Source organism: Urocitellus parryii, chromosome 4, assembly GCF_045843805.1.
Source record: "Urocitellus parryii isolate mUroPar1 chromosome 4, mUroPar1.hap1, whole genome shotgun sequence".
NCBI lineage: Eukaryota > Metazoa > Chordata > Mammalia > Rodentia > Sciuridae > Urocitellus > Urocitellus parryii.
Genome location: NC_135534.1, coordinates 54,914,848 through 55,059,026, shown reverse-complemented (window position 1 = coordinate 55,059,026; position 144,179 = coordinate 54,914,848). Strand labels below are relative to the sequence as shown.

Below are 144,179 nucleotides of genomic sequence, written 5' to 3'. Positions count from 1 at the left end.
CTCCCCTCAGGGACCCTCCTGCACAATTTATTGTGCTTATAACTTGAGCTCCTACAGCCTAAGAGTTTCATTCCGTTGTATGTACTTCCCTGGTCTCTTCTGACTATTGGGAGGGTCTGTCCTTTTTATTCAATTTTTCTATGAACTTCTAGCTTCTTAGCTTCCTTTCCTGCCTTCCCTCTTAGGTGGCTGTTGACATGGAATTTGCTAAGAACATGTATGAATTGCACAAAAAAGTCTCTCCAAATGAACTCATCCTGGGCTGGTAAGTTGGGGAAGGGTAGGGCTGGATGCAAAGTCTCTCAGTGATTGCCAGGCTCTTCTGCCATCAGAATAAAGCTTGTCTTCCCCTTTTAGAGACAAGAGTATTAAAATTGTCTGATCTCAAGAAGCTATGAATTGACTCAGGAGGCTGAGGCAGAAGGATCACAAGTTTGAGACCAGCCTCAACAACTTAGTGAGGCCCTAAGCAATTTAGCAAGACCCTGTCTCAAAATAAAAAGCACTGGAGGTGTGGCTTAGTGGTTAAACACCCCTGGGTTCAATCTCTGGTCCTTTGAGATCAAAAATGTTTATTTTGAATTTCAGCTTTGATTTGTAAGTCTTATTCCATTAAGTATAACTACCATAGGGTTATTGAATACCCAGCGCACCATCGTGTTTGATGTTGATGCCATGAATCTACAACTATGTTCTATTTTCCAGGTATGCCACAGGCCATGACATCACAGAGCACTCTGTGCTGATCCATGAGTACTACAGCCGGGAGGCCCCTAACCCTATTCATCTCACCGTGGACACAAGTCTACAGAATGGTCGAATGAGCATTAAGGCCTATGTCAGGTGACCACAGAGTCTTGGGCCATAAGGGAATAAAAGGCTATCCAGCCCTCCCTAGATGACACCCCACCCTACCTCATGCAGGTTTAATTCCTTCACTGTGTATCTCACTGCTTCTTCAGGAAGCTCATTTCTTTCTCTTAGAAAGGAATCGGAAAGATTTCATCTGAAGCAAAAACTGTCCCCATAATTTCATCTGCTAATCCTCCTGTACTCTAGATACCCCTTCCTCTTAACCAATTTTAAATGGCAACCCTTTGGGTATTTGAGCAAGTTTTCACGTTTCATGTCATCTTCTCTAGAATAGGCAGTCCTCGCTTGATATTCTTGTGATTCATGTTCATTATTCTGGGTTACTCTTTAGTTGTCATTCCTAGGACTTACTATTTATGGATTAGTGGGTGACTGTCCTTATTTTTAACACATCTATTAGCCCGGGATTGTATGCAGTTTTGGTGACAGTAACATTACAGTGTTTACACATTGAATTTTCAGGCCATTAAAATGCCAGTTGATGGGGATTGTTGGGAAAGGCCCTAGTGGCTTACTGAAGACAGGTCTGCTATGAGAGTTAGAAGAATTGTAACTTGTGGTTAGTGAATGCCTTTGTTAGTGCATCTCATTTGCTGTTTCATTTTGTGATATTTCTTTGGTGGGCAGGAGTCTGCAGAATGGCTGCATGAGCATCAAGGCCTGTCATGTGATCATTGAGTCTTGGACCATAAGGGAATAAAAAGTCTGACACTCATGTAGCCAGTTAACTGTTGAGCAATAAGACAAAGATGGTGGGTGCCAACCCCTCGTATACCAACTGATGTACCATTGAGCTCTAGCCACTGCCTAAATTCTAGTCTTTCCAGATAATTCATACTCCTCAAAATCCATTTGAACATATAAAGTCAACATAGTAAAGACATCACTTTTTTTTTTTTAAGAGAGAATGTGAGAGAGAGGAAGAGGGGGAGAGAGAGAATTTTTTTTTTTTTAATATTTATTTTTTAGTTTTCGGCAGACACAACAACATTGTTTGTATGTGGTGCTGAGGATCGAACCCGGGCTGCATGCATGCCAGGCAAGCACACTACCGCTTGAGCCACATCCCCAGCCCCAAAGACATCACTTTTAATAACTTTATTTGTAGCATCCCAGTCTCGTCCTGATGGCCCAGAGTCTATTTGTTTTTTCAGTGCTGATGAGAGGCTCCCAGAAAAGACCTCTCTTGTCTCCATTCGCTGGGGGTGAGTGGGTGTCTCTGTAGCTGGCTCCACAGGGAAATTGAGAGTCCTATCCTTTCTTTGTTGACATTGCAATGTATGAAGTCATCCTCTAAAGGGACAGGCCAGTTCCAAAGGCTAAAGGTCCTTCTGGTGTATAGAATGAGCTAAGGGGAGAGATGAGTTTTGTTTCTTTGAGACCTCAGATTCAAGTGGTCCCTGCCTTCTTGCCTCAGAAACTTGGAAGCAGTATTCTTGTTGTAACTGCTTTTCCACGCCAGGCTAGGTGTGGCAACCTTGCTGTCTAAACCATCTGTTTACCTTTTTCCTTCCCTTCCCAGCACTTTAATGGGTGTCCCTGGGAGGACCATGGGAGTGATGTTCACACCTCTCACCGTGAAATATGCATATTACGATACTGAACGCATTGGAGGTGAGTAACCTTGCCATCCACTCCTTAAAGACTTAAGCCTTTTCAAGTGGGGGGGCTATTGCTCTCTAACAAGACTGGAGGCCTTAAATGACTTGAAGAGATTGATTTAAGGTTTGTGATGGCTTGGATTTTAAGAATTTTTTGAGAAATCGTTAGACGTGGGAAATTATCAACTAGAGACAACTTGACCATTTATATGAGACCAAAAGCAGTGATTAGCTTACTAGGTAGAGGAGCTAAGCTCCCTCCAAAGGAAAAAAAGCCAATAAGGACTGAGCAGGGAATTTGGAGAGTCAAACGAGTCCAGAAGGGGTTCAGGGAGGGTTATCAGATTAGTTAGAGACCATCTCCTTCCTAATGGCATGACTAAATTCCCTGTCTCTTATTGTCTACTACTACCCAACCCACTCCCACAGTTGACCTGATCATGAAGACCTGTTTCAGCCCCAACCGAGTGATTGGACTCTCCAGTGACTTGCAACAAGTGGGAGGGGCATCAGCTCGCATCCAGGATGCCCTGAGCACAGTGTTGCAGTATGCAGAGGATGTGCTGGTAAGAGGGAAAAAGGAGAAACACAGGAGGGGACGGAGCTCCACCTTGAGATCACCAAAGGATCTGCTGATAAAATGACAGTGCCCAGTGGTGAATATTAACTATTCCTCTTTACTTTGGTGCTTAGTCTGGGAAGGTGTCAGCTGATAATACTGTGGGCCGCTTCTTGATGAGCTTGGTTAACCAAGTACCCAAAATAGTTCCTGACGACTTTGAGACCATGCTCAACAGCAACATCAATGTAAGTGCTAATCCTGGGCCTCTGGAAGCCTGCCTCTTCCTTCTACCTCAGCATAGACACAACTGTGAAAGGAGTTAGTGGGGTGGCTCAGAGTAGGATATAAGGATATAAGCTCCACCTTTGGCCACCTTGCAGACCAGGTTGGAGGGAAGGAAGGGGTAGTACACATATTCAGAGGATCTCATCCTTCTGCTTCTTTTATTCCATTGTCTTGGGTACTGCTGATACTACTGTGAGTTGTTATAGATTTACTATAGAAAGAAATACTAAAATTCAAAGATAATGAAAATGCAGTTTCTTATTTTCCCCATCTTTGTTTATAGACCCCGCCCCCACTCCTCTCTCAGTCTTCCACTTGTGAATCTTACCTAAAGCACTGCTAGTCTGTAAGTGCATTGGTAAAGAAAGAAAAGTATCTCCAAGCATTTCCTTCCTGTCTTCCATGTTTGACTCCTGCTCAGTCACTCCCAGCTGTCATTTATCCAGGATTGTTCTCACACCCAGTGTCCACAATAGCTGGCCAGACCAGCCATTGTGCTCACTTATTATTTATTCTTTGTCTTTTAGGACCTGCTGATGGTGACTTACCTGGCCAATCTCACACAGTCACAGATTGCCCTCAATGAGAAACTTGTAAACCTGTGAATGGGCCCCAAACAGAACTCCTGCCAATCTGACTTTCTACCCTAGGACTCAGGATGAAGTGGAGGAGAAATGGTTTCTTTGTGGTCTTGAGTCACACTGAGTCAGTCAGCTGCTTGTGACTCTGAATAAACATAGCCTACCTTTTGTAATTGAGTTTCATCTGATGTGAGTTTATTGCTGGGTGGAAGGGAAGAAACTATTCTAAAGCTTACATTAAAAAGCACTGTAGGTAGAAGTTGGTTATGTTTGAATGACTCATCATCAGTAGTTGTACCCACTGCCCAAGCCATTTTAGCTTCTCGGCACACTAGTTTTACAGTGGCATTTTCTTATCACTCTTTTTTCTGTGGTCAGAATAGTGATGAGAGAGAATAGAATAGAAAAAGGGAAGAGACAGATTTCTAAAATTTTGAGAAATGAGCATAGAAAAGGTAGTTGAAAGAAAATTAGATGGTAAAACAGTCCAAATGCATCAGTAGGCACAATAAATAAAAGGATTAAATTAGCCAGACGGGGGAATTTGAATATTAAAACAAACCCCCATATGCAGTTTACAGAGACATGTGAAACAAGAACACAGAAAGTTGTCCTGTGTGGTAAATAATAGTATGGATGGATCTTAATGTTGAGTAAAGAGCTAATCTCGGAAGACGGTGCATAAAGTTCAAAAACAAGTAAAACTAAACTATTATTTAGAAATATACATAAGGTCAGTTTTTGTTGCCTCTGAGGTTAGATTCCCTGCTCAGTTCATAACATTTCCATCAACCAGTCAGTAAAATAACCTTGCTTCATGTGCATTTATGTTTTAAAGACCTCTCATTTTGAGATACACATATGCACTCTTTGCCTCTTGCCATGTGATACTCTGTGCAGCCTGGGGACATTGTCAGTAAGAAGGCCATCACAGATTCAGCTCCTTACCTTGCACCTACAAGACCATGAGCCAAAATTCACTTGTTTTCTTTATAATGTTAAAAAATTAATATAAACTCAGGGCCAAAAACTTGAATACTTGAATGAACCTTATCTCACATGTGTGTTTTCTCCAGAAGCCACATTACAGCACTTTTGCACTAAGAATGCTAGACAACATGCTTGGAGGACATTTTAAGCCGCAAAATCAGCAGACAGAAATACAAACACATGCCAGGCCACAGTAGTGCATGTCTTTAATCCCAGTGGCTCAGGAGGCTGGGGCAAGAGGATCATGAGTTCAAAGCCAATCTAAGTAACTAGGTGGAGCCCTAAGCAACCCAGACCCTGTCTCTAAATAAAATATAAAGGGCTGGGAATGTGGCTTGATGGTTAAATATTCTGGGTTTAGTCCCCATTACCAAAGATAAATAAATAAAGATATAAAGTAGACTGAAAAGAACACTTGTTTATGAGAGCTGAAATAGCTGATTTTCACCTGGAAAATCATGAGGCACCTCAGATTTTCTCCATTCTAAACATATATTTATAAGTGAATGCAAAAGTGCTGAATAGAGTTATAAATCAATTTTAGCAAGTGGTGAACTTTCAGATACAGAATCTGAACAGTGAAAATTGACTGTGTAAAGTTATGCCACTTAACATATGATGTATATGTGATAAAACTGAAAAGCAGAGAATGATGAAAAAATTTGCAACCAGGTGCGATGGCACACACCTATAACCCAGGGAGTTGGGAAGCTGAGGCAGGAGTACTAAAGGTTTGAAGCCAGCCTGGGCAACTTGTCAAGACCTTGTCTCAAAATGAAATTTTAAAAAAACGGATTGGGGATATAGCTTGCAAACAAAACACTTGTATTAAAAAAAAAATCAGTAGTGAGTGTTCATCTTGGAGGGGAAAGAAAGCAAAAGGTGGCAGATAAGTAGTGTAAGTTATTGACAATGATCTAGTTTATTTTTTGTTTTGAGGTGGTTTGTTGTTTTGTTTAATTCAGTGGTGCTCTACCATTGAGCTACACCCCCAGTCCTTTTTAAAATTTTGTTTTGAAACAGGGTCTTGCCAGGTTAGCAAGGCTGGTCTTGAACTTGCAGTCCTCTTGCCTCAACCTCCAGAACAGCTGGGATTATGAGTATGTACTACTATGCCCAGCTATAATGATCTAGTTTGAGATTGGACAATAGGTTCATGGGTAAAACTAGTCAAACTAACAATGACAGTGTGGTGTATTTATCATTATTATTTAGCCTTGTTCTAGATTGATTATATTTAATCAAGAAAAATATTGATGTTAAAAATATAGTGAAAAAGAGGAGGATTTTTTAAATTATTATTGCCCAATTGATATTGTGGAAGAAAACTTGAAAATGCCAATAAGAAACATAAGAAGCAATCATTTGAAATGAAAAAAAAATAGGAAGAATCATTTGAAGGCTTATCACATTATTCAATAATATCAACATTGTTTTAAACTGTGTCAGTTTTCCGTAAGTTAAATTACTTATTTTTCATAATTCCAGTAAAGTACAAAGATATCTTTTTTATTTGGGAAAGCTGTTTTTAAATGGGAAAATAAAATGCCCCTTTAGTAATCCTTTCAACAAAGAAAAATTAGTCCTACCAGGTAAAAAATATATATATTACCAAACTACATAACTGAAGCAATATGGTACTGGTACATAAAAAGACAAACCAAATAGGCAATAGATCCAAAATGCATATACAATGTTGATGAAAACAAAAGAAAAGGAAACTCTTGAACACTGTTGGTAAATTAGTACAATCATTATTAAAACAATATGAGTCCCTCAAAATATTAGTATGGTTACCATGTAATCCAGTAATCGCCCTACTGGTTATATGTCCAAAGAAATGGAATCAAGTGTCCATCAAGAAATGAAATGGATGAAGAAAATACAGTATATAAACCCAGTGTAATCTCACTTGTTTCCAGCATGAGTGAACTTAAAAGATGTGCTAAGAGAAATAAACCATGTGATACCACATGTTCTCACATGTGGAGCAAAGAACTTTGAATTCACAGAAGTAGAATAGAAGGTTGATTCCACAGGCTCAGGGAAAGGGTATATAGGGAGCTGTTTGTCAACACTCAGAGGAATAAGTTTTGGAGACCTATTGTACAGTGCGGTGACTACTTAATGTATGCTTAAAAGTTGCTAAGAGATTAGACCTTGAATCATAAGTATGTGAGGTGATGGACATATTAAGTAGTTTAATTTAATCCTTTCACAATATATACATGTTTCAAATATCACATTAGCCCCAGTGTAGTGGTACACATCTCTGGTTCCAACTACTCAAGCTAAGGCAGAAAGATTGCTGGGCAGCATAGAAACTGCCTCAAGAAACAAAAGTAATTATACACCATTAATATGTATCATCTTTGTCCATTTGAAAATGTATATGGGAACTTTAGAATATGATAAAGTTGCTTTTTCAAATAAGTAAAGATGGATTAGTTAAGTAAGTGGTCATTTGGAAACAGTTGATTCCTGTTTTATGACTTGCACTAAAGTTATTCAAAATGGGCTAGAATGCTGTGGTTTGAGTAAGGGTTGTGTTGCCTTACCATGAGTCCAAGCAATGTACCAGTGGATCAGGGACTGAAACCATGAGCTAGAATAAACCTTTCCTCCTTTTTGAGTTGATTATCTCAGGTATTTTGTCACAGTGACAGAAAATAACAATGGAATAAAATTTTTAAGTATGAAAAGAACATGTAAATATGAGGAAAATGTTTTATTTCCTACAAATTGAGAATCCAGGAGTATTTTTAAAAAGATTGAGTGGGCTGGGGTTGTGGTTCAGAGGTAGAGTGCTCGCCTAGTATGCTTGAGGTACTGAGTTTGATCCTCCACACCACATAAATGTAAAATAAAGATATTGTGTCCACTTAAAAAACTAAAAAATAAATATTTTTTAAAAACCCAAAGATTGATAAAGTCAACATCTTTAAAAATCTTACTGACAAAATGCACATATACACAAATAGTCTATACAAATATAGAACTGGGGAAAATCTCACTGATAAAAATATAAAACTACCGTAAGATGACAGTTTTATTTATCAAATTGAGAAAGGGGAAACAACGCAGGCATGTCTTGCTGATGGGAGTGTAGTCTTCTCTGGAGGCCATTTTGAATTTGTATTTGACAAAATTAAAATGTACCTACCCTTAAGCCAGAAATTTCACTTCTCTTATATATTCTACAGATAAACTGGCTTGGTTGTGACATAATATATAAATAATTGTTGCAGTATTTTGTTATAATAGCATAAAAATTTTGGTCAACCCAAAGGACTACTACCTGAAGATAGAGTAAACGTATATGTCCATAAAATATGATATTATGCAGCTGTTAAAAAGGAGACAATTCTCTATGCATTAATATGTATGGTATTCAGGATGTAGTAACTGAAAAAAAGGCAGGAGAAAATGGTATCTATAATTTATTCTTATTGCATGCAGGAAAATAAATGGTAGTAATGCCTAGAATATTTGTGAAAATATATTCAGGTAACTGCTGTCAGTGGCTGTGTTGGGAGAAGGTACTAGATAAAGCACAAGGAGTGGAGAGATTTTATTTTTTATACTTGTATACCATGTTTATCTAATACTTTTCAAAATATAAAAATGTGAAAACAATACCTTTATGCAATAAAAAGGAAACATGCTAGTGAATGATCAAATCAAATTCAGGGTATTGACTTAGGGGAGCAAAGAAGGAAGAGGAGATGGTATTGGTTTCAGCTATATCTGTAATGGCTTTTCTTTTAAAAATTGGAAAACAAAAAGTAAATATAACACAATATTATTTCTTTATAAAACTATGCAGTGGGTACATAGGTACTTGTTATATTACCTTTCATAATTTTATGCAAGCATATTTAATAATAAATGCTTGTTTAAATATTTTAGGACCAGGGTGCAAAATTCAACCTTCCCCCCTTTCCTTAGGGGCTACTCAGAACTTGGTAGACACTGATCCTTTTCTTCTTTTACCCAAGTCTGTAACTAACCCCTTCAACTTCCCAGAGAACTTGCTTGCTAACCATTTCCCCAGTTAGAACCTCAAACTAATAGGCTTTATTTTCCTAATTATAGGATGAAGAACTGGGACCCTTACTATCTCTCAGAGCATGTAACTTGTTCAAGCCAAAGGTGACCAAAATCAGGATCTCTTCTAGAATTGAGACTATAAACTGCTAGAGAAGTCATGGGGAAGGTGAAATTCACTGGAGAGGTTAAATGAGCCCCTTAGAATAGAGCTTAAAGGGTGGCCGGGAGATACACCTGGTAGTGACAGTAGACTAAGCAGGGCAGAGATAGGCTGTGGCCTGTCCTGGTGAAGAAAATGATAAGGGAGTGTCTGCCAAGTACAGATAGGGATAGGATGGTCTGTGAAGCACAACAACACAGGCAGCTTACGAGGACCCCTAAAAAGTTTTGAAGAGTGCCAGAGGTTCTTGTCAGGACAGTTGCACTAGTAGCCATTTGGAAAATGGATTTTAGTGGTCTAAATAAGCAGCAAAGGTGTCTTGAATTAGCAACAAGAAGCCCTGGAAATGGAGAGGCAGAAACATGAAGGCAAGACAAACTTGCCACTTGCTCTGCCTGATGGTTCTTCATACCTTCCTACTCCACATTGGCTGGAAAGTGGAAACAGTGAGTGGTGAGAACAGTTAAGGCTAAGATGGAATGTCCACAGCCTGAGGGAGAAAATGGGACAATCCTTCAATACCTATATCTAAGGTACTGCTCCAGAGTTGCCTAACTCCCCTTCCCACCCCCTGTCCACACTATCATGCTAATTTCCCTCTTCAGGGCTCTTCAGCAGTTTTACCCAAATCTGTAACTAACCCCCTCAACTTTCCAAAGAACTCCCTAGCCAGTCATTTCCCCAGCTAGAACCTCACACTATAATAGGCTTTATTCCTCAAATCATCCTCTGACCTGAGCTACCTAAATTAATGGATCCATTCAACTACTCCCACAACCATGCCAAACATCCAGCCCTTCCAAGCCTTGTACCCCCCTCTACCCCATTTCTTACTCTCTTCTCTACAGAAGTTGTTCAGCACCAGTTAACCCGTGTCTATGAACTTGATTTGATAGTTGCTGTTATGGAGAACAATAGCTTCATAGGCATAAAAAGTATATTCCGGTACCTTCCCCAGTGGGCTCTGATTTACAGCAGATCACAAGAGTGGGAATCCTTATCCAATGGATGGGCTGACAAAGTGATGTCATAGAACTCTGACCTCATGGGCATCTTGACTGGTGTGTGAGAAAGGCTCTGCTGGTGTCCCCAAAACATCAGGGCTTTGCTCCTAAGAGACCAGAAAAATCATGAAAAGCCAAAACAGAGGAATCTCTAACAAGGTCCAGAAAGCTATAAACTTTGTGAAGAATGTAGTGCACAGAGTTCTGTGGACCCTTAAGGGGAAGCAAGTGTAAGGTTGTACTGGATTCTTGCTCTGGCCAAGGATTGAATAAGTAAGTTGAGTGTTCCCTGCCATGAGGCAGGAGAACAGGAGACAAGGAAATGGAGAAACCATTTCCTTCCAACACCTACACAACTGCCAACAACAGCACCAACAAACCTCATTAGTCCTTCTTGGAGTATAAAGGAATCAGTTCTTAACTGCAAATTTATTTGACACAGCATCTATAACATTAGGTTCTGGACATATCTAATGACGAAATTAGCATTGCTCTCACTAGCCATTATTAGCTATTCCAGTAGTGTTCAAACAGGCCCCAAGTTGTTTAGGATAGGAATCCAGTTGCTTGTAACTGCCTTGCTTCTTAATGTGTAGGAATTCATGTACACTCAGTAACACAGGGCTAACAAAATTCTATTCATCCCCTCCCCCTTTCCCCAGTGATACCTCCCAGGAGGCAGTAAATTCTGTCTCCTATGGCAATGAATTATATCTGTCTCATGATGGTGAGTCCAATCTATCTTGGTCTGTCAGTCTTAAGATGGCATTTTTAAATCTCATTGGAATATCTTAGCTCTGTACTTACCATTTTGTTCCAAGATGATAGTTACCACTCTTATCATGTTCACTCTGTTTCATGGTGTTGATCCTTCTGTCCACTGTAATGGGCTAACAGTCCTATAAGAAGCATCATTATGTGGCTGAGGTTTTCTCAGTTATTACCACTAGAGGGAACCCTTATGTCACATATAAGCCTCTGAATGCCACTTTATTATTCTCTAGGGGCCTGAGCAGTTTTTGTTGTTGTTGTTTTTAACTTTTTTAAAATTTTTTATTTATTTATTTGTTTGTTTGTTTATTTTTATGTGGTGCTGAGGATCGAACCCAGAGCCTCACACATGCTAGGCAAGTGCTCTAGTGCTAAGCCACAACCCCAGCCCCGCCTGAGCAGTTTTCTAAGGGCCTGCCTACAATAAGTACCTTTACCTTTGGAGACCCTGGAAGAGTGCAAAATGAGTGACCAAAGCTTCTGGAGATATTTCCCCTGGCCACCATTGAGCCACAGAATGATGAAGCCAAAATATCTTCTTCTATCCCCACCCCAAAGTCACTCCAAACAAGTGTGTATTCGAATTCAAAACTTGGTTTGGAAACAGTGTTGAGTAAGTCTCCTAGGATCCATTCCCCTTCCAATCTGACTGAAACCTACAAGGCCCTCTGAAGCTGCAACTTCCCAGGAGCAATCCTGCCCAGGATCTGACTGTCAAAATGAGGTTTCTGGAGATTTCCATTCAAGAAAAAGATGGTGTGGAGTAAGTACATGGCCTTGGGACCCTTATAAAAGAACTTGGCCTTTCCAAGTGGTACTAGAGTTTGGGGCAGGTAATTGAGAACCTCTTAACCAAATTCTGGTGATTGGTCAAGTGAGAGGTACAAGATAGGATCAGACCCAGCAGTCCGAGGAAAATTGTGAAATTGATTGGGAGTGCAAGAGATGGACTAAAGTAAGGTTAACTGAGAATAGAAGTCCAGGTTTAAATATAAATTTAACTGTATGGGAACACACTTAGTTTGGATCCCCTGAAAGCAGCACATGTAACAAGAACTGGGGGCAGAGGGGCAGGGGAATAGTGTATGTGCAAGGTGATCTGCATTCAATTCTGTGGCAGCCAAAATAAGTACCACAAACTTGATGGCTTAATACAACAGAAATTTCCTTTCTCATAGCTTTGGAGACTAGAAATCTGAAATTTAAGTATTTGCAGAGCTCTATTGTCTCCAAGGCCTTCTGGAAGAAGATCCTTTCCTACCCCTTCCAGTTTCTGGTAGCTTCAGGCATTCCCTGACCTGTAGCTGTAGAACTTGTACCTCAACCTCTATTATCACATGGTGCTCTCCTTGTGTGCCTGTGTGCAAATGTCCTTCTTGTAAGGTCTTTAGGATAGGAATAAGTCATATTGTATTAGAGCCCATCCTAATGAGCCCTTCTTACTGTGATTGCATCTACAAAGACGCTATTTCCAAATTAGACCACATTCACAGGTACCAGGGGTTAGGATTTCAACATATCTTTTGGGGAGACACAATTGAACCATAATATGATCTAAGAAGCAAAAGTGAATGGAGACAAGGGCAAGAGAAACCTAATACAACTTAAAATATTAAGCTGTTATCTCTGCTGCAACAGGGACTCAGTTCCACTGAGGAACCTCCAAGGAGCCATGTGAAATACCCTTCAGAATTCTCCCACTGAAGTCCTGGAAGGCATTTAGCCAGTCCCTCGCTGGTTGAAAGATTTCTGAAGAATGTTAAGTTTCTCAGACAGGCTGCATCTGCAGGTGGGCTGGATCCTTACCTAGCTAATTAAGGGAGCCTGCTGTGGGATGTGAGCAATGTGCATGGACTATCCTTCACCACTGCTGCACTTAGGTCAGAAAGGGATCATAAGTGTCTGCAAAGTACACCCCTCACATTGCTCAGGTCTATAAATGCCCCCCCAGTAAATCTAATCTCTCACTGACTCTTAAAGGCTCTGGTCAGCTGCAAGCTCTTAAAAAAAAAAAAAAAAAAAAACTTCCAACAGGAATAAACTGTAATCTCCTGGAGCAACTAGTCTTCAGTCACAATACTCATCAGCTTTCTTTCCCTCTACATATTCTAGATTTCTCTCAGCCCTGGTCAACACTAAAGCTGGTCTGGATTGCTCATCCTGATAGTCTGAGTTCTTGTTTAGCCATTGTCATGCTTTGTTGACAGTGATTTCATATTCACTGTTATCACCAGACCTGAAAGGACCAAGAGATGATCCAGCACCAGTTTCAGAATAATCCTCCCTAGCCCCTTATGTAATAACATCCTTAGCTGTAGACAACCAGGATTAATTGCCCTCTTCGATATGGTAACTCTTTTTTTACCTGATAGTCCATTGACATTGGGAGTCCAACAAAAGTGTCCCAGCAGGAGATTCAGCTTCCTAAGCAAACCCATGTAAGACTGGGAACCAAGGTTTTTAATCCAGCAGAATCAGTTACAGAAATGGGAAGCACAATTTCTGCAAGGAGCTGGCTGAAGTGACAATGAAAACACACAATCCTACTTCCATCCCTTGGTTACTCTGGCCCTGTATATTCTAGGGAGGAACACAGCACTATATGTTGTCTGATCATTTAATGCATACATTTCATCCTAGAGGACGGAGACCAGTCATCTACTGTGTCATCTCAAAGCTGGTTCCCCAGCTGAGCTTTAATCAGCCATTCCCACTTTCTACCTTTTGCTTCCAGGTGATGCAGGATATGGGAGTACCCATTGTTTTAGAAGACCATTGTCACAACCATTAACCATAAAATAGGCTCCTGAGCTAAGACTTTATTATGCAGATCTATTAACCATTGGGGAGGCACTCTGAACTTGGAAAGCGGAAGATAAACCTATATTAAGAAAAAGTTTCAGTAAGGATAAATTTCTCCCCTCTCCATTGTGAAAGGATTCTGATGTAATTAACTTACTACCAAGTGTGAAAGCAGTCTTTGCACAGAATGGCACCATAAAGAGGATGAGCAGGCACACTCTGCTCCTGCAGGTTGAGCATTCAGCAGCAGCAGCAGGTAGGTCAGCCCTGGTGAGAAGAGTTCTGTTGTTGGGCCCAGGTAAAATTTTATTCCTGCCACATTCCCACTTCACTTGTGAGTCCAAGTATTTAGTTGGTTAAGAACAGAAACTGACTGAGATCTACTAGATAAGTCATTGCATATACCCAGTCACTAAGTGCCTCCTCCACAGCAGATGCTTTCTGATGGGCATTGACATGAGACACAAAGATCTACACAATCTGATACCATTCCTACTAGTTCATCCATATGTCTCCTCCCCAGACTTCTTTATCCAATATTTCAATCTTTATGCAGGCCTCTGACCAACCAATCAGGTATATGAGTATTCTGACCTCAGATCATGCCTCCCTCCTACAAAGTTGACAGCCAAGGGTACTACCTATGTGGAAGATGTCTCTCACCACTTACCTTAAGGTTTTGTCTCAACAGAGCCAATTGTAGTTGGGTATGGAGTATAGTTGCAATTCATTTTTTATTCATATCACTGTATCAAGACAACCCATCCATATGCTATGCCCAAATATTTTTCTTCCTACAGCAATGGTGGTAGAGAACTCTGCTATATGCATGAAGTCATAAATATCAGCTGAGGAAATAGGTTGGTGTGACAGGGGTATACATCATGGAGTCTGAATCGCCTCTGCATGAAATTTACTTGTGCCCTCTGTACCTGTTTGGATCCAATTCTAAATGTACCACTGTCATTTTACAATGAATTGCTAGCTTGTAACTGATGAAGAGGTAAACATAAATCACCCAGTTATGGCAGGGTAAATGTTCAACTAGTGTCCCAGTTACAATGAGTAATTTTAGTACTATAGAGTCTTGATGCACCACTTGCAGGTACCCATACTCCACTGGGGCCCAGTGTCTCATTATGAGCTCCTTTTTCAAAATGAGTAGTTATTTGATGCTGAGGATTGAACCCATTGCCTCACATGTGCTTGACTGCTTAGCCACAACCCCAGCCCTTATCTCTTATTTTTTAAGAAATGCAGAACCTTAACTCCTCATCCTTAAGCCTCTTCACTGCATAAGCAGTCCTATCCCTGCACTTGCTCTAAAAATGCTTGGTTTTAAAAATTATTGCCTCTATCATGAATTTTAAGATATCCCCTCTTCTCCTGTGAACGAAAGGCTGAACCTTGATAGTGTCTCCTATCTTCGCTCATTCATCTGCCAGCCCGGCCTGGCCCTTTGCTGAGGCTTCCCCAGCAGGCATTGTCCCCACTCCCTGAGAGCTCTAGCTATCATGTGTGGAGCTACTTCTCTGGGGAGATCTGAAGTCCTGCTCCTTCTGCTGCCTCAGAGAGAAGAGTTAGGTGTGTCAAGGAAAAGTGCCTAACAGTCTGTGTGGACCCTTCAGATACCTATCTCCACCCCTTTCTAGCCTTGCAGAAAGTCCATCTCCGAGGACTTGGAGGAGGGGAACAGGGAGCTCTGTGTGAAGAACCTCCTGCTACTGAGGATATTTGGGGTAGAAACAATGAGAGTGGGGGTTGGCTTAGTCCATTGGAGCTGCCATAAAAAAAAATACTTAAGCCAGATGGATTGTTTCTCATAATTCTGGAGACTGAGATGCTCAATATCTAGACACTAGCAGATTCAGCATCTGATGAGCACTTTCTGGTTCACATATGTCTTCTTGCTGTGTCCTCACATAGATGGGCTAGGGAACTTTCTCAGGACTCTTTTATAAAGACATTAATTTCATTCACGAGGGTACCACCCTCATGACCTAATCATCTCCCCAAAGGCACCTCTTCTTAATTTGATCACTTTGGGAGTTGGGTTTCAACAAATGGATTTGGGGTTGGGGGTGGGGAAGGGACACAAGTATTCAGTCCACAGTAAGGAGATTACAATGTGGGTGTGCACTTGGGCCTATGGCAGTGAAACTCACTCCTTTGAGTGTGGGACTGGGAATGGCCTATCAATTGGTTGAAGTGCTACCTGGAGACAAAGTCAACCTCTCAGAGCAGAAATGGGCATCTTCATCTATTGACCTTGGGCATGCCACATGTCAGGATGTTTAAGGAAGAAGTCCTATAGAAAAGTCCATTTGAAGATGGCCGGAGGAATGATGCAGTGTCCTGAATTCTGCATTTATGTATTTTATGAAGTGGTTGTATTTGTTTTTCCTGTTGTCTTTCCTCTAGAATTAATGAAGTTTTTAAATCCTAGTTGCACCAAGGAAACACAGGATTGTATATGCCAGGGCCAGAGTGATAAAGGGGGAATAACTCCTCTTAGGGGTAAAACACAGTATAGCAGTGTGAACAGAAACTCAAGGAAAAGAGTGAGTCTTAGAGAAATGTAGAATGTTCTGAGCAGTAGGACTTTTTTCCAGTGATGCTGTGCTGCTGAGTTTTACTCTGGAGAGTATGGACCTTGTTTTAGTATAGGAAGTTATTTCCCTTTATAGTTCCTCATCTCTGCTGCACCAGAGGATTATTCCTTCCAGGTTTTATTCCATGGGACACAAACTCCCAGGTACTGTTCCTCCTTTTGCCATGGTGGACCCTTGACCTGGTTTTGAATTTCTCCATTGCTTGTCTGCTGTCCCCAAAACATGCTGGACAGCTTGGCCTTGGTAAGGCTGAGAAATTCCACCTTATTGTAGGGTGGCCAGGTTCCTGGTTCCAGGACTACCAGTCACACATCTTAACAGATAGGCCTTCCATCCTTCAAAGATTACATTTTCCTTTAAAATCCTAATAGACTCTAGCCTGCCTCCTTTTATTTGGGAAAGTCTAGTACTCAAGGATTTTCAAGAAAGGCTAAGCTCTCCTGGCCTCCTTTGCCTTTATGTTCCTGCTCCTAACTTAATTCTCAATCTCCAACAAGCCAATAAGTTTCCTTCTACTTCACCTTGCCCCACATGTGGACAGTATCCCACTTTTCACATTCCCCAAATCATCATTCATAGGAGGTGACTATTACTGAAGGTTTGGAGATAACAAAGCAGCACCAATAAGCAAGAGCCAACTTAAAATAGAATGTTAGACATGTTCACCTGCCATTCTGAAGGCAGCCCCAGAGTTGCCAGATTTTCTTAGAATTCAAGAGAGGGTGGAAAGCTGATCTGTTAAATCTCCTTAGTTTCAAGTGTTGTCAATTTATTCAATGAAAAAACACTGCAGGAACCTGACACCCTGGTGCATGCTTGTAATTCCAGGGACATGGGAGGTTAAGGCAGAAAGATCACAAGTTTGAACCCAACCTCAGCAACTTAGGAGGCCCTAAGCAACTTCATGAAACCTTGTCTCAAAATTAAAAAGGGTTGGTGATGTAGCTTAGTGGTAATTCATACCTTTGGTATTGGTATCCCCAATACCAACCAACCAAACAAACAAAAAAACACATTGCAGGACAAATACATTTACATATTTGAGGGTTGCAATGTCAGCAGCAACTTCTATAACTCAAAAGACTCCCTGGAGTTTGGCAGGATCCTCAGATTAGCGCAGCTCAAACCCTACCTCCCTGCACTGCACCTCCAGTGTGCGTTGGCACCCCCACCCTGACCCTGACCCTGAGGAGAAGTTAGCATAGCCTTTCCACAACAGCTGCCCCAAAGGTCCTTCTTAGGCTTCTGTGACCTCTGCAAGAAGATTATACCTCTAAATCCCTGCGGCCAGCAGTCCAGGGTGGGGGAAGGGAAGGGAAGAGAGAGGGGCCTGGCAGACAAGAATGCCCCAGCAACTTCTCCCCGACGCACCTGCCCCGCCCACGCGGCTCCTCCCTTAACTTTTCCTGGGTCCCTGTCAGCCAGGTCTAGACAAAGAAGGCACTCTCCCTTGGGCCAAGACAACTGGATATTTTCCAAAGGATTTTTAGTAGTAATGAGGAGATAGCACAAAGGGATATAAACATAACGAGATGGCCTAGAAATGGAAGTGTTTACAGAGCCTTGATATTTGGAACCCAAGAGGGCCACGGTATGCTAGGCAGCGGTGCCCAGGGAATCCAGTGGGGAGAGAGTGGATTTCACTTCTGGCAAAGAGGAGGGCAACGTGAAGAGAGGAGGGGGCAGTGGTGAAAGAATGACTTCGCCTTTGGGGAAACAGGGGCGAGGAGATGGTAGAATCTAGAAAATTAGGGGATGTATTCCCATTCTCGAGGAGGTAACTTGTCGGCGGCAGGTGAGACGGAACAACGATGAAGACTCCCACGCCAGAAAGGAGGGATCTCTCTGTAGAGGGGGGCTTGAGTAGAGAGAGCGTATCCGGGATTTCCACTCGAGCAGAAAGAACCGCCTCTTAGCAGTCCCTGTCCCGGGAAGGTTTGAAAGCAGCGGTGTCCTAGTGACGCCAGAAAAGATGGAGCGGTTGCCATGGAGACAAGCAGCACACTTCGGAAATAAATAAATAAGCAGTCCGGCTGCCGCAGCCGCGCCCCCGCGAGACCCGCGCGCAGGGGAGGGGTTCCCACGGGCCCGGGTCCCCGCAGCCCGCGCGCTCTTGCCATTGGCAGAGCCGGAGGGGGTCACCCCCCGGGGGGCGAATGGTACAGTCCTCCGCCCGCGCCCCGGACCGTAGCGAGAGAGCGCTGAGCCCCGCGCAGCCGCTACCACCGCCCGCGAAGCCAGAAGCCGAGTCCGGAGGCGACGATGGAGGGAGTCAGCAGCCACCGGACCCTTTCCTACAGCCGCTGGAGCTACGACAGGTAGGGCGCGCGCCGGAGGATGGGTTCCGCCGGGCCCCTCAGGTGGCGCCGCGTGGGAGAGGCTGACGCTCGCGTTCCCGCGGGAGCAGCCGACCTCCGGGGGTGAGAGCCGGTTTGAGCTCCCAGACCCGCTAGGGTAGGCTCGGGCGCTCGGACCCCCAGGCTGGCTTCCAGGACGCCGGGTCCCCAGGGCCTCGGATATCCGGAGCGGGAGCTGGGGGGAGGGTGTCCTCACATGTATAGGGCGACCTGACCATGGAGTGCAAGCGGACCCTGCGCCCTGGGAGCCGCCGCCCCCGCCCCCACCCCCGCTGCCCCGCCGGCGTCGGTGGGCGCCCGAACAGCGCAGATCCGTGTGGTGGGGCTGCGGGGCAAGCTGGGGCTGCGTAGCGCGCCGGGAAGGGCGCCCCTAGATCCAGGCCGTTCCCCGCCCGGCACTGCCACGGGTCTGCGCCCCTCTGGCCCTCGAGGGGAAAGAGGCTGGTCCCTGCCAAGTGCCGGGCTCGCCGCCCCGCCCCTGCGAGTCTCAGTCTCTTGGGCCGGGTGGGATGGCAGCCCAAGGCCGGCTGTCTGGGCGCAGAAGGGGCGCCCCGAGCCGCAGGGTTGCCGGGCTCCCGCCCGCCCCAAGGGAAAGCTGCTGCCGGCGTGGGCGGTTTGGAGCGGCTCTCCCCACGCACTTGTCCTGGAGGATGGAATCATCTTCTGTGGCGACACGAGAAAAATAAGGACAACCGAATGAGTTGGTGACAAATGGAGATTTATTCCGAGATTAGTCCATTATTTTTTGGTGTGTTAAATGCTGCCCCTTTATTTACACTAAAACCATGTCGATAGTAGATAGTAGTTATTAAAAAAAAAAAAAAGTTCACAATCCCAGGACTATCTCCAGAATTCTGGAGCTAAATTTTTTGATCCTTGGCCCTAAATGGTGGAGGCCAGAAGAGAAACTTCATTAACTGGACTATTTTTTCTTGCCTAAAGTGTGGCTTCCTGATGCTCTCCTTCCCTTGACTCTGAGAAAAAACTCGCTGAATCTGGCAGCCCTTGTTTTCCTGGATTCAAAGGAAGTTTCCCTCCTTCCCAAGGCTAATTCCCCTAGGACCCCTCATTCACCTTCCCTAGGGCTGCCTCCCACTGATCCCAACTTCCCCTCGAGTGATGATCTCTCAGCCTGTAAAGCAGCCCAGTTTGTCCTGTCTCCCTCCTCGAGATAGGGGCACCTGGGCCACCTCTTTCTTTTCATTCATTACCTCTTTGGAGGGAAAATACTGTAAGAATTGGCTGATCCCCCCCCCATCAGTCCTTAATGAATGCACAACTCTGGTAATCTGCTCTTCACAATTCCAGTGAATTTGCTCATTTGAAAAGCAGTGTTCTCTATAGAGCACTCTAAAATTATTGGAAGATTAAACTTAACAAAACCCACCAGCTTGTGTTGAGATCACAAATCACACCTTCAGGTACTTAGTCAACAAAGATATATCGAGTACAAACCATGTGCTGGGCACTGGACATAAGGAGATAAAAGACGTAATTCCTTCCCTGTTATGAAGTCAGGATCTAGTGGTCTGTTAGATATATAAATAGTGTCAGTTTAGTCATCTGTAAAATGGGAAAATATATGTGCATTAAATGAGGTCATAAAGGGCTTAGCATACTCCTGGGACACAGGTACCATGCAATTAGTGGTAGCTACTGCTCTTTTTTTCTTCTGGGGCAGGGGGAAGGTGTACCCAGGATTGAACTCAGGGACATTGGACTACTGAACCACATCCCCAGCTCCATTTTGTATTTTATTTACAGATGGGGTCTCACTGAGTTGCTTAGCACCTTGCCATTGCTGCGACTGGCTTTGAACTGGATCCCACCGTCTCAGCCTCTAAAGCCTCTGGGATTATAGGCATCTGCCACCCTGCCAGGCTCTTTTCTTAATATGTATTATAGATGTCTCCGAGAACCCTAGTATTCAGAAGTTTAGTTTAAAAATCTTTGTTCTCCTTTTTAGACCCCAAAATAAAGACATTTCTTGGGGTCTGTCTTCAGGACTCTTTTTTTTCACATTGACAACTTCAACACCTGGGAAGCTATGTGGGGAAAAAAAAAAAAAAACAGCTTCTTTGCCCTTTGTTCAAAGTTACTTAATCAGAATATTTAAGGCTTTGACCCTGGACTCAATATTTGTGTATAACTTCCCAGGTGATTGTGATACAGCTGGTTAGACTGTTCTCAGGAAATACTAGTCTGTATTGCTCATTTTCATTTTCTAATTAGTACTTGGTTTTTAAAATTCTAATTTGTTATATATGACAGCAAGAATGCATTATATCAGAATGAGATGGACGTCATTACCCTAAGTACTTGGTTTTTAATACATGAATATTGATTTATTCAAAAAATTATACAATTCTTAATAAAGTTGTTAAAAATATTATACAAACAACACAAGTATAAGGTACAGAAATATTAAAACTTTGTGATTCTGCTGTCTCTTTCCCAACCCCCAACCCTAAAAGTAACCACTGTAGTTAAAACACATTTTCCAACTTTGTTCTGTGGCTTCTGCCTTTCCATCTTTGAACCTGAAAATCACTCTTCAAGTCCCTGTCCAATTTGACTTCCCTTTAATGTGTTATTTAAGCTGCTTTCCCCTTGCTTCTGGAGCCAAATATGTATGGGTTATCTATTGCTGTGTAACAAAATACTCTTAAACTTAGTGGCTGCTGACACCTGTTTTAGTTAGCTCAAGCCATGGATCTGCAATTTGGCCTGAGCTCAGTGATAAGTTTTTATGGTCTGGTTCAGGCTCAGCTTTGCTGGGCTAGGCTTGCTTATATATCTGGTGTCTCAGGTGGGAAGGTCAGAACAGCCAGGGCCTCTCTCCATGTGCTCTCTCATTTTCCAGTAGGCTTTCTCTGTTCATATGGTGGTGGAAGGGTTCCCAGTGACAGATCAGAAGGTAAAAGGCTTCTTGAGGCCTTGGTTTGGAACTCACACTGTGTCGTCTTGTATTGGTCAAAATAAGTTTTAATGCCATCCGTATTTAAAGGTTGAGAAAATAAGCCTCACCTCTGGGGGGGGGCTGCAAATAATATAAGACCTTTTTACAGCCTACTGCAATATGCTTCCCGCATTTTAAAGTAGCTGACTCCTTTTGGTTCCCATTGTCCAGATGAGAACACATGGCAGAGTTCTCCTCTCTTCCATTCTATTCTCAGTTCTGTCTCAGTTTTCACCTTCATGCTTTTAACAAAGAAATCCATATGTTTAACCCCAAACTTTGTGCTGAGCCTTAGCCCTAGACCTCTGAGCACCTGTACATATCTCCATCGAGATATTCCACCAACACCCCAACTCAGCCTGTTCAAAATCAGACCTTTTGCAGATCACTTGCTATTCTCTCTTCAATATCCTCATAGTCCAAGATCTCCTCAACACTTTGACCTAGGTGGTGAGCTCTCCAAGTCTAGTCATTTTGTCTATCTGTTCTTATCTATATCACTGATTATTATGAAGATAAAATGAAACAATGTATATAAAATGACTGACATAAAGTAGGCATTAACTCCTTGGGTTTTCAGCAGCTTGGCATTAGTGAATCATTTTGTCTTCACTCAACTCCAGGCATTTTTCTTTAGTGCCCATGTTAATGACCAAACTTCTTCACTTGCAATTTCTGGACCATCCCATTCTAGAGACTTCGCTCCAGTTATTCATATGATAAATTCCTAGATGTTGACACCTGGAATTGCTTCACTTCTGACCTCACATACTGTGATACTCCATTCTCTGGGCTCAGGCACTGCCCTGTGGCATTGCTCTTGCCACAGCATAGGGCTTTCTAGTGCCTTCATCTCTGTATTTACTCCTGGTCTGCTGGCCTTTTCCTGGTCTCTCTTCTTCTTCTCCTAGCTTGGACCACACAGTAGATTATTTGACTCACTCATCTAGCAGTTTATGTTTTCTTGCATATGCTCAGCACAACTCCAGCCCTGCATGGATCAGTGTTCTTATCCTGGCACCACAACACTACCACAAAAATGACACAGCCATCCACGTTGTCACCACTTCCATAATCTTCACCTTTAGTGGGCTACCTGCACCATCTTAATCTTGTCTACTTCTTGGTAAGCTTCACTCCCTTTGCCCACAAAAGCTCTTCTAAACCTCCATCATTCTCAAGACCCCTTCCTGTGTGACCCTGCCACAGACTCTAAGAAAATGGCCTTGCCTCCTGCTCTTTGGAAAAATTGAACCATTGGACTTGATCTTCTGTCACTTCCTGACTCAACATCACTTCCCCTCCACTTCAGTCACTCCCTAGGGGGGACTTTTTGTCATATTCAATTCTTTACTATTATAAACAGTTCTATCATGAACATGATTGCATATGTAATATTTTCCCCCTTCCATCTGATTATTTAATTAGAACAAACTCCTCAAAAGGAGGTTTTTTTTTTTTTAAATTTTTAATATTTATTTTTTAGTTCTCGGTGGACACAACATCTTTGTTGGTATGTGGTGCTGAGGATCGAACCCGGGTCGCACACATGCCAGGCGAGCGCGCTACCGCTTGAGCCACATCCCCAGCCCCAAAAGGAGGTTTTTAATTTCAAATTTTGTCTATTATCTGATTGTCTTCTAGAGGAATGAATTTGATTTCTGTTCCCATAGGCAGTCATTGTAACTGCCTCATTTTATAATAATTTGTTCATCAGTTTGGTCTCTCAGACTCAGAGATGAAGCAGCATAATTGCTCAGAACTTTGATTTTGTAGTCAGAGTGATCAGGCTCTACCAGTTAGGTGACTTTAGACAAGTGACTTAACCACCATCTATAAAGAGATAGTAAAAGTATCTGCCTCTTAAGATGATCTGTTCATTCAGTATATCAATTTTGAGCCCTTCCTAAATGCCAGGCAATGTTTTAAATACTGGAGACAAAGCAGTAAACTAGACAGTTGCTGGTCTCATAGTTCTTACTGTTCAGTGAGGGGAGATAGACAGATACATAAAATTTAGACGATTATAATATATTACATGATATTATATAATATATATGATTGTCTAAAATGTATCAGTGCTAAGTGACTTGTATAATAAATGCAGAAAACAAAGCAGAGTAAGAAAGAGTTGACCTGCAATGGGGGATAGTAATGGTGGCAAATTTCTCTGTAATACAGTGTGGTCAGGAAAACTTCTGATAAAGTGGTATTTCAGCAGAAATGTGAAAAAAGTGAGAGAATGAATCAGGTGGCTAATGGAGAAGAATGTTTCATGGAGGGGGAGCAGCAAGTAAAAATGTCCTGAAGTAGGAATGTGCCTAAAATTTTGAGAACACCAAGCAGGCCAGTGTGCCCTTGCAGGCCAATGTGTCCTTCCTACTCAACTCCCAACTCCCACATCCTGGGCCAGATCCTCAGAGAATCACTGACTGATTAGTTTGCATTTCCTAGAATTTTGCATAAATGGAATCATGCAATATATACCCTTCTTTTGATATTCTTCCTTGTTGCACTATTTTATTATTGGGCTATACCACAGTTCATTTATCCATTCATCTGTTGGTAGACATTTGTGTTGTTTCCAATTTGGGTCTGTTACAAATCGAGCTTTTGTGATATTTAAGTACAGATCTATGTGTGAATGTATGTTTTTATTTCTCTTGAGCAAATACTTGGCAAGGGGAATGACCGGATCATAAAAGTGTACATTAACTTTTTTTAAGAAACTGAACAACTTTTCCAAAGTGGGTATACGAACTGCTGTACATTCTCATGAGCAATGTATGAGATTTCCAGTTCTCCACATCCTTGGATGAACTATTACAGTCAGTCCTTTTAACCTTATCCATCCTAAGAGGTAGATATGGAACATCATTGTGATTTTTATTTCCCTAATGACTAATGATGGTGAGTGTCTTTTCATCTGTTTATTTTCCACCCATTTATCTTTTTATTTGGGGGAAGATGTCTGTTAAAATATTTTCCCTTTTTTCAAATTGAGTTTTGAGACTTTGTATATTCTGGATATATGTCCTCTATGTATCAGATATATAACTTGCAGTATTTTCTCCCAATTTGTTGCTTTCTTTTTATTCTCTTATGTGTTTTCAAGTGTAGAAGGCTTTAATTTTCATGAAATGTAGTTTATCAATTTGTTCTTTTATGGATTGTCCTTTTGGTTTTATGTCTAAGAAATCACTGCCTAATTCAAAGTAACAAAGATTTTCTCCCTAAGAATTTTCTAATTTTATACTTAGATCTGTGCTACATTTCAAAGTAACTTTTTGTATATAGTAGTTTCATTAAAAAATAATATCCAATCTTTTCAGCACCATTTGTTGAAAGGACTACTTTTTCTACTTTGAACCTTTATTGAAAATCAAGACTAGGCATGTTGCCACAAGCCAGTAGTTCCAGCTACTTAGGAGGCTGAGGCAGGAGGAAAACTTGAGCCCAGGAGTTGAAACAAGCAGAGAAAGAGGAGCCAGAAGGGTAGGGGAAGGGGAATGGGAAGAGGAGATTAGTTGTACTTATTTTCATTTATGTCTACACTCTCTAGTCTGTTCTATTATTCTGTTTGTCTTTAAAATGCCAATAACACACTGTCTTAATTACTCTAATATTTAATAAGTCTTGAAATCAGGTAGTTTAGAACCTTACTTCATTCTTTTTCAAAGTTGTTTTGACTGTTTTAAAATTTTTTCAATTTCACATTAACTCAACAATAAGTTTTTTTGCATGTACAAAAATAAAAAAGCCTGCATGGATTTTATGGAGATTTTGTTGAATATATAGAGCAATTTAGGAGGAGGTGACTTCTTAATAATATTCGGCCTTGTAACGCTTGAACATGATATTAACTCTATTTAATAGATAGAGTTAGATATTAATTTCTCAGCATATTTTGTGGTTTTCAGTGTATAAGCCTTACCTCTTTTTAAAGATTTATTCATAAATATTGCATATTTCTTGATACTATTATTATTTTTAAAGGGTTTTTAGTTGTAAACAGATACAGTACCTTTATTCTATTTATTTATTTTTATGTGATGCTGAGACTTGAACCCAGTGCCTCACACATGCTGGACAAGCACTTTACTACTTAGCTACAACCATAGTCCCTATTTCTTGATTATAAATGAAATTTTAATATTCTAATATTCCAGTTGTTTATTGCTAGTATATAGTAGGGCGTCTGGGGTGTTTTAATGGTGGTAAAGTAAATATAACATAAAATGAACAATTCCAATGCTTTCTAAGTGTACAATTCAGTGACATCAATTACATTCATAATGTATAAACCATCACCACTACCTATTTTCAAAACCTTTTCATCCTGAACAGAAACTCTACCTATTAAGGAATAACTCCTCATTCACCCTTCTCCGTATCCCCTGGTAACCTCTAATCTACTTTCTTTTTTTTATGAATCTTCCTATTCTAGATATTTCACATAAGTGGAACAATATAATATTTTCCCTCTTGTTTCTTATTTCTGGTTTCTTTCACTTAGCATAATATTTTCAAGGTTTATCCATGTTGTAACCAATATGAATGAACCTCATTTCTTTTTGGACTGGAATAATATTCCATTATACACACATATGTACCACATTTTATTTATCCATTCATCTGTGGATGAATGCTTGAGTAGTTTCCACCTTTTGGCTATTGTGAAAATGCTGTAATGAATATTGTTGTACAAGTATTTGTGTCTCTGTTTTCAGTTCTTTGGGGTATTTATCTAGGAATGCAGTTGCTGGATCATATGGAAGTGCTGTGTTTAGCTTTTTGGATAAACCATAAAACTGTTTCCTACTGAGGCTCTACTATCTTATATACTACAGCAATGTGCAGGGGTTTCAGTTTCTCTATAGCCTCCAAATACCTTTTAATTTCCGTGTTATTACTCTAAAGTGGATCCCTCTTGTGGTTTTGATTTGCATTTCCCTAATGTAAAATAATGTTAGGTATTTTTTTCTTGTGTTTATTGGCCATTTGTATCTTTGTGAAATGTCTGTTCAAGTCCTTTACCCATTGTTTTATTTTGCTTTGTTCTGCTTTGGTACCAGATTGAACCCAGGGTCATTTAATCACTGAGCACATCTCCTGCCCTTTTTATGTTTTATTTTGAGACCATTTCTTGCTAAGTTGCTTAGGGTCTTGCTAAGTTGCTAAGGCTGGCCTCAAACTTGTGATCCTTTTGCCTCAGCCTCCAGAGTGCCTGGGGTCATAGGCGTATGCCACCATGTTTAGCACCTTTACCTACTTTTAAATCAGGTTGTTTGTCTTTTTGTTATTGAGTTGCAGGATTAATTATATATTCTGGACATTAAACTCATAAGATGTATGATTTGTAAATATTTTCTCCCATCAGTAGATTTTCTTCTTACTTTCTTGTTAAGGTCATTTGAACACTTTTGAATTTTGATGACAACCAGTTTATTTTCTTCTTTAGTTGCTTATGCTTTTTGTTGTCATATGTAAGAATCCATTGCCAAATCCAAGGTCATGAAGACTTACCTTTCTTCTGTTTTGTGGTTTAAGAGCTGTCTTTAGGCCAGTGGTTTATTTTTAGTTAATTTTTGTGTGTGGCATGAGGTGGGGGTCCAATTTCTTTTGTGTGGAGATCCAGTCATCCCAGCACTATTTGTTAAAGAGACTGTTCTTTCTCTGAATGGACTTGGCACACTTGTCAAAGATCAACTGGCCATTGATGTTTAGATTTATTTCTGGAATCTCAATTCTGTTAATTGGTCTTTATACATATCCTTACTCTACTACCTCACTGTTTTGATTACCGTAGTTTTGTAGTTAAGTTTTGAATAAGAAAGCAATCTACTTTCTGTTTTTATGAACATGACATGACACATGTCTAGGGAAGGCTGAGACTGCTGAGAAAGTGGACCCCTGAGATGGTACAAAGGGACACTAGAACCTGAATCTAGGTATTAGATCTGTACACATCTTAGCTACACCTCTTACTAGCTGAGTAAATATGGGACAGTAAGAGGCAATCTTATTACTTTGTTGATTTAAAAAAATCATTTTTCACCTGTGAAAAGAAAAGAAACAAAGGTCAAACAATTTAGAAGTATATCAAATAGTTAATCTATAGTCTCAGTTTCCCCACCTATAAAGTGGGGGTGATGAGATGTTACTTACAATGAAAGGCCTCTGTGAGAATTCAATGAAATACTGCTTGTGGACCTTTTCAGGTGGGCTGTGAATTAGCAGAAAATGACCACACATAGCCACTGCAGGATTAGGTGAAGTAAAGCTTGAGATTTAATTAGCCTGGAGCTTATTGGTGACAAGGGAATCACACTGACCTATAACATACCTTGGTATAGCTTTCCTTGGCCTCTTGGTTTTCAAATAGGGTGCACAGTTGATGGTGCACTCCTTGTGCAGGCCAGTTTCTTTCAAGTTGAGGAAGTAGACAAATTCTGATGGTAAAAGTTGCCCTTTTGTACCAAGGCTGAGTTTACCATCTTGGGAGAAATGAGCACTAACAAAATATGTGCTCCTGTTCTCTAAAATTGGGTTCATCAGGTTCTTGAACCTGATTTGGCACCAGCAAGGCCACATACTTTTGGCTAGAGGTAGGGCTGTGGTAGGAGGAGTTGGTGGAGTTCACAGATGTTGTAACAGTGGTTCTGCTTCTGCTTTCTAGTGTTCCAGAAAGTTGTTCCTTCACAGTGTTCAGGTCATTGCACAGAGCATGTGCGACCTTGGGAAAGCTGCTTAACTGCTGTAAGCCTCCATTTCCTCATCTTTAAAATGGAGATGATGTGTCTCACAGCATGTTTTCAGGATTAGATGAGTGACCAGGTGCAAAGCTTAATAAATGCAGAGTACTTAAGACAGTGTCTGGCACATAATGAGTGTTATTTGATTGGTAGCTATTGTCATTATATTACCTGGCACATGACAGGGTACACCCACTAATACCAGGACTTTTCTGGTTAAATCTGAAAGTTAGACTGTTTTTAGATACAGAGAGAGGGGTGGTGATTCAGGCAGGCCTTTCCCCAAGGAAATTCTGTGTGGAGCGTGGGCAGGAAGGGGAGAAGGCTGAGAATATGGGGACTACATTTTGGAAAGTGGTCCAGAGTTTGAAAATGCATGAGAAAACATGTTGAGATGGGTGAGAGGAGCACAGTAGTAGGGCCCCCAGGCCAGGGATGAGAAGCAGGGTCAGATGGAGACCCAGGGATTGGGGACCTTGCCAATGCCTGAGGCATGGTGACAAGGCTCAACTCCTTAGTCCCTCCTTAGTGAGGGTCAGGGAGAGTGCTGTAGATCAGGACACTGAAACAGACCCTCTGTTCATAAGACTTGGACCCATACATAGCTGTTGAGAGACCACCACAGAAAGATATAAGGATGAGCCCAGCTCCCTCTCATTGCTGGAGAGTCAGAATCAGCAGAGGAGCTTGAGGGGACTGTAAAGCAGCAGAACAAGCCTGGGGACAGTCAGGCTGAGCACTTTGGCACTTGGGCTCACAAGCAGCTTATTTGGAGATGAAGTGATGAGGCTTTTACGTGCACTTGGTTTAATGAAGCAGGAAGATATCTTGGAAGGAGAACTGACTGGTAAGGGAGTCAGGCGTCTAGCATTTGATTCTGGCTCTGAGCAAGTCTTTGGTTTTGAGGGGGCCTGTTTCCTCTGAAGTTGAATAGGCTAGACAAATTGACTAAGTACATTGTTTGTTCTGATGTTCTCTGAGTACATGACCTGTGGCCTCACTATGTGTTCTGTGATTGGAAAGGCCAAAGAGGAGGGACAAAGATAGGACAGGCTGGGCTTGAGGATCCTTGCCATTACAGTGTTAGCTCAGAGGTTACCGGCAGGAGAGGCCCCCAGAGGTGGCTGGAGGCCCTGTGGTACTTCAGAGCCTTTGGAGTACAGGTGCTTCTCTTCAGATGGATTTTTAGGACCAAGACCATGGGACTGGGTGGGCAAATGGGAGTGGTGGTACATTGGTTCAATGAAGATTAATTTTAAAGGGCAGTGAGCAGGAGGTACGGATCTGTCTCCTTTGCTGTTTATCCTGAGCAGTTTTGACTCTCATAAAGGTACAGCAGTTAGATTTTGGGATTTAGGAGTGTGTTCCCTATCAGCCTCCCTGATCAGCTTTGGGCAGGTATCCTGGTCTTCTTATTGGAGATGAACAAAGAAAACTCTAAGGGTGGTGTGTTAGATTTTACTTGGAAACCAGCTGGCTTTAGGGAACAGCCTGTTCATGCTATTGCCCCAACAGACAGATTTCTACAGGTAAATAATGCAAGAAAATGGGAACTTAAGTGTCAGAATGAGGGGCACAGAGCTCAGGTCAGGGGGATGAGATCCCATTGTGTGGGGAGTCTTTGGAGTCAGGGAGGACTGGCACCAGGGTCATGGTGACCCAGGATTCTCTCTTTACAAAGTTACATTCAGCAGACTGAATCCCAACCTAGCTACTCCTCCATGCCCCCTCTGGCACTGCAGATCAACTGAACACCATGCCAGGAATGTCACAATTTATCAAGGGGGCACCTGCCCCCTCCGTGCACAGCCTGACATTCTGAGTGGTATTCCCCCTCTATCTCCAGTTGTCAGAAGGCAGTCACAGTGAGAAGTTGGGCTCCTCTGGGAAAGGCTTTTATGAGTATTTACATCTATGTGTGCATCTGAGTGTGTGTACCTGGAAAGGTACATCTGAGGTGTGTGTACACTGAGTGCATATTGATGAGTTTGTGGACCTTTGGGGAGAGGTTGTGTGTGCCACCTGGAGTGACCATGTGAATGTGTGCTATTGGTGTATTTCTAAGTGGAAGCAGGTGTGCAGGGAGAATTGAGTGTGTATGTAGAGAGAGACTGGCCAGCTCCCTTCCTCTTTTGCCCCTGCACTAAGTGGGAGAGAGGGTGGGATTGGAAAGTGGGGGATGGGTACACTGTTCTTCCCTGCCCAAGGCTAGATATGATGAGGGACAGGAGCTTGCTTGAACAGTCAACTTTTCTTCTACTGCTGGTGTTCTCTTAAAGTGCCGGTTGGCTAAGCAAGGTCCCAAAGCACCAGAGGGAACTGCTTAGATTGCTGGGCTAAATAGTCCCAGTGGGACCATAGGTAGTAAAACTGCAGGGTGGAGGACCCTGCTCTGCCCACCAGGCCCATCCCAAAGGAGCTGGGAGAGCTGCTGTGAAGGGCTCTGGAGCATAGTGTCTGCTATGAGGGGCTCTGGGGGCAGTCCAGGCCGCATCAATGTTGTATGAGCCCACGCTGCCACCGTGCGGCCTGGATACCATCTTCCTCAGTCTCACTTTTAATGTAACTGGAGAGCCTAAGCTGGAGACTGGCTATCTTCTTGTTGCGGCACCACCTGTGGGGGATAGGGGCTGTGGCGGGAGGCTGGTTCAGGCCCTGCCTGTGTTCTGGGGTCAGGGTAAGGGCCAGAGGGGCCCAGCCTCACGGGGCCCAGCCTCGTGGGGCAGGGGTCAGATACAGCCTGGCGTCTCCTCAGCCCCTGTCTCCGGGTGCCGTGTTACACCTCCTCCCCCCTCATGCCACTTCTCCTTTGGGGTGTCATCTGTCTGGTAGCTTGTCCTTGGGGCAGTTCAGTACCATCCCCCTGCCTGGCTCTGGGGGATTTCTGGGGCTGGAGGGACAGCAGCCAGACGGAGAGAGACCCCCCAAGGGAAGGAGGGGGAGTAGCAGCAACAACACAGAGCCTCCCATTGCAGGTGAGTGTCCCTGACTTGAGTGCTTGGGGGCAAGGCTGAGGAGGGTAGGACTGGCCAAGCTTCTGGTCACTCTTACATTCCTGATCCAGACCCAACCTCTATGCCTGGCATACCCCAGCCCCCACCCCACCCCACCCCACCCCAAGCCTTAGTAAGAGGCAGCACCTGGTCTTTGTTGGCAATGGTTAGGGTGAGGCTATTACTGGTCTGTGGTCTCATTGGTCCAGTGGGAAGTGGGCAGTATTTGTGCTAGATCAGTGAACTGGCAGCCTGTTTTTGTAAATAGCTTACTTGTAAATATTTTTATATTTATTTGTTCAAATATTGCCTATGGCTATTTTTTCTCTCTAACCTTGGGGTTGTGTATGGTTTATAAGCCTGAAATATGTAGTCTCTGGCTTTTTAAGATAAAGTTTGTGAACTGTGAGAGGTATTTCCGAATGCTGCCCTGCTACAGTCTCCCTTGTCTTTTCCCACCCGTATACCTGAGTACTTTCTCTCCCTTCTCCCGGTGCATCCTCCACACATCTGGCACACCCCACGCTGAGTGCTCTCCCTGCCTGGGAACATCACTTTAGGGACTGCTTGTCTCACATCAGGAGACTCCTTGCTAGCAAGAGAGGAAAATGAATGGGGCAGCAAACATACTAGAACCCAATTCCAGAACCTCTACTGAGGGCTGGAGGAGGACCCTTGCCTGACTCCAAGTTGTTAAGGGATCCTCTTCCTAGCCACAGGAGTCAGGTGAGTTCACGGATGGTGAGCACAGGTTCTCTGGGACCCCCACATCTCTCATGGCATCTGTAAGGTTAAGCAGTCCAGTTCTGGGCAAGTTTTCCTTTTACTTCTCCTGTGGGCAAGGCCCAGGCTGATGACAACTGCAGAGTGAGGAGATAATTTGAGGGCACCAGTGTGCCCTGGAGGGGAACTGGGAGCGCCAGAGGCTAGGTCCCTCCCGTGCCCGCTGCCCTGCAGTTCCAGACCCTGGGGCCCATTGTGCCCTTTTCCTCCAGGACCTATACTTTTCTTTTTTTAATTTAGTTTTTTAGTTGTAGTTGGACACAATTCCTTTATTCCATTTATTTGTTTTTATGTGGTGCTGAGGATCAAACCCAGGGCCCCATGCATGCTAGGTGAGCACTCTACCGCTGAGCCACAATCCAAGCCCCAGGCCCTATACTTTTCAAACAAAATTAAACACTCTTTCTTGATTCCCCTTTGCCCATCTGAGTTCAGGCCATTTCAGGGACTGGGCAGGAGCAGAGGGAAACTAAGGGGCCTGAAGACGTTGCTTCTGCATTCCTGCTATTCTGCCACTAGGTGGCGGGCTTGAGGCGTCTGCTCCTTGTGCTAGGTATTCTGACACTTGCCACATTCACAGGTCCAGGTGTAGCCTTGAAAGGCTGTGGTTACACACTCTGAATCCCATGGGCCTGACTAGCTCTGTCTGCCCCCTAAGTCAGCACATCAACACCCCCAGACTATTTTTCCAGGGTATTTTTACCTGGTTGGAAGGGGCCACCAAGGCCTATCTGCAGTTGCAATTTTTTGCTTACTGGTGCTCCCCCACTATGCTCTGAGAACAGGGACTTCTGTTCTGCTCTGGGCCCCTTGCCCAGTACAGGCCTGGTGCAGCGAAGAGGGTAGAAAGTGTTTGGTGGTGAATGGTATGTGAACAGGAGAGAGCATTGCCATCCCTGGTCATATCACCTTTGTTGTCTAGTGAATGTTCTCTTATAATCCATCTACCCTGTGGGAAGCCAGGGAGAAGGACCCAAGCATGAGTGTACCCTGGGGAGGGGTCAGTTCAGAGACAGGAGCAGCCTCTGGCCTGATTCTGGTGGTGCCAGCATTTTAGGGATTCCATAAACAAAATGAGAGGCACCAAGGAGACGCAGGGAGGTCTGGGCTAAAATAGTCTGCTGTGAGGGGCTCTGGGGCAGTCCGGGCCCAAAGAATGCCGCTTATTTCCAGGTACAGTTTTCAGCTTCAGGAAAAGGGCACAATGGGCCCCAGGGTCTGGAACTGCAGGGCAGCGGGCACGGGAGGGATCTAGCCTCTGGCGCTCCCAGTTCCCCTCCAGGGCACACTGGTGCCCTCAAATTATCTCCTCACTCTGCAGTTGTCATCAGCCCGGGCCTTGCCCACAGGAGAAGTAAAAGAAGTCAGGAGCAAACTGGGACCAGAGATAAGAACTGGTATGGGCTCTAGGGCTTTGTCTTCCCAGTCTAACAGGATATACGGCTGTCCAAGGGTTCCAGACATAGGCTTGGAGGGTTGCTGTTGTGTTGGGAAGCAGCCAGTCCTCCATCAAAGCAACTGCTCTGACAGCTTGGGGTAGTGTCAACAAGGGATCTCTACCCAGCCCAAGAAGGATGACAGTGGGAATGAGGCCTGAGGTTGGACTGTGCTTGGAGACTGCAGATGGTGAGTAGGTTCCCTTGTGCACAGCAGGTCCTAGGAAGAAGTGTAGGTATTCCTGTTGGCTGTGTCCCCTTCAGTTGGATGAGCCTATGCTAACTTGTGCTCTTGAATGTAAACCCAGAAAGGTGTCTTCCACTGACATGCAGGTGCCATTTTCCTGCCTAGAACAGGCTCTAGAGTAAAAATGGCATCACTCACCAGGGTAATTACTGGTTTGGGTTCGATTTCCATTCAAAACAGTAATCCCAGCTGAACTGGGTGTCAGATCTGAAGGTTGATTATTAGTAACATTTATCAACAGCATCTCAGCTTCAGGCAATTACAGCTAATCTGCCATTCCTGATCCTGGAGACTGCCAGCTTCTTCCCTGCCAGCCCGCCCCCTTCACTCCCCTCCCTCTTCTTCCCCCCACCCTTCACAGACAGCCTGAGGGAGGGCAGGAGATGGGAGCCACCTTGTGAGTCACTGTCACCCTGTGTGTAGGGGGCCCTTGTGCTTGCTAGGCACCTGTACCTCCCAGTCTTCATGTTGCAGAGTCATGTGAAATATGAATCGGATTCTCTCAGAACTGAGAGGAATCCCTGCATTTTATCAGACATAAACCAACCTCCTGGCTCCTTGACATACATTTTCAACTGTATCAGCATTCCCCCTGCCCCTGACTCAGACTGTCCCCTGCTTCTAGGGCTCAGAGTAGGTGAGACAAGGGAAGCATTTACTTCCAGTGCAAAATGTAAGGGGCCTCCAAAAAGCTCAGTAATCAAGACAAGTAATATTTCAAATGCAGTCTTTTTAAAAAATCAGAATAATTCAAATGCATCCATAACAAAATCAAAATTTTAACACAGGCAGGACACAGCCCTGTACTTGCAGGCCTTGACCTCACTTGCTTCTTCCCGATTTCAACACTGTCATATCCTTCCTTTGTTTAGAATGTTAATCTTTTTGCTTATCATGAACATTTTTAAATTATATCTCTCCCACTGAATTTTTGGACATGTCCTTAAATTCTACATCAGGTGAGTGCTTTATCCAGACTACCTAGTCCTGGCCGTGCTGCCCTTACTCCGTCTGGGCCCTGACCCAGCAGCTCCCTTCATCTCTCATGCCTACTGCCTCGGGTAGAGTGGTTCAGCTTCTCTCTGAGCAGAGGCCCAGGGTAGCAAGGGACCAAGAGGACCCCCTCCAGGGTTTTCCCTACTGCCCATCCCCAACTTCATCTCTCTGCACCCTGATTTAGTCTTCACACACCTCAAAGAAGGCCTGAGGTTGCCATGGTAACTGCTCTGGGGGACAGAACATGCTGGTCTTGCTCCACTCTTATAATCATATCCAGCCAAGGCAGAGCAGGCACATCCGACAGTGCTCCTGACATGCTAATCTAAAAGGAAGCTGAAGCATCACTGGATGTGTACGGAGATGGAGAAAATTACATCTGCCTGAATTCCTCCCAGGAAGAGGACAGCATGAGGCTGAAAGAAGAAATGTGATGATCTGTTTGTGGTAGGGAGTGATTTGCTGAAGTAGACATGGGTGCCTAAGCAGCTTCCTGCAGAGGGTGGGTCTCACTGAAGGGCTCCTGCTGTGCTGTACAGGGTCTGTTAGCACAGGCACCCTAGGCCCCAAAGAACACCCTATTCTCCTGGTCTAACCCTATGGACCAATGTATAAACCTGAGAGCTTGAGCACGAAGGGACCAAGGAGAACTTGAGAAAGTGCTGGCCTGAGCATCAACTTTGAGAGGCCCATTTACTGGAAGGATCCATTATGGCTGCAGCAGGACAGAAGACACCTGAGAGAGAGAGTTGGAGAGACAGAGGGTTGGGATCTTCAATTCCAAGTGCAAGCACACATACCCTGCCTCACCTGGAAGCTGCCCATGTTCGGTGATTTTGTGCAGTATTGGGAAACCTGGTTCTGTCTTGGTTCCAACCCTCCTCCCTTAGAACCTAATTTTGCCACCTATAGTATTGTCTCGGCTGACAGATTGTGTTCTGATGACAATGAGAGTGCTGTCACAGAGACAGAAGATACAAAATTAATGGTCAGACTCACAGGAAGTCCAAAACTTCATTCTTCAGTGTGAGATGCCATGGGACCATCCAGAGTACTGTGTCCAGAGAACAGCAGAGTTAAGGAGAGGGCTAAACCCACCATGCCTTATCTTGGATGTCTTGGATGTTCTCAGTGTAAGGGTTGGGGGAGGTGAAGCCCTGTGAGAGGGGATGACATCACCCAGGTGCACTTTTTGATGGGGAGGAGACAGCAGTCTGAGCATGCAGACAAACAAGTCCTAGATCCCCCATCAGCCTCTAAAAGGCACAGTGTGTGTACCCCCAGCACAGAGCCTGACCCCTGGTACAGAGCTTCCTACAGAGAGGGCAACAGAGAATGTGTCCTCTGGTTGTGATTCCTCCAAAATAGGCCTTTGTCCTCAGTGCACTTAGCTCTGCATGGGTTGCCATAGTAACCTGCAGAAGCAAGGATACATGGTTTCCGTGTTGCCATGGAAACTAGCATTTGGCTGTCCCTGTGTGGCATGGCTGCTGAGACCTTGAGGATTCAATCTAGTCCTGAAGGGTTTGGGAGGGGGACAAGAACAGCAGACAGGTTTCCATGTCCTAATTAATCAGTGATGGTGGTTGTTAGTCTGACTGTTGCCACGGTGATGAAGGGAGACACCTGAGTGGGCTTGAGCTGGCTTCAGTCCTAAGCTGAATACAAGGCATTTCAACAGGCACCAGGTCTTCAAGTGCAGCCTGAAGCAGGACCATCCCCCAAGTACTTCATCCTCTGGCCACCATGGGGGCTAGGACAACTTTATCTTCTTTCTGGGTTTGCACTCTTTTGCCGAGACAGGGATTTTGTCCCCAGGAGGCATTCCCCAGCCCATGGGATCTCAGCATTCAAAGCAGCACAGGAAACCTGGGCCCCTGAAACGGGGCCACCGAAGAGATGGGTAAGCACTCAACACCCTCCTACCTTTAGCCCGTGTACCCCACCCCTGCATTAACTCCAGCTACCCACCCTTCCCTTTGCAGTTCCAAAGCCTCCTCTGCCCCCAGGTGCTTCTCCCTGCTCACCATATGGGGCTCCCTGCCTTTATCCCCAAGCCCCTGAGGCTCTAGACTGGTGATCAGGGTGGCCTCATTACTTCAGAATCTGCCCAGGATCTCAGGGGATCCTCACCACTGGAGTAAAAGCCTCTCCCCCTAGTTTCAAGTCATCTGGCTGCTCCACAGTCCTGCCTCCATGCCTCTTCTGGCGGGCTCCTCCTTCCAGTCTCTTCCTGCCCCCACCCCCACCCCACACTTATTTCCACGGCTCCAGCCATTCCTGCCCTCATTCTGGCCTGCCTGCCTGCTGTGCTGGGCCCAGAGGGAGCACCCTGTGGAAGTCCCTCCACCCCAATTCGTCACTGAACTCACTTCCTGAGACAGCTGAGACCAGGGCACTGAAGGAGGCCTTGAGTGATCACACTGTGCCCAGACAACAGGTGGGGATGATGAGGTGAGGCTGCAAAGGTGTGGAGAATCACCCCTTCTTTTCCTCCTCAGGAGAACAACCAGGAGGAAGTACTGGAAGGAAGGAAGGGAGATCGCTGGGTGAGCTGTCAGGGAAGGAGGGAAGGGAGGATCGTCTTCAGGGGATTGTGAAGGGAGGTGTGGGGAGGGAGTGGGTGGCTTGATGGCTGTGGACCCCATATGAGCTGGGGTGTGTGTGAGACATGGGGTTAAGGAAGGGTGCGGCCACTAGGTAAAGTCTGCACTTAGGGTGGCTGTTGTGGGCTTGGTTAGTTCCTCTCAGATCCTCCTGTGCTCCTTTGCCCTGACTCCAGCCAGGTGGTGCTGACCAGAGGCCAGAGGTGTGGGCTCTCTTCACCAGTCTGTTCTAGGACTCTCAGCCAGGCCCACCCAAGGAGAGGGTGTCTTTCACATGTGATCAGGCTATGGCCCCAAACCACTGAGGAGATCATGGTGCGAGAGCATCCAGCCTCATTATCCAAGTACGCAGGTCTGGATATGCCTTATCTCTAGGTGGCATCCCCAGGCCTGTCTTCTGAGGACAGAAGTTGGGTCTTTCCCAGGGCTCCTGAACAGAACCTTATTTGTAATTTATTGATATTGGGGTCCTTAGGATGTATTCCTTGGCCCAATGGGATGGTCAGAAATAGCAGTCCTGGGTAGGAGAGGCTCGTCCCTATGTACAGATGAGGCAAGGTAATGGAATTCCCTCCCTCTGTGGAGTGGCCACTAGGGTACACAGCACCTGGAGGATCAGCCTGCCCTTTGAGGTCCAGACAAAGAAATAGGGGACACCTAGGGCTCTGGTTTGGCCCCCCGCCCAAGGTTGTCAGTCCTGGAACACTGATGGGATTTGTGATGATGGTAGCCTTTTAGTTTCCTAAAAGGGAAACTCTGTAGAGAACCATAGGTCTCAGGTGTGACACTGTGTCTCTTTTTTTCTACACACAACCTCAGACCAGGTTGATTTTTTAAGCCTAGAGAACATCTCATGAAGAGAAAAATGTGGTGGTGGAGTTTATCACTTGAACCTGGTGCAGAGGTCTTGGGGAGGAGCGGGGGTATTAGTAGTGTACTTCAGAGAGAGGGCTGTAATGAGACTTGAAGATTTTAGCTTATTTGTCTTTTGCAGCAGGTGCGGTTTGAATGATGTGAGATGATGAGTCTTTTTCCTGTATCTGCTAACCCATAGGCTATGTCAAGTCTTCAAGAGTCTTTGAGATCCTACATCCAACCCTTTGTTTAATAGAGAAAACTGAGCCTTCAGGGCAAAGTCACACTGCAGGTTCATGGTAGAGTTAGAACTAGAACTCAGGCCACCTGCTTAGGGTTTTTTTATGTGTGGTAAAGATGAGGGAGCCTGCCTCACTTGGGAATCAAGAGGCTTACTGGGAGCAAGTGGCCCTTTGGCCATAACTTTACTTATGTAAATGGAGGCCCAGTGCATCATGTGGACTGTATGTCTACAGCTTATGACTGGGTGTTAGGGATCCCTGGCCATACTGGGTTTCCGGGCTGGCGTATTTCTGAAAGTTGCTACCTCCCTACTTTGTCCAGAGCCTCTAGTACCACTTTGGGTCTTCCGTGTTGAAAGGCTCTTCTAGTAGCCCTTAATGTCAGGCAAAACTGCTGAATTCAAGATGGTACCAACAGGGCTGGGAATGTGGCTCAGGCGGTAGCGCGCTCGTCTGGCATGTGTGCGGCCCGGGTTCGATCCTCAGCACCACATACCAACAAAGATGTTGTGTCCGCCGAGAACTAAAAAATAAATATTAAAAAAAAATTCTCTCTCTCTCTCTCTCTCCTCTCTCACTCTCTCTTTAAAAAAAAAAAAAAGATGGTACCAACAAGCATGACATTTCACTCTTGGTGACCTATTCTGTGTGGGCATACAGAGCTGTAAATAGATGGACAAAGGAATTGAGGAGAACTCAAACAGCCTCAGATTTGAGGGCTGAATTATAGGGACACATCACTATAGGTTGGGAATAGTTGTAATTGAAGGCAAAGTTATATGGTCCTTAGGGATATGGTGAAGCAAGAAAGACTGGACTCTTGGCTTGTGGTGTTTCATCTAGGTTTTACCACCATACCGGGCGCTTCCATGACCATGAGGATGGTGCCTCCATACCCCAACCTCTGAGGCCCTTGTCTTCAACGTGTTGAATGCCACCTTCATTTCATCGACCCATTACCAGCATCTTGTTGAAACTCTAAAATCTTAGTCTTTTTGTACCTCCTATGCAGTCTGTTCCCCCTCATTGCTACTGTGTCAGCTCAGAAAGACCTTCACCCTCAGTTTTTCTCCTCGCTTTGAATCAGCTCTTGTTTCGATCCTATCTGAACCCTATAGCTTGTCTCTACAGCTGCTCACCATTTGCGGTCTGTCCCCTTAGGCATCCACCCCAACCTTGGAGTGTGGGAATGGTCTGCCTTCGAGGGGTGAGGGGACCCCTTTGTGGACTACACTGGCTCAAATTCATGGTCTACAGTCCTCAGGGGAGCTGCCAGCAGACCTGCTGCTCAGGCTTATTCCAACCCCACAGCCACTTCAGAGCTCTCACGTGACCCTTGACTTTTTCACACCACAGCTCCCCAACTCGTTCTCAGCAGTCAACCTAGACTCTGATTTCACCGAGAAAAGAAAACTTTTCAGAAGGAAGCTTCTTTAACCTCTGCCTGTACTCCAGACTTACCCATCTGTGCCCATCTATGCCCCTGGCCCCCATCATACCGAGAAATAGGTGTTCCTCTTCTAGTTAGTCTCTTCACCGGGGATCTAATAATCCTTTCTACATCCTGCCCCCACCCCAGTACCTTGCTCTGTTGCTTTTCCCTCCCTCCTTCTCTCCCTTCATCCCTCCCTGCTTACCTTTGTGTCCCCACTCTCCTGGCATCTTCCACTGTAACCTAGTTTAAAAAACAACCCCAAATTTCTTGACTTTACAACCCTTCCTCTCTCCTGTTCTTTTTCATCTATTGAAACCAACATCATGTCTGTCATCTCCACTTCCTCAGCTCCTGCTGAGTCCTCAGTCCACTACAGCCTGGCTTCTGCCTCCACTTCACCACCCATGCAGCTCATGCCAGTGACTCATATAAATCCAGCTGAAGCCTCTCAGTTCTTCCTCTACCTCCCAGCCACACTTGACATAGAACACACCCTAACTTTGGTACGCTCTTCCCTTGTCTTCCATGACCCTACTTCTTGTTTGCTCTCTCCTATTTTGATTTCTTAGTCTTTGTGAGAATTCTTTTTCTATCTTCATCTCTTTTCTCCCTTACCTGGGTTTCTGGTGATCCCATCAATGACCATAGATAGCTTCTACTTCCATCTCTAAGCTGAAGATTAGAACTGCTCCCCAGACCTTTCCCTTAGTTTCTATTTTTTTAGTTTTTGTAGCTCATGTACTGAATTTCCTTCTTAGGTGCCCAAACATTTAGGATTATTATGTGCTTTCAAGGAGTTCACCTGTTCACCAATACAAAATGTCTTTATCCTTGGTAACATTTGTTTTGAGGTCTACTTGGTCTGATATTAATATAATCACTATGGATTTCTGTTGATGACTGTTTGCATGGTGTATCTTTTCATCCTTTTACTCTGAGCCTCACTGATTTTATATTGGAAGTAGTTTTATTTTAGACTGCATTTAATTGTATCATTTTTATCCAGTCTGATAGATTTGGTATTGGAGAGTTTAGATAGTCTAAACTTACTATTATTATCAATAGAGTTGAATTTAATCCCACCATCTTGCTATCAGTATTCTATTTGTTCCACCTATCAACACCACCCCCTTGCCACATTTCTTGCTTTCTTTGGGATTAGCTATTTCTTTATGATTCTATTTTATCTTTCACTTTTATCTCATTAGCCATAACTTTTTAATGTTTCTATTTGTTTTTATGGTTGCTGTCAAGTTTATATATCTTCAATTTATACAGTCTTTCTTCAGATGATGATATCATGAATAGCATAAGAACCTTGCAACAATATAATTCCATTTCTCCTTTAAGCTATTATCATCATGCATTTTGCTTCTGTGTAAAACACCCAACAATACAATGTTATTGTTTTTGCTTTAAACATCCAATTACCTATTAAAAACTAACATTTTTATTGGGATATAATTCACCTATTTATAGTGTACAATTCCATGATTTCAAGTTGTGCAACCATCACTACAATCAGTTTTTGAACACTTTCATTACCTTCCTTCCCTGCAAAAAAAACCCATGCACATTAGCAGTTTTTCCTTTTTCCTACCAAGCCCAGCCCTAGCAAACTGCTCCTCTATTTTCTGTTTTTAGATATTTGCCTATTCTGGACATTTCATATAAAGGTCATAATAAAATATATGGTGTTTTGTGATTATCTTCTTTCCTTAGTGTAGTGTTTTAAAGGTTTACCCATATTGTACCATGTATCAGTACTTCATTTCTTTATAATTGCTGATAATATTCCATTCCATGTATATGCCACATTTGTTTATCCATACATTAGTTGTTGAAACATTTGGGTGTTTCTACTTTTTACTATTATAAGTAATGCTATTATATTATGAGTATTTGTGTTCACATTTTTTGTATGTACATATGTTTTCATTTCTCTTGGATATATGCTTACGATCTGTGCTCAATCTTCTGAGGAATTGCCAGACTCTTTTCCAAAGTGGCTGTACCATTTTACATTCTGATTTTTCTATCTACATCCTTTCCAATGCAAGTTGTTATTTGTAATTTTAATTATAAGCATCCTAGTCAGTGTGAAGTGGTGTTATATTTTGGTTTTGAGTTATATTTCCCTAATGAATCATAACAATTAATATGCTTAAAATCCATTTGTGTATCTTCTTTAGAATAATATCTATTCAAATACTTCGCTTTTTAATTGGGTTGTCTTTTTTATTATTGAGTTGAAAGCATTCTTTATATATTCTAGATATAAGACCTTTAGTAGATGTATAATTTTCAGATATTTTATTCCATTCTGAAATTGTCTTCACTTTCTTGACAGGGCCCTTTTCAAGAAACCTTTTGAAAGAAATCATTGCCTATTACATGATCACAAAAATTTTTGCCTATATTATCTTTGAAGACTTTTATAGTTTTAAATCTTATATTTAGTTTATGTGTTTGTTTCATTTTGAGTTAATTTTTGTGTTGATGTGAGGTAGGAGTCTGTGTTAGTCAACTTTCTATTGTTACAATGAAATACCTGAGATACTTAACTTATAAAGAGAAAAAGGTTATTTTGGCTCATGGTTTTGGAGTTTCCAGTACAAGATCAGGTGGACCCATTGCTATGGGCCTCTGGTGTGTATACCAGATGGCAAGAGTGGTTAGCATGTGGTGGAACAAACTGCTCACCTCAGGAGCTAGGAAGCAAAAGTGAGAAAAGAGACCAGGATCTCACAATCCTCTTTAAGGGTATACCCACTGTGATAAAAGACTCCTCCTTCTATGGGTCCTCCAAACCTCACATTCAATATCCAAACTATAGCTGGGTCCAAACTCATTCTTTGCATGTTGTCCCAACACCATTTGTTGAAAAGACTCTTCTTTCCCCCATTGAATGGTTTTGGCATGTTATTGAAAACTAATTGACTATTAAATGTGAGCTTCCACCCAAACTCAGAGCTCTCAATTCTATTGTATCAATCAATATGTCCATCTTTAGACCAACACCATACTGTCTTTATTACTATAGTTTTGTAGTAAATTTTGGAAGTGTTAGTTCCCAACTTTGTTTCTTTTCAAGATTGTTTTGGCAATTCTGGGTCTCTTGATTTTTCCCAGTGAATTTTAAGGTCAGCTTGTCAAATTCTGTGAAGAATCCAGCTGGTATTCTGATGAGTATTGCATTGGTTATGTAGATAAATTCAGGGAGTCTTGCCATTGTAGCAATATTTACTCGTCTAATCCATAAATTCAGATGTCTTTATTTATTAAGGATGACTTAAATTTCTTTAGAAGAAGTTTGTAGTTTTCAATGTCCAACCTTGTACTACTTTTTATGAAATTATTCCTTAATATTTCATTCTTTTTGATGTTCTTGTAAATTGAACTATTTTCTTTATTTCAGTTTTGGATTATCCAATGAAAGTATATAGAGATATAACTTATTTTGTATGTTGATCTTGTATCCTGCAAACCTGCTGAATTTTTCATTAGTTCTAATAGTTTTTTGCTAGATACTTTAGATTTTCCTAAAACAATATCATACCATCTATGAACAGAAAGTTTTACTTTTTCTTTTCTACTCTGGATGCCTTTTATTTCATTTTCTTGCCTAATTATATTATCTAGAACCTCCAGTAAAATGATAAATAGAATTTGATCTTAGGTAGAAATTCATTCAGTCTTTCACCTTTAATATGATGCCAGTTACAGGTTTTTCATAGGTTATCCTTATCTCGGTGAGGAAACCTTCTATTCTAACTTGTTAAGTATTTTTTTAATCATGAAAAGATGTTGAATTTTGTCAAATGCTTTTTTGCATCTATTGAGATGATTATGTGATTTTTGTCCTTTATTCTCAATATATTATATATTCTATTAATTGATTTTTGGAGGATAAATCAATTTTATATTCCTGGGATAGATTCTAGTTGGTCAAGATGTCTAATCTTGATGTTACTAGATTTAATTTGCTTGTTTTTATTTTTACTTTTTGGGGTACCAGGGATTGAACTCAAGGGCATTCAGCCACTTAGCCACATCTGCAGTCCTATTTTGTATTTTATTTAGAGACAGGGTCTCACTGAGCTGCTTAGCACCTCACTTTTGCTGAGATTGGATTTGTACTCACGATTCTCCTGCCTCGGCCTCCGAGCTGCTGGGATTATAGGTGTGCGCCACTATGCCCGGCTGCTTGTTTTTTTTTTTTATGTGTGTATAAGAAAAAAAATACTTTATGTGTGTCTATATTTTTACCATTTCTGGTATTCTTCATATGTATATTCAAATTTTCAAATTATCAAGTATCATTTTCCTATAATACTTCTTACAGTACTGATTAAGTCTGTTTGCTTGTATGAAGTGGTCTTTATTTTGTCTTCATTTTGTGAACATAAACAAAATTTAAACTGATAGGATGTTTTTCTTTCAGTACTTTCTGATTTGCTGTGTTTCTGGTGAGAAGTGTCTTGCCATTCTTTTCTTTGTTCCTCTGTTTACAGTGCCCTGCCTATGCTTTTCTGGATGCTTTTAAGATTTTCTTTATTATTGGTTTTCAAGAATTTGATTATGAGGTATCTTCATGTTTCTTTGCTTGAGATCTTTTGAGTTCCTTTCAATTTGTGAGTTTATAACTGTCAAGAAATTTGAAAAGACTTTGGATATTATTTCTTCAAATATTTTTTCTTCCTCCCCTCTTCCTTCTATGCCCCCAGTGGATCTTTAATTACATATATCTAGATTGCTTGATTCTGTTCCATGGTTCACTGACAATTCGGTTTACTTTTGTCAATATTTTTTTTGTGTTTTATTTTGGAATATTTCTATGTATTATTTAAATTAACTAATCTTTTCTTTGCTGTGTGTAACTTCATGCTGCATACATTTTTGTTATAGGTATTGTATTTTTCATTTAGAAAAATACTTGTATTTTCCTCTACATTGTGTACATGGAGTGAATTTATAGAAGCTCTTTTCACATTTTTGTCTGCTCATTCTATCATCTGTGTCATTTTTAGGAATGTTCCTACTTGTACTGTTTTTACCCATGACTCTTCTAATACCAAATATGTGTGTTTTTTCCTATACCAGCAATGAATTTGACAACTTCCTGGATGCCAACAGGGCATCCTACAGTTCAATTCAATACTGACACTAACTGCTTGGAGTTAGTACAGATTCCACAGGTTAGGAAAAGTCTTAGTCACACAAGACTACCCCAATTTCAGGTATTAATAACAAGTCCCAGGTTGCCTCCTGTACTTTTATCCAACTGGCCCTAAATTAGGCATTCTCATGGCCCCCCTCCTCAAATATGAAAATAAACTAGAATGGATCAAAGAACCTAGGAAAGCCATTTACTTACTATTACCTGTAATTATCAAGGATACAATTTAGAAAGTGTCAAATTGAAGCGATGCACAGAGCAAGGTATACCGTTTACATCTGCCATGCTCCTAGATGTGTTCACCAACCCAGAAGTTCTCCAACCCCTATTGTTTAGAGATTTATGGAGGTTCTATTACATAGCATTATTGATTAAACCACTGGCCATTGGTGGTTGAATGCAATCTCCAGTCTCTTTCCTCTCCCAGTGGTCTTGGGGTGGGATTGAAAGTTCCAACCTTCAATGGTTGGTACCTTTGGCAACCAGACCCCATCCTGAAGCTATCTGAGGGCCCACTAAGAATCACTGCATTAGTAATAAACCCAGGTATAGTTGAAAGGGGCTTTTTATGAATTTTAAAAATATACTCCTAGCTGGGTGTGCTGGTGTATACTAGTAATCCCAGTGACTTAGAAGGCTGAGGCAGGAAGATCAAAAGTTTGAGGCCAGCCTCAGCAATTTAATGAGATTCTGTCTCAGAATAAAAATGTAAAAAAAGACTATGAATGTGGCTCAATGGTCAAGTGCTCCTGAGTTTAATCTCAAGTACCAAAAAAAAAAAAAAAAAAAAAGCCCCCCAAAAAATCACACGCACACACACATACACACACACACACTCCTGTTATTTAGAAAATTTCAAGGGTTTTAGAAGCTTTATGTCAAGAAATTGGGGACAAAGATATATATATATATATATATATATATATATATATATATAAAATTTCTTTTTATTTCATTTCATTTTGCTTTTTAAATTAAATTTTTTAAATTTAAATTTTCATTTTACTGTTTAACCTGATTTAATTTAAATTTTTTTGTTGTTAATTTATTTTTGAGACAAGAGTCTCACTCTGTTGCCCGGGCTGGGCAAGTGATCCTCCTACCTTAGTCCACCAGAGCTGGAATTACAGGCACTTACCACCATGCCTGCTGTATATTTCTTACTGTATCACTTTGGGGATTGATTTTCTTCTTGTTATAGTTCCTATTTTCTTTTATTTTTTTCATGCCTGATAATTTTTTCATTAAAAGATGTGATGAATTTCTTTTTATCTCTGGGTACTGGATTTTGTTCTATTCCTTTAAATAGTGTTAGGCTGGGTTCAGTTAATTCACTTAGAATTAGTTGACTCTCCTGAGGTTTTCTTTGTAGGCTTTATAAGGCAGGCCCAGAGCAACCTTTAGCCCAAGACTATCTTGGCTCTCCTATTAAAGTAGTGCTCTTCTGAGAACTCTATTAATGCCGTGAGTGTCAGGAGGTGGCCAGAGGAAATAAAAATTATTTCCTTCCTTCTGAGTATCTAGGATTGTTCCACCCACTCCTCTCTGGTGATTTGTTCCCTGACCTTAGGTAATTTTCTCATGTGTGCTCTGCTTTCTCATACCCTCTCAGTCCTGCTTGCATTCTTGTTCCCTCCCTCCCTCTCTCCCTCCTCCTCCTCTTCTCCCTCCTCCTCCTCTTCCCCTCCTCTTTCTCTTCTTCCTTCTCCTCATCCTCCCTGTGTAGCTTCCTCTTCTCTGATATTTTGATTATCAAATTCTAGTGGTCTTGGTCTCCCTGAACTCTCACCTCTATCTCCTCAACTCAGTGAGACCACCAGGCTCTCCTTTCTTCACTCCAAAAGCTGAGACCTGGAAACACTTTCCAGGTAGCAATTTTGGTCACATGTGTGGCTCACCTTGTTGCTTTTTTCTGTCTGATCATTGTCCCACATTGTCTGTTGTCAAGTGTCTGGAAATATTGTCTCACATATTTTATCTGGCTTTTAAATTTTAAGGTAGAAAGGTAAATTTAGTTCCTGATACTTCATTGTGGCTGAACATGAAATTTCCTTTGTTTTAGGATCCCAAATTCAACTGCCTAGCCTGCATCCCCATCTAGCTATCACACAGGCCCCTCAGACTCAGTGGTTCAAACCAACATTACCATTCTCAAAATCATCCCTCCTCTTACATTTTCTATCTCATGGCATCAGCCCAGCTCCAAACTTTAAAGGCCACCATGACCTCTTCTTCACCTATCCCTAATATATGAATTAATTCTTTTCAATTTCATATTTCTGGTTATTAAATCTGTGCCTGCATCCCTCTCTCCCTCCCTTCTTCCCTCCTTTTCTATGCATCTCTCTCTATCCACAGATTACTTTAGACCTTCACTGTCTTTAGTATAAGTTATTATGTAATAGCCTGAAAATGGCCTCTTTGCTTCCAGTCCTGTTTTACAATCCACTAACCACACTTAAGTCAGAATTATTTTCCCATAGTGCAGATATGATCACATTATCCCCTACTTATCAGTTTTTAGTGGCTTCTCTGAAACCTTCGGGTAGAGCTGAGCATTTTTCATGGAGATAAAAAGGTCTTTCCTATTTGATTCCATGCTCTCCAGCATCCTCTCATGTCCTGCCTCTCCCAGTTACCATATACACCAGGCCGTGAGCTCACATGCTCCTTTCCATTTCTGGGCTTCACCCGTGTTTCCTGCCATCTATAAGATGTGTAGTGTCCTTTCCTGTCTTCACCTGGTAAACAGCTCATCATCCCTTAGGACTTGATATCATCTCCCCCAGGAAGCCTACTTAGATGTCCTCAATCACACGCAGTGCTAAACTCTTCAGAAGTCTACTTAGTATATTTACTGTAATCATGGATTATATCTGGCATGGCAGGTGGAAACAAGGAGACCCAATGCCAGTTTCCCTCCAGTGGCCTGGCTGTCAGCAGAACTATCAAGCCCAAAGCTGAAGAGTACTGAGAGGTTGTGTTATCTTCCTGCTTCTTGCATAGGGCTGTCTTTCGATGCATACGTGTGTGTATTTCTGTGAGATCAATGATAGGAATTAAATTGTTATGCAATTATATGTAACATTAAATATAGGGTACAATTAAATATAATACATATAGTATATATCATTGTAATATTACTATGTGCCAAACTCTGTGTTAAGTGTTTTCCATATATCTTATTTAATATTCACAATTTTGTGAAATAGGTATTATAATCCCTGTGAATTCAGTAACACTGGATGCTGCCAGTTTTCCAAAATGGTTCTGTCAATGCATGTTCACCAGCAGGATATACATCCTGGTTGCTAAACATACCCAACAAAACTTGGTCTTTTTTGTCTTTTTATTTTAGCTATCTTGCTAAGTATATAGTACACAGTATTATGGTTTTACTTTGTATTTTTCCCTAGAAAAATAATGAACTTCAGCATCTTTTCATTCACACATTTCTTTAGAATATTTTACTTATATGCCCACTCCTGATAACCCTTAGTTCATTAAAACAAGAAGAAGGGCTGAGGTTTTGGCTTAGTGGTAGAGTGCTTGCCTCATATGGATGAGCCACTGGATTCGATCCTCAGCACCACATAAAATGAATAAACAAAATAAAGGTATTGTGTCCTTCTACAACTAAAAAAAAATTAAAAACAAAACAAAAGAAGAAAATGAGTAAGGCCAAAAATCTGTTACCATAAAGCAAAACTATCCTGGGTAAAGAACTATTTTATTTTTTTCTCTTCAAAGAAGTTTGTCAGCTTGAAAATAACTTTTGGTCGAATTAGTGGACCTTAAAGAAAATGTACATTTGTCACTTATTTTGTTCCATAGCTCTTTGTCAACTTAATTTTAACTTGTCCCACAAACAGCATTTGCATCTTTGTTGGAATGCAGTGTAATGAGACATTGCATGGAACAAAGGAACAGCTCAAACTCAGGGTGAGGAAGGAAGCTTTTAGGAGCTAATGCCCAAGAACCAGTGTGTTTCCACTAGGAACTATCAGGAGGGAGTGGAGTTGTGAGCACTGCAGAAGAGATTCTAAAAATAAGGGTTTTAGAAATTTGTTTTGTGTTGTTCTTCATTAGTGAAGAGAATATGTTAATTGAAAAATGGGCTCAAATTTTACTTAGGTGCTATTTTAAAAATCTTGGGTTTATCTGAAAACTATATGATAGTCTTTATTTCCAAGTAACAGTTATATACATTTATGTGCATACATCCTAGTGAAATTGTGTGAACTGTTATCTTTTTCATGTAACATATTTTCTCGTAATATTATTGGACAAATATTGTTTTTAATGGCTATATAGTAGTTTTATGGGCAATGAAATACATTGATTCATCTCCTTATCTTGGTTATTTCTATAATTTCTAAATTCTCAGTGATGAACATCTTGGTTCATAAATCTCCATGCTCTTGTGACTGTTGTTTTAGATAGTAAAATTAAAGGCTCTCAAAGAATAAAAATCTTTAAAGTACTTTGATAATATGTTTTCATATTTCTTTCCAGAAGGGCTGTCAATCAACTTCGGAGCACTATCTGAAATGCCTCCCTCACTGCATGTTTGCCAATTTCACATTCACTCAGTAATGTGTCTCTTGCCTAAGAGATAAGATTTTTACTTAATAAAAATCAATGCATTTTGCCTAATAAAGTATAGTTTCTGGATTTAGAAATAGGATTAGATAAGTTTCCCCATTTACTGCTAATGATGAAAATATTCTCTGATGTTTTCTACTTGTTATTTTCTTTTTTACGACTAATCTTCAATCTGTTATTTGTATTTGTGTATAATATGAAATAGGAATATAACCTTTTTTTCCTCCACATGGCCAGCAAATTGACCTCTAAACCATTTACTAAATAATCCAACATTTCCTTCATGTTTTAAAAGTCCACCTTTATCATTAGCCAGTTTCCTCTGTATACATTGACCTATCCCTTTACTATATTGGTACTTTTGGTCATTCTCATGTCACTATCACTATTTTGGGTACATATTTCTAGTACAGATGAAGATTATTATAGATTCATAATATAGTTTGATAGCTGGCAGGGCAACTGCATCATAATATAGCTGGCAGGGCAACTGCATCCTTGTGTTTCTTTTGCAAATTGTCTTGTGCATCTTGGAAAATTGGTTTATTTTCCTAGATGAATTTTGGAATAAATTTGTCCAGTTGAAAAAAAATCCTACTGCAGTTATGATTTGAATGACATCAAATCTATACATTTATTTGACAAAATTATAATACCATACAAAAACAGAGGACCTGTCTCCTTTTATCAGGGGTGTTTGTATATGTAAAAATTTGTAGTTCATTCTGTCAGAGTTTTCATGTATGTCTAGGACATTTCTTGTAAAGTTTTCTAGATATGTTCTTTTACTGTGGTGCTTTTGTGAATAGAATCTTTTTTATTATTTTTAACTAGATGTTTCTGATAGGTAGGGAAACTATTTATGAATAGCTACTCTGTAATTAATTAATTTTACTGACCCATTTATGAGTTTCTTAGATTTTGCAAGGTAGACAATCATTATACACAAATAGTGACCAGTTTATCTTCTGTTTTCTGTAAGTATGTGAAAAAGGATTATTGATGGCATTAACTGGAACTTATAAAAACAATGTTGAGTTGTATCTGAGATAATCTTCATCCTATTAAGTAAATATATTTCTGTTCCTAGTGTACTAAGGCATTTCCTATAATTAGAAATGAATGTTATCTTGTTATCTGTTTAAAACATATGTTATCTTATTAGGTTTATTAATGTGGTATTATTATATAAATAGAATTACTAATATTAAACTATCTAATTCTATAATAAACTCTATTTTATGCATGTTATATTTTTCTTTTGATTTACTCTCAAATTGATTTGCAAATGTTTTAGATTTTAAATATACTTTTAATAAGTGAGGCTGTTTTATAGCAGAATTTTAGGTTTTGAGGGGATTGACTTTGCAAAATTAGTTGGTTGTATCTTTTTTGTGTGTTTTTGAATTATTTCTCTAATCCAGTAATTATCTTACTCCCAAATTTATCTTAATTTGGCAACTTTCTTGTATAAAGCTCTTTAGCATTTTTAGTTTCTACTGTGGTTATTAATTTAATCAACTTTTTTTCTCTTTAAAGTTTAGATATTTATGTTTTCATAGGAAATTCATTTTGTGGAAAATTTAAAATTCATTAGTCTAGAAATAAAGTAATATTCAGATGTATGCAGTCTTTTCTGCATCTGTGATTAGTCCCTTCTCAAGAGCTTGACATTCCACCTGCTCTTCCTTGGTCCTGATCCGAAGCAGGGCCAGGGTGTGTGTGTGCGCGCGTGCATGTGTGTGTGTGTGTGTGTGTGTGTGTGTGTGTGTGTGTATGTGTGGGTGTGTTTGGAAGTATATGCCTGCGTAAATGTTGGTCTTAGCAGTTATTAGATTTTCATTTTGTATGAACACTGTGTACACGTTCCTGAGTTCATGCACATGTATGGGATATGTGCCTGTGAAAATGTGGCTGGTAAGCATGGCTTATACATACCTGGCCAAGGGGTGTCAGAGTTGTTCAGCATAACCTTGGTATTTTTGTGGCTTGTTTTCCATCATTTTAAACAGCTCAAAAAGGGCCAAAAGGTGAAGAGGAAGCAGCTTGGGTGAGGTGGAGTGTGGGAAGGGAAGGGAGATCCTTTGCTGATTGTGGTTTCATTTTGGAAATCCTCTCAGGGGAGGCTGGCTCAGCCTAGGGTTGTGAGTCTGAGCTACCGAGTTGAGGGTAGCTTCACTATCACTGAGCATACAGAGACACTGTGGCAAGAGGGTTGGGACTTGCCCTGGGCCACAAGGTGAGTCATGGCCAACCCAAGACTCAAGCCCAGACCTGGATGCCCAGCTTGTATCCACTGGAAAGCTCTAGGCTAGACAGAGAGGAAGGAGAAGGGCTATTGCTGTTGCCATGGAAATTTGAAGGCAGCATCATTTGGGAGAAGCAGGCTGTAGAATACAAAGAGATCAGAATGCATTAGGGTGGGGCCAGTCTGGAGTGACCTGTCTCTGGAAGAGGAAGAGAGAATGAAAGAGAAGAGCTTTGAATAGGGAGGTGCCCACTTCAACATTGCCCTTTAAGACTTCAGCCATTATTCTAGATTATTGTTGGTAGAAGGGGTAGTGTGCCATTGAGAAGGCTTCTCTATGTCCAGCAGGACTCACTCTGAGGCTATTAGGTTAGGCTGGGAACATCTCAGCAGATATGCTGGCATATGCCTATTACAGGCCCCAGAACCCAGTCAGCATCTAAAGCACACTGGTTCTTTCCTGTTCAGATGAAGGGGTGGCCCAAGAGGGAGTCTTCTACCCAGTTCACATAGACACTGGGGTAATAGGAATAGAGATAGACCCTCACTCCAGAATGCATCTCTGCTACTGACAGAGTGGGGCTGGGTGTGAGTGAGGACAATCAGGACAAGAGTATAGGATAATGGTCAGAGGACCCAGACAGGGCCTGCCCTTAAGTGGAGCTGAGGATTTGGACAGCCAAAGACAGCATGTCTCAGTCTGGCAAATTTTAGGATACCTAAGGACACCTAAAGTCCCAGGTGTCCTATGAAATTTGTACCTGGGCCCCTGACCTCCTTGTTTACCTTCTCATAGTCACTGCCCTGCAGGATCCTTGCCTCCCTGAGTCAGGGCTGCTGGAGTTGGCATTCACTACTACCTGAGCAAGGCCCTCACACTCCATAGAAGCTTGTCCTCTACTCTCACTGGCAAAAGGAGCTTCAGGAAGCAGATGGGTATCTTCCTTTGGGACTTGAGTCCTAGAGAAAGCAGGAAGGAGGGGGGCTGCTGGAGCCACCTGCAATGCCTGGGACCAGATCTGAAGTAGCAAAGGTGATTGATTAGCCAGGATTCCTTGTTGCCTCTCTTGGCAGTCCTCTGTAGTCCCCCTATGCCTCAAGCCACAGGCCTGACCTCCATGGAAGCAAGATGACACTCCAGGGAAGTGCACCCCACCTTTTCTGCCTCATGCTATCAGTATTTCCTTCACTGCTGCTTGATCTGGGGTGTGGGCTCAGAGGGCTAGCAGGGAGTCTCCTGTCCTAGAACAGGGGTGGTGGTTGGGGGGCAATATGGGGACATCACAAGTGTGAGAGCTCTGTATTAGGATGGCCTGTGTGAGTGCCTGAGACATGTGAGTGTGAGAAGGAATGTAGGCAGATGGTGGACAGAAGCATGGTGGTATATGTCTTATGCTGGGGGTGGGGATGTGTGGGGGGCATGTTTGGGGTGTTGGGGAGTGGCTGTCAGGGTAAGGCATCATTTACATGTGAAATGGGAGAGGTGTTTAGTGAGGGGAGCATGCTGTTAACTTTTCTTCACTCTTACCAAAATACCTGAGAAAAACAACTCAGGAGGAAAAATTTATTTTGGCTCATGGTTTCAGTTTGTGGTTGGCTGGCTCCATTGCTTTGAGTCCAAGTGAAGCAGAACATCATGGTGGAAGGCATGGTAGAGGAAAGCTTCTCAATTCATAGCAACCAGGTAGCAGAGAGAATGCACAAGGAAGGGGCCAGAGACAAGATATATATCCTGCCAACACTCACCCTCAGTGACCTACTCCCCCAATTAAGGCCTCACCTCTTACAGTTTCCACAATTTCCCAATTATGCCATACTCCAAATCAATGGAGTAAGCCACTGACTAGATCAAAGCCCTCATGATCCAGTCTTTCCCCAACCTATCTCTGAACACTGCTGTACATGAGTCTTTGTGCGATATTCCAGATCTAAACCATAACAGGGGGTATGTGTATATGAATTTTGTGAGGGAGTTCCAGGTACATTTGCCTGTGTGAGTATTTATGTGTGGTGGCTTGGGTATGTGAAGAAAGAGTATGTATGAGGCAGAGTTGGAGTGTCTGAAGTGGTGTGTGGGAGGCAGCTGTCTATAGGTCAGCTAAAGTGTACATAAAGTGTGCCCACTCTGGTAGCAACAGCCTATACTTTGTTTTTGTTTGTTTGTTAATTTTTTAAAAAATAAATGTATTTATTTTACAGTAGAATGCATTTTGACATATTGTACACAAATAGAGAACAACTTCTCATTCCTCTGGCTGTACATGGTGCAGAGTCACACCAGTAGTGTAATTATACAGCTAGGCTCTGCAGTATATGAAGGATGACATGTTAATTGTATGTGGTATGGTTTGAGAGGGTCAGGTGTATGTGTGTGCCCAAACTATGTGCATGGAGTATCCAAGTAATGTGTATGCATGCTGAGGGGTGGGGGAGATGATGGAAAAGATCTAGACTGTGAGTGTACTGAGTGTATGTGGAGGAAGCATAAGTGGGAGTCAACTTTCCTGCACTTCATGAGTTGGCAGATATTAACTCTCCCTCAAAGTTGAAGAGCCTGAGGCTTGCATAGTGGAAACACACTGCCTGGGTCACACAGCAGAGTCCGTTAGGCTCTCTTCTGTTAACACATGTTAATTGTAAATGTTAACTGGGTTCAGTGGGATATTTCCATACATGCATAAAGCATGTCCACTCTGGTAGCAACAGCCTACACATTGTTTTTGATTTTTAAAATTTTTTTAAAAATAAATTTATTTATTTTACAGTAGAGTGCATTTTGACATATTGTACACAAATGGAGCACAACTACTCATTCTTCTGGCTGTACATGGTGCAGAGTCACTCCAGAAGTGTAGTTATACATGTATATAGGGTAATAATGTCTGTCTCTTTCTGCTGTCCTTCCCATCTCCACAACCCCACCTCTCCCCTCATTCGCTTCTACTCAAACCAAAGTTCCTTCATTATTCCCTATCCCCCAGCCCCTGCCCCCTCAACTATGGATCAGCATCTGCTTATCAGAGAAAACATTTGGCTTTGGTTTTTTGGGATTGAACAGTTTATACTTTGGAGCTGTCGGGGAGGTAATGAGCCTCTCTGGTGGCTGGTTGGGTAATGCAGGTCATGTTTGCTTCTTTAGGATTATTGTACTGGAGCTGGCTCCAGTGACTCAACAAAATTCAGTTGCACAATGAAGGAAAATGTTTATAACCACCATTAAAGAGCTGTCACTAAGAATTTTAAACTATATAAAATGAAAATAATATATGTCCAACTTAAATAACTATAAATCATATTAGGGTAACATATTCAAACCTATTTCCAAATTATTTTACTTTTTACCACGTTAGTGCTCTTGAGGATGCTCTACTGTATCTGTGAAGTGAAAATACTGTTAAAGTCTGCTGCTGTGCATCTCTCCCCCACTTTGTGCCCAGTCATGTCACAAAATTGGCCGTGAAGAGAATGTTTAGACCAGCTGACTAGCGAATCCTGTAAATGAAGACTAGATTTATTGTTTTGTTGATTATCTAGACTTTAAGAAAGTGATGGAAACAAACGTTACCAACACAGAATAAATTTTAAAATGTTGTCATTGTAGCTGCTACACTGTGAATAGCACAAGGCATTGAAGAAATATTCTTCCAATATTCAAAATCATTAGCCAAGTTAGCAGTTACTCAAATCACTGTTAAATGAGTGAAGTTCTGTCTTTGTTGTTTCACTTTCCTCTTATATGTTAAACACAAATATCAATCAGCATTTAAGTCAGAACTACACTCATTTGTCATTGCAGCCATATGTTGGCCAAGGATAGGCAGAAATCAAAGGGTGGATTGATTTCTGGGATAATCAGTTTGCTGTATGGAACACACAGTAAACTGTATGGGATATTTTATTAGTATTTATAAATTGATATATAACCTTTATGTCAACAAAATTTAAAATAAACATGTTTTTATGCATGCAAACAATTTTTGGAAAGCTGATTGTTAAATATCACTGTTTAAAGTTACCCACAATCCCAATATGCCACCTTTATTGTATGAAGGATGGGGTGAAAGGGAACAGGTGTCACCTGCAGAGGCACTTCTGTGTTTCCACAAGCTATGACTTGTTACTAGATCACCTATGACCTCCTCCTGGTTATGGTCAGTGGGACTCACCTGAGGGTCCTATTCATTCATCATTAAGCCTCTTTTCTGTGCCAGGCAGGGTAGTTACAGGTGGGGAAAGACATAGTCACTGCCTTCAGGGAGCTCACAGCCCAGCAGGGAAGACATCAATCACTGTCAGCCTCACCCTAGAGAGTTTAGGGGCAGAAAGAGGCCCAGCTGAGGTAGGAGGGAGGCCAGGACAAGAGGCACTGGCCTGATGGAGTGGTGCTTCTGAACATTTAGAACCCCTAGAATCTATATTAAAAGTACAGAGATCTCTTTCAATAGGTCCAGGCAGGGCTGTGTCTGGGAGTCTGCAGTATGATAGGGGATGATGAAACAGGTGACTCTCAGGTGACTTGGAGAAACAGTAATCTGGGAAATGAAACAGTGTGTGCAGAGTCAGGAGATGGTCAAGATGAAGCTGTGTGAGGAGCTCTGTAGGGAGTTTGAGGTTGCCTGGAACACAGACTAGGCCAGGCAGGGTAGCCTAGAGGGGAAAGGGCAGAGAAAGGAAGGGGTCAGGGCAGACCCTGCGGCCTTGCCAGCCGTGTGTGTGTGTGTGTGTGTGTGTGTGTGTGTGTGTGTGTGTGTGTTGGGGTGGTGGGTATTGTTTGGTTGTATCCTGTAGAATAGGGCTGTGGAGGAAGCCTTGTTAGCCCACAGTGATATACTTAGACTGACTGACTTGTCAAAGCGGGATGTTCCTGGAGTGGGTGGTACTAGAGGCAGGGATACTGGAAGGAGGCTGGATAATGGAAGGCAGCGTGTTGGAGAGGTTTTGCAGATCAAATCACAGGGCTAGTAAAGAAAAGGGTTAGGATGGCATCTGGGTTTCTAGAGCAATGGCAGTGGATGTGGGGCTGTTCATGTCGCTAGAAAACAGGAGGAAGAATAGGTCTGAAGTGCGCTGAGGTCAGTCTTGGACCTGGACAGTTAGGTGTTGCTCTGCAGGAGCCCAGAGACATTTGGAATTCAGGGATGCCATCCAGAAGTAGACTTGGATGCCCTGTGGGTAGATGGGGGAGCAAATGGAGTACAGTGGTCACCCAGGGAGAACACAGGATGAGAAGAGTCTCTGAACAAGCTTCTGGATCTAGTCCTGAGGGACCAGAGCTTTGGTACCCAACTTGGGTCTCATTTCTGGAAGAGGTGGCCCAGATACCAGGTCCCTCTGTATAGTAGAGCCAGAGAGTGGGTGGGAGACAGTCGGAGAGAGAAGTTCATAGCTATGGGCAAGGTTGCTGGCTACATTCAGCTAGTACTGGGGGTATATGCAGTAACCTCAGTGGTTAGGAGTCACAGGGCCAGTCCTGGCTCTACCACCAACTTGCTGTGTGACCTTTGGCCAATCACTACCCACTTTGGGCCTCAGCTTCTTTATAAGAAGGTTGGATCAGACCAGTGATTTTCAAATGTCATTTGAAGCTCCAGGATCATCCAGAAGTATTTCCAGGGAAGCATTGTGGGGAAAGGGAGAGGATGCGGGCATGGAACTCCGGCCACTTGATTATGTATTTTCTGTCCACCCCTTCCCATGAAAGGGAGTACTCTAACTGAAAACCACTGGGCCAAAGGATCTCTGAAACTATTGTACATATTTGGGATCTGTGAATCCTTGTTAGCAGAGATAACTGAAGAGTAATCAAACATAATGAGAAAACCATGTATCCTCCCTGAAGATACCATGTGAGGCTCTGGGCCTATTCCCAACATGGTACAGTCATGGTTGTGTCCCTAGTTATGTTGGACTCAGCTCTGCCTATTCATGGGTGATTTCAGCAATTGATGCAGCTCACTTTACCTCCTCCCCCTGGTTAGCAGGCCACCACCACCAGCCATTAGTGTGCCCCAGGGTGACCCCATGTAACACTGATCCCTCTCCACTGTACCTAGAGCAAGTACAGTGTATGGCTGGCTGAGAAGCAGCATGTTGGCCTCTCTGTCCTTTGATGTTCTCTGTCCCTTGTCTCCTCATAGGCACAGATTCTCTGAACAGGACACCAGATAGTTCTTCCTTGGGCCTGGCATCAGTGAGGATGCTGTGTGTAGGAAGATTCCAAGGATGATGTCCTGGCTCTTCTCCAGCCTCACCAGAGCTTCCCTCAAAGCTCCCTGACTGCAGGGCGCTATCAGTGAACTGAGGTCAGATTGTTTTTGGACCAGTGTGTTGAGGTGTGTAGTGCAGAGGGAAGAAGATGGACAAAGCCCCAGGAGCAGAAATGTCCTTCCAGAGAAGCCAAAGCCTGGCTTTCTCCCCTTAGGCAGGGCCTTCTAGTTGGGAATAAACAGCTTCTTCTCACTCTTATTCTAGGATCCTGTGGTGAGGGAGTAGGATAAGTATAGTCAGTTCAGCGGCTAGAGATCATGTTGGTTTGTCCTGTGCCCCTCAGCCCCAGCTCATGCCCCAGAATAGATTGGACCTCCCCATTTCCTGAAAGGTTGTCCTGTTGTGCTTCTATCCCCTAAGAAATCCAAATCCTCAGACCAGGCCACACTAGGCCCCAGGATCCCACTCTCCAAGACAGTGCTTTTGAGGAGCTCTGGGATCCCCCAGCTGTCTTATTCCTTCAGGAACAATTTGGAGGGAGGTCCCAGCATAAGTGGATTTCTTCCTTGACATCACCTCCTTGACATCTCTGATAGGGCTTGGAAAGTTGCCACAGGACCACTGGGAAGAGACCTGCCTACAGGCCCTCCCTGTTCCTCCTCCTCTGCTCTCTCCATTCCCAGGACCGCAGAGCTCCCATCAGTTCTCATTTGGCAGGGAAGCTGGATGGGGGCAAGGTGACGACTCTCGGTGTTTCCTAACAACAGGCCGGGGGACTCAAGCACCAATGTGAAGCTGAAGAGTGTCGTGGAGACAGGGGGCGGTGAGACGGAGTCTGCCCAGGCCACGCCAGTGGCCGGGGTGTGGCCCTGGGCCTGGGGAGGGTCGCTGTTTGAGAGGAGGACGCAGCTTTATAAAATGACTCCGTAAGTATAGCCTGGGTGGGTGGGGCCACAGGCCCCCACTGCCCCACCTGGCATGGTGGGCATGGACCAAGAAGCACCTGCAGCAGGCAACCCTGTAGCAGGCTGTGGGAAACCCTGAAGAGTGTGGGTGGCCACCGTCCCAGGGAGATGCCAGTGCCTGGACTGAGGCATAGGCTACTCTTGGCCTTTGAGGGATGAGGGAGCCCAGATGCTCTCTGGGGCCTGTGGAGAGCCCTCCCCAATATTCTAGGTATAAGCTGAGTCCTTTTCTTGCATGGTTTGTGTGTGTATACATGGGGGTGGGCTGTCTCTGCCATGATTCTGGCTGCAAGCTGGCTAGCGCCTGATGAACTCACCAGCCCAGAAGGGCAGGCTTGTGACTTCTTTCTTAAGCAACAAGACTCTAGAATTGTGGTTTGCATCATGGTAGCCACTGGGGATATTTTAAAAATATATATTCCAAGACTCTACCCCTAGAGAGTTCATTTGGGGCCCAGAAATCTAGTGGGTGGCATGTCCTGGGCCTGCCTGCAGTGTCACAGTTGGACACTCATACTTTGGCTCTGAAAGATGTTCTGGTCATCTGGACTCTCATGACAGTCTGCTTTTCAGTAGCCTCTTCTAAGGTTCAGGAGAGAAAGAATAGAGTACAAGGTGAGCGCTTGAGACTCTGGACGGGAAGGCCAGAGCATTGGCAGGGATAGCTATGGCAGGATGTTATCTGGACTCAAGGAAGCTGAAGCCCTTGCAACTTCCCAGGGCCCAGGGCATGGATTCCACACCAATCCTGGCACTGCCCCTGTGCAGCCACAAGGGTGAGCCTGGCTTCTCTTGCAGAGACACAAGGAAGGAGATTATATTCAGAACTATAGGAGATAAGTCTGCCCAGGAATCATTAGGATATCTCCTTGGTGGAATTCCTTTTCAGCATTTTAAATATCTTCTTTAAAAAAAGAGCTCAGTTAATTCCAAATGACCTTTAGAAAAAGATAAAAGAAATGACCTTTAGAGCCCTCATAATTGACATGAAGGCTACTGACTTACTGAATTAGCATGAAGGCAACATGGCGTCACTGGTTGTACATTTCCATGGTGGAAGCTGAAGCCTGAGGCTGTCTGAGTTGATTTATTTCCTAGGGTCGTGTGTTCATTTCACCTGAGACTGCACATGTTCGTTCCTCCTGGCTGGAGAGCATCCCAAGGTGTTCACTTGACCCAATTTACTTAGTCAATCCCCAAGTGCTGAGCCTTTGGGCTCTTTCCAGCTTCTTGCTATTATAAATATCACAGCTATGAATATCTCTGTACAAATTACTTTCTTAGTATTTTACTGGGAAGCATTCCCCAAGTGGAATTTCTAGGTCAAAGGGCATGAACAATTTTATAGTTCTTGTCACATATTACTAGATAGTTATCCAGAAATATTGAACCCCTTTACCAATGAGGCTGATTATGTTTGCCTATCCCCCACAGTACTCCAATATCAAGATTCATCATTTTTGTTTGTCGATAGTTGTTTTACTTGTTTATCTCCCTCCCTATGCCCTGCCATTTTGCCATATTGGTTAGGAGTAACAATGTAGAGTTGTTTTCTATGTGTGTTTCTGTAATAATGGGTGAAATTGGACATTCTCTAAAGAACCTTGAGAGGCTCATGGGTGTCCTTTGTTCTCCAGGGATTATGGTGAGGTTGATCCTGAGCCAGAGAGCTGGGCCAAGGCCACAGGGCTATGTTGGCAATATTCTTGTATTTCTAGCTACTAGTGAGGCCAAGGCTGGAGAATACCTTGGTCCCATGAGTTTAAGACAAGCCTGGACAACACAGGGAAGAGACCTTGTCTCAAAAACAAAAACAACAACAGTAACAGATGAAGTAAGGCTAGACTTACTCAGTCCTCAGTCTCCTTAACAAGAGGTCAAATAATGTGGTTTTGAAAAAACATCACTTGTCCCAGGGTTGAATACTAAAATGATGGGAGAGGGGAAACCTATGACCTTGTGCAGGTCCCCAATTTGGTGGACTGTGCCTGAATTTTGCTAGGGCCTGTACAGCCAGCTACTGAGCTGTTGCCCATGGGTACATAAATTACCAGGTGGTGCATGTAGCTATGGGAAGGAACCTGTAGCATACTTACCTGAGCTATGGGAAGGAAGCCTGTAGTATACTTACCTGTTGACACTAATGACTGACAGGGAATGTCATCAAGAGTTTATCTAGTGCTTTTCAAACCACAGCTCTGATGATAGCCAAAGAGACTAGCCTGGGTAAAGCCAATAATGTTAGTTGAGGTCTGAACTCTTATGTCATGGTTGAAGTCTAAGAATGGGAGTTGTAGACAAGGAAGGTATTCAGGAATGATGATACAGTAAGGTTTAGGGGCACAAAACCCAGTAATGGAAACTGGATACCATAGCTGTTGCAGGCAATACAGTGGAACTTCTGGAATCTCAGAACAAGCAGCCTAGAGGAGAAAGGACATGGCTAGTCAGAGCAGACATGGCTCAGTGAGGCAAGAGGAATAGCCAGTCATGAAGTTAACAGCTTAAATCATGTTTTCAAAGGACTCAGCAAATGAGAACAAATAGATACAGATATTCAAGGATATTCTAGATAGGATGGAGCAAGAGGGTGATTTATGCAATCAAGGGGTCTTATAGGCTGAGTGCCAAGGGCCTCTCCATGTTGAAGCAGGTCACTGGGGGTGGGAGGATGGGGTCAGCATATATACAGACAGTAAGGCCCAACATATTTGAGGAGAACTGGCAGAAGCTGGCTAATGGATCAACATCTGGACTTGGGTAGGGATGCTGTCTGTCAAGGACAAGCCAGGATCATGGACACCAGGCTGGGTGTGAAGTATGCATGTTGCTGGGGTGACAGGTGTCTTAGGCTTACCAAGGTCTTCCAGGTTTGGGGCAGGAATAAAATCCCTTTTCCCTCTCATTCTTAGCCTACTGTTCATGGAGTCAGGGCTGGTCCTGACACTGTACCTTAACTAGGTGACTTCTGTTAATATTTCTGAGCTGTAGCTGATGCTTCTGTAAAATGGGACATTCATACCCAACTTATAGGGGTTGAGAAGATTAAATAGAAAAGAATGCATGACAGTGCTCAGCATGGGCAGTTGTTACTCATTTAATACCCCTTTTTTTCCTTTTGCTCTCCTAGTACCTACAGTAGGGTTGAATATATCCTAGTCCCTGGTAGAACTCCAGCCCAGGCCAAAAGGGCCTTGGGCTAAGAGTAGGGAAATGGGGGTGGGGATGGAGGAAGGGGCAGCATGTTCTCTGGGAAGCCCAGGGGGCAGGGCGTGAATAGAACTTCAGCTTCTGGGTTAGTATGACTGAGGGTAAGGGTGAATTTAACCAGACGGATGTATATACAGCATTGAAAGCAGAAAGCAGATGGGTTAAAGACCAGCAAAATTCTGAGCCTGTGTGGTACATGCTTGTGATCCCAGTGGCTCAGGAGGAAGAAGCAGGAGGATCACAAGTTCAAAGCCAGCATCAGCAACTTAGCAAGACCCTAAACAACTTAGTGAAACTCTGTCTCAGAATAAAACATAAAAAAGGGCTGGGGATGTGGTTCAGTGGTTAAGCTCCTCTAGCTTCAATCCCTGGTACAAAAAGAAAAAAGAAAGAAAGGGGTTGGAGATGGGAGAAAATTCTGAGGCTCAATTTCCTTCTCTGAAAAGGGTATATTAACATCTCAGTTCCAGAGGTCAAATTCCCAGGGCTCTGAATCACAATGTATCACCTGCAAGCTGAAAATCTGGGGCAAACCTAGCTTATTTGATTCTTTATGTTCACTGCAAAATACCCTCATATGTCAGGCACTGTGCTGGTGCTGGGAGGGCTGGGAGGGGGTAGAAGGACCTGGTCCCTGGGCCACAGAACTTGCACCTAGGAGAGATTCTGGTGCTTGAGGACTTTCCGGGACTTATGAAAACACTTTGAAATGGTGTAAAACCACCTGGACAAGCTCAGTCCCTGCAGGTGTGCAGCCCCTATACTCTGCAAATGGCCTCTAGTCCCTGTCGCTTTAAGATGACTCTGGATCTGTTTGGACCTGCTTGCATCCTCTGGGTAAACTGTGCAGCCCACCATGTCCCCTGAATGCACACGTGTGCTTATACACACACAGCTATCACTGAGGAAAGATGATTTCTTTTTGAGATGTACTATACCTCCCAGCCCTGCTGACTGTACTCCTCCTCCTTTATCTCCTCCCATGCTCCCAGCATCTTGCCTCCACCCATAAGCCCTGCTTCCCCAGTTCACACCTCTGGCTTCCCATCTTCCAACAAGATATAATAACAGTCATTCTTTGTCGACAAGGGAATTGGCACTCACCCAGCTGTCGCCCAGGTGTCAGAGGAGCACCTGCAGGGAGACCTGGAGCCCTGCATTTGGCCCTGGCTCCTTCTTACTAGCCATGAGAACTCAGCAAGCCTTTCTACCTTTTGAAAACTGTTTCTCTACCTATAGAATAGGAATAAGAACAGCACCTTCTCTATAGGACTGCCCTAAAGTTCAAATGAGCCCTATATGTGCTATGTTTAGCATGGTGCCTGATAAGATAGTAAACATTTCATAAATGTTAGCTACTATTATTATTTTGTGCCTAAGAAAGTATTTGGAGTGAGTGGAAGAATTATCCTCATTTATTCACTCAGCAAATATTTATTGAGATTCTCCTGTGTTCCAGGCATTGTTCTAGGTACTGGGGTTACAGAGGGGACATAACACGAAGACCTCTGCCTAGAGGAGCTCACTTTCTCCTAGTCCCTATAGCCACCTGGGTCTTTACTATGGGCCTTTCTCTCCTTTCTTCTCTGCCTTCCGGCCTCCTGTGTCTCCCTTGTCCTACCTTCACTACATGCGCCATCTTCAGCCTCAAATTGCCATCTCTGCTGCAGAGCCCTATGTAATCCCCAGCCAGACTCTTTTGCTCTTTCCCTTGAATCCCCACAGTACCTTCACCTCTGTCTGGACTGACTTCATGCCACCTGAGATTATCCTGTGTTGTGTCTGTGTCCATTGTTGTTCTCCACTAACCTTGATCTTCTCTGGCCAGCACCATGCCTCATTTATCCCTGAATCCCTCCCTGGTGGTATTAGGGGCCCTTCTGCAGCAGGAACCTTGATACTGAGTAAGCAGAGCCAGTCTACAAGGTCTCCTGGTGATTTGGGGCCAGGAAAGGCCCAAGCTCTTTATGTACTTCTATCTGGTGCTGCTATAGAAACCAGAAAAAGGGGAGTGATTCCTGAACTGTGAATCCCAGAAAGCTGAGTTGGAAAGGCCACTAGAGGTCATCTGCATTCATCTTTTGCCATTAAAATGTTGGGCCAAGGTCCAGAAAAGGGAAAGACCTGGCCTGAGATTGCTCAGCAGGGGGCTATATCTGGAACTCAGACCCCTGGCCTCTAGCCCAGGCTCCTTTCTGCTTTGTCACACAGAAAACCACATGACAAATTACTTTATACCCTTGGCATAAAAATTTTGCTCTCTCATTTTCTTTAATATTCCTTTTTATAATTAACATTTAAGTTTTTTATAGAGAAATCAAGTTCTTGGAAAGATTATATTTTGATATTGCTTATTTTCTGCCATTGACAGTTCCTGTGAGATTTTTGTCCATAACCACACTGTTTTAGTTGTTGTTTTTGTATTTTAACATCTAATGGGACTGATGCTCCTCTCATTAATCATAATCAAAATTTGCTTTTCTCTTTTTTTTTTTGGTAGTAGGGATTGAACCCAGGGGACCTTTACCACTGAGCCACATCCCCAGCCCTTTCTTTGTATTTTATTTTGAGACAGGGTCTCGTTAAGTTGCTTAGGGCCTTGCTAAGTTGTTGAGACTGGCTTTGAACTCAAAATCCTCTTGCCTCAGCCTCTCCAACTGCTAAAATTACAGGTGTGTACTACTGTGCCTGGCTGATTTTCTTTTCTTTTCTTTTTAATATATTTTTAGTTGTATTTGGACACAATATCTTTATTTATTTATTTTTATGTGGTGCGGAGGATTGAACCCAGCACCTCGCGTGTGCTAGGCGAGCGCTCTACCGCTGAGCCCCAGCCCTAGCTCCTGCTTTGCTTTTCTTACCTGTGCCCTTTCATTTTTGTTTTGGTTTATTTTTTCCTTCCAGATAATCTTTACCAGGGTTATCTAGAGGAAGACAGGAGAGTAGTTTATCTAGGGTGCTCTGATCCTGGGCATCTACAAGGTCAATTCAATTCAGCATTCTTAATTCATGGGTTGGAAGTATGGAGCCAACTCACCCACTTTCCTCACCACTGTCATCCTGGCTCAGAGGGCAGATGCCCAATCAGGGTAGTTGTGCTCAGCAGGATGGATGTGGCTGATGTTGTAGTCCCTCAGGGACTGTGACTTTGCCTGAGAATCAGACCTCTGCTTAGACTACAAAATCATAGGAGCAGGATGGGCTCATATGTCCTCTGTACTAGTATTGCCACCTCTAGGCAAGGGTCCAAGCTTACCATAGAAGGGTTTGTCCCTCATGGCTCATCCTCTCAAAGTTATTAAAAAAATCAACAACTGACTTCTTATTAGCTTATTTATTACTAAAAACACTCACTTGAGGTACCAAGTAGACACCTAATTATAGCACTGATCCAACTGCTTTGTGAGACAAAATTCAGTAATGTGCCATTCTGGGACACAGGGCAGGATGCCCAAACCATGTAGGCATGCTCCTGCAGCTAGTACTGGTGATCCACACTAGGCAGCAAGCCAGTGGGCCACCTTGGCTTTCTCATCACAGAGCCCTGTTCACAAACCATCTGGGAGCTTACCCTCCCTTCCTTAATCACCAGGAGATTAAGAAATCCCTGTATGTTATCAAGTTTCAGAATCCCCTTAGAATTTTTCTTTGAATAGAACAAAGTCTCATTTTAGGAAAAATTACTCTTTAAGATCACCTCTTTATCATGTAGAAATATATTAGGAATCTCCATTATTCAAGTTCTTTTTATAAATCTGAGTTATATTTTCTTCATAAGGATCACAAATTAGTCTCAATATTATTTTAAAACTTTTTCCTTATACATAATCTTTCCATTATAATGAGATTACCTTTTTTCATTTTGTTCTGTGAATGATTATTATGTTATATAGAAATGTTTTTGACCATTTCTTTTTATCTGGCACTCTTACTAAACTTTCTGATTCTGTTGATTTTCTTGTTGATTCCTCCAAGTTTTCTTGGGATCCCAGTACAGTGTGTATATCATTTTCTATAATAAAAATCATGAATCCTCCTTTCTAATATAGTAGACTAATGACTTCATCAATTCCCCCCTCAGAAACTTTAAGGAAATACAGGTATTTGGGTCCCTGTTCTATCCCTCTGCTTTCCTGAACCTCAGCCTCAGGCTCAGCTGTAGGACCTGGGTCAGGGAGGGTGGGCATGGGAGATAGATTCCAGGCCCTGCAGAGAGCATTGACAGCAGTAGACAGAGTGAGAGTTTGGCTTGTCTGAAAGCTGACCATTATGGCTGAAGAAAAGAAACTCGATCCACTTTGTAGGCACTTTAAAAAATTTGGTCTGTGAAGGATTTTAAGCAGCAGGTGCAAGGACAGATTTGCATTCTGAAAAGATCACTCTGCCATGTGAGAACAGACTGCAGGGGGCCCAGAGGGAAAGGGGGTGCGGATCATTATGTAACAACAGCTAACTCACACAGCCTGTTACAAGTGGTTTCCATATATTAACTAGTAAGTCTCCAGGACACACCAAAGTAGCTCATGGCAGAGCTTGGCTTGAACCTAGCAGTTCTGGCTCCAAAGCCCACCCTGATGCACCAAATTATCATAGACAAGGATGGTGGCACTGGAGATGGTGAGCAGGACTTAACATCCTCAGAAACTGGTGATGGATTGTGTATTAGAGGAAAGGAAGGGAGAGGAGATATCAAAACAATGTTTCCACATACTCATTGGCTATTCAGAGTTCTTGTGTGACCTGTGTGCTCACTTTTCTGTTGTGTTATTCACAAGTGCTTATCCTTTATCCTTCTCCATGGAGGGGGAGGAAGGCCCACATTCTGGATTGCATCATGCACCTCCCACCTGTTTTCTGGGTGTGTGGTGGGGTGAGGGGCAGGTCTCTGTCCATCTGGTCTTTTCTTGGGTCTGAGCACCCCTTCCTCTTCTCTCCCAGGGTTGTTGGTAGGGGGAGAAGTATATATCCTTTTAATGTAGATCATCAGATGGGGCCCTTGATAATGGAACTGTAGTGACACTGGAAACCTTAGAAATTATCTAATCCAATTCCCTTATCTTATAGCTTGATACACTGAGGCCCAGAAAATTGAGGAAGGATGTGTCTATGGTCATAGAGGCCAGGGACTTAGACCTTAGGTTTCCTGACACAGAGATATTAACAGTTATCTTAAGAGCATGTGTGGACAATAGCTAATGACATCAACAAATGTTTTATTGCCTGTGAGGGCCAAAGTCTATTAGAGCCAAGAGGGTAAGACGGGACACATTTACAGATAGTTTGAATTAATCCAGAAAAAAATGGAAAATGGAAACCAGGCAGGCTGACATGCAAGTATGGTGAGCTGGGACACAATATAGAGACCTGAGGAGTGGCTGGAGCAGTGGTCAGGAGTCTAAGCGTAGTCTGGGCTAGAGGAACACATAGTGCCTCCAAGGACCCTTCCCATAGGGGATACAGAACTTTGAAGTCCATTCTGAGACCTGGCTGAGCTCGCCAGTCTCCATGGAGACACCAGAAGTCCTGACAAATGTGAGGGCTTGTACAGGGCCAGCTGGCTCCAGATGTCCAGGTCAGAATTGGGGAGTGACAGGACAAGGAAGGGGCAGGCTCTGTGATAGAAAGGAGCATGGTGACTGCAGAGCAGACACAAGGACCTGGAGGGAAGGTGGACTCTGATGAGGGCCAGGAGCCAGGGAAAGAGTAGAAGGAAGTGGGCAAGGCAGAAGTGGCTCCTGCCCCATCCAGCCACCAGCTGTGCATCACCTCCTCCAGGTGCCTGGAAACACTGTGGCCCAGGCTTCCCTTGAAGCTGAGTAAATCCTTGTGCTGTGACCATACACAGTGCTGTGTCTTTCTATATAATAGCTCCTCAGGTGGCTGTGAGCAATCCGTGAGGTAATATAAGTAAGTGCTTAGTATAGTGCTGGTCCTACATGAGGGCTCAGTGAGTGGGAGCTCTAATTACTATATGTTGTCCCATGTCTATTGTGCTCTGGACTTTTGACAGCATTCACAGGCTCACATTCCTTCTCTCGGTTCAGCCTCACACACCCTGTGTAACAGGTAAGGCGTTCACAGTCTCCTTTTAATGGATAAGAAAACTGAGGCAAGCCAAGGAGAGTGGTCCCTCGTCCCCCAGTGAATTAGCAGCCCAAAGGGGACAAGAATTCAGCTCTCCTAGGTCTTACCTGTCTATACTTCTGTGCATTTCTTCTGTAAGATGAAAGAATCCTATCCTTATTAAAGAATTGAGCCAAACTACAATGATTTTTTTCATCTCCTAACAGCCCTGCTGTAGAGTCAAAATATCTGAGAAAGCTAATATTGACGAGTCTTAGAAATCGTCCTGATTTTCATGAGGCTTAGAAAGGGGACTTACTCAAGGTCACATAGCAATTAGTGACAGAGCCAAGACTGGAGCCTGAGACTGGTGTTCTTTCCTCTAAACCCTCTGTCTCTATAGGTCTTGGAACTTCTGTCACCATTTCAGAGATGGAAAAACTGCCGGAGAGGTAAAAACTGCCCCCTCCTCCAGGTGCCTGGAGACAGGTGCCTGGAGCTTGACTATAATCCTATAGCTCTACAGTTCAGGCCTCTGTTTAGAGTCTAATGTGTATGAATTAGCAGCTGCTATAGGAAAGGGCCATGGAACAGAAAGATGGTATATTGTTGGTAATAAACTTTGTGAATAGTTTAAATTGTATTTCAGGAGCTGATTCCTCTAGCTAGAGAGATTAGTTTGAGAATTCAGAGAAGGATTGTTTAAAATGCATTTCACATTTTAAATAACCTTGGTTTTCTTAGATGAAGGGGGAAAACAGGTCAAAAACAAACTCACAGGCTTTTCTGAAAGGTTACAAAATAAAATGTCCTTTGCTAGAGGATATAAAAGAAATGGCTCTCTGTTTGACAAAGGAGAGAGCTCTGCTAGATAAATCCTGCATTATGAACAAATGGGAGCTCTCTCCCTCTCTTCCTGATCAGCTTAATTCCTTTTTGCTTATCTGCAAATCCAATAATGCCAGTAAAACAAACCCTCCTGGAGACTGAGCAAAGGGGCCTGGGCCTCAGCCTCTGAAGCCCTCTTGCTATTTAAAACACCAGCCTTTGCTCCTGGAAGAGCTGGACTTGGTCGTGGGTGGGAGAAGCCGGCAGAAGGACTTGGCTAGGAACAGAAAGTGCCTCAGGTCAGGGACACTGTGTTTCCCTATGCAGGAACACTCAGCAAAAGCCCCCAAATGGTGAAGGGTAGAGTGAGTGAAGAGCAGTATCAAGATCCAGCATCCTTCCTGATTCCCTCCCCTGCAAAATAATATCCAAGCTGAAAATTGTATGTTTCTCATGCCCACATGCATTAGAATATGGCCACGTAGGTGTCACTTGGTAATATGTTATAATACATTAGATGACCAAGGATACTTCAACATGTGGCTTTAAAATTTTTATTGATTTATCAAATTCATTGTGTACCAACAGTATGTGTTTATCATCTAGGGATGTTTTCTGTGCTATTTAGGGGTCACTAGGAAATCTCAGGAGCCAAAAGCTAGAGTAAAGAGGAGCTCTGAGCCCCTGAAAGAAGGGACCGCAGGGAATGGAGGATGTGGTCCCTAGGGTGGCATAACTGATGATGCTAGATTGTGTCTCCCTCACACTGAGTGACTTTTTGTGAGACCAATCACATTGCCAGCTTGTAGAGCTTTTTAATAGCACATAACACTTCTCTACAATCTTATCCCATAAAATAGTATCATAAAACTGTTGCTCTGCCATTCAAAATCCCCCATAAAGGATGCTTAGTGATTCATCCTTTGAACTTAACCATGTTCCAATTGATAGACATTTTGTTTGTCCCCACCTCTGCTAAATTCCCCTATTAGAAACAAAACTTTAACGAATATCTCTCTGTTTCAATTTTTGACTTCATTGTGTGTTTCCTTTGGCTAGATTTCTGGAACAGGAATTAATGAATCAAGAACTAAGGCTCTTACCATTTGATTTTCTCTACAGGATGGTAGAGAAAACCTGTAGAATTCTCCACTGCCTGAGTTTGAACTCGAACTCTATCACTTACTATCTGTATGACTTTGAGCATTTATGTACACCCTTTTGGTTGTTTATCTGTAAGATGGGGATAATAATAGTACCTGCCTCATAGTACAGTGGTGAGGGTTAAGTAAGAAGAGCCATGTGCAATTAATCTGAACAGGCATGACTCATGAGATATCATCATAAAGCAAACTTTTTATCGTCTCTTACCATCTCTCAATTTATTTTTATAGGGCTTTTTTCCCCCTAAAATTAGATTATAATCAGGGTAAATCCCCAAACTTTTCTGGCCATATTTGGTTTCCAAAAGTCATTCTATTAGTCATTTACCTGTACTATTTAATTTTTAAAAATTCTTGAAACTTCAGAATCGCACCAACTCTTCTTACCCCACAGTCTGCTGTAGGGAAGCTGCTTGTGGGGAGAAGGTCTAGCTTACAAATTACTGACTGACCCTTTTGAGGGCCCAAAATGGAGGGAGGAAGGAGGGGAAGCCAGGAGGGGCAAAGCAAGTTCTTCAGTGACTCTTTCCAATGAGATGCTATACATCCTCTGACCTTCTGTCTCATTAGGGTGCTTTTGTGGAATTTCTTCCTCTACCTCCTTTGATGTGGGTGATACTCTCTCCATAGCTGCTTTTCTCATTCCTTTCTCTAGGGTTGGGTCGTTTGCTTGCCTCTTCCTCCGATATCACCTCCTCCCTCTAGGGAGTCCTTTTGGCCTGAATCTAAGCCAGTTACCTCTGATTCTCATGCTGGGACCCACAGGAACCATTCTTGTATCATTTGGCCTGCCAACCTGGGAGCTCACATCCTGAATCAGCAGTACCTCTCTGCCATTAGGGCAGCAAGCTCTTTGGATTTGTCAGGTGTGAATCAGATGCTCATCCACTGTGGCCCAAGCCCACCAGAGCCACAAATTAAGCTCACTTAGGATTCTCTGTAAAGCCTCACTCTGTAGATTTGACATGAAGGCAATATTTGCATCTCCTATTTTATTAGGGATCATTGGACCCCAAAGGCAATTCCTAAAATTCCTCTTAAACTTCCAACAACCCTCTTTTCAGCCTCTCGGAAGAGAGGTACAGACCCAGGCTTTTCTAAGTCCTGCTGGGTGTCTCCTACTTCACTTTGAAATCTGACCTCTATTAACTCAGGGCTTCAACTGCAACCCAGACTGGAAGAGTTCCATTTCATCATGCTGTTGCCCAAATTTGTTTTTATGAAATACACAGAGGAGTGCCTGGCAAAGAGCATACTTAACAAATGATGGTTATGTATGATCCAAGCTCAGTGGCTCTCTATTTATATTCATTTCATAACCATTATATTTGGTTTTATTCCCATTACCTTGTTTTATACTTTATGAGTCTCGTGTTTCCTGAACCCTATGCTTTTGAGTGTGTATGTGGAGATTATTTGCTATTATATTCAGCAGCGATTTGGAAAACAGGCATATTGTTTTCTACTGATGGTTACTTATATTTTTTCAAAGATAGCCAAGTGCCTATTTATCTCATTTTAATCATTTACAATGGTCTTTGTATATGCTGTAGTTATTTAAGTAGGGATCACAGAGGACACCGTCTAGCCACTGACACACTACTGTCTTACCCTGATATCTACCCAACAATTTTGAAAAGATATTGGACTTTGGTTTAGGGCCTGCTCATCTGGGTCCTGGTGCTCAAAAGGGCATTCAGTCTCTTAAACCTACTTCATTCAAAATTCCCAGCAAAGGCTGCTTAGTGAACCATCCTCTAAACATAGAATTGTGGACTTATACAATTCCCAACAGAGAGACATTTTGTTCCCACCCCTGCTTTTTCATCCCTCCTACCCCACTTTTCCCAGTAGCCATCTAGTGATTTCCAGTACTACTAGCCTTGTCTCCTCTCGCCCTACTCCTAATTCTGTCTTTCTAAAGGTTACATCTGGGCACTTGATTCTTAACTTAAAACCCTATAGTGATTCCTCATTGACTATAAGACAAAATCCAGCTTGGGAAGCAGGGAGACAGATGATCTGGCTCTAATTTAACTTTGTAGGTCCACTTACTACCACACCAAACCACTCACCCACATGGCACCAAACTGGTTCCACCCTGATTTTCAGGTACATCGATCATGCACTCTCATGTCCTCATGACTTTGTTCATGTCCTGCTTTGGAATGAGCACAGTACATGGCCAATCATAGAATCTTGGTGACTGTTAAGTTTCCCCCATCCTGTCTTGTCAGCCTATGAAAAGCCTACTCATTCTTCAAGGCCCAACTCAACTGTTAACCTTTTCTGTTTATAGGCAAAGCTTCTCCTAATGTGACCTAACTTCTTCCAGTACCACTGACTGCCCCTCCGTATGTGTACACCTATATTATAACATCAACACCTTGATGCTGATATGGTTGCTATTTCTCCCCATCTCCATTGCCAGACTGAAAGCTCCTTGAGAGCAGTCCTGCACCTGACCTCTGCCAAAGCTATCTCAGCACTGCATTGGCCTTTGAGTCCAGTATAGTTTAGTTCATTTTGATTTGAATTGCCTTCCTCAGTCTTCAAGGCTACAATGCCAAACTACCATGTGGGGCCAAATCTGAATAGATACATTTATTATTCATATCCCTTTGTTTCCTAAATTGGCAAGAGGTGACCCACACTCAATAAAAATGTTACCTTAGTGATAGAAGATGTAAGCCTACACATGAAAGTGACAAGGTTCCAAATGCTCATCACCCTCCCTGGGGGAACTGGTCTTGTTGAGGTGAGTTGGCATTGGTATCCTCAAATTCAGGTGACAGATGATAGGGTGTCCTTCATTCTCCCTCCCAAATGATTGCCATGTCTGCAGATGCCTAAAATGCAATGGGAAAAATTTAAATCATTACAAATATCTCATTCTTGCAAGATTTGGACAGGTGGTAAGGGAGGTGTGTTGGGATAGCTGTGTGGTAGTGTTCTAGCAGAGATGACCTTGTTCCTGGGGCTTATTTTGAAAAGTTTGGACATCTTCTTCAAGGTTACCATATAGCTCAGTTGTAAAAAATGCAATGTTTAACTATAGCCTAATATAATAATTTTCATAAGACTTTATGGAACTTTTTGGTGGTAGGGATTGAACCCAGAACCTAGTGCATGCAAGGCAAGCACTCTACCAACTGAGTTATATCCCTAGCCCGCTGGAACTTTTTGATAAAGTCAAGGACATAAACTTAAAATGTCAACCAGGGAAGCCATGTGAGTGAGAAAAAAATTGAGTTGAGTGTGCACACACACTCTTAGAGTATGCACACCTCTCCCCCCCACATATATCAATACATGTTCAACAAATGTTCATGTTCAGACCTGTTTCAGTTGCAGGACCATCTCTCATACACATTCATATATACTCTTATCATATAAGCATATAGTCCCCCTGGCTCTCTAACATCCCATGTACATGCACATAGGCCTTCTTGCACATGTACATTTACCAGCACACAGACCCCTTGTTCCCTCACATCCTGTGTGTGTACATACAGCTTCTGCACGAAGGGACATGGAGAGCTGTCTTATTTCTGCACCTCTTTCTACCTCCAGATTTTGCTCCCTTAGGACAGCCTAAAGTGTCTATTTAATAGATTCAATTATTCCAGGCTCCTGAGACCTTCCAACTTAATTCTGATTGCTTTAAGGTGTCAGATAATTTGGGAATAAAGGGGTGAAAACAGACTCAAATTCTTGAAGAGAAAGTCTTCTAGGCTGTAATCATCTCTGAAGAGGTAGCTGCTGACTGCTGCTTTGGGAGGATTGGCCTGGAGAAAAGGGTCTCCAGGGATCAAAGCAACTGTCTTCTTTCTTTTAGGCATGGCTCTGTCCTGAAGAACAGAGGCTTCCAGGGAGGGGTTTTACTGCTGTGCTTTGGCCTCCAAGGCAGGGCCTAATCCTTTCTGCTGCCTTTCCAGGGAGACTGGGTGAAAACAGAGGCAAGGCAATGGCCCTGCTTTCTGCACTGCACCCTACTCCCACGTGGTTTATTTTGTCTGTTCTGTCTGCAGTGACAGTCATGGCTCTTGAGGCTAATAAATAATCAGAAATAACAGTGTTTAAATAATGTCACTGCTGTGCCAGACAGAGATAGATCAGACCAGTCCTATGCTCGAAAGCCTGGAGAGGAGGCTCAGGGTGTGTGCATGTGCACTTTGTGGTCTGATATGCAGGAAGAAGCTGAAAGTAAGGGCTGTGGACCCAGACTCCTTGCATGTGAATGCTAGCTTCACCATTGACCAGCTAGGTGACTTTGTGCAAGATCCTTGATTTCTTTGTGCCTCAGTTTCCTCCACTCTAAAAGGGAGATGATAATAGTACCTAGCTCTTAGGGTGATTGTGAGGATTAAACAAGTTATAGTATGCAAATAGCACCTAGAACAGCTTCAGTTCCTGATGCTCAGCAAATGTCCAAATATGTTGATTATTGTGTTTGATAGTTAATGGGCCAGACAAGGCAAGGCTGAAAAGCTTGGGGAGTCCTGGGGTGGGGATACTGACTTGGCCCCAGGGCAGGGGATGAGACCCCTCCCTCAGGCCTGCTGGCAGTTCCCACACTGTTTTCTACCCGGTCTTGATAGCACCAGAGGATCCCCCACGGAAACTCTTCTGGCATGGTTGGTTGCTGAATCCACGGTGAACATGAGGACACTAGAATGTTGTGCAGGGACTGTGTTCCTCTACAAACCCTTCCCTAGACCCCTGCTTCCTTCCCCCAGACCCCTGGCAGGCCCCTCAGCCTGCTGTGTTGCTGGGTGCCTGGCCTCTCCTCCCTGCTTCCACCACCCTGTCTTCCTTAGAAATGCCTTGTCTGGTATTAAAAGGTCCTATCAAAACCCGGACCACATCAGCACTCAGACGTTAAGTGGATCTTTGCTGATTAAGTTTTCCTCCCATCAACTGGCCCTCAGAAAGGTCTTTGGAGGGCAGAGATGCTGGTTCAGTTTCAGCTCCTTCCTAGCTTCATGTCCTTAGGCATTTTAACAATCTTGGGGCTTTATTCTCTGGGAAATGGGTAAAATATTTACCTCTCAAGGGTATTGTGCTGATTAAATACTATCACTTTGTAAGAGCTGGCAACGCAATAGACCTTGACTGCTGCAGCTTAGACTAAGGTAGCCCCGCTTGAGGAAACACCTTCTTTGGCTTTGGCTCCCCAGGTGGGCAATGTGAGACATTCTTGATGAGAAGAAAGCCCGCCTGCCTGTGTGCTCCACCTGGAGGTTCTCAGGACCTCTCTTTGCTCTACCGGAGTCCCTTACCCCCTGCCCCCGCCCAATCTGAGCAACGGTTTCTCATCCCTTAGTGGAGATATGTAGGTTTTCGAATCCTCCCGCATCATAGAGGAAGAAACTAAGGCTCGGAGGCCTGGAGACCGGCCTGATGCTGGCAGAGCCTTTATTAGCCCTAGATGGGCGCCGGCGCGGTACGCGAGCCCTGATCCCTGGGATTTCAGGGAAGGGGCCGAGAGCGGGCCTGGGGGTGGGGTCTCCTCCAGGGCGGGGCCAGGGAGGCGGGGCGGCCGCGGCTGCCACGCAGTGCTAGGGCCCTGGGCGCTAGAGGGGGTGCCCAGCGTTGAGGGCGGCCTCTCCCGCCTCCACGCGCGCTCCCGCCAGCTCCCGCCCGTGAGCCTGCTGCGGCCCCGCGCACTCCCGCCGCTTTGCCCACCGCGACGCGCAGACAGCCGCTCGCCAAGCCCGCGGCTGGGGCCCTGGCGTGCAGCGCGGGCCTCGGCGGGGCCCTGCGCCCCGGCCCGGGAGGATGCGGCCCGAGGCGGCCGAGGAGCTGAGTAGGGCCCCTGCGTCGGCCCCTGCTAGTCCCGGCTTCCAGAGCCGCAGCCGCCGCCCCGCCCCCGAGAGACATGACTTCCAAGCCGCATTCCGACTGGATTCCCTACAGGTATGCGGGCGCCGGCCCCCTTTCTTTTCAACTCGCGGCGCGGGCAGGCCCACCACCCTGCAACGCTGAGGGCGTGGGGCGGACCGAGGGCGCTGGGCCAGGGTCGTCAACCACCTCAACTCGGGACGTGGGGCCGGCTGGGGGTACTGGGCAGCGCTCAGGACACCTGTCTCTCCGCATCCTTTCCAACACTGGGGACGCGGGCTGGAGGCACTATTCTTTACTATACCCCAACTTTGCCCGAGCCCACCTACCCTGCTTCACCCCCTAATCGGCCCTGGATGCTGGAAGGGGCCCCGTGGCCTTGTTGGGTCCAGCATGTGGCCGCCAGGGGAAGGAACGCAGACTGCTGTGAGCCCCCTCCTAGGCCTGGCACCCGGTTCACACTCCTGTGTAGCTTGCATGCACAGACCCATACATCTGCATGCTTGCACCTACAGGACGTCCTCGCTTTGAGCCAGAAATTTCCCTGCTGGTTGATTTTATATACTCAAAGCATGAATTTGTGAAGACAGCTATTCTGAACCCAAACTACATGGGTGTTCATATGCACATGCACCTGTATATCTCTACAGACACCAATTTTGGGGCTCACACAGGTGCATGCCTACCTATCTGTGTGCATACACATCCTGTATCTGGAGAATACCTGACACTTATTACCCCTCACAAGTATTACCATGTTTCAGGGACTTATTAAAAGGATGATACCTGGGTGCACACCAGCTCACAATACATAGAACTGCCCTCAAATGCACAAAAGCACTAAAGAACCCAGGTACACTTAGGGAAGCCAACCTCCCTCTGTTCCCAGACACTGTGATCAGACCCAAGGATGTCCTGGCTTTTCTTCTTGTGAGAGGGTTGGGGGTTAATCTGAAATCCTCGCACAGTTTCAGGCTTTCCCCATCCTCTCTTTTCCATTCTATTACCAGGGAAAGGAGCTCATTGCCATGGTAGCACCAGATCCTTGTCTACCCATTGGCTCCTTGGTTGCCATGGGCTACGGGGCTGTCTCTAGGCCTCCTGGAGAGGCAGGAGTGTAAAAAGGGTGCTGGACTGCTAAGGCCCACTTTTTATTGCCAGTCCAGGTGCACCTGCCTTTAGGTGATAGGACCAGACCCTCAGGACCAACATTATAACCCGCTGCTCTAGGAAAAGAGCCTGGATTCCAGTCACTAACAGAGAGTAATTCTGACAGCTCTCTTCCATGAGTGTCCAGACAGTGTCCCAAATAGAAACCAGCTGAAACTGCCTGAGGCTTGTTAAAAGCAGATCTTTCTGCAAACAGGCACCTGTCACTGGCTTGAGAATTCAGGATTTCTCTTAAGAATTGTTGTTGGCCTCCAATCTCAGCTCCTGTGGGGGTTTCAGGGCTTCCCAGGTTATTTTGCATCCCAACACCAACACACACACACACACACACACACACACACACACACACACACACACAAACTTGTGCCAGGTGTCACCCATATAATCTCCTGGAGACATGTACATACACATCTCATTCTCACATGCATCAGGGAGACATGGGGCTGTGCTGACTCAAAAGACCATTTACCTTGGACAGACATCCAGTTTAGAGGCATAGGTAGTCTCTGGATTATCCTGGCCTTTCTTGGCACATGTGGGTGGAGGATCTTGTAGAAGATGAGTATTGCTGATCATTTTTAAGCCCCACAGAAGTGCCTTGGCAGTGCCCATGGACTGAGTGGACTCCAGTGTTGTGGAAGTAACCTGTGAGGGAATCCAGGTGTAAGGTGGTGGCCAAAGACTGAGGAGAGTTGGAAGGGACAGCACATGGCTATAGGGATGATAGTGTGTTTAGGATCTGGCACACTGAAGGCTGGGCTGAGCCAGGCCAGGTCACAAAGAAGCTTCTTCCGGGGAGCCAGGGACTAAAGTAATTTGTAGAGCTAGTGCCTGGTTCCTTGGGAAAACCTGCCTCATTCTAGGGAGGTTTTATCCTGTTCCTAATAAAGGGGACCCCACGGAGGTAGGGAAATGACTCTGTCCTCCAACAAGTGCCTAGGACACTGGTATCCTAAGCAAGAAGTAAATGGCACTTGATCAAGCCCAGGTCCAATTCCTCCTCCCACACTCAGCCTAGAGCACCAAATCCTGCCATCCTAGAAGCCTAGCTGTGAGGAGCAGCTTGGCACCTTTGCAGTCCTACACTGCTTGCTTTCCTTATTCTTCTGTCATCCTGCTGTCTTGTTATGCAGTAAGGAGGTAGGTATCAAACTGGAGGTGGGCTGTAGTCAGAAGTTTCCAGGATCCCTCCTGCCCTGCCTGCTGGGTATTTCTGGGAGTACAGAGTCTGGAAAAACATTGAACTTGGGGGGGTAGAATTCTGCAATGGAGAGACTTGTACTCAGAGAAGGAGTTTCAAATTGTCTCTTACATTAACTGGGCTGCTGATTGCAGGCAAAGCCACAAGCCTGTCTGATCACAGAGAAAACTGGGGCAGAAAACAGACAAGACATTTTATTTGCAGCTGGGGGTGGGGCAGCTGCATGTGTGCATGTGCTTTGACTGGCACGAGGTTTCCCTAATGTCACAGCTTGTCAGAATTGGAATGTGACATTTTGTTTGGGAGAGAAGGGTTGGCTGACATCTTGTTAGCTCTGCTGGTGGGGTTTTACTCTCTCTATGGTGGTTTTATCTTGCATTCCCTGGGTCTAGCTCATTTTCTTGAAAGTAGTGATAATTGGTGATAATCTTCTTATGGGTAATTCTAACTCAGTTTATAATGATCATGGATTAATCTCACATTCTGACTTAAAGCCATTTAGTTTATAAAGTTGAACAAAAAGAATCATTTTTTGCCTTTTTTTTCTACTACTATAGTAGTTTTCATTTCTGCCAGTTTATTTTTACCTGTATCCTTTAAAAAAATTTTAGAAATTTTGGTGTATTAGTTATACATAATAGTAGGGTTCATTTTGACATATTCATCAATGCATAACATAGTTTTTTCCCATTTTTTGAGGAGTATTAAATGCCCATAATACATGGTTTTACAACTGTTTGTAAGTTGTAGGTGGATGTCTCTCTGAGCATGAAGAAGGACTGTGGCCATAGATGTCTTATGCTGAGTGCAGTTGATGGCCAACTCTGTACTCTTGTCTGCATGGTCTTGAGGCTAGTGTGTGGTGTTTCTCTCACAAGGCCATGAAATCCTTGAGATCAGGGATATTACATTGTTCCTGACTGTGTCTCCAACACACGTAAGATGGCCTACTTCTTTGAATTAATGTGGCATCCCCAGGTAACTTTTAGGGCTCCTCACCTCTCCTGGCTCCACATTTGGGTTTTCCGCACACCTGAGGGATACAGTGCTTTCCCAGCACAGCAGGGCTACCTGGAACACTGCTTGCCAGGTATGGCTCTAGGTCACAGAGATTCTCAGGCCAGAAGCACCCATGCAGATCGTTTTGTTCTTTGTGTGAATGCCCCCAGTAGCATCCCTGCCAAATGCCTTCTACCAGCTGGCTGTGATGGTGGAGAGTTCTTCCCTTGAGTTGAACCTGAGCATGGATCTGGGTTCCTCCTCTTTTGGGCCCTTGTTAGGTTCCTCCTTCCACTTGCTCACTTTGCTTTCTAGGGAGCAATATGATTGATTGCTGATTGAGCAAAACTATTGACTACTATAGTTCTGCTACTAGGTATAGCCTTAAAGGTACCCTGCATGTTTGGGGTTACCTCTTTACCTCTGGCAACTCCTTCTAGCAACTTCCCAATTTTCTGTTCTCTAGAGATCATAAGCTGTGTCTCATGGTTTCTTTTTGCATGGCAGAGTGTTAGAATTACCTATGGCACTTGCTTACAAAAATAAAAGTGAGTGGGGAGCACACTTTGATTCTGGGGCATGTTCCTCAGCAGTTCTGAATTACCAAGTCAGGGCTAGTGCCCCTTATAGTTTTAATGCACCTGATATGTTTAGGAACCACCAACTAAAATGGGGACAGCCCATCCTAGAAAGCCAGAATTCCTATGAACAGCATTGCCTTTTTTCCTTCTGGAGCTGGCCCCATTCTCAGTGTGTTCCAAGCAACTGCAAAGTAATGGAAGCCACAGATGTGGACTTGCTGGGGTCTGGCATTGAGCACAGGGTTGCAATCAGATACTCTGAGTGGCCTGCTTCCCCAGACAACCCACTTCTTGGATCCCTGGGTCCAGCAGGGGCAGCTTCTACTGTGACTGGGAGAAAGAATAAGGACAAGAAGAGGGAAAGTTGAAGTGGGCATGGAGAAAGTATCCAGATGGTTAGGTCTGTCCCCAGGCCTCTGGCTAGCACTGATGAATTAGATGGAGTTTTTAAGTATAAGAAGAATGATAGAAACAGATTTCCTAAATATGTTGGCCATGTCTGTTTTTTTTTTTTTTTTTTTTTTTTTAGCGTACACAAAAAGTGCCCCTGTGCTTTTTGTCATCTTTTTGTCAATCATGATTCACTCCCCAGGAATCTGTCAAGTGCCTCTGGGAGAACTGAGTGGAGGCAGCAGGCCTTGGTCCTGAGTAGAGCAGTTGGATTAGTGGACACTGCAGATGAGATCCAGTGGCTGGTACTTTCCTGCACCTCCTTGGTCTGGTCCCTAGCAGAAGGTGACTGTAATGAAGGAGTCTCCAGGTTCAGCTGGAAGACCTATTCATCAGTACCCTATCTTTGTCCGAGCCTCCTGGCGGGGCTGCAGCTGGCAGCCTGGGCTTGGCAGTAATTCCATTGTTGGAGCTCTAGTGATTAAAAAACCATTATTGTCTCCTTGCGTGGTTTTCATTTAGTGCTGCCTAGAATGGTGCCCATCAGAAAGAGGCAGGCTGGGGAGGTGTTTTTGAGAGAGATCGACCCTTAGGAATGGTGCTGCAGTGGAGATGAGGAGGCAGGGCTGGCTGTGGGGGAGGAGAGGGAGCAGTGCCTGTGAGGAAGAGAGGAGCTATGGTCTTGCTCTCACTGGAGACAGCCATCATTGTCATTGATCTCAATGACCTGCTGCCATCTGCTGGGGGATTCTTTGATATTCACCCGGGAGAGACATTGTGTACTTGGATGCATTGTCCTTAGGCAGGAACACCCTTCTAGTACAAGCTTGTCACTGCCAGGTGATTGTGGTCTTTTCATAAGGAGCAGCTCTCCAAGAAACATGTGCTTCCCCAAGAACCTGGTTTCACCCAGTGTTGTGTCCACTCTCAGGGACTCCTAGTATCAGTGGATTTATCATAGGCCTCCCAGGTGGGTCTTGCTCAGTCAAGCACATGTTGCTTCCCTTCTGTCCTGCCCCTTCCACGCACACTCCCTGCCTTCGAGGGTATTCTTTCATGTCTGGTGTCTAGTGAGGTGGTGATCAGCTCTTTTGGGTACTTCTGAGATATCTAAAGTTTATAGAATCTCTTTGAGAAACTTCACCCTTGTGTTCATCCATCTTACTCTGAAGGCCACACTAAGTTTTTTCTACCTGTAATTTTATCTGGTGATCAGTGTTATGAAATCCTATGGCTCTCTGCCCTTTTTCTCCTAACAAAATGGAGATGGGGACAGAGAGAGGAAATAATGTATTCATGGAAAGCAGTCTCATGCCTCAGACATAACTATGTGAAGTCCATAGAAGTGACAGTGCTGTGGTAGGAAAATGTCCCCTTATTAGAGGCACAGAACAGTGAGACTTCTGTTTCTGGAAACAGTTCATGTTCGTCAAGCTACTACTGTAACCCAACATTTCTGGAGGTGGCTTTGTTGATGTGACCTTTATCTCTCAGTTGGATGGCCCCTTTTCTAAAGGACTCTAGAAATACACATATGCACCATGGAAGGTATCTTCTTTGTCCTGCTCAGCCAAGACCACTGCTGTGGATGACCCAGGTGACTGCCTTATTCCTTGGCACTGCCCTCTGAAAGTGTGTATGACATCCCAGTCAGCTGTGAAATGCCCTGTCCCTCTGGCACCAAGGAAACCTTGCACTGTCTTACTGAGGTCATACAGAGACTTCTGTGGCTAGACCACTAGCACATGACTGTGAGGAGTTACAGGATATCCCAGGCTCCGGCCCAAAGCTCAGCAAGCAAAGCCCAGCTGATTTTCAGACCATTGCTCCTGTCAGCCAGGTGCAATGAACAGAGCCCAGACTGCATTTTAAATCCATATTCTGGAATTAGGGGAGTGACTGTGCACTGCTCATGCCATGGTGCTCAATGAGGTTTGGAAATCAGTCTGTGAGCAGGTACTTTGCCCTTGGGTAACTCAGTCAGGCCTTTGACTTGAGGTATAGAGATGGTGGATAGCTGTGGCCTCTCAGACCTGGCCCAGGTGCTAGAGATACCCTCAGGAAGCTCCAGATGCAATTGTCCCCTCTTAGGGCTGTTTTTTGGGAGACTAATACCTAGAAACATGTCTTTTGAGCAGTGTCTTCTCCTGTGCTCCGGCAGCTAGGGTTTGGTGAACAAAGATGTTGTGCACACAGCCCTACATGACAGTTGGGGCTCTTCTGATGTGCATAGTAGCATAGGAAAGACCTTTCCAGATGTCAAATAGGTAGGACAGATGCCAGCTAAAAGGATGCATAGCTCTCAAAGGTTGTTGTGGGTGAACTGTGATATGTGGACTTCCTTCCATCCTCTGGCTGGCTCCCTCAGAGATATGAGTAGTTCAAAGATCATATAAGTCAATGTTTGTCAGGGAGTAGAAATGGCTTTACCTTGTCTTTGAGGTGATAGGCCTCTCTTTCCCTTCCACACACCATACTCACGTTTACACAGGTGTCTGCATGCATGTTTGCATACATACACAAGATGTACTCACACATTCCTTGTAGACCACAGGAACCTAATGCATTGGGGCCTGCCTGAGCAGGGACCCACACAGAGGTCTGGTTTGGGGAAGGTTCCCGCATAACTGCACCAGGGCTGCCTGGGACTTCCCAGAGTGCAGGTTCTTAGGATTCATTTCCACTCCATGCAGCTGTCCTGACTTTGGCTTTTATAGAATTTGGGCCTAGGGTGTCTTGGGCTAGCCAGAAAGCTAAGTGGTTTGAGTTGCCAGCTTCCTACTCATGTTCTGCCTTCCTGGGAAGGAATGCCAGGCTGGGTGAGATGAGGCTTCCTATCCTAAGACTGGTCAGCTCCCTGTGCTGTTTATCCACGTCTGTGACCAGGGAAGAGCTGGTGTCTGATTGCTGGGCAGACATTGACCTACTGGGGCCATCCTGAAGACTTCCCCACCCAGCCCTAGACCTGCTCTGAGAGAATAGTGGATTTCTTAGCTTCCCTCTCCTAAATGAGGAGGACACTCTACCCTCTAAAGGAGAGTGGGAAGGTGGTGGTGTCTGCCTACCTGGGAGCCAGGAGTTTGGGATGGGAGAAGGGAATCTATCCCAGAGGACCCAGCCTTCTCCATAAAGGATAGAAAGGAGGAACAGGAACTGGTGAAATCACCATAGGAAGCTGGAGGGAGCAGACCCCTGGTTTGAAGGCCAGTTCAGGTCTAGATTGTGGCTGATGCTTCTACGTGGGTTTCCTAGGTCTTAGTCAAGCCTGCCCTGTTTTAGGATCTGAGAGGAGAGGCTCATTATATTCTTATTAGGTCCAGGCTGGCTGGGAAGTCCTTGGAGCAGTTAGTGCTATCAAGAGATAAGCTCCTGAAGTATCAGAAATATGACTCACACCCTTCAAAGTGGTTCTTAGATGGCAGCTTCCATGCTTCCTCCCTCCACCAATTGGCTCATGGAATGACAGAGCCATGACTAGAGGGATTTAAAAGACTCATATGCTGTGGGGTGGACTCTACTCATATCCTGGTACCTGGTGGATAGGCTCTGAATACCCCTCTCTCATTCTGCAGTGTCTTAGATGATGAGGGCAGCAACCTGAGGCAGCAGAAGCTTGACCGGCAGGTGAGTGAGGCTGGGACTGGGTGCAAGGGCAGAGTCTGGATTGGGTATCCTCAGGCAGAGAGGGAGGGCTCTCTTTCCATGGTCCCTGGATGTTCCTATCAGATGGGGAAGAAGGGAGCCTGGGAGACTCCTGCACTGAGGCTCCACACCCTAGCATGGCTTTAGAGAGCCCCTCAGGGGCTTTCTGCTGACCTGGGTAGGTGAGGGGTTTATCCTGTTGGGTTTGTCCAAGCTGAGTATGTCACCCAGCCTAGGTGAGGCTTCTGCCAGGGAGGCAGCCTGGACAATTGCATTTGAAGGGCTGAGTTGCTGTGCTGTGGTCTTCCAAGATAGCCAGGCCTGAGTTGTGCCACCCTTTCCTGGACCCCAAGTTTAGGGACGCTGAAGACATGAGGCCTTGACACCCAACCCAGTCAGCAGGGCACTCTCTCTTACCCCGCTGTGGGAGCCCTCCTGGTGGAGGCAGGAGTGGGTGGGGGGACAACTCACCTCTGTGTTTTCCCCGTGCCTCTATAGCGGGCCCTGCTGGAACAGAAGCAGAAGAAGAAGCGCCAGGAGCCCCTGATGGTGCAGGCCAATGCAGATGGACGACCCCGGAGCCGGCGGGCCCGGCAGTCAGAGGAACAAGCCCCCCTGGTGGAGTCCTACCTCAGCAGTGCTGGCAGCACCAGTTACCAAGGTACACCCTGCTTCCTGCCCCAGGGACAGCCAGCCTGGGAGACTCCTGCACTGAGGCTCCACACCCCAGCATGGCTTTAGAGAGCCCCTCAGGGGCTTTCTGCTGACCTGGGTAGGTGAGGGGTTTATCCTGTTGGGTTTGTCCAAGCTGAGTATGTCACCCAGCCTAGGTGGACAGCTGAGTGGGGTGGGTTAGAGACACCGAGCCTTTGACCTTGTCAGATGCTGGGGCCAGAAGGCTAAAAACGAATCTGGAAGTTCAAATTTCCAGGTTTCTGATGTGGAATATTTGAGATCAGGAGGCAGCTCTTAAAAGTAGAACAGAGCCTGCTTCTCTCCTCCATTCTCTCCTGAGAAGAATCTCTCTCAGCATTGAGCACCACACCAGCTAGGGTATCAAGGCACAAATACCTGTTTCCTTCCCATCTTGAGCTCTCTATACCTTCAGTCTATCTGACTTCTGGCCTGTAGGTCACTGTCCCTGGCTCAGGACTTGAGCTGTAGTGACCAGTAGTCTTCTGCTCCCCTCCTTACACTCTCTGTTCTCAGCAGAGCCCACTTTTGGGGAATTCTCTACCACTTATCCTGCAGAGGGATGACTCCCTTATATCCCTGCACCTAGGACCCTCACTTCTGCTTGGGTTAGGTTGAATATGCCAGGCCAGATAGTGGGTTGGTCTCTGAGATAGAGGAAGACTGAGTTGTCACTGCCCCCTGCTGGTATGGTGCTGGTCATGCAGGTGGCTATTCCAAATGCAGTAGTACCTGTGAGAAGATTGCAGGCATCTGACTTGTAGGTAGGAAGAACCTTAGCAACCATAACCTCCATCTAACTGCTGGCTTTGTCCTCCTGCCTCAGAGTTTCTCAGGTTCTCTGTGTTACTATAACAGACCTTAGCTCATCACACTCCCCTAGTCTGTGCTTTAGAGGGCAGCAACCATATGAGTTAGAAGAAAACCACTTCATTTTTAATCATAGAAGTTGTCTTTGGACATTTGCTAGGACTAAGCATGGGGCTAGGTGCTTTACCTGCATTATCATTTCATCCTCAGTGACTCATTAACCCCACGTTTGACAAGGCCTGGGCTTGGAGGGGCTCCACAACATGTTCACAGTGTGTTGCTGGTCACAGATTAGACTTTGGTACTAAAAGGTCTTTCCACCATGTTATGTTGCCTCCCTGTTAAGATACTCCTTCCTGGTAATTTCCCTGAGTACAGCATCCTGGCCACACTTAAAATATCTGTACTCCATGTGAGAGGCCCTTCAGGATCCCCCTCAGGGACCTCAGCCCAGCTCTCTCAGGCAGCCTCAGCTGCTACTCATGGAACTGGCCCTTCCTGAAAACCTCTTCTCCACTTCCCCTCTGAGTGCCATTCCAAGATGGTGCCCTACAGAGAAGGCAGCCACTGTCCTGAGTTCTATGGAGCCTCACCTGCTGCCATGTAGGCATCACAGCTCCAGCCTTTCCAAGCATCTGAGCCATCAGGATTGCATGTGAGATGGGAGCCTGCACCCATGATTTGGGGCCCTGAAACTTTATGCCAGAGACTACATTTTGAGGAGTCCTGATATAGAGGCCTTTGGCAGTGTCTTTTAAATCCTGACTGGGTGAGGTGGTGCCAGGCTGGCAGGAGACTGCAGTAAGAGCAGGGGAGCACCTCTGGGGTCATGCATGGCTAGAACAGAGTTTTTGGTCCTACTACTCCATTACCTGCTCACTTGTGACTGTGGGCAAGTCACTTGTGGTCTCCAGGTCTGTATTCTCCACTATCCAATAAGGAAAAATCTGTCTTAGGGCTTTGAAAATTGAAGGAACTGTAGTGTGTTCCAGCATGTCCAAAACCAGCTGATTGCTGTTCCCTGCTAAGACTCCAGGCCAGGGCAGGCCTCCAAGGGCCTTCCCTACAGGGACATTTGATATCTGTGAAGTGTGTTCCCCTGTGCTTGACTGGGGGCTGAATCTTTCTCCAGCTTTGAGTGGTAGACAAAGCTCTGGTAGGCTGCTATCAGCTGGCTGGCTGCCCTGTGCCCTGGTTTCTGAGACTACCCCCACCCCTCCAATGGCATCAGCTCTGCCCTCTGCTGGCTCTTGGCGTTAACTACAGGATCATCCCAAGGGAGTTTGACATGGTTTATCCCAGTAAGGTGTTTGACCTTATATTGGCTGTATTTGTTCATTCTACACATTCATTCATTTCTTAAATATTTATTGAGGACCTACTTGGTGTCAGGCTCTGGATTAGAGACAGTGGTTTCCAGGCAGCACAGGTGGGTGTAGTCCTGCTCTTATGATCCAGGTGAGGAGAGTGTTAAATAGGTGACAGCTGTGCTCTGTGGAAAGAGATTGGCTCAATGAGGGGATGACAGGGCAGCTGCTCTGACTAGGGAGCTGGGGACAACTTCTCTGAACTGAGATCTGGAGGATGAGTGGGAGTTAATCAGGCAGCAGAGGCAGTACAGGTAGTGGGGACAGCCAGAGCAAGGGCCCTGTGACACAGGGGAGTACAACATGTGCATGAGAAAGCCTGCTGTGGCTGGAACTCCTGGCTCCAGGTGGTTGAATGTGTGGTTAGACCAAGGGAAAGGGAGATGGAGGAGCCAGATGTGCAGGACACTGTTGGTCTTTATCTTAAGTTCAATCAGAAACTATTTGTGGATTTCGAGCATATTGGAGTTTTGCCATGTGGAGAACATGTAGGCCACCAGCTGTCACCTTTCTGAGACTTCCTCCCAGGTGTGTGGAGCTCTTTGTATCCCACAGGTGCTCCATATTCCATGTTCCCACGGGCCTGACACCTGAGGGCTTGTGCAGGATCCTTAGAGTACTTGCCCTGGCTGTGGTCCCTGCCAGAAGACGTAGCCTTTGCATTCTCCTCTGCCATTTTCCCTGGTGCATATTTTCATGGACACATTCTACCCCTGTTCAGGCTCAGAATAGTGTGTTGGACCAGAACTTTGCTGACTAATCATGGCTTTGGCCTGTCATTGACATCATCACACTGGGCTGATGGTGGCACCAGCACGCCCTGCCCAGCATTTTTGCATGGTAGAAATGAGTAGGTCTGACTCTGGGCACAAAAAGTGGCACAGGGGCCCAGGTGGGAGTAGGGGTAGGAAGTATATTCCAGTGGAAACTCTAGCCTCACCTAATATCCGATTCTTTTTCTCTGTTTTGGGTTCTCTCCTGAGCAGCTCAAGAGGCCGACTCACTTGCCAGTGTGCAGCTGGGAGCTGCCCACCCAACAGCACCAGCCTCAACCAAGAAAACCAAGGCAGCTGCTGCATCTGGGGGCCAGAGTGGGGTCTCTAGGAAGGAGAAGAAGGGAAAGCACAAAGGTTAGCTTGCCTGCTCCACAGTCCTCCCCAATAGGCCTGCCTGCCCCTCTACCACCGCCATGAGGTCAAGGGTAGCTTCCCTTCCTAACTTGGAGGCAAGGTCTGGGGTGAGCAGTCTCAGTGATATAGAATGGCCAACAGACCTTGTCCAGTTCACGGGGTATGTGGGCTGGCCTGTGAGTATGAGCAGACTCTCCATACTGCCAGGAACTGAAGTTCAGTTCAACTGTTGCCCAGGATCACCCCTTCCTTCTGCCATGCCTTGACCCAAGCTCCCTCCATCCTGACGCTTAAGCCAGGACATTCCCTTCCGTGGGGGCTCACTATATCTCTTGCAGCCTGCCCCATGCTTGTGCAGCATTTGCTATTTGCTCTTGCACTCTACTCCCTGCTCTAGCCCCAGTTCCACCCTCTGAGCCAAAGAGCAGTCTGTTCCCTCTGCTCTTCTCTGTACAACAAAGATCCCCAGAGGTCATGGACACTGATGGCAGCTCCTGCCCCAAGTCCTGGCTCCTGGCTAGACACCCCATTTCCTCAACCGTGTGTGATGGGCAGTGATTTCCAGGCCACTGCATCATAGTTGGACAGTGGTATGTCAGGGTCCATGGGCTTCTGGAGCTGGCTGCATCACCTCAGCTAGGCAGGGCAGCTGCCACCAGTGTAGGCTAGGCCTTGCTTCTGTGTCTGAAGCTGTCGTGCAGCAAGATTGATGTGGGATGGGAGATCCTCTGCCTAAAAAGGCAGTGTATGAAAACCAATCTTTTCTCAAGGGCCCTCCTATGTTTTTAATGATGTATGTGAGTTACCCTAAGTGTGTGTGAGAGAGACAGACAGACAGACACAGACAGAAACAGAGTCAGAGAATATAAGCACTGATAACTTGTAGCTGGCCATGTCCGTGAGTGATTGTTGGCCTCAACTATGAACTGTGGTCTGGATCAATCCTTGTTCTCCACGTTGTTTTTTCTACTGTGCAATTGGTTTTGTAGATGGCTGCTGTCTGTCTGTCTTAAACATGTGGGGTATTTCAGATCAACTCTTGGTAATTAATGTGGGGAAGAGCAGAAGAATTAAAGCCCATATCCCTTCACAGCTTACCAATCATTAACAGGCTGACAGCAGTTGTTAGTTTTTTTAAAAATCAGTTTTGTGAGTAAAGTTTTGCAGAGGGTCTCCTCTCACTCATCCCTCACTCCCTTCATGGACGTCTGAGAATCCAGGCCCTCTTCTCCCTCCTGGACGTGACTCAGGAGTGTCTGGCCTACAGGCACCGGCGGGCCAGCAGCACTGGCAGAAGACAAGTCTGAGGCCCAAGGCCCAGTGCAGATCCTGACTGTGGGCCAATCAGACCACGCGCAGGATGCAGGGGAGACAGCAGCTGGTGGGGGCACCCTATCCAGCCAGCAGGACCTGCGTGCCACGATGCAGAGGAAGGGTGAGCCCCATGGGGGCCCAACTGGAACCAAAGCTCAGTCCCAGTTTCTCAGGTGCACCCTTCTCTGGGAGCATGGCCTTCCTGGGTCAGGTCCAGCTCCTCCCTGACCATGGGGGAGGGGACATACCTGGGGACAAATGACAAGTATGGGACAGGGGCCTTGATAAGGCCAAGTTAAGGGAAACCATGAACTGGGATAACCAACCCACATTCCAGCCCTATCTCATGCTCCCAGGAAGCCCAGGTTTGGGGGCAAATTTTCTTTCCCTTTTGCTTCCTAGAAAAAAATTTTGAAAGGAGTTGCCCCTTTGTCTGTTGAGCTAGAGGGAGCAGGGCCAGGATGCTAAGAGGCAAGGTATAAAACCTGCTGCCCAGTTTCCCCACCATGAGCCCTGGTGCAGTGTGGCAGACAGAAGAAGCCTGGCAGTGCCACCCACATTGTGAGAAATCTACTCAAGGATAGCTTCTTGGAGAAAGGGCTGTTGAGACAATTTGAGAGATGGGTGGCATTCCAGGCAGGGGAGGGGAATGCGGAGAAAGCTGAGATAGAGGCTCAGAGCAGGCTGGGAAAGGTAAGTATGTGGCCCTGCACACCATGCTGAGGGAGAAGCTGAGGCCTTTTCCCTGGCAGAGTCTATGGCCCAAGCCAGGCAAGGCCTCTAATAGGCTCAAGGTCAGAATAGAGGTTCCCTGTGAAGGCACAGCGCAGATAGGCTGTGATGCACAAGAGATTGGGCAACACTATTGCTAGAGAGGAGAGGGGAGCTGACGCAGGGACTGAGCTGAAACTGGGTGGTGGGGATGTATCCTGAGGATTGTAACCAGCCCCAGCTCATGTGTGCATCTGAGAGAATGTTCCTCATGTGTATCTGTGTGGGAGTACATGTCACTATGTGTGTGTACATATGGCTGTGTGTGTGTCTGGTACACTGTGTCAGTGTTTGAATATGTCCACATGTGACGACATCTACTTTGGAAGGTAGATCCTCCTCACTCATTCTCCCTGTTCTTCTGCTCACCTCAGGCATCTCCAGCAGCATGAGCTTTGATGAGGAAGAGGAAGATGAGGATGAGAACAGCTCTAGCTCCTCCCAGCTAAACAGCAACACCCGCCCCAGCTCTGCCACTAGCAGGAAGTCCATCAGGGTGAGTGAGGAGCTTCTCAGAAAGAAGTTGGATGGCAATGTTCAGAGGACTGCCTGTCCAGAAGAGGTGGACCAAGTGTGTGAGGACATGATGGAGATACCATGATAGCTCTTCTGGGGCCATGGGCAGGACCTGGTGCCTATCAGGTGCTTCTCTAGCTGGGCCCTTCTGTCCTTCTACACTGCCTCCTAATATCTTCAACCAAGCTATGGACCTGGGGTGTCTGAGGACCTGCCTTTATATTCCCATCTTTAGCCCTAGGAACTGTTGAAGATCGGGCAGGGATAAGGAGATAGCCTCTGACCCTAGGGCAGGATGGCCAGGCCCATATCCCAGGGATCCTGCCCTGTCTCCCACCACTACCACAACAGGATGCGGATTTGGATCTCACACTTCCAGCTTTGGCTGGTGGGGCTTAGGTGCCTTCTCTCCTTGCTCACAGGACACAGCCTCAGCCCCCAGCCCAACAGCCCCAGAGCCACCAGTGGATGTTGAGGTTCAGGATCTTGAGGAGTTTGCCCTGAGGCCAGCACCCCAGGGAATCACCATCAAATGCCGCATCACACGGGATAAAAAGGGGATGGACCGGGGCATGTACCCCACCTACTTCTTGCACCTGGACCGTGAGGATGGAAAGAAGGTGAGGTTGCTCTGGGCAGGTGTTTTCAGCAAGGCAGGCTTGAGGGCCTGGGAGCTAGAATGACTGGAAGCCTCAGCTCAATACTGACCCCTCAGTACTCAGAGAAACCAAAGCCTCCATGCCTGCTTAGTACAAAGCTGTGTGTTTTCCAGTGTGTGTGTGCACACACATGTGCACTTGGGAGTTGAAGCAAAGGCAGTATTTGTGTGAATGAGGGTTTGTGATTGGTACTTATGATTGTGTGTGGACCAGAAGCTGGGTCTGAACATGACCTTGCTCCATTCCCTCAGGTGTTCCTCCTGGCAGGAAGAAAGAGAAAGAAAAGCAAAACTTCCAATTACCTCATCTCTGTGGACCCAACAGACTTGTCTCGAGGAGGGGACAGTTACATCGGGAAACTGCGGTACCAGCACTCCCCCAGGATGAAGGCGGGAATGGGAGGGAGGGGCAGAAGAGGCTCTCCATAGAGGGCATTTCTTGACCTTGAAGATTTAAGGCAGAGTTGGATCCTCTATCCATCAGACCCAATCACAGTCCCAGTCTATGCCCAGCCTAGGGCCAGACTTGAATTCAGCAGTTCCCAAGCATGTGGGTTCTGGCCCATCATGGGAGATGGATCACACCCAGGATGTTACTGATGTTGTAGGGCAGCATGGAAGAGCTGCTTGGGCCCCATGGTTAGTGCCAAGGGACAGGGCTTGAGAGTCATCTCTTGAGGGAAGAGCATCTCAGCCATCTTAGGGAGACAGAGGGGCAGGGAGGCTTTTAGCAGTGCCTCATGGGGGCTTAGGGTTTGCCAAAGTAGAGTACCAATTTGGGAGGCATAAATGAAGATTAGAGGTAAGTAGCTAAAGCTGGAGATGGGGCTGGATGGAACAAGGCAATCGTTTTATTCAGTCTCCAAAGGGTAAAAGACCTCTAATTTTCCTGGATACCATCATGCTTGCCCACTTCCCATGAGGGCAATCCTGTTCTCCCATGGAAATCTGTGGAATTCTGATTTACCTCCCTTAATTTCCTTAATTGAAATCAGATTCCCTTTTGAGTAAACTCAGACCAAGTCCAGGTGTTCTGCTTAAGAAGCACTTTCAACCGTGTGAATTCAGTGAGCAGTGTGCCCCCTGAGGTCTGCTCATGGCCCAGCTCAGTGTTTTGCAGGCTCCTCATGGGACAGACTATGAGCTGTTCCCTGCCCTAGAGCAGTGAGTACATAACCCTATACTGATTGTGCCTTTCCTTCAGGTCCAACCTGATGGGTACCAAGTTCACAGTTTATGATAATGGAGTCAACCCTCAGAAGGCATCATCCTCTACTTTGGAAAGTGGAACCTTGCGTCAGGAGCTGGCAGCTGTGTGCTATGTGAGTCCTGGATTCCTGGATCTCTGGTCTCCAAGTTCAACCCACGACTTGCTGCCTGATCTGGGGGCCATCCCATCCATCTTGGTGGTAGCCAAGGCTGTGTGGATAGGGGATTCCCCCTTCAGAATGATCCCTGCCTGGGACAGGGGCCCTGTCCCTCCCCTCCCATCTTCAGTGATCAGGTGACAGTAGACTATCTTCCTAGGGACCACTGTGAACCATTCCTGGCTCTATGCAGCCTGGAAGTCTCCTGAACAGGAGATAGGAGGTAGGAGGCCTGGGTTCTGTATGTGCTTGCTCTCAGATCCCCTTTCTAGATGCGAGGTTCTGCATGAGTCACAGGGCCCTTTGCACAATCATCTACCTAAGAGGTAGATCCTATTTTCTGTATATTTAGGAAACTGCAGCTGAGTCATTTGTTAACAGCACAAGCCAAACTGGAATGCAAATACAGAGGACTTCTCTACCGTTCTGAAGCTCAATTTCTTTGATTCTAAAAATGAGGGATGGTTGTCCTATCCATCTACCCTGAGCATGGGCACTTTTTGGAGGCTACTGGGAATCCACAGCTAGTTTGGATGATCCTATGGTGCCACCTACTGGTCAGTTTTGGAGAGGCAGCCTTAGTTTTTCAAGTACTGAATCTTCTGTCTGTATTCTAGGTCCTGTTGAGTAGAGAATATAGTAGTGAACAGACATATATGTCTATACCCTTATGGGCTGCCTATACCCTTATGGGACTTAAACCCCTAGTGGGAGATAGAAGTTCTAAAACAGACATGTAAGAGACATAAATATGTTCCTGATCAATGCAAAGAAGGAAAAAAAGTAGGGAAGGGGGCTATGAAATGTCAAGGTGTGTGTGTACAATTTTAGGAAAGATGGTAGAGAGCATCTGACCAAGGTAATTTGAGTAAAGAAGAAGTGAAAGCCAGTTGTGAACATGCCTGCATGACAGCCAGGGCAAAAGTCATGAATGTCTGGCCTGAAGAAGGAATGGGAAGGAGGGCAGAGTAAATGCAAAGAGAGTGAGGAATGGGGGCCACATCATGCAAGGCCTTGCAGGTAGAGTAAGAGCTTCAGTGGACAGCCGCTGGAGGAGTTTGAGCAGAGGAAAACCTGACTTAACAGGCTGCTGCCTTTCTGTGTTGCGAACAGACAATGGAAGAAACCGCGGGCCAAGGACAGAAACAAAGGGTCCAGTTAATGGCTGTTAGATTTTGGTGAGAGATGGTGGTGGTGAACAGTAAGGAATTCTGGGTGTAATCTGAAGGTAGAGTTGACAAACTTGTTGATTGTTAGAAGTGAGCTGTGAGAAAAAGAGAAGTCAAGTATGACTCTAGGCAGTTTGCTGGAGCAAAGGGAGTAACTGAGTTGCTGTTAACTGAAGCAAGTTAGTTCGAGAAGCAAATTTGTGGCAGAGTAGAGATCCAGGAATTCGGCTCTGGACATGTTACATTTAGAGGTGCTTAGTAGACTTTTAAATAAAGATAGTACAAACTAATATTTATTTCCTTCTCCCAGTTTCTCCAGGAGGTAATGACCCTCTTCAGGTGGTCAGTGCTGAGTTCTTTTTATTTCCTAGGAGACAAATGTCTTAGGCTTCAAGGGGCCTCGGAAGATGAGCGTAATTGTCCCAGGCATGAACATGGTACACGAGAGAGTCTCTATCCGCCCTCGCAATGTGAGTCTTTACCCCACCCCACCTCTACCCTATCATCCCAGCCTCTGCATGAGCTTCTAAGGGCAGAACTCTTAACAGGTGTGTATATATGTGGGGGATATAATTTGAGAAGCCCTGGAGGTCTAGGGGAATCTGTGAAAAATCCCTCCTTGGGGTGGGGGTGGGGTCATGATGCCGAGGCTTGGGCCTGACTCAGGCAAGGCTGCCCTCCCAGGAACATGAGACACTACTAGCACGATGGCAAAATAAGAACACGGAGAGTATCATTGAACTTCAAAACAAGACACCTGTCTGGAATGATGACACACAGTCCTACGTACTCAACTTCCATGGACGTGTCACACAAGCCTCTGTGAAGAACTTCCAGATCATCCATGGCAATGACCGTGAGTGTCTCTGCCCCTCCTCATACTGTTTGTGTGATATCTGGGGCCCTTAGTTTTGGGTTCAGCTCACCTAACCCAGTCCACATCAGCCAGAGTTTAGGATATGGGCTATATGGCTTAGATGAGATGTGAAGAATATTCTAACTATAATGACTGGGAGGCTAGAGAAGAATCTTCTTTGGAGCCCTGGCCCTAGATTCTGTGTACTCGGCAGAATCTCAGGCATGGGAATACCCTTTAAATGGACTTTTTCTCCTCTCTGTCTCCTGGTGTTTGTATGCATCTTTCTCTTTCCTTTGTCATCTGCTGCCTCTTCCAATGATCCTTTGTTTTACCTCCTTTGGGATTTCCTTGGCATCTCTGCTTCTCACTTTTTCTTCCTCTGTGGTTCCGGTGTCTGTGCTATCCCCATCATCCCTGCTGTTTTGTTTTTCTGTGTCCATGCTTGTGCCTGGCCCCAGCGGACTACATCGTCATGCAGTTTGGCCGGGTAGCAGAGGATGTATTCACCATGGATTACAACTATCCGCTGTGTGCACTGCAGGCCTTTGCCATTGCTCTGTCCAGCTTCGACAGCAAGCTGGCCTGTGAGTAGAGGCTTCCTTCAGGGTTGCCCAGCCTGGAGTGGAGCCTGCCTGCCTGCCTGCCTGCCTGTGGAGACAGCCCTGCCTGCCCTGTTTATAGGCCTTCTGCCAGATGAAGCTTTGGCCCTCAGTGGGCTCCCTGAGGAACTGGCTCCTCTGCCTCTGCTGCTAGGGCAAGGGAGTAGTGGGTAGGTGGGAAGGGATGAGAGTCATTCTTTCTGTGCCCCCAAGGTCACCACACACCCCATTCGTGGGTTAGTATCCTGCTGTAATTGTTGGCCAAGCTGGGCAACCTCCTCAGCTGGGAAGGCTGCAAGAGGCATAGAGAGGGAGGAAGCACAAGCAAGGCTGCGGTAGCCCAGCTGTCTACTCATCTAGGAGTCAGATGACAACAGGTGCCCCAACAGGGGCAGAGAGTGTATATGTGTATGTGTGTGTGTGCACGCACACGTGCATATTTGCATGTATGAGTAGGGCACATTAACTTATGTAGCAGAGGGCTTGGCAGCCAAGCCTGGTCCCTTCAACTGCAGAAAGCCTTCCAACTTCAGAAGGCCCCAGCCAGGCCTGAGGGAAGTTAAGGGAGCAGTGGGGATAGATGAGTGGCAGGACCAGCCACTATGGCATGGGGTTCCCTATCTGGCTGTGGGAATCAGCTGGTGGTTTAGAGTTCTAGCTAATTTTTCTCCAGGTTTGTTCTGTGCTTGCAGAGGCAAAGGGAACCCACCTCTTAAGGCCAAATATCTTAGTAGATGGGTACTACAAGAGGTACATGAATAGGCTCCCTGGACAAGGCTGTCCTGGGGGCCCTGCCAACTGGCCCAGGAGCTCTCTGCTGAGCAGCCCCAGTGCAACCCCTGGGAAATGCAGATGGGAACCAGGTCACCAGCCCTTGCTGGAAAAGTACCATTCCCAAGCCAAGGCATGCTCCAGGAAGAATCTTACCTCTCTCTGGAAAGACCCAGCTGTGGGTGCTCTTGACTGTGTTTCAGCTCTCACTGCTGTCAGCCAAATCATGGTTGTTGAAGGCTATGCGTGGTTCTTTTTGGTAGGGAATGGGACAGGGTGAGGAAAGGAGAGACTGTTTTTAAATCAAGAGATCAGAGGTGGCAGGACACTTAGAGATCAACTTGTTGCTTTCAGTGAATCATGTTGAAAAATGGGACTTTCCCTGGGTTAGTTAGCTGGTTTAATGACTGAGTTCAGAATCTCAAGTTCCTTCATTTGTTTCCACTTTCCCCCAAGAAACTAGTATCTATGGCTCTCTAGCCTTATGGAGCCCATTCTGCATGCCCTTTTCCCTTCCTGATTCAAGAGATTTAGACACATCCTGGTTGGTATATATGATGGAAGCCATTTCAGTAGAGAATTGGGTATTTCCCTGTTGGAAATTATCTGGCTTTTTACATGTCAGTCTGATCAGGATTGGCCTTTGCCCGGCCCCTCCATGAGGACTGCACAGTTGTGAGCAGACCTTAGCAAGCTGCGACACATTTCTCTGTCTAGATATGACAGGCAGCCTAAGTGTTACAGGACTTGGCCTAAACGTTCCCTCCACTGCCACTATTTCTTGGATGGCACCATCCACCCTATAGGCTTAGGGACTCTAAACTCTTGTTCAGGCTGTTTACCTTGGCAGAGTCTTCTTACCCAGATAGTGATCAGAAATCTGTGGGAAGCAAACAGCAGTTGGACCTTGCTTTAGAGTAGAAATGTTTGGAAGGGCTAAGTAGAAATTTTAAATAAATACAAGTCATACTTTAAACATATTAGTGAGGCTCTATAGGTGAAGTTGTTTTAACTTAAGTGGAATTAGTATGCTCTCATTTTTGTAATCAACATTTTTCTATGTGAATGCTTAAAACAAGGCACACCTGCTTTTAACAGGAGCTGCCCACACCTAAACCATACATCTCTCAAGAGGCCCCTCCTGTAACCTAGCCTTTGTTAACATAGTCTGGTTTTTAGAGAGCATCAGGACTTTCTGTTCTGGTGCTGGTTCACTTCCTGATGAAAGATTGTGGTGCCATCCTCCCTTCTGTAGTTCTCCTTTGGCTCTTCCTTCCCTGACTCTGGAGACCTCTTGATACTTGACTTGTTGGAAACCAGATGATCTCTAAAGTCTGACCAAGCTGTTTCTTTAGGCCTATGACTTTAAGGTAGAATAGGCTGAATCTGGAGTCTAGGAAGACCCCAGTGGCAGAGTGAAATAATCAGAAGCACAATGGAAATACTGTGGGCCTCTGCTCTCTGCTTCAGCACACATGTAAGGGGGGTATCTGGCTATTTTGGTAGGGTCAGGAGATGTAGGCTGAGCTTTCTAGCCTGGGAGTAAAGGGGAGCCTTAGCACAAAATCTTCTGGGCACTGGTGACAAGCAAGAGCAGTTGAGTCACTTAATTAAGACCAGCCTCACAAGATCAGCTCTTAAGACCCCATTCCTGGTGTTGCTGCCTTTCCTTGACCACTGGCCCTGTGGCCAGGGGCCCATGGACTCACAAAGCTGCCAAGGCCCTGGAGACCACCTGGGTTTAGCCTCTCTCACAGTAAGAGTTCCTGCCCTTCTGCCCAGATGGTCCTTGATTGGATAGTGAACCAGTGATAGGATAAGCAGTTCCTAAAGATGTAGGGCAGCTGGGACCTTAGGCAGCTCCTCTATACCTACTCCTGGCTCTGTACCCCAGAACTCTATACCTTCTGCCCCCAAATGGTTCCTCTCCTCTCCAAGTCTAGCTCCCCCACCCCTCCTTTTGGCTCCAAGGTGCTCTGTGTCCATCTGTGGTGTGTGTGTGTGCGTGTGTGTGTGTGTGTGCGTGCACGCGTGCATGCACACATCAGCATGTCTCTTGTATCTGGGGAAAAGGGCAGCAATCTGCAGTCAACTGAGGTTTCTTATCATATTTCTAAGGATGAGTAGGAAAAGAATAAGGATGCAGTTAACAATCCCTGTGGCTTCTGTCTCTTCATTTCATGCTCTTTGAAAGAAAGTGTTCCTGGGAAATTACCAGCTTTTTATCCCAAGTTTCTGAGCAGGAGGAGACCATCTAAGAAAGTTGTTAAGTCATTCAGTTCCCACCTGGCATTATCAGAAGAGATTGGTCTGTTGCGTACATACTTTTCAGATGAGTCTGAATATATTCTAGTGACGGTGCCTTAAAAATCACACTAGTTCAGGGGAAGCATGTAAGGTCCAGATCCATGAGGACAGGTGTTGGGAGTCAAGGGGTGTGATGAGGGCAGGCTAGAAGAGAACTCTTGAAGCCCACCTCCTAACAAGACTGTAGAAGCAGTTTTTCTTCATACTGGAAACAGCAAGACATTTGCCACTAAAACACACTTACCACTTATGTAGAGGTAATTCTAAATTTAACAAGCAATAGGGGTGATTTTAGAGGAAAATATTCATGCTTTGTGCAGATGGGGTCTGCATTGAGTGAAGGTGCTGGGATAGCCTGTCTATGGCTCTGTTATGCAAGCACAAATTCCATCTCTTGGATGGATGCCCTGGTTTTCCCTTACCACAGTAACCTTGACCTTCCCTTCTCTATAACTCCATGCCCCAGCTGGAACATCCCTGTGACCTCAAGATGCCAGGTGGCCATCAGAGCACACTCTTCCAGGGAGCTGAGTTTGCTTTCCTATGATACCTAGCACTGTGACTGGGGCCAGTTACATTTCCCTGGGCCCTGGCTTGTAAGCTTGTCACAGCTCCCAGTAATAGGCCAAGGAGTGGTTTCTTGTTTGGCAGCCTGTCTTGTGTATCTCCAGTTTGCAATTTTCTGTCATCTTAAGATATACAAGGGAGGGACAGAAAAGAAATATTGACAAATTGGTTTTAAGTTTCCAATGAAATGGAAAGATATGTTGGTCTTACAGAAAGTAGTACTGAACTTAGTAGCTATATGATTTTGAGCAAACTGCATGAACTCTCTAGGTCTGTTTTCTTAAATGAAGATGCTGGGTTATCAAAGCTTGCTGTAGGATTCAGGGTGAATGAAATTTAATTTCATCACACTACCTTTTCTAGCTCATCATTGTGCCTTCTTTCTTAAGAAAGACAATGCACCCCTCTCCTTTGTTCTCCTGTTCCCCCCCCCCCCAATCAAGGTCCAGGCAGAGCTGGAGGTGAGGCTAAGGTCTGGAGTTCTTAGAGAGCAACTCAGAATGGCTTAGACGGGGAAGCCCAACTCTGGCCTCTTCAATACTATATTTGAAGATAGAGGGGACTTGGTCAGGATGGGTAACATTCCTCTTGCTGGGAACACATATTTAGCCAGTTTTCATAATGCCTAGAATGTGTATGTCTACTTGCACAAGATTGTCTTTTCCTATTTTGGAGTGGTCAGACATTTTATTTTTGTTCAAAATTATCTGGAGTTTTAGACAAACTTGCAAAACTGTGCTTTTATTAAGTGACTTTTTGAATAAACTTTTTTGGTATTCTGAAGCAAATGTATTTATTTATTGGTATGTGCAATGACAAACTTGGTATTTTCCCATATTGACATTATGTATGTTGTAGAATGTAGTGTTTGTCTGAGTACATATATCAGCAAATTAAACTTGAATTGTTTCAACACAAATGTGTTCTTTTTTTTTTTAATAAAAGGAGAAAAACATGTCTCTTTCCTTAAATATTTTTCTACATCAGTTGTTTTTAGGAGTCTCAAGTGGTTAGATGGGTGGTAATAACAAAGGGATCATATAGCTTGTTTAGAACCATTGATGTGGATCAACACAGCCTTCCCTCTGGCTATGCCTTTTAAGTTCAAGGATCATCAGAGCCACACTCAAGAGGTTGCTGAAGGGCTCAAGATAGATTAGAAGGTATTTAAATTACAGCAGTCCTTTTCAGGGTCAGTGGTGACATCTGAAGGAACCGACTGGGGGTTCCCAAGTATCCCTTGTGAACCTGGCCCTGGGGAACAGGATTTTAGGGCTTAAAAAATGTGGGAAAGGCCCAACAGATATAATATGAAGACCCAGACACTTGACTCCTCAGCCTTATTCATTTTAACAAGATTTGCACATGCATGAAAATTGTTTCTGCAGCTGTGGCAGATTTAAAGTCAAGAGAACAGAGGCTAGAGTTGAGCCTAGAAGCAGACATGAAAAGCTAATGATCTGATCCTAAAGGAGGAGATCACAACTAAACTCGCCTAGAGACTACAGAATGACTGTCAGCCATTCCTAGCAGTCAAGGTAGCTGTAGAGTGTCTAGTGTGATGACTCAGCAGAATAGGACTTGAGCACAGAGTGATGACTTCTATTGATGTTGTCACTAAGCACTCATCTTGTGCTTCATGCTGGGAGGGACACTAAACAATATCTAATCCTAATAGCCCTGAAAGGTGGGTATTATTCCCAATTCATAAATGAGGAAACTGGTGCTCTGAAAAGTTAAATTATCTAAGATAACATTTTTTTCTATTTTCTTTGTCCAAGAAGATGGTGAGAGGTAAGTACATAACTGAGGTGATGGCATATGTGTCATTCATGTTTTTCTCAATATTGCTGAATAGCTGACATCCTAAAATTTCCTTTGGAATACAAATTGTCTAAGTAATTTAAGAGTGTGGTAATGAGTGGGTTTTTTCCCCCCACAATGAGAAGTCTGATGTGACTAAGGGCATTTCCTGCCTGAATCATGGCCTACCCACTGTGGCCTCTGTAGAAAATAGCATATATAGGAAATTCTTAAAAAGGAAAGAAGTTTTTGTTTAGGCATCAAATTGAAGAAGCATCTTCACTGATCAGACCTATGTCCAGGGTAGCACTGGTCAAATTTTAGTCCCTTTGACATAATTATTATTAAAGCTTCTTTTTCACAAATAATCCCAGTTTGAACCATAAGTTTATTTGATCATTCAAGCCCATAGTGCAGAGAATGAAGGTTTTTTTGGGGGGTGGGGGTGATACCAGATATTGAACTCCGAGGCACTCAACCTCTGAAACACATCCCCAGCCTTATTTTTTGTATTTTATTTAGAGACAGGGTCTCACTGAGTCGCTTTGAACTCACAATCCTCCTGTCTCGGCCCCCCAAGCTTCTGGGATTACAGGTGTGTGCCACGACACCCAGCAAGAATGTGGTTCTTAAAGCCATTATTTCTAGAGGCCAAATATACTTCTTCAGCATACTTCTCTGGACCCAACTTCTGGAGCAAATAAGATGCTTTCCTTGTGTTGCTGGTGTGACTAGGAGAAGGGATCTCCTGGCTGGATTACCTACCTGCTTTACCAAGCATGATCCCAGATAATGTATTGTTGATTAGGCCAATTATCTGCCCCCTAATTGATGCTTTATGTACTCTGCCACAATACCTAAAGGTCACTACAAACCTAGTGCCAGGGGAGTGATCAAATTTTAGTCCCTTCGTTCTGAGAAATGAAGACACATCAGTCTCATAATTTTGGTCACCCTATGTTTATATATATATATATATATATATATATATATATATATATACACACACACACATATACATACACACACACACACACACAATTGTCATTCCTAAAGGATAAAATAATTCAGAAAATCCAAAAAACATTGTCTAAATCCTAAATAACTAAAAGTTACATTAAAATTTTTGATACAGAAACAAATATATTCCTGATAGTTGGTTTATCTAATATCTAGGTAGCAGGAGCCATGATGAGGGTTTAATGCTTTTGGCAGGAACTATTTCCATAAGCCATTTTTCCAACAGGGTATCACAAGACTGGTTATGCAACACTTTACACACCAGCCTCATCAAGATACCTGAACATCCAAATACTTTCTACTTCATTGCTTTTGCTAATACTATTTCCTTGTCCACTTGGAGAAATTCTTGGCATACCCCAAGGTCTACCTCTGAAAAGTTTCTTGGAAGCAGTTTTGGCAATATTATTTCTCTTTCCTTAATGTTTCTATAGTTTTGGGTCCATACCAAATCACAGCATAAAACACTGTATAATAAAACAGCTATTACTCAATGAGTGGTTATCATGCATGAATTAGAAGCAATGCCATTTTAAATGCACTGATGATTTCATTTAATACATAAAACCTTGTGAGACCTGGACTTTTATTATGCTTACTTTATAGATGAAAATGCCAAGGCTCAGACTGCCCAAGGAGCTGACCCAAGGTTCTATAGCTAGAGTATATAGGGAAAGATCATGACCCATTTTCCTCTGTCTGCAGAATTCACAATCTTGAGTTGTCTTACAGTTCATAGTTCATTTTATCTGTCAGGCTCCTATGTTAAATTGAGGTGGGGTTTTGTTGTTTGTTTGTTTTGTTTTAAAAGTAGGAACTGAATCTTCTGTTCCTAGTACCTAGCACTGAGCAGTTAGCTGTTTTAAGTTTTAAATGAATTCGTTCTAAATGAATGACTGGATGAATAATCGAAAGGAAAACAAAAGTACTTATTTCTAGTAAGGGAATCACGTCCTAAGGCAAAAAAGAAATTTAAACCAGAGACCCAGGGCTTTACTTATAAATCAGCCCCTCATGGTGAATGAAGGAAAATCACACAGAAAACAATTTACCAAATGGTGAAGAGGACCCTACATTATTTTTACCTTTAGTATTACATGGCATTCTAGGTTGTCTTCTGTACATTTTAAATAGCATTCTTTATAATGTAAAACAAATGTTCTACACAGAGATAAATGCATTGTGGTCTTCTTTCTAAGGACTCAATCTTCATTGACTTTTATGTACAGTTCAGTTAACAAGTAATGCCTTGTAGTAACTGACATACCTTCTGACAGTAGTCCAAGCTTACACATGTGATTTTAACTATATTCTGGGCATCATATTTGTGCCAGCCACAAAGGAACTCTAAAATCTATATCTACCTTCATACAATTTCTTAAGTTTTCCATCTTTCTCATTTTATAATGTGATAAAATGTCCTCAGAAACATGTCCTCTTAAACTCTCAGGTCTTACATATAAACTGAATTCACTCATCCTTTTTGTCAGAATTCATAGGTGCCATCTTGTCTCAAGAGCTGAATGGTAGCTTAAAACAAGTTTCCAGCCTGGTCAAAATCCTCCCAGTCCTAATTTACTTCCTGCATTCCCCAGCTCTCTCAAAAGACCCAAACATTCAAATAGAGAACACATGGTTTCTTCCCCAAGGCATGGCTACATTGGTTCTCTGTGATGGATAACTGTGCAACTTCCCTGCTATGTTGGCACTTTGTGTACAAGCTCAGTCCTCATTTCTGTCTTGATTCATGCCGTTTTGAGAACACATTTCCCAATGGGCACAATGTTAAGAAACAGCTTTGAGGCAAGGACTATCCAAGAGTGCACAGGTTCTCTTATTACTGGGTCCCTGACATTCTGAGCTCTTCCCAGCAGGATCACTACACTTGAGAAGGCCTTCCCAGAGCCCAAACAGCCCCTGTAGGGCAGGGACTAAAGTCTCTAAAGCTTCCTCTGGCTGCTGAAGACCAGAGGTACAAAGATGCCTCTGGGTTTCCCTGGTCTTTTAAGCAGAAAAGGGGATAGAATAGCAGAATAGAAAGGAAGCTAGAAAACCAGGCCATGTCAGAGCAAAACAATACCCAAATAGGCCTGCAGGCTCATTCACAGGTCAGTGGTAAGTCTTCCACTATTCCAGAGAAAAGAGGATGTCTGAGAAAAGAGAATGTCTGGGCATCAGTGTTTTGAGAAAGACCCTCACCGAATGAAGAAGTTTCAGCTCAGCCAGCAGAGTCTTGCTCTGCTCTAGGACCATGGACCACACAAAGAAAATGATCACTTCTCCCCAGAGGACCACTATCCTGCTCAAGACCCAAAGAATAAGGCATCCTGAAGTCCGAAATCTTCACTTTTACCACCTTAAGTCCTCATCATCTGTAACCGAGTTCATTCACAGGTAAACCTGTTGCTCCTAGCAGGAAGAGTCAGACCTTTTGATAGTCTCATATGTAACTATGGTAGACCAAACAATTATTCCATGGAACAACTTCCCTGATGGGGGAAAAACAGGAAGAGGAAGAGTGAAGCTATCCTGTGTTTATACTAATGACTATGTTTTACAAGGTGACAGGTGTGTAAGCACCAGGAAGGATACATGATATCCATGGTAGTGGCCTGATAGCTATGACATCTGAACACAGAAAAGAAAGTACAGGGCATGAGGCCAAGGATGAAATCAGAGAGAAGAGAAAGGTCACCTTGGGACTAAAGTAATGGATACTTCACCAAACTGGCTGCTTTCACTCTAAACCCTGGGGGTTCCGTTTCCTCAACACACCACTTGTAAATGTTTTATCAGCATCGATGCCCAACCCTTCATCTCTAAAGTCTTCAGGAGAGTCCTCTTTGGAGGCTTCCTCTTGCTCACTGTAGCTATCTGCACTGAATCCAGCATTCTCTGCCAAGACAGCAGGATCTTCTTCATGAAAACAGCAGGAGCATGTTTCTGGCTTTGGGTCACACAAGATAACAGAATTATCCTCCTGGGCTCTTGGGTCAGTGGGCAGACCTTCCCAACCCAAGTGGTCTGATTCTTCCTCTTCCAACACTTCCATTCTTTCAGCTATTTCTTCAGCAGAGGGCTCTTTTGGATCAGGGTAATCCACCAGGATTGTTTCTTGTCTACGTTTGATACAGTCTGAAAGGTCATAAATTGGATAAGTTTCTTCTGGGTAACCTAGAGAGAAAAGCAGCACAAAATCTTACAAAGACTGTCTCTTCAAAAAAAGGATTAGGCTCAGAGGGGATTCTCAAGCAATGGCCATCATATCCTAACAAACACATTCAAGAAATCTCTAAGATGATTCTAATAGTTCTAAAGTTTCAACTGAACAAATTCCTAGCAATCTGGCTGACTATCCCAGGGCTCTCTGAAATACAAACCAATTCAGAGGAAAAATCCTTTCTTAGTGTAGGGTACTTGGGACAGAGTTCAGTCTCACTCCATGTGCTTTTGCAGTATTGATGAAGACTGAACAAATAACATGAGCCTGCAGTTTAAAAATGCATCAAATACCAGATGGAGAGAGCTTAGCTTAAGGCTAATGTTTATAATTTCTATTTGGAATCATTTCCAAATCTTCTGAGGTGGGGGTGGGAGGAGAAGAACACTAAGCTCTTTGAAAAATACACCGTGAAATTTTCTACTTATCAAAACAATTGAAATGGCTTGCAAGCATCAGAAACAGAGGGCACTTTAGCAATACATGCCCAAGATCCCAAAGGACAAGCACTGCATTTTCAGAAGACAGAAGTCCATTGTTGGCTTCTTCGTCTTCACAAAATGGAAGAAAACAAACTGGTAAGCAAAATGAGTAACACTGATTCTGAATCCTAGCTATGATAATGAGAAAAGAGAAAACATTGCCAAATTAAGGAATGAAATGAAATAAATCTGTGTCAGCCAAGCCAAGCTTGAGCAGCAGATGGGCCGTGCTGGAGCTCATATGCCTGAGCTGGCAACGTGGGCCATACTCACTACACAATGTGAAAAGCTGGAGAATTCAAAATCCATTTGCACATTATGATAACTGGCAAATTCAACTCTAACATAAACCACTTTTTGCCCACCAATTGTGAAAAATAACAGTCTTTTTTGGTTCAGTGTAGCATATGCAGAGACATTTTTATAACATTTACTGTTTTTTTCTGATTATAGAAGGCATATAGACTCACTGCAGAAAATCTGAAACAATACAGACATGTTTAAAAAAGAAAACAAATCACCCATAATCCCACCACTGATGATAATTTGTTGTATTTACCTCTGGTCTTTTTACCATATATAAATGTTTATACATTTTTTTCTTTTTTTAAATAAAGGATCATACTGCATATGAAATGTTGATTTTTCATTCAACCTTGTTTCATGAACATTTTCCAGCATCATTAGGCATTTGAAAGTTTGCTGCAAAATATTTCATCATGTAGCTATACAACTGACATGATTTACCATTCTTCTTATGTTAGACATTCAGATTCTTTCCAACTTTCCCCTATTATAAGTAACATAGCAGTTAAGAGCTCTGAATATAAATTCATGTTCACTTTCCTGATTCTTTAAGACAGACTTCTATAAATATGAAAACTAGACCAAAGAGAACGAACATTTTAAAAGCCCTTTTAATACTCTGCCAAATTACTTTCCAGAAGAGTGGTATAAAAATTCAATCCTACCAGTGATGTAAAAAACTGTCCATCTTATCACATTCTTGCTAGCACTGACAGTAGTATAAGAATCTTGCCAAAGCAGTCTTTATTCCCAGGATGAAATTAGTGTAAACAAAATGCTAGTTTAACAATTCCTGTGGTCTAGGTGTTTGCCCCCTCCAAAACTCATGTTGAAATTTAATCCCCAAAGTCATATGTTTTTAAAAATTTTATTTATTTATTCTAATTTGTTTTATATGACAGCAGAATGCATTTCAATTTATAGTACACGTATAGAGCGCAATTTTTCATATCTCTGGTTATACACAAAGTAGAGTCACACCATTTGTGTCTTCATACAGGTACTTAGGGTAACGATGTCCATTTCATTCCACTGTCTTTCCTACCCCCTTGTCCCATCTCCTCCATCCCCTGCCCCCGCCCTATCTAAAGTTCCTCCATTGTTCCCATGCTCCCCACCCCTGCCCCCACTATGGATCAGCATCCACATATCAGAGAAAACATTTGGCCTTTGGGTTTTGGGGGGATTGGCTTACTTCACTTAGCATGATATTCCCCAACTCCATCCACTTACCTGCAAATTCCACAATTTTTATTCTCCCCAAAGTCATATGTTAATTGTATTTGGAGACAAGCCATTTGGGAAATAATTAGAATTAAATGAGGTCATGAGGTAGGGTCTCCAGATTGGCATTAATGGCTTTATAAAAAGAGTAGGCAAACTTACTCAGTCTTTACCTTTGACAACATGTCAGATCCAGCAAAACAGACTTCACCAGATGACAAGCAGATGCTGACACCATCATCTTGTACTTCCAAACCATGAGCTAAACAAATCTCTTACTTTATCAATTATCCAGCCTGTAGTATTAGGTTATAGCAATAGAAAATGGACTAAAACAGCTACACAAGGCCTTCACCACCTACTTGGTCAACAGCAGGGCTAGGGAAGCCTGCTTGCTAGTTAGGTCTCAGCCACTAAATGCTTCGGAGAAGTCTATTTGCTGTACGTCCTTTCCTTCAGCCTACACCTAGAACAAAGCTTACCTTTGAATTTTGACTATGGTTTAAGAAGACTCGGGCTCTAAGCGCAGTCCAACTATCCAGTTCTAGGCCAGGCCCCATAAGCCCCACCCATAAGCTAGCCACTGTATCTCCATAGTCCAACACACCCAGGATCCAGGCCCATCCCAACAGACCCTAGTGCTGGACCAGTCCCTTTAACACCAGACCCCAGGATCACCTCTGTGGACCCAGGTTCTAGGTCAGCCTTGCAACACTAGGATCCAGGTCAGCCCTCACAGCCCCAGTTTTCAGGCCTATCCCCTGCATATATTCAGGCTCCAAAACTGCGCAGCACCAATCCAAGCTGCAGACTCAGGCTCTAGGCTTATTCCAGAGGGACCAAGCACCAGGCCCACCACAGAACCTGGCTGCCTTCTGCAGTCTCAGTCTCAAGAACAACTCCAGCCCCAGGTCAGCCACTTGGACTTAAGCTTCAGGCCAGACCACCACAGATAAAGATTCTAGGCCTACCCTTGTAAACCCAGGTTCCAGGCCCATCACCAAGGACTCAGTCAATAGGCTGATGCCAGTGGATCCAGGCTCTAGGCCCAACTACAAAGACTCGGCACCAGATCAGTCAGCCTGAAGACTCCATCAACAAGCCCATCATGGACCATGACAAATGGCCTGTCCAGAAAAAGTCAGTACACAAACACTAGAATAAATCTGCTCTTCAAGTGAGCAGACCAACATACAATGTGTTGAATATATTTAAGAAACAAAAAGACCCAATTACATGCTGCCTACAAAACACTTCACCTTTAAAAAACACACACAGGTTCAAAGAAAAGGATGTAAAAAAGACATACAGCAGATGCTAATATTTAGATAAAACAGATGTTAAGTAATAACAAGACAAAGAAGGTCATTATATAATGATAAAGAGTCAATTCATCAAAGAGATATAGTAAATTGCTAGATATATATAAATATTGCTATATTTATACATATATATGATATATATATATATATATATATATATTGCTAGATATATACAAACTACCAAGACTGAATTAGAAAGAAATAGAAAATCTAAACAGACAAATAATGAATAAGGAGATTGAATCAGTTAATTAAATAATTTATTAACAATAATCTGGATATATCCACATGCAGAAAAGTGAAATCAGACCTTCATCTCACATCATATGCAAAAATTAACTCAAAATGGATCAAAGTCTTAAATGTAAGACCTGAAAATATAAAACTACTAGGACTAAACAGGGAAAAAGTTACATGATACTGGTCTGGGCAATATTTTTGGATATGACCCCAAAAGCCTAGGCAATGAGATGAAATTAAAAAGCTTCTGCAGGGGCTGGGGTTGTAGCTCAGTAGGAGAGTGCTTGCCTAGCATGTGTGAGGCCCTGGGTTTGATCCTCAGCACGACATAAAGATAAATAAATGAAATAAAGATATTGTGTCCATCAACAACTAAAAAAATATTAAAAAAAAAGTTTCTGAAGAACGAAGTAAACAACAGAATGAAAAGATAGCCTAAAAACAGAAGAAAATATATGCAAACCACACATCTGATAAGGAATTAATTTCCAAAATTCATAAGGAACTCAAACAACTCAAAAGCCTGAAAACAAATCACCCAACTATAAAAATGGGCAAAAAAATTGAACAGATAATTCTCACAAGACATGCAAATGTCCAACAGATATTAAAAAACATCCCACATTACTAAGCATTGGGAAAATACAACAGCTATTAAAATATGACCCAGATGTTTAAGAAGAAAATATGAATAGATGAGGAGTGAAATGAAAGATATGAAATGGAAGTTCCCAAATGGAACTTCTAGAGATAACAACACAAAGTTAGGATCAAAAATACATTGAATAGGATTAACAGCATGTTGGAGTACCATAGAAAGAAAGAGCAATAAGCTGGAAGATGCAACAAGAGAAACTATTCAAATTAAGCATGGTGAGTAAAAATGACAGAAACAAATGAACAAACCATATGTGACCTGTGGGGAAATAGCAAACATGTGTATCATTAGAAAGCCAGAAGAAGATGACAGAAACAGACTACTAATGAAATAATGGTTAAAAAAAAACTGATCATGGATCTAACCTTCCACCTTAAGAAACCAGAAAAAGAATAGCAAATTAAACTCCAAGAGGCAGAAGAAAGGAAAGAGAAGTCAATGGAATAGGAAACAGAAATAAAATCAAAATACAGTTCTTTAAAAAGATCAACAAAGTTGATAAACCTCTGGGCCAGTCTGATTAGGAAAAGAAATAAGAGAAAGAACAGATTACCAATATAAGAAACAGAACAGGGCACATCCCTACAGATATTACATACATTAAATGGATTACAAGGGACTATTACCAAAAAACTTTACCCTAACAGATTTGATAACCTGGATGAAATATGTAAATTCCTTGAAAGATACAAACTATCAAAGTCCATTCAAGGAAACCTAGATAACCTTAATAGCACTATTTCTATTATAGATATTCAAATCATAGTGAGTTTTCCCATAAAGAAAACTCCTGGCCCAGATAGCATCATTGGAGAATTCCACCTAATGTTTATGAAAGAAATAATGTTACCTCTACACAAACTCTTCCAGAAAACAGAAAATATCCCAATACATTTTGAAAGGCCACCATTATCTTGAAATAAAGACCACTGACATTACAGGAAAAGAAAATCACTGATAAATAGCCCTCATAAACCAGATATTTAAAAAAATCTTTGCCTATTAAATAGCCATTTATATCATCACATCAAAATAGGGCTTATCACAGGAATACAAAACTTTTAACATTTAAAAATCAATGCAGGGGCTGGGAACTTCAATCCCCAGAACCACAACCAATTTTTTAAAAAATGTAATTCACCATATTAACTGACAAAACTATAATCATCTCAGTTGATTTTTTAAAAATTCAATACTAGTTTATGTTTAATAGCTTTCAGAAAAATAAGATCAGAAAGTAGCCTCCTCGACCTGAAAAGGAGTATCTAAGGAGCATATGAGTGCTTTTCTCCTGATACCAGAAAGCAAGGAGATTTGCTTTTACCATTTCTGTTCAGCATTATTGTGCAGACTTAGCTATGCAGTAAGGCAAGAAAATAAATAAACAAAAGGGATATAGGCTAGAAAGGAAGTGAAATTCATAGCCAATTTGATCATCTACACAGAAAATCCTAAGGAACTAGTCTTAAGTGGCTGTGTATATTTTTTTAAAGCTATCAGAACTAAGTGCATTTAGCAAGGTCACAGGATAAAAGGTCAGAATACAAAAATCAATCGTATTTCTACTGCTCTAGTAGCAATTAAAATTTAAAAAATATCATTTATGATATTACTACTTAAAGACAAATTATAAAGCATGTGCAAGACCTATACATTGGAAAAAAAGACCTATATACTGAAAACTTCAAACATTGCTGAGGGAAATTTTTAAATATTTAAATAAGTAGAGAGATATAACAAGTTCATGGAATGAAGATTCAATATAGTTACAATATCAATTCTTACAAATTTATCTAAAGATTTAATGCAATATCAATCAAAATACCATCAAACTTTGTCATAAAACAACTACCTTTGACTATAAATTCATATGAAAATGTGAAAATCTTAGAATAGCCAAAATAATTTTGGAAGATAATTAAAGAACCTGTAACTACCTGATTTCAAGAGTTAGTATAAAGACACAGTAATAGAGGCATTGTGATAAGACAGAGATCAATGGAACAGAATAAAGTCCAAAATAGACATATATACACATGGTCAACTGATTTTCAATCAATGTGCCAAAGTAACTAAATGTATCAAAAGAAACTGGAGTAACTGCTACTGATATGTAAAATATAAAACTAGGTCCTGATACTTCATACCATATATAAAAATTAACTCAAAAGAGATCACAAGCCTAAGTATAAAAGCTAAAACCATACAATTTTTAGAAGAAAAAATAGAAGCTAGAAAAATCTTGGATTGGGCAAAGATTTCTTAAACAGAATACACCAAAAAATATAAATTATTAAATAAATAACTAGACTTCATCAGAATTAAAAACTTCTCTTTTTTTAGATTTTTCTTTGTTTTCATTTTAGCATGGACCTTATGTGCTGGACTGAATTGAGCAGTTCTGAAGAATAACTTACAGGGAAAAACAAAGAGAGAAAAAAATCTATATACATTAAAAACAAATACATTAATGAAAAGTATTTCCTTGGACCCAACTGTCCAGCTTCTTCATATCAGCAAAACCAGGTATCAACCTGTATACCTATTTTCTATTTCAAGTATTAAAACCAGTCATTTCTTTCTTTTTGCCAAAAACCTGAAAGTTTTTGTTTCGTTTTGCTTTTATGACAAATGCTAAACACTTCTAATACCTTATTTCATATATATTTGTAGATACACAATACCTTTATTTATTTTTATGTGGTGCTAAGGATCAAACCCAGTGCCTCACCCTTGTGAGGCAAGCACTCCACCACTGAGCTACAGCCCCAGCCTTTGATATCTTATTTAAGTATTTTAAATTTATATAAATTAATGTCTTTAAATGTCATTATTCCAAATATAATTGATCTTTGAAAATTCTGTTTACTGTCCCCAGAAACTATTTTTTAAAATTTGTTCTTTTAAGACATATGACAGAAGACTGTATTTTGAGATACTATAAATATATGGAGGATGTGGGTACCACATTCTAATGGTTGTACATAATGTGAAGTTTCAGTGGCCATATATTCATATATGAACATAGGAAAATTATGTCATTCTACTGTCTTTCCTATTCCTATCCCTTCTCCCTTCCCTTCATTCCTCTTTATCTAATCCACTGAACTTTTATTCTTTCCTCCTACCTGATATTGTGTTAGCATCCACATATCAGTGAGAACATTTGGCCTTTATTATGTGTATGTATGTGTGTGTGTATATATTTTTTAGTTGTCAATGAATCTTTTATTTATTTATTTATGTATATGTGGTACTGAGGATTGAACCCAGAGCCTCACACATGCCAGGCAAGCACTCTATCACTGAACCACTACTCTAGCCTCTTGGCCTTCGGGGTTTTGGGGCTGCCTTATTTTACTTAGCATGATAGTCTCTAGTTTCATTTACCTGCAAATGCAATAATTTCATTCTTCTTTATGGCTGAGTAATATTCCATGTGTATATATAATACGTTTTCTTTATCCAATCATCTGTTGAAGGGCACTAGGGTGGTTCCAATGCTTAGCTATTGTGAACTAAGCTGCTATAAATATTGATGTGGCTGCATCATGTAGTATGCTAATTTTAAGACTTTTGAGTATATTCAGATGAGTAGAAAATTGGGTCAAATGGTGGTTCCATTCCAAGTTTTCTGAGGAATCTCCACACTGCTTTCCAGAAGGGCTGCACCAATTTGCAGTCCCACCAGCAATGTAAGAGTGTGCCTTTCCCCCCACATCCTCACCAACATTTATTATTACTTGTATTCTTGAAAATTGCCATTCTGACTGAGATGGAATATCAGTGTAGTTTTAATTTGCATTTCTCTAATTGCTATGCTGTACAGGTCGCAGCATTATACCAAGATTGTGGTATGATTACACAACTATATACACTTGTCAAAACTCATCCAAACTGTATATTTAAAATTAAATTATTATATTATATCTCAATAATAGAATTGAATTTTTCATACATTTGTTGACCATTTGTATTTCTTCTTCTGTGAAGTGCCTATTCAATTCCTTTGTCTAATTTACTGGTTGGATTATTTTTTTGGGGTGTTAAGAAAGACTTCTCTTTTAAAAATGTTAAGAAAATAAAAAAGCAAGCCATGGATTAGGAGAAAATATCTGCAAAATATGTAACTGATAAAGGATTGTATTCAGGGACATACACAGAATTTTTGCAACTCAGTAAGAACATAATGTCAATAAGAACATAATTTTAAAAATGGCCAACAATTGGAATGAACACCTCATCAAAGACATACAAATGGCAAATAAGCACATGAAAAAATGTTCATCATCATTAGTCAATGGAGAGATGCAAATTAAATTCACAACTGAGATACCACTATATACTCACTAGAGTGGCTAAAAATAAAAAGACTGATAATACCACAAGTTAGCAAAGATGTGGAGTAAATGAATTTTCATACATTGCTGGTGAAAAGGGAAAATGTTAGAGCCACTTTGGAAAGCAAGTTGACAGCTCTAATGAAGTTAAACATACACTTACCACAAACCTTAGAAATGTCACTCCTAAGTATATATTTCATAGAAATACCAATTTATGGCCAAAGCCTTGCATATAAAATTTTGTAGCAACTTATAATAGTTGAAAGCTAAAAACAACCCAAGTGTTTCTCAATTGGAGAAGGGATGAACAAATTATGGTATGTTCACATAAAGAATACTATTAAGCAATAAAAAATAAAGAATTACAGATACATTCAACAACACATATTAATCTAAAAATCATTGGTTAAATTGGAGAAACCATAAGCCAAAAAGCATAAACAGTAAGATCCATTTATATTATACAAGCAAAACAACAGGAACAGAAAGTAATTCAGTTTTTGCCAGAGGTAGAAGGGAACTTTCTAGGGTGATAGAAATGTCCTATACTAGGGAGAGCAGATGAGCCGGGTTATTGGATAATCCTGTGGTATAGGCAAAAGCCAAGCCTGGGAAACATTCCTTGCCAAAAGGCAAGGATGCAAACAGCCTTGATACCTGGCTTTAATGCTAGTGATAGTTATCAGACAATCCAGTACAATGGGTTTTCTGGGTGCCACAAAAATGTTTCTAGCTCTGTAACTTTTTAGTACACAAAGAAGCCTCCTGATAACTCACAAGCCTTGAACAATTTACAATACTACTATAGTTAAACTCCCTGATTATTAGACCCTATATGATAAACTTGCAGAGCTAGTTCTGGGTTACTATTCTTCCATCAGAGGGCACCATCCCACCTGGCCCCAGCTTTGCTTAAAAATATCTCCTTTTTCTTTGTCTCCATGTTTTTCTTAATCTCCTGTCACCCCTACTAGAGATCCTTTGTTTATGCTGTACAGGTCACAGCACTATACCAAAACTTTGTGGTATGATTACACAACTATATACACTTGTCAAAACTCATCCAACTGTATATTTTAAATTAAATTATTATATTATACCTCAATAATAGAATTGAATTTTTAAAAAAAATTGTAAGCTCTCTTTTCTGGGTTGACAACTAATGAAGAAATGAAAAGAGACTCCTTACCTTCCCAGTCCTCCATGTAAGGGGCTTCCTCAGCTTCTTTCTCTGGAGTGGGTCTGTCAATAAACTTTCCTTCTTTCATGACCCTGGTAATTTCTCGGAGCTGATGCAGCAATCGTTTCTCTTGGTCAGAAGTCACAGACTGTACTCTGCTTAGAAAATATCAGACAATCCAGCCATTTAGCAGTAAATACTCTGAGGTAATGGGCAGAAACATCACTATGATCTGTCTGGATCCTAGAACTGCATGACCAAGAACTAATGTTAGCTCAACATTTTTATCTTAAAAATGGGAAATCTAAGGCCAAGAATAGATCAGGGAAGAAAAGGGATTACCCAAGTCCCACAATGAGTTAATGTCAATACTGGGGATAAAACCCCAAATGTCTTAGCCTTTAGTCCAGTGATCTTTCAGTATAACTCACTGCCTCGATTCCCTAATCCTAGTAAATGGCAGCATTATAACCAAGACTAATGTGATTTCTAATAGTATTCTCTGTGTGTGTTGCTCAGGATCAAACTCAGAACCTTATATAAGCTAAGCAAGTGCTCTACCATTAAGCCACACTCCAGCCCTTCTGTGCAATTCCTGAAACACAATGCTCAGGCTCCACAGTTCAAAAAACCTGGTTTGAGTCTCAACTTGACTGTGTGGCTCTAAACAAATATTTGCAAAAATAATATGAAGCTCAAGAATAACAGTATGATCAGTTCTTTAAGAAAGCACTGTATCACATGTAAAGACAGTTGAGACCAATTTTATCTAGTGGCAGGATTTCAGATTTCAATTTTTTATTTTCTCCTTTAAATCTGAACATTCCAAATTAACATAATATTCTGTGCAATTAACATAATAATGTCTGTGCGAGCCTCATGAAGGTGCCCTCTATTCTTCTCACTAGTTTGTTCTGGGCCTACATTCATGTTTTATGATCAGCTTAACAAATTTTAGCCTTAATGACTAATAGGGAAAAGGAAAAAAGCATTTCTCCTTCTAAAGGATATGAAAAATGACAACCCCCAGGACAGGGAAATGACAACCAAACCCCCCAAAACTGTCTGACCCAGAGGAAGATGGAGGAGGAAGGCAATCATTAATCCTCTCCCAGTAAATCCTTTCCCAATAACAATGGGCCCCAGGGAAAGAAATCCCCAGCATCTCCACCAAAAGCAAACATTCATCCTTTCCCAGCCACAATGGGTCCTGAAGGACGAGGCGGATATTGAAATGCTGGGCCCTGAACTTTTACCCTTTCCCATTGCTGATGAGTCCTGGAAGATGAAAAGCAAATAGTGATGCTCTGGGTAACAATGGGTCCTAGAGGAAGAACATAAGCAGTGAACACTGAGTTCTAAGCTTTTCCCAGTGACAATGAGTTTTGTACTTTCTATAACTTTTTTCCTGACTGCCCACACTGACACACTTTGCCTCCATCGCCAATCATTAATTCACCCTCATTGTAAACTATAAAACTGAGACTCCTTCATTAGTTGACAGCTTATTAATTAAGATAATAACTGAGGAAAATGAAGGTGTGACATTTCTACCAGTCTCAGTGGGAAGAAAACAAAAACACCATGACGAGCTCCAGTCCTTCTACACAAAATGGCTTCAAAATCTTGAACTGAAGAATCTATCCATTCTACTTTCAGCTAGAATCTTATAGGACCTTTTACAATTCTATTCATTAGTACAGGAGTCCTAACTCACCAGGACTGAACCGGGGCCTCACAAACCCCCTAACTCTTACTGCTGAAATAACCCACTCTGTAGAAGTAGTCAAAGCTAGACCAGAAGAGCCTACCTCACAGAGTTCTGGCCTGCAGGCTTCACAGGCTACTTCTCTAGACTATATGCAGGAGCATTCTGATGTTTACTGAATGAAATAATCTTGAGTCTCTGCTTCCTAACTCATGGAAAGTTAGAAATCCTTAAACAAAAAAGAATGGCTAGGCTCAGAGAAACAGGACAGACAAAAATTCCAAATAAAGCCATCTTCTTTTAACTTGGAACAAGCATACTCACATTAAAGTCAGTTAACTATGGTCCATATTATAATGTCTTCTGAATTTCCTACAATGAATGTTTTCATGGATTCCTTATTTCTCAACTTGAATTGATTGTCTTGGAGGGCAGTGATAATATGTTCACAACAAAACAGGCACAGTGCCATGATCATTTTAAGTGCTTAATAAGTATCTATTAATAGTTGGACTGGTTCCCAAAATCCTTACTATCTGTTTTCTTCCACCTCCCTGAAATCTGGCTTCCATCTCATTATTTTTACAAAAACTTTAAAAACCATCAGTCACCACTTCTAAGCCCCAGGGTTTCTTTCTCCCAGTTCATTCTTTTTGGCTTTTCTATACTGTAAACCATCCTTCTCATGAAACTCCTCACCTTCCTTGGCCATTGAAATATCTGCATTCTTCTCACTTCTTTTAACTATTGCCTTTAACTTTAATCCTGGCTCACCTGTAATCCTTCTTTCACCTAAAAATGGTTTTCTCTGAGGCTCAATCTGAGGACTCTCACTTATCCATTATAATCCTTGGCCTCAAGAAGCTGAACCAATATCAAGGAATAAATCATTATCTCTATGCAGGCTGGGGATGTAGCTTGGTGATAAAATGCTTGCCTAAAATGTGTGAAGCCCTGGGTTCAATCCCCAGCAACACACACACACACACACACACAAAAAAAAAAAAAAAAAAAAAAAGTCCTAATCTTACTTTTTATATACAAAGATCCATCTTGGAACTATCTCCTGGGCATTTCCACTTGGTGGCCTTGTCACTACATTACACCTTAATCTTAATTTCACTATTCAAAACCAGGACCCAGCTGGCCCAGGATCACAAGCAACAGAATGAACAGTAGCCTGGAAAGGTTGAGTATGGCAGATTTTGAGATGCTAGTAAAATGAAAGGTAACAGGTGGGAGATAATATCACAGACTTTTAGCCAAAATAGTCATTAAGTTCTGAACTCAAGAGTTAAATAGAAAGAAAATAAAATAGACTCTAACAACACCATTCACAGAATAATGTAGAATAAAAATCAAACCAGAAAGAGACTACAGTCTACTACAGTAGAGTATGAGAGGCCTCAAGGATTTGGTGATCTCCTCTTTCCCCATAGTCTCTATCTCTTACCCCCAGCAAATGACTTTCAAACCTAAGTCCTTTGTTCTGACCTCACAACCCAAATTTACTACTGCTATTATATATAATATCTGGATATTCTGATGGCATCTCAACCACATTCAAAGTTGAACTCATGCTCCCTATCTCGAAGTCTTATCTTCTTTCTCCTATGTTTTATCTTGGTTAATGCCATAATCTCCTTCCAGTAAGAGCTGAAAATCTTTAATTCATTTTCTTGTCTTTCTCCTCCTTTTCTTCTCTTACCTAGTTAGTAAGTTCCCTTTGCAGACCAACTTTTCTTCCACTCATGGTGCAAAGGTTAAGTAAAACCATTCATCCCCTTACCTCTCCTTTGAGGGTGGCCAAGTGGCTATTCATCAGATTCCATCCTCTCTTGGCTGCAGTGATTTTGATTGATTGATAGATCCAGGATCAAGCTGGACCAACTGTACTTTCTCCCAAAACTGGATCTTGAACACAGTGAAGCCTGAATTGAATACTTTTGGTGTTAATATATCTTGGTAGCTAGTCTCTGACTGGTCTATTCATTACCTTTGAAGACTGTCTCTTTATTCCTGTCCAATAGCTGCTCTGGTTACCACCCTTCCTAAAACCTGGATATTTAGCTGTTCCTTTTTTTCCCCTCTTCAGTTTTAATACATTTTAGCTGTTCTTTAGATACTATAAACTATTTCATATTCTGCCAATATAATCTGCCCTCTCTCCTACAAATTTTTGCTAGCCAGAGTTGGTTGCTTACAACAAGAAATCCTGATAAAACCTGTGATTTTGTTCTTCCATGAAATCCCCTTCATTTTCTACTCTGGTCTATTTATTACCTTTTGCTAGAAATGTTTAAATAACCTTCTAACATGTAACCATTCTACATTTCATTGTAAGATCAATTTTTCTAAATATAGAATTTCATGACATTTCTCTTCCAAAGTCTTCAGAGGTACCCCTCTATAAAGAATTAATTCTAAACTTCTCAGCATACTATTCAGGACCTTAGTATATGGCTTCAGTTTACTTTTCACATTCTCTCAATACCTACTTACCTCCTTACCCATTTACCCCATCCCTAGTATATTCTCCCCTATTCCTTAGAACTATTTGCTATTCCAAAAACTTGCCTTGATTCTTCTACCTTTTCTTCTTGTGCTGCCTTCTCCCTCTGAAACATTATTTTCCTATACTCTGCCTACAGCAATCCTTCCATATTGTAAGGCTTATTCAAATTCCTCTTTTCAAATTCTCTTCTATAAAACCTTTGGTGGAAAGCAGAATAAGACCCATCTCAATTCTCCAAAGATATCCAGGTCCTAAACTCTGTAATCTATGAATATGATACCTTACATGTAAGAGAAATTAAAGTTGTAGATGAAATTAAATTTGCTAATCAGCTGATTTTATAATAGGGAGATTAACCTGGATTATCTGAGAAGGCACAATGTAATCACAGGAGTCCTTAAAAGTGGAAGAAGGAGGTAGAAGAGGTCAGAATGATATAATGTGAAAAGATTTGAACCTACTGTTGATATCTTTGAAGATGGAGGAATGGGGCTGGGAGCCAAGGGGTATGGGCAGCTTCCAGAAGCCAAAAAGAGTGAGTAAGCAAATTCTGTTCCAAGCCCTTGAAAAGGGAATGCAATCCTACCAACACCTTGACTTTCACTCAGTATAAAAGACTTCTAACCTACAGAACCATTAAGATTATAAATATGTGTTGTTTTAAGCCATTGGGTTTGTGGTAATTTGTTACAGAAGCTAATTCAGGCTCCCATAGCACCTCTTTTCCATACAGGTCTTTATAGAGAAAATAATACTTGCCATTGTTAACCATACAGGACTGCACAAAGCAAATGAAAAGAGGTTCCAAAGAAGATATTTTTACTTCCAAAGCCTCCTGCTTTAAAGTACTTTCTCTAGATCTACCTTATTAATTTTTTTAAAGATATGTGAACACTGTCAGTTTACAAAGAATATAAACTTGGACAATGAAATTTTTCTGCCCTTAAGAAGATTACTGAGCATTAGAGAAGTCAGAAGTTAAAAGAAAATCAGAAAGTAACATGATGCATATAATACTCAGCAAGACCAGGTGGTGTGGAACCACATGGGAGGAATAACTAGCCAAGTTTTATGGGTTCAGGGAAGGACTCTCAGAGAAAATAATGTCTATGTTGAGATCTATTAGACAAGCAAGAGTCATAATAAGTGTGCAGTGGTGATGGGGTGATGGCAAAGGAAAAAGTACATGCAAAGTCTTCGAATCAAAGGTGCACAGGTATTTTAGAGAATCAAGTGGTCAGGCTGGCTGGAACATAGAGAAAGTGACAGAGAAAGATAAAGCAATAGAGGTATGCAGGACTATGTAGGTCGTGATAAAGATTCTGCACTGTTCAAGATCAAAAGGCATTTCTGAAGGTTTAAAACATTTATATAATACATCTTTTTGGAAAGCAGAAAGTGACCTAAATGGAGACAAAACTAGAGAAAAAGAAATCACATGAGATAGTTCTGACTTATGTCAAAACCAAAGCCATCCATTCTTTCTTCCATTTCAACTATACTTTTTTAGAGCTTATTATGGGTCTGTGCTAGGCTGTAGAAACTAAGAATGATAATCCTTACCCTCAAAAAATTTACAGTCTTTTGCACACTGAATGTATTACCAATTAGGAGGAAATGGCAAGACCTGGTGATAATAAGATATGGGAAGTAAAGGAAAAGGTGGATCAAGCATGATGCTTAATTTCCACTTTGGGCAACAAAGTAGATGGTAGACCCATCTGCTGAAATGGGAATATTAAAGGCAGAGTAGGCTTAACTTGGGGTGGAAAATAAATTCCACTTTAGGACATTTATCTATTCAAGAAATTTTTATTATTTGATGAGGCTAACAACAGTTACCTACAAGATATGTCTGTCCAGTAGAGCTATGAATAAAGAGTTCATAAAGGAAAGAAAAGAAATCTCAATGGGAAATGGCTATGCTTTATTCTTCTATCATGAAAATAATGTACAAAAGCTTATGTCAAAAAAAGTGGATATCTATTCTTATTTGACAAGTACATACTTAGTACCTTCTATCTGAACACACTGAACAAAACAGAATAAGTTTATCCTCAGAGTTTATGTTCTAGCAATCCATGCCAGAAATCTACCAGCAATTTTCAACACATATTCAACATGTCTACAACAGCTCTTCGTTATCAGAGGTTGCTCCCTCATAGTTTTCCTTGTGACATGCCATGTTTCTAGCACGTAAATAGTTACAATTGGGCATATGACTCTTGGAAGGAAATTTTGCTGATCCTAAGGACAGAAATGAGGGCTTCTGGTTCCTAGATCCTTCCCTTATTCTTTATTCCTGAGCTAAATGTTATTCTTAATATGAGCCTAATAATAGCATAATACTGACTTCCAGGAGGTTTCATTAAAATTTGTGTACAGACTTACACCACTCACAGGTGAAAGCTGTCTGAAAAGTTTTATTAGACAATATTAAAAACCTTTCCCATATTCCTATTCTTACATAAACATATGTAAGATAAAGTTTTAGACATATTTCTCTAATTTAAGCCAGCATCTCAGAGCTATAAATGAACCACATAAAAGGACTTAGGAGGCTATAAATGAACATATCTTTTTTCTCTTAAATCTTCTCCTTTATCCCCAGAACTCTGGAGCTGTGATAAAATTCTGATCTGATAGAAAAAAATACTGGAGTATTTTCGGCTCTTCTAATCATTACAGAAGCATAGATTTACAAAAGAACAAATGCCACAGAAATGAAGGTTAAAAGATATAAACTATAAGAAGGAAAGCAATGTAGAAACATGGGCTTCCTAGTTTTCAGTTTTGAGTATGGGAAGTCCTAAAGGGCTTACTGGTAAAGATAAAATGTGTTGGCCTAAGGAAGGTCATAGAGAAAGACACATCTTATGGACTAGAAAATGAGAGTTTGGGGAAGGGTGAGAAGTCATGCTCTCTTTCATGGAAGAAGAACTGCCCCAAAGTTCTTGACAAGTACTGTGGAAAATTTTTTACATATTCTTTCCACTTTGGAAGCTAGAATCAATGTTTTCAAGGAGTCAACACCTCAGCATCTTGTAAGAAATAAAACACTCTAGGTTGGGACCTGTGATCCCAGAAACAATGAGATGGTAAAACTCTGGCTGCTGTGCAGGAAAAATTTCCTTAGCTCTACACATAAAATATGGAGAATTAATCCTGGCACAAGAGGACAGATAGTAGTTAGAGACTACAGTACACATTCCTGGCTTGGGCTACAGACAGATGGTATGCATAGGTTGGATGGTAGATTATTTCATTTGGACTAAGGGAATGTGAGTACCAGTGAGTAATAATGAGAAAATATCTTCATGTAGTTTTTTACTCCAAAGCCCAAAGGGCTGGGTCTCACAAATCAGGGCTCTGCCCATAGATATTCACCTATGGTTTTCATGACCCTATGTGTGGCATGGGATTTTCAACAGCCCAGGTAAAATTTTTTTCTTTTTTAGGGCATGAGGGCCTATTAAAGCCTGGGTAACTGTGAGTGGAAGCAATCGGGTAAGGACAGAAAGGCCAGAGAAATATAACTGACGTGTAATTAGTTTTGTTACGCATACAAACAATCATACATTGGATAATTTATATAAAACAATTACCTCACAGCATGGTCTTTAGTAAGTACTTAGTTAAAATCAACTATTATTTATATACTCACACAGATATATTGTATATATACTACTTTAGAGAATATTCTAGATAGTAATAAATACTGCTTTCTGGACCACAAGAAGGTCAAGGCTCCTGGGCCTACATTGAGGCAAGGTTCATTCTCAAAAATATAATTTTGGCAGCACTATAGATATTATAGGGAAATGCCAAGAGAGAAGGCTGCAACCTAAGAATGGCCACTCATCTATCCAGCCAAAGATGGGGCCAGTGAGCTGAAAAAGGGACATGGGGCACTAGTATCATCAAGAATGACAAGTGGGGGGCTGGGGATATAGCTTAGGGGTAAGGTGTTTTCAATCCCCAATGTATCTATATTCTCCCTGCCCCCAACATACATGGAATGGAAAAGAGAAGGGTAAGGTAGAACACCAGCAATTTCCTGGGGCAAAGACTCCATAAATATGCCCATGAAGCTGCAGAAGGGACCTCTGATACATCCTCCTGCATGAGATTTTGCACTCACCCCAAAGTTCTTCCAACATTGTTGTTAGAAGGCCTAGATGAAACAGAATCCCTCTTTGTCCTTAATCTCACATTCCAGTTTTATTGCCCTTAATCTCACATTCCAGTTTTACTGCCCTGGGTCTTCCAACATCCATATATTCTTAGTTATTGCCACTTCTATCAACCTCTTGCAGCCACCTTTTCAGATCCTTAGCCAGCAAGGTAACAAAAGGAGTGTGCCTTCTCTGTGGGGCATCCTAAAGGGCTAGTGTTGGGGTTTAAGTGTGTAGAGTTTAGTTCCTTCAGCTTGACACTTTGTAAGAAGTTGTGGCTGTGATTTAGGTCAGCTGAAGGCATGTCTCGCTAGGAGGAGGAAAAGTCCTCTTTTCTTTATCACAAGACATAAGCTTTTGCATGGTTTGGCCTAGAGGAAGAGGCTTCCTGTATATTGGACCTGGGAACAGTACATTTGGGGATTAGATAATGTCTACAAAGAACTTTGGGAAGGAGGGTACTTATCAAAAAGAACAGGAACAACTTGAATTTAGCTCTGTGTATCCGATGAGGTATGATATTTGGGCTATGTGGGTGAAGTGTTACTGAAGAGTTGCTTGCTTTGTTAGAAGAAGAATATAAAAGAAACATGCAAATAAAGCTCAGCATGCAGTTGCAATTGCTGCCTTGGCTCTGCATTCCCTGTGTCCCGGTGATTTCGCGACCCTTACCCAGGGACCCAAATGCACTAGACGTTCACAAGTGGCACCCGAACAGGGACCCTGCTGGATTGTCAGGAAGGGTAAATTATTTTTTTTATATTACACAGTGATAGGACAATCTTTATCTTCTCCTTTTTTATGTATTCTTAGACATTCACTTGCCATTTATGGTATTACTATTTCTCATTCTGATATAGAGATGTATCTTGAGGTGGTCAAGGAATGAAATCCCTGGTTCCCGGAGGAAAAATCTATAAATATGGATAATTGAAAACGGGTCCGTCATAATGTTAAAAAGGCCATAAGGCAAGGCAAAAAAATTCCGGTTGGTTTTGGTTTATCTGGTCTATTTTATATACAATGTTTAAAGCTATAAAAAAAAAAAGATTAATTGGCAATTTACAAAAAGAACTAGCTCCTTCTATCCTAGATCTCCCTCTGGATATTAGTGAAAAGGAGGAAATAATAAAAGATACGCAACAATTGACTCATAATTCTTCACAAAATTCTGCTGATTTAATTGGTAATGTGACAAAAAAAACAAAAGTAAAAACGACGATTGATAATCGTTCCGTCTCGGAGCAATTCAAACTTGTTATGAAGGAGGTTATGGGACGTCTCAATAAATTAGAAGCTAAAGCGGACTCTAGGCCTTTATCAGGAACCAGGCCCTCTGCCCCTCCGGCCATTAACCCTTTTTTGACAGCTTCTTTAAAAGCTGTCCAGAAAATGGACTCAAAGCCTTCTGACGATGAGGACAAAACTCCTTTCTTTGCTTTTCCTATAATCAGGCCTAATCCAGCTAATGGACTGACACATCCACCTCGGTGTGAGGGGATTAATATTGATCATATTGACAGATTTAAAAAGACAATGACAATGTACAGACCTAAGTTAATGTTTTTCTTCTCAGTTCTATTTTTGATCAACTGTAAAATATTTAAATATTACAATCAAAATTTCACCTAAAATAGCTATAAGGCCTTTATTGTGTTATGTGTACACATTTGTATTATATGTTGTATGTCTGTTTGTGTATATGTCCATATATCATGTACATGATATAAAAATTAATATATATGTAAAAAACACTCATAAAAAATTAAAAAAAAAATAAATCCAAATATTTTTAATTCACTAATTTAAATGGTTCAATTTAAATTGGGTAAACAGATAAAAAATGTCTTTAACATGTTAATGACTGATATGCTTTGGTTCTAGGACTTTTCTTCAACAACAACAACAACAAAATGGCTAACATGGTTCATTATACTTGTCTAATGTTTTGATAAAATAAGTAAATTAATTAAACATAAAATTATTTGTTTATAAATATTTGTTAAATATCTAATTAATTTACAAGGTTAATATGCTAAATGTTAAATATACCATTAAATACTTTTAACTCCTTAAATTACATTAGATAACATTATTAATAAATTTTTAAGTTGATAAATAATATAAATAAATAAATAAATGGTTCTATATATTCATCCCTAATATATAGACACTATATTTTCATAATATGGTAAACAAATGTGATTAATTATGTACTACAAATAACAAAATATCTCTTATTAAAATGAAATAATTTGCCTAAATTCAAAAATTTACAAAAATTATTTCTAAGAATAAATAAAAAAAATTAAATACATGATAAAGAAGGTCTATGTACGTTGGCTATATATGTAAATTTTTGAACAAATAATCTTAAAAAAAATTAAAAATTATACAAATATAGTTAAATAACAACTGTTATTTTACAATATTCTATTATGTTATTGCTTTACGAGCTAAACTTAATTAATATAAAAACATCAATAGTAATTATGATACTATTACTCTTCTTTATATATTAAATATGTTCATATTTTCCAAATATGTAAGTCATTAAGATAAAAGCTTTAAAAAGCCTTTATCAAACTGGTGTTCTCCAAAAGGTTACATGATAATTTTAGACTTATAAAAATAACATATTGGAGATTTATTTATATCCTTTAATGTTCTATAACTGGGCCTATTATCAATAAGATATATAAAGTTTTATATTACTTTTTACACTGAGGTACAATTTAAATGTATTTTTTAAGTTAATAAAAACCCTATCTACATAAAGGTTAATATTATAAAACACAAATTAAAAAAATTAAAAAGGAAAAAAATGACAGATTTAAATATGCACTTGTTTAGACATTTACAAAATCAACCTAAAGCATTGTTACATCAAGCCTTATTCATTTTAAATTTCCTTAATCTTCCAAAAGGAGAAATATTGACAAGAGCAAAACGACATTTTGAGCAAAAAACCTTAAAAACAGTTCATGAACCAATCTGGATAAAAAATGCGACAGATGCTAAATGGCAGCCAGGGATTTTACTTTGTAGAGGAAAGGGCTATACTTATGTTTCAACAGAAAATGGACACCGACAGTGGCTCCCAGGGCGGTAAATCCAGACCCGTCACAATCAGAACGACACCAAGGGGGGCACCCTATCCACTACCCCAGCCGAGGAAAGGAATCAAGATCCTGAGCTTGATGTTCCGGTGACAACAATGGCGCGTCTCCATCTTGGGGCCCAACGTCGTCGACATCCTAATTTCTCTCCCTTACCTACGTGGGGTCAAATTAAAAAGCTGAGTGGGGAAGGGCAAAATGTGCTACAACGAACGGGGAAAAGTTGCACCCCAGAAAATTTATTTCTGGCCATGTGTGCATTATTGATAGTGTCTTCTGCTTCTGAAGTACAAAATAATAATACTCACTATTGGGCCTATATTCCCAATCCACCTTTGCTGGAACCCGTTATTTGGGGTAACATGGATACTACCTTATATACTTCTCCTGCTCTTTTATCTTCCCCTTGGAACAATTTAACATATATAAATATAAATGATGAAACACCATTTAATTTCACTTATAAGAATAATAACAGTAAACCTATATGCTTGGGCGTTCCTCCTTACTTACAATTAGATTGGCAACATTGGATATTAGTTAAAAATTGAAATAATGGTTCTCGAACCCGTTTACAACGGCTGTCTACATGGTCCATTAATATGACTTGGGATAATATAACTAAACAAAAATACCCTATGTTCCCCGAGTGCCCTGATTTTACTTATCAGGACTTGAGATACTCCCCTTTTATATGGCAGGAATGTTTAGGTAAATTCGGAAAGATATTTCAGGATATTATCATGTGGGATCCTTATGGGATGTTCTTAAAAAATTGTTCAGAATGAAATATTACTGCTTGTGATTTATCTTCTACATACAAAATCCCGTCGAAAGAGAGATAAAATGAAACCATTTGGAACGACAAATTAATGGCCTGGGGTGATGGCAGAATTGCTGACCCACACTTGGCTTCAGTACAGTACCCTCATCATTTACAAACACATTTATGAAAGATTACTGCTACAACTAAACCTGTAATCTTGTCTAATGGCTCTTTCTCTGGGACTAGTCAATCTGCTGCTTCTTATAATTTTACTGTATTTAAAAAATATAATATAACTATATGTGCGCCCATGCCATATCTGTTCTTAATTAAAAATGTTACTTTTGATGAAAAAATTTTATGCTTTAATTGTAAATTGTATACCTGTATTAATACATCTGTTCCTATTCTTTCTGGTTATTCCATTGTGCTGTTACAACAAGGCTCTCACATTTGGCTTCCTGTGAACTTACAAAGACCATGATCCCAGGATCCTGTAAATACTTTGGTTCTGAAATTTTTTAGATGATTGTTAAAACGTACTAAACGATTTGTGGAAGTTGTAGTTGCTGTAATTCTAAGTCTTATAACAGTGGCTACAGTTGCTACAGTTTCAGGGATAGCTTTACATACTTCTTTGCAAACAAAATATTTTGTTGAGAAATGACATAAAGATTCACATGAGTTATGGCTATCCCAGGTTCAAATTGATTCTAGACTTCAAACTCAAATAAATATTCTAAAATAGACAGTTAATTGGTTAAAAAAAAAGATACTCACCTTAGAACAAGAAATTAAATTAAAATGTGACTAAAACTCAACTTCTTTTTGTATAACTAATATACAATATAATCAAAGCTTACACAAATGGAGTGCCATACAAAATTATCTCGATGGTAATGAAACAGCTCGATTAGTGATTGATTCTTTACAAAAGGATATATTTGAAATTTTTGAAAAAGGGTTTCAACATGATGATTCTGTACAAATAGCTAAATTGTTTTTAAAACAGTTAGAGGGATTAAATCCCAAAGGAGTTGCTCAAAGTCTTACCCATACGGCTGGAGAAATGGAAATAGTGTTATGCCTAGTTATTATCCTTTTTGTAATAACATACTGCATGTGCATAAGACCATTTCAAACCTCTATATTAACTTTGTGGAAAGCTGTTTTGGAAAAACAAAAGAAAAAAGAAGAAATTATTAAGGTTTAAGTGTGCAGAGTTTAGTTCCCTCAGCCTGACACTTTGCAAAAAGCTGTGGCTGTGATTTAGGTCAGCTGAAGGCATGCCTCGCTAGGAGGAGGAAAAGTCCTCTTCCCCTTATCACAAGACACAAGCTTCTGCATGGTTTGGCCTAGAGGAAGAAGCTTCCTGCATACTGGACCTGGGAACAGTACATTTGGGGATTAGATAATGTCTACAAAGAACTTTGGGAAGGAGGGTACTTATCAAAAAGAACAGGAACAACTTGAATTTAGCTCTGTGTATCCGATGAGGTATGATATTTGGGCTATGTGGGTGAAGTGTTACTGAAGAGTTGCTTGCTTTGTTAGAAGAAGAATATAAAAGAAACATGCAAATAAAGCTCAGCATGCAGTTGCAATTGCTGCCTTGGCTCTGCATTCCCTGTGTCCCGGTGATTTCGCGACCCTTACCCAGGGACCCAAACGCACTAGACGTTCACAGGCTAGTATGGTTCTTGACACCTATTTTACATGTCTAATTCTCTATGGGCAGTCAGTCAACACAAAACACAAATAAATGCCTAATGTGATGATAGTTGCTCTCTTCTGTCATCTGGTCTCAAACAGAAAAAACAATATTCGACAATCTGGTTTTAACTGAAATTACACTTTTTTTTTTAAGATAGCCAGGAAACTGTCTTTCTTAAAAACAGATTATTTTATCCTTTAGGATTTACTCACATTTTTCCTTACTCTGACAATAATTTGTGACACACTAAACTCATAAAAACAAGTTGCTTGATAGTATGAAAATGGAAATGTTCAGCAAGATTATGTAAATAACAAATAATTTGACAATTAAACAAAATGAAAATAAGTGGTCCATATATCAAAGAAATGAAAAAAAATTTTAATTCATTCTCTAAATGGGAAATGAGTCCTATTAGATGAAAACCTACCTCTCCCCATTAGGTCCCACTCTGTTGATTAATTTTTCCATGGCTTCCTCTGTCTCCTTCAGTTTTTCTTGAAGTTGTACAAGCTCAAAATTAGCTGCAAAACAAGCATCAATCTAAGAACCAGCAACTGTATACTCCCTAAGCCCTTTCATGAAAAACCTAACCATGACACTATGGTAATCCAGGCAGGTTCATCTCAGAGAGACCAGGAGTCTCTCCAGTTAGTCTAATCAGTACAAAAAGAATACAGAGGTCTGTATACCAAGATCTATAGAATAGATGTTTAGTGAGTGGTGAATAAAATCAGTCTCTAATAGTTATATAGCAGGACAAACTAAAGAAAATACCCAGGAGTGAAAACATACCCCTACATAGCCACACAAGAAGAAACTGACGATAACTATACATTTGTGATCTAAATGATGTTTAAGGGTAAAGTACAAAAGCTATAATGTACTTTTGAAAAGGAGTTAAGACATAAAATGAGTACTATTTTATCTGTAAGTAAGGTCTGAAACATATCTGTAAGAAAACAGTTTAAACATTAGACTTCATCAAAAAAGAACTCCTCAACCAGTGCTAAAACCTCTGCCCAAAGTTTTCTACCTTGGTTATCTGGATAAAGAGCATGCTATGCTATGTAACTCTGATTCCCAGATGCAATTTTTCTCAACCAGGGTCAGTTGGGAATACGTATATCTATTGAAGAGAAAAAATATATCACTTAATCAGTAATTGAAATAAACTTTAATGCAGTAGGAAAATAAAATGCTAAATGAAATGCTATTCATTATGTAGGTAATCTACTTTTTCTATTTCATACTTCGAGTACTCTCTTACCCAAATATATTCAGAAGGTCATTATAAATATAATATTTCAAAGGCCTTTTAATGCTTTTAGAACAAACTCTCATGCATACAGTTAACATTTATAAAGTGTCTACAGGACATAGTGCTTATTAGGTTATTTTTTTCCTGCATGATTCAAAATTAAAGGATAAGAAGCTATATTAAACTATTACCATTACTACAAAAGAGCTGCTCTTATAAATTCATTTGATCTACTTCTGTCTCAAATGCATTATGTGACAAGATATATAACTTGCTACTCTGTAAAGAGCAAATTTTTAAAAAAATTACTGATATATTTATCATCACTATCTCTCCTAAAAACATATAGCTGCTTTCTTCAAGGACTCCTTGACTAAGTTTCCAAAAAGGATGCAGAATATGACTGAGATATCTAATTTCACAGAGAATCCAGGGGAATCCAAAGCCTTTATGTACTAAGCAAGATGCCTCTGTGGCTCAGCCTCATTTCATTTTGCTGATACCTTTCTTTAAAAATGTCTGATGAGGATTCATTATTCAAAGGAGAAAGTAGCAGTCTGGTCTTAATCCACTCAAGATTTCTTTCCCACAGCTGTAGTACATCAACACCCTCTAGACCTCCATAAGCTCAAGAAATTGTATTTGCCAATATCTTACTCAAGCCATCTGATTGCTCCTTCACAGCCACCCAAACTGATTTCCCATCGTGCTTATGGTAAGTCCCTTCTTTCTAAACTTTTCACAGGTTATTTTTCCTGATGTCCTTTCTAGTCTATAAATTCTTAGAGGAAAAAGTTATGCTATATACATTTCATCTCCCTAGAGAGCACAGAATACTCTAGTTTGGCAATAAATATTTGATGATTATGTTTCAAGAGCCTCAAATCTTCACTCTTTCCTTAGAGCTAATAACTGATTTGGACAATGATGTGATTTCTCTGCCTCAGTTATCCTCTCTGTGAAATAAAGGTATCTGCTACCAATATTTTGAGGTATGGAAATGAGAAGTAACCCATTCCGAATGTGAAATACTAATTTCCCAATACAATAAAACAGTAAACTATCAGTTCTGTACTTTCTGTAGCATCCTTCCCTTAAAAGCCCAAAAATCAATAAGGAAACTTTTGAGAATTCCCAGAGCTAAGATAAAAACAGCATCAGATGAATTTGGAACAACGTTTAAGAAATGCTGTTAAGACATACCATAGATTGTCCCTCTGACTATATTACTGCTGTCTGACTCAATAACACTTGTGAATTTATTGAGAAGAGACACTTACTAATTTTCCTGTGGGTGTTTCCAGGTGTGACACTAGAGCATTTCCGATCCTCTGCAGTTTTCCCCTTTGAGAGCTGAGAATTGAAGGAGGTACAGCACATCAACAGCAGCTCAGAACCTCAAAGTCATGGAACCCTCATATTAAATGGAAAAAAAAAAAGGTTGGGAGATAAAAATTAAGTCAGAAATCAAATGAAGTAGCAGTATTAGAGAAACATCTTTTTTTAAAAGCCACTGAGAGATTTGAGAAGGTACCCAAGTAAATATTATTAAGGTATAGGGAAAAAAAAAATCTTCCAACAGGTCATTTGCTTTGCCCATGCTTATCTTAAAGGGGATGCTAAACCCCAGGGGCATTCTTGCAGAATCAACTCTGGTGGTGTGCAGCATTCCTGGGCAAGAAGAAACTCAAATCACCTAATCTTACTCTAGTTAGGAGTACAAAGTGAAGCTTCTATCTCTACTTGATAGTGCATAGGACTGTGGCCTACAAAAGCCTGCCCAGAGGTGGAATTTAATTGGAAATCTCTTTTTAAAAGACCCACACCATGTCTCCCCAGAACTAGGAAATATCAAGCTCAGTTTCAAGATAAGATAGTTCTGTCCTAGGAGAATTACTAGAGAGGATATTAAAAATAGCAATGGCATATTAGTGTGGGGAGAAGGAAAACAAAGTCATATTAGTACAATCATTATTTGGTCTCACAGTGGCTACCTGGAAATCACTGTGCCAACCCTAAGAATAAAGCTCTTCAGCTTGCAAAGATACTCAGTCCTTTTTTTTTTTATTTTTAATTTGGCTTTGAATCACATTTCTCATTGGACTAGAAACTGGAAGAACCAAGCCCAAGTCTTGGTTTTGCCTTTTTAGTTGTTAACTGTGGGGCACTCGAGTTCTGAGCCAAGATTTCTCATCGGTAAAGCTGAAATAATGGCTATCCTAAGTATCTCAAAGAGGAGGCAAGGTTTAAAGAGATGATGGACTTGAAAGAGTTTGATAAACTTTAAAGAGTTTTAAATGTAGATGATTTTTATTAGACTAATATTAGATTTTCTCTCATAAAATATGATATAATTAAGATGATTCCACTTACCTTAAATAGAATGTACAGTATATATAAAAAAATCCCAAAGCCATAGATTGGAATAATCTGCCCCATCAGGCCTCTTCCACTACTTCCTCCAGTACCTCCACTTGATCCTTTGGCTTTTGCAAATGCCTCTGCAAGGTGAGACCTCTGGAAACGAGCCCCAGGGGTTGGGCCATCTGAGGGTGCTGGGTGATGATGCATTACAGGTGGAAATCGGCCCAATTTTCCTGAGAAAACAAATTAATTGATCTTTATCTCTTCTACTATTTTAAATACATTTATTATGAAAACATCTCATGCAATGATGTACAAATAACAGAAGCTAACACAATTTTAAGGAAAAAAAAAAAGTCAAGCCCAGGGGCAAATGCCTATAATCCCAGTGACTTAGGAGGCTGAGGCAGGAGGTTCAGGAGTTCAAAGTCAGCCTCAGCAATGGTGAGGCACTAAGCAACTCAGTGAGACCCTTTCTCTAAATAAAATATAAAAAAGGGCTGGGGATGTGGCTCAGCGGTTGAGTACCCCTGAGTTCAATCCTTGGTACCAAAAAAAAAGGAACTTGATTAAAGGATACCAATATGGCATGGTAATTGCTGCTGCTCACCAAACCCATTTTCTCTCCCTTCTGGGTCCAAAGCTAAACCATATTTTTCAGCCTTCCCTAGAGTTAAACAAACCATGTGAATATAAATGATTGTGCTAGTTCAATACTTGGCCTACTAAATCTCCCAAGTATTCAACTTTAGGGTCATAAATAAAGAAAAATGAAGATAAGGAGAAGATTTTATAACATTTAAAACTGAAGGGATTACTCCTATATGGCTAACAATATATAAAATGATGATTAAATTCAGAGTAAAGCAAATGAGTAAAATGCAAATTAAAATAATGGTACAGCACTTTATACCCACCAGAAGGGCAAAAATTAGGATGGTAGATATAGCAAAGTTAGAAAAGATGTGGGGAGGCAAGAAATCAATGCACTGTGGGTAAGAATATAAACCGATACAGCCACTTTGCTAAGTGATCTATTTATACTTAGTGACATTAAGCATGTATAGGCTCTATGATCCCGTGATCCCTCTCTGGGGAATAAATCCCTAAGAAATTCTCAAATAAGGTTATATATATGCAAATTACATACTATAGACCTGTGTGAGAGTGTTCACCGTGATGATAATGCAGCAGGAGCTTGAAGTAACATTGATTTCCATATTGGGAGCATGAAAAATCAACATGGAGTGGATATAAATAAATAATTCTATGTAGCTTTTAGAAATCACACTTTAGATGTGCCTATAAATATGAACACATCTTTAAAAATTGCTAAATATACTGATTTGGTAAAAATAACAAATACCATATGTAAGACTGAACACACACACATAATTATATATCCTGCAAGCAAATATGTAGGACAAAACATAAAACATATAGGAGTGGATGCATCTGAGCTGGGAAAGGAATGAATATGTGGCTTGAGGATAAAGGGTTAAAAGCATAAGAAAATAACTTTATACTGACAAAGTTAATGAAGTGCTAAGAACTAAGGACTATCTTCAAGCCAATTCTCTGCTCTTGTGGTAAGAAGGAAGAAGGGAGGAAGAAAGGCAGGGAGGCAAGATAGCTAACTCTTGATCTTGGAAGCTGCTTTCTGCCTATGTCCTTCTCAACCAAGCTCTACTCTAATAATCCTTCTTTCCTTCCCAATATTGACTTTGGATGACATGAAAATTATGGAAAGAAATGCTTTCATTTAAGAATGAGTCAGCAACAGAAGCACAGCTTTGGACAAAGAATGAAACCATGAAGTCACCATCTCTTATTCTGAGTGTTGTAACTATGTCTCTTTTAAATTGTGGAAGATCTTATTATTATCACATAGTGAGAACACTTTAAGGTTATTACTCCTTTAAAAAAATGCCTAGCAAGCATACAGGAAGCTAACCTCTCTCTAGAGAATCTGATATATTGAGAAGCTAGTGTTCAATAAACCAAATTTAATATTTATAGTAATATGTTGTCAAATTTCATTTTACTGTATTGAGAACACTGTCTTTAAAACCTGGCATAAAATTAAAAAAATAAGAAGTTAAAACCAGATAATGACATAAAAGGCATAACTTTGCATTTTTAAAACTGAAGAAAAATAATGCTAAATATTACACATCTCTTCATAAACTTTTCTAGATCTCTCAGCCATGAATATTTATTTAATATTTATTATGTTCAAGATTCTGCCACAGGCCTGGCATGGTGGCACACACCTATAATCCCAGTGGCTTAGGAGGATGGCAACTTCAAAGCAAGCCTCAGCAAAAGCAAGGCACTAACAACCCAATGAGACCCTGTCTCTAAATAAAATACAAAACAGGGCTAGGGGTGTGGCTCAGTGGTCAAGTGCCCCTGAGTTCAATCCCCTGTACCCCCCAACATCTCCCAAAAAAGATTCTGCCAAAGGTAGAAAGAGATCTATAAAAAATATAGAAATAATAGTTCTCAAATGGAATAATGATGTAAAGCCGCATGTCCAAAAAAAGATCAGCATCAAGAGCAGGGTATCATAGACTTTATTATATCTAGACAAACTAAATGTTTAAATATTAAAAGGATGCAAAAATGTAATTTTAAAAAGAGTTAAATTAAGTCAGTCATTGAAGGGAATGAGAGATTAAGACCAGCAGAGAAGTTAAGGCACACCAGGAGAAAAGAGAGTACATAATAAGGAGAATGAGAACAAAGAAACCAATAAGTAGGGTTAAATACCAAATTAATTTGGCTCCATTTAGGGAAGTAACAAAAGGAGAGGAAAGTAAAGATTGAAAGAGTGCAAAGAAATTTAAATGCTAACTTATGTGGAGTATAACTCTACTACCACAGAACATTGTTCAGGAAATTGATATAGTCTGAAAGATACTTGAGGGGGATTAACCTAGGGTCTGGGAAAACAGCAAAAAGTCTCTTACAAAGGACACACCAAGGAAAGAAAAATACAGACCAATATCCTTGATGAACTTAATAAATGCAAAATACTTAATAAAATATTAACGAATCATGTTCAAAAACATTAAGAAGACTATACAACATGACCAAGTTGGTTTTATTCCAGAGATGTAAGATCAATAAATGTAATTTATCACACAAATACAAAATTAAGGACAAAAATCACTTAGTCATCTCAATAGATTCAGAGAAGGTCTTTGAAAAAATTCAACACCCACTTATTGTTTTAACATAACACTAAAGAAACTAGGAATAGAAGGAATCTACTTCAACATCATAAAGACTAAATATGAAAAACCCAAAGCCAATCTCATAGTAAATGGGAAAAAACAAAAGCATTTCCTTTAAAATCTGGGACAAGACAAGGATGTCTACTCTCATCATTCCCATTTAAGAAAGTGCTAGAAATTCTAATCACAGCAATTAAGCAAGAGAAGGAATAAAAGGGATAAAAATAGGAAAAGAAGTCTAATTATCACTATTTGCAGATGATATGTCTTAATTTAGAATATTCAAAAAAATTCACCAAAAGACTGCTAGAACAAATTTTTTAAAAATTTGGCAATGTAGCAGATTATAAAATCAACTTACAAAAATCAATAGCTTTCTAATATACCAAGAATGAATCTGCTGAGAAAAAAAAAACAGAAAAACAATTCCATTCACAATAACCTCAACAAAAAAAAAAAATAACTACTAATAAATCTAACCAAGAAAGTAAAAGAGTTCTACAATGAAAACTAGAGAATAAGATTGAAGAAAGAAATTGAAGACTCAGAAGATGGAAAGACCTTCCATGTTCATGGATAGACAGAATTCATATTGTTAAAATGGCCATACAAGCAAACCAATATAAAGATTCAATGCAATCCCCATGAAAATAGCAAAGACATTCTTCACAGAACTAGGAAAAAGTCCTAAAATTCATTTGGAAATAAAAGACCCAGAATATCCAAAGCAATTCAAAGCCTTTTTTAAGCAATGCTAGATGGAAGCATCATAATACCTGAGTTCAAATTAGACTACAGAGCTATAACAACAAAAACTTCATGGTACTGGCATAGAAACAGACACATAGACCAACAGTACAGAATAGAAGACACAGAAACAAACCCACACATCTACAGTCCTTGACAGATCCCTGACAAAAGTGCTAAAAACATACATGGGAGAAAAGATAGCCTTTTTAACAAATGGTGCTGGGAAAACTGGTTATCCATATGTAGAAGAATGAAACTAGATCCTTATCTCTTATCTTACACAAAAAACAACTCAAAATGGATCAAAGACCTAGGAATTAGACCAGAAACTATGCAACTCCTAGAAGACAATATAGGTCAGAATTCCAGCTTTTAGGAACAGGCAATATAAAGCTCAGGAAATAATGCCAAGAGTGAATAAATAGGATAGCATCAAATTAAAAAGTTTCTGCACAGCAAAGGAAACAATTAGGAATGTGAAGACAGAACCTATAGACTGAAAGAAAAATCTTTGCTAGTTATTATTATGACAGAGGGTTAATATCTAGAATATATAAAGAACTCAAACACTTTACACCAAAAAATCAAACAACCCAATTATTAAATGGGCAAATGAATTAAACAGACTTCTCAAATGAAGAAACAAATATGTGAAAAACTGTTCAAAATAACTAGAAATGCAAGTCAAACTACACAGAGATTTCATCTCAATCTAGTCAAAATGACAGTTATCAAGAATAAAAACAATAATAAATGCTGGAGAGGATGTAGGGAAAAAAATCACATTTTACACTGTTGGTAGGAGTATAAATTAGTACAACCACCATGGAAATCAGTGTAGAGGTTTCTCAAAAGACTAGGCAAGGAAGCACCATAAGACCTAGCTATACCGCTTCTTGGAATTTATCCTAAAGAATGAAAGTCATCATACTATAGTGATACATGCATATCCATATTTACAACAGCAGCACAATTCACAACAGCCAAACTACAGAACCAGCCAAGGTGTCCATCAGCAGATAAATGGATAAACAAAATGTGGTATATAGACACAATGGAGTTTTATTGAGTCATAAAAAAAAATTATGTCATTTGCAGGAATAAGTCAGGGTCATGTTTTCTCTCATATGTAGAAGTTAGACAAAAGAAGTTGTAGAGGCTGTATTTAATTCCACATTACTTAAGGTATATGCAAGGATAAGAGCTCTGACTGCCTCTTTCTCACCATTTTCCTCCAAGGGCTCCATCTCCTTGTATGCCGCTTCTACCTAACTCACATTGTTGTCTGCTCATTTTTCATCTTTTATCAACTTCCTGACAACCACTTCACTCAATATATTACTGAGAGAGATGATCATGTGTCTAGGTTACTTAGCACAGGGCTTAGCTCATGGACTCAGAATACATTATCTATCACTGTTTTATTACCAGGGTAATCGTCAAGCATTATTCCAACTGGTCTTGTCATTTTGGTTTCCACTAACACAGCAAGAAGCTATGTTGCAGCAGAATGAAGGCAGCAGAGTGAAGGAGAATGACCATCCTTTCAGTTAGTCATTGGTTAAGATCCTAGCTATGAAATGGCTTGACACTCACAGCTAGGTCCTGTCAAATTCCTTTATTCACAAAGAATTTCAACATATCAAAATCAAAGAGGGCCATTCTGTGACATGATGGATCAAAAAAAAAAAAAGACCACTCTGTCTAAACACAGACAAAACATGAATATTGTCCAAGCTACAAACATCCCCTAGTGCTAAATAAGTGACTGTCACTTCTTCAATTATAGCTTTAGCCTTTTTCTAGTCTATCCTCCCTTAAGACAAATCCTATTAAGATACTCATCCTCTACTCTATTGGTCTTCCTTCTATTTATTTATTTTTAATTGGTGCTTTATAAAAACACACAAAGATGAAATTCACTGCAGTATATTTTTACATGCATGTAGTATAATTTTGTTGAATTTATTCCACATTTTCTCCTCTTTTCTTTCCCATCTCCCCAGGTAGAAGAAGGAAAACAGGGGAATGGAGGAGAGGGCGAGAAAGAAGAGGTACCATGCATGCATGATTATCTCAAAATGAATTCAACTGTTACGTAAAACTATAATGCACTAATAAAAAACACTTAAAAAGATACCCAGTCACAGAATTTGGCCCACTTCATCCAATTTAGAGCAAAGCCCCAATCTTTCTCAAACTCACCTAACAAGCCTAAATCTTGTAAGGTTTTTCCTAAAACTGTCTTACTGAAATAATTCTCAATGGTTTGCATTTTCCCTTACTGCAACAAATACTAAACCCAAAACGTTCAACTATAGGTATGTTCCTGGTAGTCTCTAGTCAGAGGACAAAAATGAACTAAGAACTTATTGAATAAAAGTTTAGTGTTTTAATTATGTTTGGGTTTCTCCCACAGGGCATACTTTGGGTCTTGCATGTTGAATTTGTTGAACTGGACTGGATAAATAATACTGTTGCCTCAAGATCCAACCTAGTCACTTGCAGGGCTAAAAAATAATTCTTTTGTTGTTGTTTGTTTGACCTCATTATGCTGCCAGTTTTCAATTTTGCAATTTCTAGAAAAGAAAATGGCAATGGGGATTACTGATCATTACTATTCTCTTGGAAAAAAATGCCTAATTTAATGTATTTACAAGTTCTCAAACTGCTCCCACTGTTTTCTCTTCATTTACATAATATATTAAGAGGAAAATGACTGTTTGAAATCAAAATAATTTTCTAATTTCTTTCTCCTTTGAACTTTCCTTTAGAGTAGATCTGATGTTTCACTAGGAAAAAAGAAATGTTAAGGCACCAAAATAATACATTTAAAAAAAAATACATTTGTTCTCAGGCACTTATTGGCCAATATATAGGGAGTTAATTTAAGACAACAAAGAATTATGTATATGTGCTATTATATATGTATGAACACATATACATAAGTGTGCCTTTGTATTTCCATAGCTCAGAGAGATCAAAACTCAGTAACATAGGATTCACTTGATAAGAACATAGTGACAAGAGTATGAGCTATTCCAGGAGAACAAGGCCACTGGAAAGTGATAGAAAAGGAACTCTAAGTGTTCAAAGTGAGGTGCTCACAGGAAAACATGAACAGGAGGGATGCCAAGATATGTGATTATGGGAACACAAAAGGCTCCCATCCCAGTGCAGGTGGTAGATAGGACTCTCCTGAAGCCAACTATAACATAAAAGCAGCATACTCTCATCTTGGAAGACCTCAACTACCCTGGTACCTATTCAAAGTCTCATTCAGCTAACCCTGGAACAAGTGACAAGTTTTTGACTTAACATGCTGACATACTTATATTCCACTCAAGGTATATATGCTAAGCAGAGGAACTGCTACTCTGAGCAAAATGGTTGATAAAATGAAAGGAGGACCTTAAGAGAATGAAACCATGCCATCTTAGTATTTGTAGCAACAAAGGTAGGAGTTGTGTGGAATAGGGTCTGGGAAGGCAGATGAAAGTGTTGAAAACAAGACATTCCATGGCAAGAAACTCTTAAGAGGAAAACTTTTAAAATGCACTTCTGATTGGGTATTTCAAAAATTTTCAAACAGATAGGAAAAGGGGGGAAATAAAGCACATTTTCTGTGCTTTTACAGATAATTCCTGTAAAAGCACAGAAAATGTTGAACAGAAAAACACATAATCAACACAAAAAAGTGACAAGACTTGGAAAAGCTACAAGAGAAGGCCAAGGTCCAAAATAAACTAAGATTTACAAAAAGGCTAGCAAAAGAGGTATTTTTAGTGATGTTCAGAGAAAAAGTTCAATTTGCCCCATAATAAAATGTAATTGCTGAGAAAGCAGAACTTCTTACTCTTCACTTATATGCTCTCTATCAAAGAAGATGACTATGAGTTAAATAGGGGGGAACTGTCAATTCTAAGGTACCAATATATACTACATTGAGGAACCCTGAAAACATGTTAGGTTAAAAAAGCCAGTTACAAAATATCATAGGCAAATTAACAGAGACATGAAGTAGATTAGTGATTGCTCAAGGCTGGAGACAGAGCAACAGAGAAGTTGGGGAACTATGGCCAAAAGGTATAGGAAATCTTTAGGGATGATGAAATATTCTAAAATTGATTATGGTGATGAGTGATGGTTGCACAATTCTGTGAATATACTAACTCATACACTTTAAATAGGCAAATTGCATATGTGAATTAGATCTCAAGAATGCTGTTACAAAACAACAACAACAACAAAAAAAAAACCTTTCCTCTTCTATGAGACTTTTGTTAAAACCCAATAAAACGGACCCTTACACATATGTATCTTCCCCATGTAGATTTGAATTGATGCCATGTCTATTTTCTTATACTAAACTTTAGGTTCCTTGAGGTAAGGATTTGCCTCATTTTTCTTGAAATGCACAGTGTTATTATGTACATTGTGTGTATACTATGTGATAGCATACATCATAATATTTGTTAAAACATTCTTAAAGGCTGTCATGTGGAAAGGGGACTGTATTTTTTTTTTTACACACAGCAGACAAAAATGAAAGTACAATGAAACAAATTTTATTAATTTCCAAATAATTGGGACTGTCCCTTTCTTCAAAGCAAGGACTTCCAGGTCTTTGAATTCTCTGAATTGATAAAGTTTTGTGTGTATGTATAAATAGTACACATTTTTTTCTAGAGAGAAAATACATAGCTTTCATCAGATTTTATGTAACCCAAAAATAATTAGGATTCATTGCTTTAAAAAATGTTAATGTACTAGGAAAGAAATGTTTAGGTAGCAAACCTCAGGTACTAGCATGTATCATTCAAGGTAGTTTTTTTTACCTAGTCAATTTTACTTAGTAGTTTTTAATATAAAATGAAAACTGACAATACTAGTAGCTTCACAATCTTAAACATTCATTTAGATGTTTTTATTGACTTCCCACTACAGCCAGGTGCTAGTAGTAAATGAATAAGATAAAATCTCTACCTTTGCAAAGTTTACATTTTAAAAGGAAGAAAAAAAACCAAGTAAACAAATAAGAAACTTTCATCTCACATATATGTCTGTTATATGGGAGAAAAAAAGCATAATAGGAAACAATAGGGAAAGAGAGTTACTTTATCTGGGGTCATCAGGGAAGATCTCTTTAAAGAGGTTGAATCTAAGCAGAAACTTGAATGATAAGAAGTAAGCTAAGGGAAGAGCTTACTTCAGGAATAAAAAGAACAGAAAGTGCAAAGATCTTAAGATACCAGCACTAGAGTTCTTAGGGGAAGAAGCCATATCTAATTTCCACTCTAGACTCTCTATTACATTCAGAAGAGTGTTTCCCACTCACATGCGATAATACTTGTTCAAGATAATTCACCAGCCAGGCCTGGTGGTGCATGCCTTAATTCCAGCAACTCTGGAGGCTGAAGCAGGAGGGTCACGAATTCAAAACCAGCCTCAGCAACTCATCGAGGCCCTAAGCAACTCAGTGAGACCCTGAATCTAAATACAAAAAGGGCTGGGGATGTGGCTCAGTGGTTGAATGCCCCTGTGTTCAATCACTAGTACCCCCTCCCCCTGCAAAAGATAATTTGCCATAATGGGAATCCAACCCAGTAAAAACAAGTATTTTAGAAGAATCTTCATTGCTCAGGGTCATCATGAATTTACTCTTCTTCTAAGCAGACAAGGTTACTGGATACAGTTTGAATTTTGCAATAAAGACAAAAAAAATATCAAATATGAAAAGATGTTTCAGAAGTCTAGTATAGGCATAGTCTTATAAGCATGAAGACTATCAAAAAGATTCTGTTAACAAAATCATGCCCTTCACTCCTGGAGCTAAGTGCTATGCACGCACAGTATTTGTAATGATGCTTGTGGGAAGATGGAACTACAGCCAACATGCACAAATTAGAGTGAAGGGGATTACAGTTCAAAAGGAACTGTCCAGCAATCAACAAGTTAAACATTAGAGAAAGTGTTCAGAGACTTTAAAATCATGTCTCAAGGATTTTACTGGGATGATTTACAAGAAAAAGTTACCGGCAGAACTTTATGACCTAAGGAGACTTGTTTTGGTTCCTTCTCCCAGCCTTCAGCATATACGCCTTTACATTGATTCTGCAGAGCCCCCAAATGCATTTAAAAAGGCGGATTTTTAAATATCACAATCATGCCAATAACAAAGAATTAACAGATATTTAAGTACAGGAGACGTAGTATTTTGCTAATCTACTCCTCAGGAAGTGATACTTGATTTATTAAAATCTTCAAGTTCTAGCTTTAAAAGCACAAAAACAGCGCTCAACATCACGTTAAAAACCACCGATTCCAACTAATTTATTTTCTACGAAAGCACGACAAAGAACACAAACTCTAAAGGAAACCCTACTGACCCAAACAAAGCTCGTGAACAGATGATGATAAACTGAGTTGAGCAAGCCACTGAGTGAAAAACGAAGGATCTGCAAGCAAACTACCGCGTGCGAGGCCCCCGGGAAGGGAACCCGGCATGTGTGCATTCCTGGCCACGCGTGTGGAAGACCCACTGGGGGTTCCCGGGGGCAGGTGGAACTGGGCTGCCGCCCGCTGAGGCCCAGAGAACCGGCCACACGCCGTCTTGCCTACCCTCTCTGAAGGGTTTGACAGATATCTGGGCGAAGGCCGGAGACTCTTAGCGTCACCTCGCTCAAGCAGCACTGGCGGTCCTCGCCGGGCGGCTCACGGGGAATTAACTGGTTCTTACCTTCGGGAGCTGGCGGCGGCTCCTGCCGCTTTCCGCGAGACAGGAAGGCCTTGGGCAGCAGCAGAGACACAGCCAGGATGAGCCCCGAGGCCAGGGCCACTCTCTGCACTGTGGAGTACGCCATGGCTGCTCCCAGTGGCCTCTCCCCTTGGCCGCAGGTGAAGACTCCAGTCACAGCTGGAACCGGAACCGGAACCGTGGCGCGGGCGCCCGTCCTGACCAAACCGCGGGCTACCCGGATGGCGTCACGCGAGGGACAAGGTGCGCGAGGCGGACCTGACCTGCAGCTCCGGAGTGGTTATCCGTCACTCTAAAGGGTACCCTCACCCTCGCGTTTATACTAACTGCAAAGTCCTGAAGACCCTCATTGTTACACAAAATTACATATAAGAGTTTGTGAGGGGAAAGGGGGGGAAAAAGGAGAGAATTGAACAACAGCTGATGGGGTAGAGAGGGAAGATGAGAGAGGGAAGGGGAGGGGGGACCGTAGGGGATAGGAAAGGTAGCAGAATACAACAGACACTAATATGGCATTATGTAAAAATGTGGATGTGTAACCGATGTGATTCTGCAACTTGCATTTGGGGTAAAAATGGGAGTTCATAACTCACTTGAATCAAATGTATGAACGATGATATGTCATGAGCTTTGTAATGTTTTGAACAACCAAAATAAATAAATAAGATGGAAAACAATGAAAAAAAAAAAAGTCCTCCTTCTCCCTTATTCCCCATGCCCACCTGTCACCGAGTTCTGTGCATTCTACCGCCCAAACATCTGGCAGTTTTGCCCCTCTCTCTGTCCCACTGACACCACCACTTATCCCCACCCCTAAACCATACCATTGATTTCCTCCCTACCGTGATGAACTCTGTCTTCCAAC

General features: G+C 42.1%; 3 protein-coding genes across 5 annotated transcripts in view; 2 read left to right on the top strand and 1 right to left on the bottom strand.

Annotated features, from left to right (window-relative positions):
• Nucleotides 1–4,079, top strand: part of Eif3f (eukaryotic translation initiation factor 3 subunit F) — a 7,537-nt gene extending 3,458 nt beyond the window's left edge. The window contains exons 3-8 of the mRNA XM_026409564.1: nt 186–265; nt 706–843; nt 2,396–2,487; nt 2,904–3,040; nt 3,168–3,281; nt 3,849–4,079. Coding sequence (XP_026265349.1) covers nt 186–265; nt 706–843; nt 2,396–2,487; nt 2,904–3,040; nt 3,168–3,281; nt 3,849–3,926 — 639 coding nt within the window. The 3' untranslated portion in view covers nt 3,927–4,079. The remainder of the gene's footprint in view (nt 1–185; nt 266–705; nt 844–2,395; nt 2,488–2,903; nt 3,041–3,167; nt 3,282–3,848) is intronic.
• Nucleotides 4,080–36,563: 32,484 nt separating this feature from the next.
• Nucleotides 36,564–95,496, top strand: Tub (TUB bipartite transcription factor). The gene is given in 14 exon segments (XM_026409580.2): nt 36,564–36,599; nt 36,602–36,720; nt 37,319–37,366; nt 84,181–84,232; nt 84,749–84,911; nt 88,107–88,250; nt 89,518–89,685; nt 90,710–90,831; nt 91,274–91,471; nt 91,762–91,874; nt 92,714–92,831; nt 94,417–94,515; nt 94,730–94,901; nt 95,363–95,496. Coding segments are annotated over 14 exon segments (1,686 nt in total).
• A 9,136-nt stretch (nt 95,497–104,632) lies between these two features.
• Ric3 (RIC3 acetylcholine receptor chaperone) lies at nt 104,633–143,420 on the bottom strand. Of its 3 annotated transcripts, none has more exons than XM_026409591.2 (6): nt 143,297–143,420; nt 132,578–132,801; nt 131,485–131,557; nt 129,374–129,467; nt 114,956–115,104; nt 104,633–105,145 (listed from the first exon to the last, which is right to left on the bottom strand). In XM_026409591.2, the coding sequence occupies exons 1-6, from the start codon at nt 143,418–143,420 to the stop codon at nt 104,709–104,711; spliced, it is 1,101 nt and encodes a 366-aa protein (XP_026265376.2). In that variant the 3' UTR covers nt 104,633–104,708. The 3 variants fall into 3 exon arrangements, with proteins under 3 accessions (XP_026265376.2, XP_026265375.2, XP_026265377.2); XM_026409590.2 differs by having other exon boundaries at nt 114,956–115,101; XM_026409592.2 differs by lacking the exons at nt 114,956–115,104; nt 129,374–129,467.
• Nucleotides 143,421–144,179: the final 759 nt, after the last annotated feature.

Excerpts from the sequence above, each read along its gene's own strand:
- Ric3 (XM_026409591.2), bottom strand. The coding sequence starts at position 143,420 with ATGGCGTACTCCACAGTGCAGAGAGTGGCCCTGGCCTCGGGGCTCATC. Across the intron at positions 131,558-132,577 it reads TACTGTACATTCTATTTAAG|CTCTCAAAGGGGAAAACTGC; the intron begins GTAAGTGGAATC and ends TTCAATTCTCAG. Across the intron at positions 105,146-114,955 it reads TTACATGGAGGACTGGGAAG|GTTACCCAGAAGAAACTTAT; the intron begins GTAAGGAGTCTC and ends TTTTCTCTCTAG.